Source organism: Oncorhynchus tshawytscha, linkage group LG08 (genome assembly GCF_018296145.1).
Source record: "Oncorhynchus tshawytscha isolate Ot180627B linkage group LG08, Otsh_v2.0, whole genome shotgun sequence".
Lineage (NCBI taxonomy): Eukaryota > Metazoa > Chordata > Actinopteri > Salmoniformes > Salmonidae > Oncorhynchus > Oncorhynchus tshawytscha.
Genome location: NC_056436.1, coordinates 25,826,432 through 25,970,610, shown reverse-complemented (window position 1 = coordinate 25,970,610; position 144,179 = coordinate 25,826,432). Strand labels below are relative to the sequence as shown.

At 43.6% G+C, this 144,179-nt stretch overlaps 3 protein-coding genes across 7 annotated transcripts; 1 reads left to right on the top strand and 2 right to left on the bottom strand.

The window, feature by feature from the left end:
- Positions 1 to 58,014: 58,014 nt before the first annotated feature.
- On the bottom strand, positions 58,015 to 120,496 carry brf1a (BRF1 RNA polymerase III transcription initiation factor subunit a). Its single transcript, XM_024415440.2, has 19 exons — positions 120,234 to 120,496; positions 119,385 to 119,594; positions 116,466 to 116,546; positions 112,154 to 112,327; positions 107,090 to 107,121; positions 106,085 to 106,157; positions 99,867 to 100,016; positions 98,854 to 98,947; positions 98,610 to 98,736; positions 98,436 to 98,475; positions 98,223 to 98,315; positions 97,227 to 97,490; positions 84,282 to 84,343; positions 84,071 to 84,152; positions 79,507 to 79,562; positions 78,297 to 78,565; positions 61,232 to 61,283; positions 58,582 to 58,732; positions 58,015 to 58,404 (listed from the first exon to the last, which is right to left on the bottom strand). The coding sequence occupies exons 2-19, from the start codon at positions 119,566 to 119,568 to the stop codon at positions 58,373 to 58,375; spliced, it is 2,016 nt and encodes a 671-aa protein (XP_024271208.1). The 5' UTR covers positions 119,569 to 119,594; positions 120,234 to 120,496; the 3' UTR covers positions 58,015 to 58,372.
- LOC112246868 (BTB/POZ domain-containing protein 6-B-like) lies at positions 102,577 to 107,251 on the top strand. 3 transcript variants are annotated; one of them, XM_024415443.2, is made up of 5 exons: positions 102,577 to 102,937; positions 103,185 to 103,458; positions 103,658 to 103,748; positions 103,846 to 103,964; positions 104,390 to 107,251. In XM_024415443.2, exons 2-5 carry the CDS (start codon positions 103,274 to 103,276, stop codon positions 105,420 to 105,422), a joined length of 1,428 nt encoding a protein of 475 aa, XP_024271211.1. In that variant the 5' UTR covers positions 102,577 to 102,937; positions 103,185 to 103,273; the 3' UTR covers positions 105,423 to 107,251. The 3 variants fall into 3 exon arrangements, with proteins under 3 accessions (XP_024271211.1, XP_024271210.1, XP_024271209.1); XM_024415442.2 differs by having other exon boundaries at positions 102,577 to 102,964; XM_024415441.2 differs by having other exon boundaries at positions 102,577 to 103,458.
- An 11,393-nt stretch (positions 120,497 to 131,889) lies between the features above and the next one.
- Positions 131,890 to 140,110, bottom strand: LOC112246810 (zinc finger FYVE domain-containing protein 21-like). Of its 3 annotated transcripts, XM_024415355.2 has the most exons (8): positions 139,915 to 140,106; positions 136,480 to 136,530; positions 134,991 to 135,159; positions 134,449 to 134,524; positions 134,164 to 134,255; positions 133,753 to 133,806; positions 132,450 to 132,580; positions 131,890 to 132,294 (listed from the first exon to the last, which is right to left on the bottom strand). In XM_024415355.2, exons 1-8 carry the CDS (start codon positions 140,038 to 140,040, stop codon positions 132,259 to 132,261), a joined length of 735 nt encoding a protein of 244 aa, XP_024271123.1. In that variant the 5' UTR covers positions 140,041 to 140,106; the 3' UTR covers positions 131,890 to 132,258. The 3 variants fall into 3 exon arrangements, with proteins under 3 accessions (XP_024271123.1, XP_024271124.1, XP_024271125.1); XM_024415356.2 differs by lacking the exon at positions 136,480 to 136,530 and having other exon boundaries at positions 139,915 to 140,110; XM_024415357.2 differs by lacking the exon at positions 133,753 to 133,806 and having other exon boundaries at positions 139,915 to 140,102.
- Positions 140,111 to 144,179: the final 4,069 nt, after the last annotated feature.

The following is a 144,179-nucleotide window of genomic DNA, read 5'->3' as shown; positions in this document are numbered from 1 at the left end:
GGACTGCACGACTGGACAATAATCAAGATTAGACTAAACTAGAGCCTGCAAAACTTGCTTTTTGGAGTGTGGTGTCAAAAAAGCAGAGCATCTCTTTATTACGGCCAGACCTCTCCCCATCTTTACAACCAATATGTTTTGACCATGACAGTATCTAAGGTAACGCCAGGTAAGTTAGTCTCCTCAACTTGTTCAACAGCCACACCATTCCTTACTGTCACGATCGTTGGAAGCATACTCGGACCAACGTGCAGCGTGATCTGGGTTCCACATCTTTTATTAGAAATAAGTGAACCACACAACAAAACAATAACGACAAAATGTGACGAAAATGGAGTGCTAACATGCAACTACACATAAACAATATCCCACAAAACACAGGTGGAAAAATGCTACTTAAATATGATCCCCAATTAGAGACAACGATAGCCAGCTGCTTCTAATTGGGAATCATACCAAACACCCACATAGAAAACAAAACTAGAACCCCACATAGAAAATATAAACTAGACTAACCCCCCAGTCACGCCCTGACCTACTCCACCATAGAAAATAAGGACTCTCTATGGTCAGGACATGACAGTACCATCCCCCCCCCCCCAAAAGTGCGGACTCCGGCCGCAAAACCTGAAACCAAAAAGGAGGGTTAGGGGGGTGTCTAGTGTCGGTGGTGGCTCTGGTGCAGGATGAAGAACCCTCTCATCCCGCGGATCTGCCAGCATCGGACGTGGCTCTGGTGCGGGACGAAGAACCCGCTCATCCGCCAGCATCGGGGGCAGCTCTGGTACGGTCCGAAGAACCCTCTCATCCTGAAGATCCAGCCATGGACCCAGGCTGAACACTGTGTTTGGACTGGACCTTGATGCCGAGGTAGGCTCCTGCCATGGAGCGGGACTGGACACCGGCCCTGGCCTGGACATCGGTGCAAAGGAAGACTCCAGCCATGGAGCGGGACTGGACGCCATGCTCGGACTGGGCATTGGCGCAGAGGAAGGCTCCTGCCCTGGAGCTGGAGGTTCTGGACCGTGGACCGTCACAGGAGGTTCCGGACAGTGGACCGTCGCATGAGATTCCGGACCGTGGACCGTCTCAGGAGGTTCTGGACCGTGGACTGTCTCAGGAGGTTCTGGACTGTGGACTGTCGTTGGAGGTTCCGGACTGTGAAACATCGCAGGAAGCTCTGGACTGGGAACCGTCAGCGGAAGCTCTGGACTGGGAACCGTCGCCGGAAGCTCTGGACTGGGAACCGTCGCCGGAAGCTCTGGACTGGGAACCGTCGCCGGAAGCTCTGGACTGGGGAGACGCACTGGAGGCCTGGTGCGTGGGGCTGGCACAGGTGGCACCAGACTGGTGACACACACCTCAGGGCGAGTGCGGGGAGCAGGCACAGGACGCACCTGACTGGGAAGACACACTGGAGACCTAGTGCGTGGAGCCGGTACAGATGGCGCCAGACTGGTGACACACACCTCAGGGCGAGTGCGGGGAGCAGGCACAGGATGTACCGGACAGGGGAGGTGCACTGGAGGCCTGGTGCGTGGAGCTGGCACAGGACGTACTGGGCTGTGGAGGCGTACTGGAGACCTGGTGCGTATAGCCGGCATCAATGATACCGGTTCGATGACACACCTCGCACGGTGAGTACGACGAGTTGGCACAGGAGGTACTGGGCTGTGAAGGCGTACTGGAGACTTGGTGCGTAGAGCTGGCACAGATGGTGCCAGACTTAGAAGGTGTGCCTGCACTGCAGCATACTCCTTTCCACAACCTCTCTCCGGTATCTCTCATTACCTTCTTCTATCGACTCCCACACAGGCTCTGGCTCACTCCCCGGTTCCGCCGACCACCCCATGTGCCCCCCTTCAAAAATAAATTTGGGCTGTTTTTTGGGCTTTCTATGTGGCCGCGAACCCCGGCGTCGCCGCTGCCCTCCATCATAACCTTCCGTCTGCCGCTCCTGCCAAGGAAGGCGATCCTGTCCTGCCAGGATTTCCTCCCAAGTCTAGGATCCCTTCCTATCCAGGATCTCCTCCCATGTCCAGGATACACTCTCCTCCTGGGCACGCTGCTTGGTCCTGTTGAGGTGGGATATTCTGTCACGATAATCTGAAGCATACTCGGACCAATGTGCAGCGTGATCTGGGTTCACATAAACAATATCCCATAAAACACAGGTGTAAAAATGCTACTTAGATATGATCCCCAATTAGAGACAACGATAGCCAGCTTCCTCTAATTGGGAATCATACCAAACACCAACATAGAAAACAAAACTAGAACCCCACATAGAAAATATAAACTAGACTAACCCCCCAGTCACTCCCTGACCTACTCCACCATAGAAAATAAGGACTCTTTATGGTCAGGACGTGACAATTACCAGTTTCAGCTGACGTCTAGAACTTAAGGAATGATTTTTACCAAATACAATGCTCTTAGTTTTAGAGATGTTCAGGACCAGTTTATTACTGGCTACCCTTTCCAAAACAATCTGCAACTCTTAGTTAAGGGTTTCAGTGACGCTGGATTGGCACACATTCAACAATTATTATTATTATTTTTGTTTTACCTCAACACAGTGTGAAATATACTTTAAAACAATAGCCTCACTGTAGGCAAATTTAGCTGGGGGACAATGGGGAGATTTGGGATGGAGATGCATGTGGGAAAATGGTGCAGCCTTTTTACTTCATGCTATCTTGGCTGAGCTCCTATGTCAAGCACCAGGAAATGGACTCCAACATCTCAGAAGAGGTATGGTCTTGTCTTTTCGTTTAGGCAGTTGCTTGTAATCAGCTGAATGGCTATAGCAATTAGCCTTGAATCACTACAAGTGGTGTGGTGCAGACCAATTTATTGGATGCATATGACAGCTCCCCAAAGCACAAGAAGTATGATTGCTCTGACTTCTGAGGAGGCCGAATCACAGTAAATGCAGTACGGGCCACTGCAGATGTCGGATTAACCACGCAGAGGCTTTTACTCAATGCAGATGTCAGTGGGTGCATGGCATGGAGGAGCAGGCAGGGTTTGGGGGTTATGGAGTTTTCGGGGTTAATGGGGTAGAGGGAGGCCCAGCAGCTAACAGCAGCTCCACTTAACCAGAGCACTGTGTATTTTATGAGGCATGGCCTTATCATTATCAGGCAGGTTTCCATTGCATATACTTGATGTTGGGGGCTCCACTCCAGAGGGAAGCTTTCATGGTTAAGTAGCAGTCCTTCCCTCCAGCTCAGTTTGCATGTTGAGGCAGGCCTCGCCCCTGGAGGAGAAATTAAAGGCACTGGTTTTTACTGTTTTTATAAGGTGAGTGATTGGTTTTCATCTAGAGAGGATTACATGCTCTCACCAAATTGGCCTCATAAGTATTTCAGTAGCTGTAAGAATAGTACTGCTAACACAGTATTTATTCAGTTGACATTGAGCTTCAACCACATCATACATCCCAATAACAGAGCTATGGTGAATGGTTTTATCCCATTAGTCATTTCACTAGATGTCTCTAGTTAGTCTGTCTCTCGTTGGAGATTTCAGGCGTAGTTGAAACTCTTCAGTGCATTACTTTGACTAACAATACAATTATTTCAGAACTTTCCTGGGTATAGGACCATCCACAAAATGTATGTCAGAGGTGTGTTTTTCGAGACTACCTTCTCTCCTTAAAGCAATTATATCACAGTTTGATTATGATGTGAGAATAAAATGGGACAGGGGAATCTACAGCACACACCCTTTCACTGCTCACACAGCTCATTTTGGTTGCAGAACTGTCTGAACAGAGCAAGGGCACAGGATGTTACATGCATCCCTCGCCTGTTAACCGTGAATCTCATCGGGGCCTATAGAGACGTAGTGGAGATTTACCGTCTCAGACAGGGGAGTGGGTGGAGGAGAAGGCAGCCGTGTGCCAGGTCTCTGTGTGCTGTCACGAGCCATCCATGTCAGGACATGCCCTCTCGCCTCCTTCACACACCCTCCACACACACAAAACTCCTCTCCAAACACAGTGCCAGGCGAGTCACACACCTCAAACACAGCCCAAAAACAGGACAGGACAGGAGACTTCTCAGTCACGCTCAAATAGTCTTAGTCCAGGACAGACTACATTCACCACAATATAACATCTCTACTGCTTTGCCTAGGCCCTAGAGGAACAAAGTGTTATTGAATTTAAATTGAATCTGTCTCTCTCTTTTCCCTCTTCACTGATGAAGCACTGTTTATCAAATCAGGATGTCCTCATCCTCAACTTGTAAATCAAATCAGGATATACACTCCTCAGGAAAACTGAAACAGCGAAGATGGAATAGCATCTAGTCTAATGGTGAACACTTGTGTTTGATGTAGAATGTGGAGTAATGTAGAAACTATGGTAGAGTATGTTCATGAACGATGGATCACTACTTCGGAGAGAGAGTACTCATAGGGCAGAGCCATGTCATTTGAGATCCAAGACGATATTCAACGTTTGTCCAGGTCGAAAAGACGTTGGGAGATGACTTCAAAAACACCACACTATAAATACAAAGGTATGTGGACAATCCTTCAAATTAGTGGATTCGGCTATTTCAGCCACACCCGTTGCTGACAGGTGTATAAAATTGAGCACACAGCCATGCAATCTCCATAGACAAACATTGACAGTAGAATGGCCTTACTAAACAGCTCAGTGACTTTCAACGTGTCACCGTCATGGGATGCCACCTTTCCAACAAGCCAGTTAATCAAATGTCTGCCCCGGTCAACTGTAAGTGATGTTACAGCTCAGCCTCGAAGTGGTAGGCTACACAAGCTCACAGAGTAGGACCGCCGAGTGCTGAAGCGAAAAGCACGTAAAAATCATCTGTCCTCGGTTGTAACACTCACCACAGAGTTCCATACTGCCTCTGGAAGCAACGTCAGCACAATAACTGTTCGTCGGGAGCTTCATGGAATGGGTTTCCATGGCCAAGCAGCCACACACAAGCCTAAGATCACCAATGCCAAGCATCGGCTGGAGTGGTGTAAAACTCGCCGCCATCTGGAGTGATTAATTACATCTGGCAGTCCATCTGGTAGTCCAACGGACGAATCTGGGTTTGACAGATGCCAGGATAGTGCTACCTGCCCCAATGCGTAGTGCCAACTGTAAAGTTTGGTGGAGGAAGAATAATGGTCTGCGGCAGATTTTCATGGTTCGAGCTAGGCCCTTCAGTTCCATTGAAGCGAAAACGCTACAGCGTACAACGACATTCTAGACGATTCTGTGCTTCCAACTTTGTGGCAACAGTTTGGGGTCCCTTTCCTGTTTTAGCATGACAATGCCCCCGTGCACAAAGTGAGGTCTGTACAGAAATGGTTTGTCAAGATCAGTGTGGAAAAAATGAACTGGCCTGCACTTCAACCCCATCGAACACCTTTGGGATGAATTGGAACGCCGACTGTGAGCCAGGCCAACATAAAAAAAAGTAGGATCAGAAAACCAGTCAATATCTGGTGTGACCACCATTTGCCTCATGCAGTTCGACACATGCAGCTCCCACTCCTCTTACGTAATTGGTTGTGTGAAGTTGCTGGATATTGGCGGGAACTGGAACACGCTGTTGTACACGTCGATCCACTGCATCCCAAAACATGCTCAATTGGTCTGGTGTGTATGCAGGCCATGGAAGAACTGGGACATTTTCAGCTTCAAGGAATTGTGTACAGATCCTTGCGACATGGGGCAGTGCATTATCATGCTGAAACATGAGGTGATGGTGGCGGATGAATAGAACAACAATGGGCAGTAGGATCTTGTCACGGTATCTCTGTGCACTCAAATTGCCATCGATAAAATGCAATTGTGTTCATTGTCCGTAGCTTATGCCTGCCCATACCATAACCCCACCGCCATCATGTGGCACTCTGTTCACAACGTTGACATCAGAAAACCGCTCACCCACACGACGCCATACACATGGTCTACAGTTGAGGCCAGTTGGATGTACTGCCATATTCTCTAAAACAAAGTTGGAGTCGGCTTATGGTAGAGAAATGAACATTAAATTCTCTGGCAATAGCTCATGGACATTCCTGCAGGCAGCATGCCAATTGCACGCTCCCTCAAAACTTCAGACATATGTGGCATTGTATTGTGTGACAAAAACGGCACATTTTAGAATGGCCTTTTATTGTCTCCAGCACAAGGTACACCTGTGTAATGAGCATGCCGTTTAATCAGCTTCTTGATATGCCACACCTGTCAGGTGGATTGATTATCTTGGCAAAGGAGAAACACTAACAATCAGGGATGTAAACAAATTTGGGCAAACATTTGGGAGAAATAAGCTTTTGTGCATATGAAACATGGGACCAACACTTCACATGTTGCATTTATATTTTTGTTCAGTATATAAGAATAACATTGCTAATGCCTTCAACAATCACTTAATTGCAGCAGGCAATCTTTTTGAGAAAATGTTGACCACAAATGAAGGAAGAAAATATATATATATGAAGGGATTATGCATGAGAATGCTGATGGTCAGGGTTTCTCACAAAGCCTCTTCACAGAGGAGAAAGTTATAGATGCCTTGCTCGCGATAGACACTAAGAAAGCAACAGGGGCTGACAAACTTGACCCAGGGTTGCTGGCTAGAGCTGTACCACTTATCACTCTTACTAATATTTTTTTTTACCTCACGTTGACCTCTGAGGTCATACCTAAGATTTGGATAACTGCCTATGTGCTGCCTCTGCACAAAGGTGAGGATACTGGTGACCTTGATAATTATCGACCAATCTCTGAGATGTCCTGTCTTGCAAAAAAAGAGTAATTGGTAAATGTACAGCTGCACTCTTTCTTGTCTGACAACTGCAAACTGAACACATTTCAGTCCAGTTTTAGACCAGAGCACAGTACTATCACAGCCACCACACTTGTTGTAAATTATATTGTAAGAGCCTTGGATAAGAAGTTGAACTGTGTTGCTTTGTTTGTTAACCTGTCGAAGGCTTTCGATGCAGTTGATCATTCTCTTCTGCTGAAGAGACCTCATTGGGGTTGGCCTCAGATACATGTTTGTGGTTTCAGAATTATCTCAGTGATAGATCTCAGGCTATTATTGCAGATGGGGTACAATCTGATTTTGTCACTGTTCACAAAGGAGTCCCACAAGGTTCGATTTTAGATCCTTTATTATTCACTATATACATAAATTATATCTGTAACTCAGTGAAAAAAATGCAACCTTCATTTTAATGCTGATGACACAGTACTATATGCAACAGCCCCATCACTCGCTCAAGCATTTACGCTGGTGCTTAATTCAAGTAAAACTAAGTATATGGTATTTTCACAATCCAAAAGTATACAATTTGAAAATCTGAACATTGCTACCCATGATGGCTCTCTTTTGGAACGTGTTCCCACCAATAAATACCTTGGAATTTGGTTAGATGCTAATCTCTCCTTTAAAACTCATAAACTCAACAAACAAAAAAATAAACATCCTCTCAATGTCAACTGAGTTTATTTTCAGAAAACCTAACGTGTAAATATTTACACATGTCAACAACTGAGACATAAACTGAACAAGTTCCACAGACATGTGACTAACGCAAATGGAATAATGTGTCCCTGAACAAAGGGGGCGTCAAAATCAAAAGTAACAGTCAGTATCTGGTGTGGCCACCAGCTGCATTAAGTACTGCAGTGCATCTCCTCCTCATGGACTGCACCAGATTTGCCAGTTCTTGCTGTGAGGTGTTACCCCACTCTTCCACCAATGCACCTGCAAGTTCCCGGACATTTCTGGGGGAATTGCCCTAGCCCTTACCCTCCGATCCAACAGGTCCCAGACGTGCTCAATGGGATTGAGATCCGGGCTCTTCGCTGGCCATGGCAGAATACTGACATTTCTGTCTTGCAGGAAATCACGCACAGAACGAGCAGTGTGGCTGGTGGCATTGTCGTGCTGGAGGGTCATGTCAGGATGAGCCTGCAGGAAGGGTACCACATGAGAGAGGAGGATGACTTCCCTGTAACGCACAGGTTTGAGATTGCTTGCAATGACAACAAGCTCAGTCCGATGATGCTGTGATATATAGCCCCAGACCATGATGGACCCTCCACCTCCAAATCGATACCGCTCCAGAGTACAGGCCTCGGTGTAACGCTCATTCCTTTGACGATAAACACAAATCCGACCATCACCCCTGGTGAGACAAAACGGCGACTCATCAGCGAAGAGCACTTTTTGCCAGTCCTGTCTGGTCAAGCAACGGTGGGTTTGTGCACATTGGCAACGTTGTTGTCGGTGATGTCTGGTGAGGATCTGCCTTACAACAGGCCTACAAGCCCTCAGTCCAGCCTCTCTCAGCCTATTGTGGACAGTCTTGTTACTGATGGAGGAATTGTGCATTCCTGGTGTAACTCGGGCAGTTGTTGTTGACATCCTGTACCTGTCCCACAGGTGTGATGTTCGGATGTACAGATCCTGTGCAGGTGTTGTTACACGTGGTCTGCCACTGCGAGGACGATCAGCTGTCCGTCCTGTCTCCCTGTAGCGCTGTCTTAGGCATCTCACAGTACAGACATTGCAATTTATTGCCCTGGCCACATCTGCAGTCCTCATGCCTCCTTGCAGCATGCCTAAGGCACATTCACGCAGATGAGCAGGGACCCTGGGCATCTTTCTTTTGGTGTTTTTCAGAGTCAGTAGAAAGGCCTCTTTAGTGTCCTAAGTTTTCATAACTGTGACCTTAGTTGCCTACCGTCTGTATGTTTATGGTTCATTGAACAAGCATGGAAAACAGTGTTAAAAACCTTTAAAATGAAGATCTGTGAAGTTATTTGTATTTTTACAAATTATCTTTGAAAGACAGGGTCCTGAAAAAGGGATGTTTCTTTTTTGCTGAGTTTATAACTAAGCTGGTAAAGAAGCTGAAATTGAAAACTTAATTTTTTTATAGAAATAAATCTAGTCTATCACAGCACAGAAAGGACATTGTTTTGGCCACTTTTATGTCAGTGCTTGATTATGGTGATGTTTTATATACGCAATGATCAGCATTAGTACTGAAGAAATTGGAAGCAGTGTATCATACAGCGTTGCACATTGTTACTGGTGCAAACTTTTGCACACATCATTGACTTAAATGTATCCAAGATGGCGTAGCAGTCAGACATCTTTGTCCTTCGTCTTGTCGTGTCCCATGTATATATCTTTTTATATATTTTTCTTCGCATGTCTTTTTTATATTTTTTTAAACCTCAACTTCAAAATACTCTCCTCCAGCCCGCGTCACCCAATGTGGTGTGGATCTGTTTTTTTATTTACCTCGGAACCGGAATCCCGGGGAATCCCGGAATCCGAGGAATCCCTACCCCTAGTCAGCTCACTAGCTACTAGCTAGTAGCTAACCTTTAAGCTCTCACCAGTTTGTACAACGCAATTCAAAGCAGAGCATACCGGACCTATTTTCTCTCCGTATCCCCGGCTTCCTACCGCAAGCTCTGAACCTTTTCAAATGGATCATCGCAGCTAGCTAGCTGCAATCCGAGTGACTACTCCTGGCTAACGTCTGTCCAGAAGAAAGCACCAATTAGCCTGGAGCTAGCCCATGCTAGGCCCATCTCCCGGCTAGCTGAAGAGGCCCATCAGCCACTCCTGGGCTACAATACCCGGACCCCTTCTACTGCCGGTACGGGGCATGGAACCCCGCCGATCCTTCACGACTGGACTACCGACGTAATGTGCTTGAGGGGGTAATCAACAGGCCCCTACGTCGCAACATCCCCTGAATGCCCATCTGCTAGCCTGCTAGCCTGCTAGCTTTCTAGAGAATATCGGACTTTTAGCCAATTTCTCGGGCCACTATACCTATTTTGACAATTGGCCTGGGCCCCTTTTACTCAACGAAGCCCTGCTTATCCATCCCGACTGGAATACCGACGTAATCTGCCCAAGGGTTTTTTTCCAACAGACCCCTCTGTCGCAACGTCCCCTGAATGCCCATCTGCTTGCCTGCTAGCCGCTACTAGGTGACTTAAACTGGGACATGCTTAACACCCCGGCCATCCTACAATCTAAGCTTGATGCCCTCAATCTCACACAAATTATCAATGAACCCACCAGGTACAACCCCAAAACCACCCTCATAGATATCATCTTAACCAAATTGCCCTCCAAATACACCTCTGCTGTTTTCAACCAAGATCTCAGCGATCACTGCCTCATTGCCTGCATCCGTAATGGGTCTGCGGTCAAACGACCACCCCTCATCACTGTCAAACGTCCCTAAAACACTTCAGTGAGCAGGCCTTTCTAATCGACCTGGACCTGGAAGGACATTGCCCTCATCCCGTCAGTAGAGGATGCCTGGTTATTCTTTAAAAGTGCCTTCCTCACCATCTTAAATAAGCATGCCCCGTTCCAAAAATTTTGATCCAGGTTCTCTCCAGACCTGACTGCCCTTGACCAGGCACAAAAACATCCTGTGGCATTCTGCATTAGCATCGAATATCACCCCTGATATGCATGTTTTCAGGGAAGTTAGGAAACAATATATACAGGCAGTTAGGAAAGCTAAGGCCAGCTTTTTCAAGCAGAAATATGCATCCTGTAGCACAAACTCGAAAAAGTTCTGAGACACTGTAAAAGGCCATGAAGAATAAGTGCACCTCCTCCCAGCTGCCCACTGCACTGAGGCTAGGAAACATTGTCACCACCGATAAATCCACTATAATTGAGAATTTCAATAAAGATTTTTCTACGGCTGGCCATGCTTTCCACCTGGCTACCCCTACCCCGGTCAACAGCCCTGCACCCCCCATAGCAACTTGCCCAATCCTCACCCATTTCTCTTTCACCCAAATCCAGATAGCTGATGTTCTGAAAGAGCTGCAAAATATGAACCCCTACAAATCAGCCTGGCTAGACAATCTCAACCTTTTCTTTCTAAAATTATCTGCCGAAATTGTTGCAACCCCTAATACTAGCCTGTTCAACCTCTCTTTCGTATCGTCTGAGATTCACAAAGTTTGGAAAGCTGCCGCTGTCATCCCCCTCTTCAAAGGGGGAGACACTCTAGACCCAAACTCCTACAGACCTATATCTATCCTACCCTGCCTTTCTAAGGTCTTCGAAAGCCAAGTTAACAAACAGATTACCGACCATTTCGAATCCCACCGTACCTTCTCTGCTATGCAATCTGGTTTCAGGTCTGGTCATGGGTGCACCTCAGCTACGCTCAAGGTCCTAAACGATATCATAACCGCCATTGATAAGAGACAATACTGCGCAGCCGTATTCATCAACCTGGCCAAGGTTTTCGACTCTGTCAATCACCACATTCTTATCGGCAGACTCAACAGCCTTGGTTTCTCAAATGATTGCCTTACCTGGTAAACCAACTACTTCTCTGATAGAATTCAGTGTGTCAAATCGAAGGGCCTGTTGTCCGGACCTCTGGCAGTCTCTATCGGGGTGCCACAGGGTTCAATTCTCGGGCCATCACTCTTGCTGCTAGTGATTCTCTGATCCACTTCTACACAGACACCATTCTGTATACCTCTGGCCCTTCTTTGGACACTGTGCTAACTAACCTCCAGATGAGCTTCAATGCCATACAACTCTCCTTCTGTGGCCTCCAACTGCTCTTAAATGCAAGTAAAACTAAATGCATGCTCTTCGACCGATCACTGCCCGCACCTGCCTGTAAACTCTCCTTCCAGACTCAAATTAAGCATCTCCAATCCAAAATTAAATCTAGAATCGGCTTACTATTTCGCAACAAAGCATCCTTCACTCATGCTGCCAAACATACCCTCGTAAAACTGACCATCCTACCAATGCTCGGCACATAATTTATGTAACGAATCTCGTCCTCGTCTGATGAGGAATATGACAGATCGGACCAAAATGCAGCGTGGTACGTGTCCATGTTAACTTTATTAATCTGAACACAAAATAACAAAGGTGAAACAACAAAACAAAAAAAACAGTGCTATCAGGTGACAAAACACAAAACAGGAAACAACTACCCACAAACACAGGTGGGAACAGGCTACCTCGGATTGGGAACCATACCAGGCCAAACACAGAAATACAAAACATAGAACAAAAACATAGAATGCCCACCCCAACTCACGCCCTGACCAAACCAAAAATAGAGACATAAAAAAAGGAACTAAGGTCAGAACGTGACAATTTACAAAATAGCCTCCAACACTCTACTCAACAAATTGGATGCAATCTATCACAGTGCCATCTGTTTTGTCACCAAAGCCCCATATACTACCCACCACTGCGACCTGTACGTTCTCGTTGGCTGGCCCTCGCTTCATACTCGTTGCCAAACCCACTGGCTCCAGGTCATCTACAAGTCTCTGCTAGGTAAAGCCCCGCCTTATCTCAGCTCACTGGTCACCATAGCAGCACCCACCCGTAGCACACGCTCCAGCAGGTATATCTCACTGGTCACCCCCAAAGCCAATTCTTCCTTGGGCCGCCTTTCCTTCCAGTTCTCTGCTGCCAACGAACTGCAAAAATCACTGAAGCTGGAGACTCATATCTCCCTCACTAACTTTAAGCACCAGCTGTCAGAGCAGCTCACAGATCACTGCACCTGTACATAGCCCATCTGTAAATAGCCCATCCAACTACCTCATCCGCATTTATTTATCTTGCTCCTTTGCACCCCAGTATCTCTACTTCCACATTCATATTCTGCACATCTACCATTCCAGTGTTTAATTGCAATATTGTAATTACTTCGCCACCATGGCCTATTTATTGCCTTACCTCCTTTATCCTACCACATTTGCACACACTGTATATAGACTTTTCTACTGTATTATTGACTGTATGTTTACTTATTCCATGTGTAACTCTGTGTTGTTGTATGTGTAGAACTGCTTTGCTTTATCTTGGTCAGGTCGCAGTTGTAAATGAGAGCTTGTTCTCAACTAGCCTACCTGGTTAAATGAAGGTGAAATAAATAAAATAAATACAATTTAGGGGCCTTCCGGGTGGCGCAGTGGTAGGGATATACTTGTCTCATCGCACACTAGCGATTTTGTTTTGTTTGGTATTAAATTCGTATTAATTGCTGTGTTGTTTTTATTGTTGTATCACAGGGCACAACTGTAAAAGACACTCCGTCTCAGCTTGTTTCCCCTGTTTAAATAAAGGTTAACAAATAAATATACACTACCGTTCAAAAGTTTGGGGTTACTTAGAAATGTCATTTTATGTTTTATAGAAAAGCACTTTTTTTGTCCATTAAAATAATATCAAATTGATCAGAAATACAGTGTAAACATTGTTAATCTTGTAAATGACTATTGTAGATGGAAAAGGCTGATTCTTTTTTAAATAGCTTTTTTTTCAAATACAAGGACATTTCTAAGTGGCCCCAAACTTTTGAACGGTAGTGTATATACAGACAACTTCCTAATAATGACTTGCTTTAACCCATAAACGTATTAATGAATGCCTAAACTTAACCGTTGAAATTTGACGTTTATCCCCCATATTAAAAGGAGGTGTGTGCAAAGCTGTTGGGAATGTGTTTGAGAAGACTTAAAAAGGGTTGGGGAGTAGATTCATATCGGTACGGTTTGGGGGATACTAACTTGTCCAGTAATGCAACATAAAAATGTTTATATATTTTAAGAAACATTTAGATAAATGAGGTTCAGGCTGATATGTCAAATCATGGGGGTAAAGAAAAGTTATGTATGAGTTTTAGGGACTTTAATAGAGTTTATTATTAGCTTTCTTGGTTTAGCCACAGAGTTTCTAATCCCAGATGTGCAACATCGCGAGACTTCCAGGAACGCTTGCGAAGCAGACCAAGCAGACCAGGCCGGGGTTTGGGGTTTGAGAAGTCAATGAGAAAAGTGAAAAAATATTTTGAAGTTGTTAATTTTCTCGAAATCTAAAGGCACAGCCTAGATTCAAGCCAATGTCTAAAGTAGTTAAACATATTATTACTCCAACCTTGTGAAAGTGACAAACTGACACATTTGGATTTTCGTCAAAAACTGATTCATATTGAAGGAGTACATTTGACTTGACAACCTGCACATGTGCAGTTCGGCGTGAGATGGCCGTTAGACCCGATGACTTGTTTCTGCGGATGAGGTTAGCTAGCCAACATCCCCATTGATATCGCCTACAAGTGTGATCAGGGATTTCTATTGGAGAAGCAGTTTCTGTCTATCTTCATACTGTACTGCCTTTGGTTTAACGTTGTCTGTGTGTGACGAGATTGAAGCCCAGGCGATTCTGATGCACAATTTCCCACAAAGCACCTGTTTTTCCTCAGAAAATTCAATTTTCCGCTTCCTCAGTAGACCATGATGTTCTCAAATGTGCCCGCTGTTCCGTTTGTGACAAAGCTGTGCCATTTTCACAGTTCCCATGGCAAGACTGAGGCCCAGGGTGTATTGCAGGCTCAGCGAAACAGACAGAGAGATAAAGAGGAAGAGAAACAAATTATGAGGGAGGATTCAATTAGACAGAGGTGGCTTTCCTCCAGAGGCAGGAGTGAATCATGCTGCCAGACCACTGGCCTCTGTGGGCCAGCTCAGAGTCTCAGACACCAAGGATCCATTTGTTTGGGGTATTATATGGTTATAAACTGGTTGACCTTATTTCATCAAATCACACTTGGTCAAGTCAACTCTGATACAAAAGTGAACTTGTCCAGCAGGACCCTGACTTCAAATTGCCCATCATGCATGTTGCCCAGCTTTTTGCCTGTTCCCTGCACTGCACTATACATTTCACATTATACACATTGAGATAACAGCACGGTAGCTTAGCCTACGTAGAACTTGCAACATATATTAGGCACATGATATTGAGCAGAAATGGAATCTTCTAAGTGTTTATGCAAAAATAAATCAAAAACAGACGGGAAAACACATGCATTATCATAATTATGATTATGATTATTCTAAGTGTAAATAGTGTGACTGAGACAGATGACTCTCTAATCTCAACCACTCAATTACCCTCTTACCCCTTAACGGGGCTTTTATACACTCTAACAACCACTTCTATTATCCCTTTTAGTATTAGCATAGAGAGAGAGAGAGAGAAATAGAGAGAAATAGAGAGCTAATTAGAGAGAGAACGCACAGGAGGTTTGTTCTAATGTTGGCCATTAAACCAAATGAGTCCTGTGAAAAGGGATCAGAAAACAAACAGGATGCTCTAGAGTTGTCCCAACATCAACACAGGGAAGTACTATTATCATTATTATCATCATTATGTTTATCAGACCTCTCGCTCTCACTTATTGCCTCAGTATGAGACTGCACATTTCTCTGTCAAGTTGCCATTTGGAAATTCATTTAAAAAGCCACATTTTAGATTGAGGGCAACTCGCTGCAACTCCCCAACGGGCTCGGGAGAGGTGAAGGTGGAGTCATGCGTCCTCTGAAACATGACCCGCCTAACCACTTCCTCCTTAACACCCACCAGCTTAACCTGGAAGCCAGACGCACCAATGTGTCAGATGAAACATCGTTCAACAGGGGGAAAAGGGTTGCTAGAGCGCAATGAACCAAGTAAAGTCCCCCCCAGCCAAACCCTCCCCTAACCAGGACGACGCTGGGCCAATGGACTCCTGGCCACGGCCAGTTGTGTCACAGCCCAGGAATGAACCCGGGTCTGTAGTAACGCCTTAGACCGCTGCGGCAATCGGAAGGCCCACAGCTTTGACCTTTCTGAAGCGGAAAATATTTTAATAAATGTAATTAACTAATTAAGGACAATTAACGACCTCAAGACCCCCTCTATTCCCTCTGTGTGTAAGATGGATCTACTTTCATGTGTTGCTCTGATGTTACAAATAAGGTTCTTTACCCGCTGCCCCTAACAGACTACCTGCATTGTCCCTTTATAAATACATACATTGAGCTGATTGTATTTAGATTATGTATGAGCAGGCTGAAATACATTGTGCTGTCAGTTTGTTCAGTCTTAATTACTTAATTAACCTTTCTCAACAGACCAATTAGTACAATTCTGGGACCCACCTTAGCCACCCCCTCCCCTCCTCTTCACCCTCCTCCTTTTCCAGAGAGGTCTGTACAGTTGAGTTGCTGGTAATCACTCACAGTCTGTTTCTACATAACTAATAGGCTCATTACTGGTGGAGAACAGGCATATGGTACCAGAGCAGACAGTCATGGTTTCCAATGTTTGCTCTTTGTCAGGGAGTGAGGGCGGAAGGGAGCTGTCTGGCAACCCCTTTTCATTTCTAGCATCTCTCAATTCCAATAAGAGATTGTAATTGCTGTCCTACTCCTACAAGTGTAAGACACCCCCCACAAATATGTATGTGCGTGTGTTGGTGCCCATACATGCATGTGTGTGTGTATCTATGCATGTTTGTTTTAACACAAGCTGCCTCTCCTCAGCCTCAGAGGGGGCTAGGCTGAGCAGCATGGCGGTCTAAACACTTCCGCATGCATCACATCACTGACTGCACAAACAGGTTACATAACATTCACTCTAGGGAACAGCCCTCTCCTCCCCCTCCACACCTCTCGCGTCATCCTGATTCAGTGCACGGAAGCAGGCAGGGTGATGACCAGGCTCTGCCACAGGGGTTAAAGCTCTCATCCCACTCCCCACTAGGGGAGAAACCTCTGCTTAGAGGCTAACCCCAGCTCAGCTATCACTGTCAGTACTGATCACAGCTATGGTGGGGTGAGAGGGGGAGAGGGAGAGAGGATACTGCCCTAAAAAAAGGGGAGAAAGAGAGGGGAAGAGAGAGAAGCTCAGTCATATTTATGTCAGTGTTTTCTGTTGTAGTGCACAGAGGGATAGATATGGAGAGCCAGAGGGAGAATGGAGAGCTCAATGAGGCCAAGCTGAGGCCAAGCTGAGGCCAAGCTGAGGCCAAGCTGAGGCCAAGCCGAGGCCAAGCTGAGGCCAAGCGTCGCCAATATTTTTTCCATATGTATCTGTTTTACATTTGTACATCCCCTTTGCAGCAATGCTGTCCATGGAGGACCGCAGTCTTTTCCAAATGCATGTAGACTCTAGTCTACAGAGAAGGTGGCCAGGTTTGTTTCCCAGCACAGTGTCCCACATAAACCCAGCAAATAAACCTCAATTACTGAATAATTTATTCAGCCTTTAAAAGCAGACTGTTATCAATGGGAACTGTAGATAAAGAGGATGGGCTGGATGGAGGCAGATCAGAGCAGAGCAGATGGGAGGATTTCAACATAGCTGTGTGTGATGCAAACTCACAAGTCACTAATGATCTGGGACATGAAATGTTACCTGCAGCGATGTTGTTGTCTGTGTTGTTGTTGTAGTAGACGTTGTTCTCACTCTCTGTGTGTGTGTGTTTCTGCACACGTGTGTTTACGCATCTGTGTTTGTGTCTGTCTGTATCTGTGTCTGTGGGAGACATTAGTAAGTTTTGACAGAGTGTGGGCTAGAGGTTGACATGGGAACAGAACTCCTGTCAGAGTGATTTTTATTGGGATAGGACAGGAAAGTTGTCGGGGTTATAGAACTGTTGCGGGATTGGGACAGTACACAACAACAATTAACAGGACAGGACAGGAATTAATTCATTTTTACTCACGTGTCAACCTCTTGTGTGGGCTGTGGACATGGACCAGGACAATACAGAATGCTGTTACAGTTACAACTCTTCCATCTAACCCCACAACACAACACCTCTCCCCATCCTAACCCAAACATAGACAACAACATGACCAAGCCCTCACCTCTGGATGCAGAATGCTAATTTAGAGGAGAAGAGGAGTTGCCCGGAGCAGATAAGAGAAGGGTGACATGGGGAGGAAGCGTCCTTCTTCTCCAGGCTGAGATAGCCACTCTGGGATGGGATGTTGGGGTGGGGGGTTCCAGTATGGTTCTGTAGATAACAACAGTCTGGTCATTACTGAAGGTGTCAGGTGAAGAGTGGGCGAGGAGGAACATGGTGTGTCAGACACATTTCCCTGTGTGGATCTGCTCATTAATCTTCACACGACCTTCATGGATGGGAGAATGAGAGAGAGAGAAAAAGAAAGAGGTGTAATATCAGGATGTGCTGATGAGTGTTTTTGTGGACAGGTTTGAAGGATGAGGGTGTTGTATGGAGATTACATTTCCTCCCTGTTGACAGTGATGGGAGACAGCTGTTTCATAGTGCCAGCAGCATACCACACTGCATCCCACTGCTGCCTTGCTTCTGATACTGAACAGGGTCGGTCCTGGTCAGTCCCTGGATGGGAAACCAGATTCTACTGGAAGTGCTGCTAGAGGGCCAGAAGGGGGCATTCTTCCCTCTGGTCTAAGGAGATCCCAATGCCCCAGGGCAGTGAATGGGACATTGCCCTGTGTAGGGTGCTGTCTTGCGGATGGACGTTAAACGGTAGGCCTGACTCTCTTTGATCATTAAAAAACCCATGGCACTTCTTGTAAGAGTAGGGGTGTTAACCCCGGTGTCATGGCTAAATACACCACCTGGCCCCATTCCATCATGGCCACCTAATCATCCCCCTAATTGTGTGGTGAGTGTTATGGCACAAAATCTGTTGTTCTGCCCCTGAACAAGGCAGTTAACCCACTATTCCCTGGTAGGCCGTCATTGTAAATAAGAATTTGTTCTTAATTAACTGACTTGCCTAGTTAAATAAAGGTTCAATTTAAAAAAATGAAAATAAAAACAACCTGGTGGGTGCTACACATTGGTGGTGGATGAGGTGAGTTTCCCCTTACTATGTAAAGTGCTTTGAGTACCTCAGTAGGTAGAAAAGCACTACATATACTGAACAAAAATATAAAACGCAACAAGTTACAGTTCATATAAGGAAATCAGTCAATTGAAATAAATGAATTAGGCCTCAATCTATGGATTTCACATGACTGGGAATACAGATATGCATCCGTTAGTCACAGATACCTTTACCAGTACGTATCTGGTGTGACCACCATTATCCTCATGGAGAGCAAAACATCTCCTTTGCATAGAGTTGATCAGGCTGTTGATTGTGACCTGTGGAATGTTGTCCCACTCCTCTTCAATGGCTGTGCGAAGTTTCTGGATATTGGCAGGAACTGGAACACGCCGTCATACACATTGATCCAGAGCATCCCAAATGGTCTGGTGAGTATGCAGGCCATGGAAGAACTGGGACCATTTCAGCTTGGGGCCGTGTATTATCATGCTGAAACATGAGGTGATGGCAGTGAATGAATGGCACGACAATGGGCCTCAGGATCTCGTCACAGTATCTTTTTGCATTCAAATTGCCATCGATAAAATGCAATTGTGTTCGTTGTCCATTTTATTTTTTTAAACATTTTTTTCATAGCTTTTGCCTGCCGATACCATAAATCTACCGCCACCATGTGGCACTCTGTTCACAACGTTGACATCAGATAATTGCTCGCCCACACAACGCCATACGCCATCGAAGGTGAGCATTTGCCCACTGAAGTCGGTTACGACCTCAAACTGCAGTCAGGTCAAGACCCTGGTGAGGACGACAAGCATACATATGGGCTTCCCCGAGACGATTTCTGACAGTTTGTGCAGAAATGTTTCTGCTGCGCAAACCCACAGTTTCATCAGCTGTCCGGGTGGCTGGTCTCAAACGAAAAGAAGCCGGAGGCGGGGGTTCTGGGCTGGCATGGTTACACGTGGTCCGCGGTTTTGAGGCCGGTAAGACTTACTGCAAAATTCCCTAAAACAACGTTGGAGGCGGCTTATGGTAGAGAACTGATTGTTAATTTCTCTACCATAAGCTTCGAATTTGGTAACAGCTCTGGTGGACATTCCTACAATTACACGTTCCCTCAACTTGAGACATCTGTGGCAATGTGTTGTGTGACAAAACCGCACATTTTAGAGTGCCCTTTTATTGTCCCCAGCACAAGGTGCACCTGTGTAATGATCATGCTTTTTAATCAGATTCTTGATATGCCACACCTTTCAGGTGTATGGATTATCTTGGCAAAGGAGAAATTCTCACTAACAGGGATGTAACATTTCTGGGATCTATTATTTCAGCTCATGAAACATGGGACCAACACTTTTACATGTTCCATTTATATTTTTGTTCATTTAGTATGATATGTTACGAATTACAATTCGTAAGATATTACGACCAGGCTGGGTATTTTGGTTTGGGGGTTAGGGATTAGTATGGGGGCTGTTGGAAGGGGGGTAGAATATTTATGATATCGGCATGTGCAATCAAAGGAAGGGTGAAATTCCCACTAAACTTCTAACCTGGGATGTGGGATGTTCCACTGTCAAAATTTGATTTCAACCTTCCATATCCTAAACCCACACTAGTCCAGACGCTCACTTTGAGATTTAGTCATCCGATTAGAGTTAATTGTCTGAAGCAACATCATAATGCTCTTACATGCATATTTGCAATGCTCAACACCTACTCATTTATACCAGACATACCAGACATGTCTGATCATCCGACCTTTGGCCACCAGTTCTGTGGTGTGTGTCCTAAAACACAGGATTGTGTATGAGTGGGCTATAGACAGTGTCTCTGTGTTTTATCTAACCTATATTTAGCCAGGTAGATCATCGAGAACACAATTTACAATGACAATAATGTGTAATATACAGTAGGCCTACACTCATCCAGCCTGATCACCTGTACTCTCCACAACCATTGAATTATTTATCCAGCCTGGTGAAGTAACACACATTAATAATTAATTCCGTCTCTCTTGCATGATATCACCCGCCCTGTAGCACATCTAGTGTAGAACCTGACAAAGGCGTGTATTTGCTTGCTGCCCGTCTACTGTATCTGTCTTGTTTCTCTACAGGAAACATTTGCACACAGAATAAGAATGAAAACATTTTCAGAGGTCTCAATTTCAGAGGTCTCAATTTCCCCAGTGCCAATGTCTTAATTAGTTGGGGCAAATATTGTTTGTTTCTGAAAGGGGAGACTGTAATTGAGAGAGCGTATGCTGTATCACACCCGGCCATGATTGGGTGTCCCATAGGGCGGCGCACAATTGGCTCAGCGTCGTCCGGGTTTGGCCGGTGTAGGCCATCATTGTAAATAATAATTTGTTCTTAATTGACATGCCTAGTTAAATAAAGGTTCAATAAACAAAAATATTTTTAAAAAGCATTACAAAATAAACAAACAATTGTTAGCTAGTAGGCAGTAGTGTCACTTCTCTGATCTACAGGATCATACTGCACTGATCCAAGGCAAGTGCAGGGAGGATGCCTGGCTCCCACTCCAGCTCTCATCGGCCGGAAGCACTGCGCTGAAAGACTTCAACACACACATTCCGTAACATGGGTTATTTTATCCATTTTCAATCTGTTATTCAGCAGCAAAATCACATCTCAGAATAATGCTGCAACCCCCATGAGAGCAGAGAACCTCAGATCACATTAACATTAGAATAGCTGCTATGACAGCTATGGGACAGAAACAGGTTGTGTTGTTATAGAGGAATCAATCAAACACAATGACTGTGTCCCAGGTGGCTGTGAAATATGATGACCTACATCCCCCCTGTTTTCACCATGGTTCTCCTGGAGACTTCCTCACTTCCTGTAACTGGGATGAGGGGGAAACGAGCAGGATGATGGAGAAGACATCAACGCAGTGTTGGCACAACACATCAGATAGTCCCAATGTGCCGTCCCTTGGGGGAGCGAGACAATGCAGATATATGTGCAGCAGTTTACCTAGTGTCTCCAGAGACAACACTCCCTCTCACAGAGACACTGGACCCACAGGAAGTCGCTCAATGTGTTTTTCAGCATGGTTGTTGTTGTTTGTGTGAGTCATGACATCCACAGGAAGTTTTGTATGCAACTTCCTGTAGTCAACCAGCATGAGGGCACCTCCAATTTAGTAGAAAGGTTACAATGCGGAAAGAGGGAGAAATTAACATCCGCCATCCTTAATTGTTCACACATTCTGAGTGTGAACTTTTGGATCGTTGTGCACTGTCTGCAGACATGCTGCAGCTGCATTGTTCACACAGAGACTCAGAACCTCTGGGCACTACTGCACACAGGGAATGGGGCGTACTGAGTCCGCCTCGGGTGTGAGAGTGAGCGGGCCGAGACAAATGAACATGTCAGAAACATCATCCTGAAACTGTTTGCAGCATAACGCAGACTTTGCTACATTGAAACATGAGCCAGGATTGGTAGTTTGTCACCCATAACAGACAGGAAAAAGACAAGATGGATATTGAATCCCATCAATGTATTCATGAAAACAGCACACAGGGGAGAGTCTGCTTGGCGATTGGCAAAATTCAGCAGGAACCTTTACGGAATATATTCTTTGTCTTATGTGAATCGGGGGGTTGATGTGTTTTGTTTTGTCGTAATGGGGGATATTCAAAAGCTTTCTCTACTCACGTTTACATTAAAATAAGCCTGATATGAATATTTCATATCAATGACGGGGGGTTGGAGAACTTTAGAGTTAAGCAGTCTGGTTTGGGTGGTTAAATTTGCTTTTTGCCAGCGATCTTTCCAAACAGACAATGTTCTCACTCTCCTGCTGTGGGATAGATTTTGGAATTTTATTAAGATCCCCACTAGCTGTTGATTTGATTTGATTTATCATGACACTAGGCGAGACCCAAATGCAGACACAGGTTGCAGATGGTTGGAGTTTAAGATGTTTAATAAATCCAAAGGGAATAAGCAAGAGAATGCTTGTGGACAGGCAAAAGGTCATAACCAGATCAGAGTCCAGGAGGTACAGAGTGGCAGGCAGGCTCGAGGTCAGGGCAGGCAGAATGGTCAGGCAGGCGGGTATAGAGTCCAGAACAGGCAAGGGTCAAAACTGGGAGGACTAGAAAAAGGAGAAAAGGCAAAGCAGGAAAAATTGGAAAAACCGCTGGTAGACTTGGACATACAAGACAAACTGGCACAGAGAGACAGGAAACACAGGGATAAATACACTGGGGAAAACAAGCGACACCTGGAGGGTGTGGAGACAATAACGAGGACAGGTGAAAGAGATCAGGTTGTGACACTTCTGCTCTTCCTGGGATCTACAAAAACATGACATAATACAGAACATTAATAGACAAGAACAGCTCAATGACAGAACAACATACATTTAAAAAAGGCACACGTAGCCTACATATCAATAGATACACACAAACTATCTAGGTCAACTACGGGAGAAGCATTGTGCCATAAGGTGTTGCTTTATCTGTTTTTTGAACCCTGCTGTTCATTTCAGCATATCAGATGGAAAGGAGCTCCATGCAATAATGGCTCTATTTAATACTGTACGCTTTCTTGAATTTGTTCTGGATTTGGGGACTGTGAAAACACCCCTAGTGAAATGTATGGTGGGATAAGTATGTGTGTCAGAGCTGTGTGTAAGTTGACTATGTAAACAATTTGGAATTTTCAACACAATGTTTCTTATAAAAAGAACTAAGTAGTATTTTTTACCAGCCCTCTGATTACAATGAAAAGCAAGATGTGCCACTCTGTTCTGGGCCAGCTGCAGCTTAACTAGGTCTTTATTTACAACACTTGACCACATGACTGGACAATAATTAAGATTAGACAAAACTAGAGCCTCCAGGACTTGCATTTTAGAGTGTGGTGTCAAAAAAGTAGAGCACCTCTTTATTACGGACAGACCTCTCCTCATCTTTACAACCATTGAATCTAAATGTTTTGACCATAACAGTTAACAATCTAAGGTAACACCAAGTCATTTTCATCTCCTCAACTTGTTCAACAGCCACACCATTCATTACCAGATTCAGCTGAGATCTAGAACTTAGGGAATGATTTGTACCAAAAACAATGCTCTTACTTTTAGAGATGTTCAAGACCAGTGTATTACTGGCCACCCATTCCAAAACAGACCACAACTCTTTGTTAAGGGTTTCAGTGACTTCATTAGCTATAGTTGCTGATGCGTGTATTGTTGAATCATCAGCATACATGGACACACATGCTTTATTTAATGCCAGGGGTAGGTCATTGATTAAAATAGAAAAGATTAGAGGGCCTAGAGAGCTGCCCTGCAGTACACCACACTTTGCGTTTGACATTAGAGAAGCTTCTATTAAAGCAAACCCTCCGAGTTCTATTATATAGATAGCTCTGAATCCACGTTATGGCATAGGTTGAAAAGCCCTAACACATACAGTAAGTTCTTAACAACAGGTCATGGTCAATAATATCAAAGGTTGCACTGGGATAAGTTTTTTCCTCTTCTGGTGCATATCTTCAGGATAGTCTTCATTAAAGAAGATATACGTTCCCCTCAAGTTCTTGGCTCGTTCCAGAACAGCTACCTTGTCCTTGAACCTTAGGAACTTGACCACTATTGGCCTGGGCCTGTCACCTGGGCCGGTGGTGCGTTTTCCAGTTCTGTGGGTGCACTCAACCTCAATCTTCCTGTGGTCCATCTTCAGTTTCTCTGAGAATATTTCCCTCACTTTGTCCTCAGTCTCATGTGGAGATTCTGCAATTCCGTCCACAACTATCTTATTCTGCCTTGTCTGCCTTCCGTATCTCAGAGGGAAGTTGGCCGAGCTACAGCAGTGTTTGTCAGACCATGAGACATCCTGAAAATCAGTCTTCTCACAAAAACTTCTGTAGCGTCCGAACAGTTTGGCCTACAAACTAATATGACCACTCTATGGAAAGTTTTGCTCGCCCCAACAGCTTAGACTTTTAGAGGTTATGTAACCTCTGTCTTATGTAACCATGTAACCATAGCAAACATATACAAATTTGAGTGGGCGGATTTATGTTAACTATGTTACGTCTAGTCTATGAGACCAGGCTTCTGTGGTGTTTTGTATTTGTATTTTGTATTTATTATGGATCCCCATTAGCTGCTGCCAAAACAGCACCTACTCTTCCTGGGGTCCAGCAAAATTAAGGCAGCTTCAACGATTAAAAAACATTACAATACATTCACAGATTTCACAACACACTGTGTGTCCTCAGGCCCCTACTCCACCACTACCACATATATACAGTACTAAATCCATGTGTATGTATAGTGCATATGTTATCATGCGTGTGTGTGTGTGAATGTGTCTGTGCCAGTGTTTGTGTTGCTTCACAGTCCCCGATGTTCCATAAGGTGTTTTTTAATCAGTTTTTTAAATCTAATTTTACTGCTTGCGCCAGTTACTTGATATGGAATAGAGTTCCATGTAATCATGGCGCTATGTAGTACTGTGTGCCTCCCATAGTCTGTTCCGGACTTGGGGACTGTGAAGAGGCCTTTTGTGGCATGTCTTGTGGGGTATGCATGGGTGTCCGAGCTGTGTGCCAGTAGTTTAGACAGACAGCTCGGTGCATTCAACATTTCAATACCGCTCACAAATAAAAGTAGTAATGAAGTCAATCTCTCTTCCACTTTCAGCCAGGAGAGATTGACATGCACATTTTTAATATTAGCACTCTGTGTACATCCAAGGGCCACCCAAGCATCTTAAATTGAAGATGTGGCAAATAGGAGTGGCAATATCGTCTGCTATTATCCTCAGTTATTTTCCATCCAGATTGCCCTGTTCTGAGCCAATTGCAATTTTCTTAAGTCCTTTTTTTGTGGCACCTGACCACACGACTGAACAGTAGTCAAGGTGCAACAAAACTAGGGCCTGTAGGACCTGCCTTGTTGATAGTGTTGTTCAGAAGGCAGAGCATCGCTTTATTATATACAGACTTCTCCCCATCTTAGCTACTACTGCATCAATATATCTTGACCATGACAGTTTACAATCTAGGGTTACTCCAAGCAATTTAGTCATCTCAACTTGCTAAATTACCACATTATTTATTACAAGATCTAGTTCAGGTTTAGGGTTTAGTGAGTGTTTGTTCCAAATACAATGCTTTAAGTTTTAGAAATATTTAGGGCTAACTTATTCCTTGCCACCCACTCTGAAACTAACTGCAGCTCTTTGTTGAGTGTTGCAGTCATTTCAGTCACTGTAGTAGCTGACATGTACAGTGTTGAGTCATCCGCATACATAGACTCTCTGGCTTTACTCAAAGTCAGTGGCATGTCTTTAGTAAAAATTGAAAAAAGCAAGGGGCAAGGGGCCTAAACAGCTACCCTGGGGAATTCCTGATCCTAACTGGATTATATTTGAGAGGCTTCCATTGAAGAACACCCTCTGTGTTCTGTTGTCCACATTATAGCAGGGGGTGTAAAGCCATAACACATACAGTGCCTTGCGAAAGTATTCGGCCCCCTTGAACTTTGCGACCTTTTGCCACATTTCAGGCTTCAAACATAAAGATATAAAACTGTATTTTTTTGTGAAGAATCAACAACAAGTGGGACACAATCATGAAGTGGAACGACATTTATTGGATATTTCAAACTTTTTTAACAAATCAAAAACTGAAAAATTGGGCGTGCAAAATTATTCAGCCCCTTTACTTTCAGTGCAGCAAACTCTCTCCAGAAGTTCAGTGAGGATCTCTGAATCATCCAATGTTGACCTAAATGACTAATGATGATAAATACAATCCACCTGTGTGTAATCAAGTCTCCGTATAAATGCACCTGCACTGTGATAGTCTCAGAGGTCCGTTAAAAGCGCAGAGAGCATCATGAAGAACAAGGAACACACCAGGCAGGTCCGAGATACTGTTGTGAAGAAGTTTAAAGCCGGATTTGGATACAAAAAGATTTCCCAAGCTTTAAACATCCCAAGGAGCACTGTGCAAGCGATAATATTGAAATGGAAGGAGTATCAGACCACTGCAAATCTACCAAGACCTGGCCGTCCCTCTAAACTTTCAGCTCATACAAGGAGAAGACTGATCAGAGATGCAGCCAAGAGGCCCATGATCACTCTGGATGAACTGCAGAGATCTACAGCTGAGGTGGGAGACTCTGTCCATAGGACAACAATCAGTCGTATATTGCACAAATCTGGCCTTTATGGAAGAGTGGCAAGAAGAAAGCCATTTCTTAAAGATATCCATAAAAAGTGTCATTTAAAGTTTGCCACAAGCCACCTGGGAGACACACCAAACAGGTGGAAGAAGGTGCTCTGGTCAGATGAAACCAAAATTGAACTTTTTGGCAACAATGCAAAACGTTATGTTTGGCGTAAAAGCAACACAGCTCATCACCCTGAACACACCATCCCCACTGTCAAACATGGTGGTGGCAGCATCATGGTTTGGGCCTGCTTTTCTTCAGCAGGGACAGGGAAGATGGTTAAAATTGATGGGAAGATGGATGGAGCCAAATACAGGACCATTCTGGAAGAAAACCTGATGGAGTCTGCAAAAGACCTGAGACTGGGACGGAGATTTGTCTTCCAACAAGACAATGATCCAAAACTTAAAGCAAAATCTACAATGGAATGGTTCAAAAATAAACATATCCAGGTGTTAGAATGGCCAAGTCAAAGTCCAGACCTGAATCCAATTGAGAATCTGTGGAAAGAACTGAAAACTGCTGTTCACAAATGCTCTCCATCCAACCTCACTGAGCTCGAGCTGTTTTGCAAGGAGGAATGGGAAAAATTTCAGTCTCTCGATGTGCAAAACTGATAGAGACATACCCCAAGCGACTTACAGCTGTAATCGCAGCAAAAGGTGGCGCTACAAAGTATTAACTTAAGGGGGCTGAATAATTTTGCACGCCCAATTTTTCAGTTTTTGATTTGTTAAAAAAGTTTGAAATATCCAATAAATGTCGTTCCACTTCATGATTGTGTCCCACTTGTTGTTGATTCTTCACAAAAAAATACAGTTTTATATCTTTATGTTTGAAGCCTGAAATGTGTCAAAAGGTCGCAAAGTTCAAGGGGGCCGAATACTTTCGCAAGGCACTGTACGTGTTTCCAGCAGCAAACTATGATCGATAATGTCAAAAGTTGCACTGAAGTCTAACAAGACAGCCACACAATCATTTTATCATCAATTTCTCTCAGCCAATCATCAGTCATTAGTGTAAGTGCTGTGCTTGTTGAGTGTCCTTCCCTATAAGGATGCTGAAATTCTGTTGTCAATTTGTTTACTGTGAAATAGCATTGTATATGGTCAAACACTATTTTTTCCAGAAGTTTACTTAGGGTTGGTAACAGGCTCATTGGTCGGCTCTTTGAGCCAGTAAAGGGGGCTTTACTATTCTTGGGTAGCGGAATGACTTTAGCTTCCCTCCAAGCCTGAGGGCACACGCTCTCTAGTAGGCTTAAATTGAAGATGTGGCAAATAGGAGTGGCAATATCGTCTGCTATTATCCTCAGTAATTTTCCATCCAGATTGTCAGACCCCGGTGGCTTGTCATTGTTGATCGACAACAATAATGTTTTCACCTCTTCCACAATGACTTTACGGAATTCAAAAGTAAAATTCTTGTCTTTCATAATTCGGTCCGATATACTTGGATGTGTAGTGTCAGCGTTTGTTGCTGGCATGTCTTCCCTAAGTTTGCTTATCTTAAAAATGAAAAAGTAATTAAAGTAGTTTGCAATACCAGTGGGTTTTGTGATGACTGAGCCATCTGATTCAATGAATGAAGGAGCCGAGTGGCTTTTTTTCCCCAAAATGTAATTTAAGGTGCCCCAAAGCTTTTTACTATCATTCTTTATGTCATTTATCTTTGTTTCATAGAGTAGTTTATTTTTATTTAGTTTAGTCACATGATTTCTTAATTTGCAGTATGTTTGCCAATCAGTTGGGCTGCCAGACTTAAATGCCATACCTTTTGCCTCATCCCCCTCAACCATACAATTTTTCAATTCCTTATCAATCCAAGGGGATTTAACAGTTCTTACAGTCATTTTCTTAATGTATGCGTGCTTATTAGTAACTGGAATAAGTAGTTTCATAAATACATCAAATGCAGCGTCATTACACACCACAGACCAGGAAATGGTAATTGATCCAAGATGGCGTAGCAGTCAAACGTCTTTGTCCTTCGTCTTGTCGTGTCACATGTATTTAACTTTTTAAATATTTTTCTTCGCATATCTTTATTTATATTGTTCTAAACCTCAACTTCAAAATACTCTCCTGCAACCCGCCTCACCCAATGTGGTGTGGATCTGTTTTTTCTAAAGTATTTTTATTTACCTCGGAACCGGAATCCCCCAACAGAAGCTAGCCAGCTCACTAGCTACTAGCTAGTAGTCAGCTAACAACTGCTAGCAGTCATCAGCTAACCTTTAGCTCAGAAAGCTCTCGCCAGTTTGTACAACGCGACTCAAACCGGACCTATTTTCTCTCCATATCCCCGGATTCCTACCGCAAGCTCCGAACCTTTTCACCAGATCATCGCAGCTAGCTAGCTGCAACTCGAGTAACTACTCCTGGCAAACGTCTGTCCCGAAGCAAGGACCCATTAGCCAGAAGCTAGCCCATGCTAGGACCATTGTCCCGGCTAGCTGAAGAGGCCCATCAGCCACAACACCCGGACCCCTTCTACTGCCGGTACAGGGAACGGAACCCCGCCGATCCTTCACGACTGGACTACCGACGTAACCTGCTCGAGGGGGTACCCAACGGGCCTCTGCGCCGTGGCCGGCTAGCTGCTAGCCGCGGCCCGCTAGCTGTCTAGAGCATATTGGACTGTTAGCTGAATAGATCCATTGGCCAATTTCTTGGGCCACTATACTTATTTTGACAATTGGACTTGGACCCCTCTGCTACTCGGAACCCTACAAATCCATCACGACTGGTCTATTGACGTCACCGCACGAGGAGGCTAAAACAGACTTTCCTCCATCGCGACATCCCTCTAAGGCCCTTCTGCTAGCTTGCTAGCCCCGGCCTGCTAGCTGTCTTAATCGCCGTGTCTCCAGCCAGCCCAACCACTCACTGATCACTCGGCTACGCATGCCTCTCCCTAATATCAATATGCCTTGTCCATTACTCTCCTGGTTAGTGATTATTGTCTTATTTCACTGTAGAGCCTCTAGCCCTGCTCAATATGCCTTAAACAACCATTTAGTTCCTCCTCCCACATATGCGGTGACATCACCTGGTTTAAACATCTCTAGAGACAATATCTCTCTCATCATTACTCAATGCCTAATCACATCCTACCATACCCTTGTCTGTACATTTTGCCTTGAACCTATTCTATCGAGCCCAGAAACCTGCTCCTTTTACTCTCTGTTCCGAACGTACTTGACGACCAGTTCTGACAGCCTTTAGCCGTACCCTTATCCTACTCCTCCTCTGGTGATGTAGAGGTTAATCCAGGCCTTGCAGTGCCTAGCACCACTCCTACTCCCCGTGTGCTCTCATTTGTTGACTTCTGTAACTGTAAAAGCCTTGGTTTCATGCATGTTAACATTAGAAGCCTCCTCCCTAAGTTTGTTTTATTCACTGCTTTAGCACACTCTGCCAACCCGGATGTCCCATCCGTGTCTGAATCCTGAAATTTCCATCTCTATCTACAACATCTTCCAACAAGATAGAAATGCCAAAGGGCGGCGGTGTTGCAATCTACTGCAGAGATAGCCTGCAGAGTTCTGTCTTACTATCCAGGTCTGTACCCAAACAATTCGAGCTTCTACTTTTAAAAATCCTCCTTTCCAGAAACAAGTCTCTCACCGTTGCCGCTTGCAAAAGACAATCCTCTGCCCCCAGCTGTGCCCTGGACACCATTTGTGAATTGATTTCCCCCCCCATCTATCTTCAGAGCTCGTGTTGCTAGGTGACCTAAACTGGGACATGCTTAACACCTCGGCCATCCTACAATCTAAGCTTGATGCCCTCAATCTCACACAAATTATCAATGAACCCACCAGGTACAACCCCAAATCCATAAACACGGGCACCCTCATAGATATCATCCGAACCAACTTGCCCTCCAAATACACCTCTGCTGTTTTCAACCAAGATGTCAGCGACCACTGCCTCATTGCCTGCATCCGTAATGGGTCTGCGGACAAACGACCACCCCTCATCACTGTCAAACGCTCCCTAAAACATTTCAGCGAACAGGCCTTTCTAATCGACCTGGCCCGGGTATCCTGGAAGGATATTGACCTCATCCTGCCAGTAGAGGATGCCTGGTTATTCTTTAAAAGTGCCTTCCTCACCATCTTAAATAAGCATGCCCCGTTAGAAAAATGTAGAACCAGGAACAGATATAGCCCTTGGTTCTCTCCAGACCTGACTGCCCTTGATCAGCACAAAAACATCCTGTGGCATTCTGCATTAGTATTGAAAAGCCCCCGTGATATACAACCTTTCATGGAAGTTAGGAACCAATATACACAGGCAGTTAGGAAAGCTAAGGCTAGCTTTTTCAAGCAGAAATTTGCATCCTGTAGCACAAACTCAAAAAAGTTCTGGGACACTGTAAAGTCCATGGAGAAAAAGAGCACCTCCTCCCAGCTGCCCACTGCACTGAGGATAGGAAACACTGTCACCACCGATAAATCCACTATAATTGAGAATTTCAATAAACATTTTTCTACGGCTGGCCATGCTTTCCACCTGGCTACCGATCAACAGCCCTGCACCCCCCACAGCAACTTGCCCAAGCCTCCTCCATTTCTCCTTCACCCAAATCCAGATAGCAGATGTTCTGAAAGAGCTGCAAAATCTGGACCCCTACAAATCAGCCAGGCTAGACAATCTCTACCCTCTCTTTCTAAAATGATCTGCCGAAATTGTTGCAACCCCTATTACCAGCCTGTTCAACCTCTCTTTCGTATCGTCTGAGATTCCCAAAGATTGGAAAGGTGCCACGGTCATCCCCCTCTTCAAAGGGGGAGACACCCTAGGCCCAAACTGCTACAGACCTATATCTATCCTACCCTGCCTTTCTACGGTCTTCGAAAGCCAAGTTAACAAACAGATGACCATTTCGAATCCCACCGTACCTTCTCCGCTATGCAATTTGGTTTCAGTGCTGGTCATGGGTGCACCTCAGCCACGCTCAAGGTCCCAAACGATACCATAACTGCCATCGATAAGAGACATTACTGTGCAGCTGTATTCATCAACCTGGCCAAGGTTTTCGACTCTGTCAATCACCACATTCTTATCGGCAGACTCAACAGCCTTGGTTTCTCAAATGATTGCCTTACCTGGTAAACCAACTACTTCTCTGATAGAATTCAGTGTGTCAAATCGAAGGGCCTGTTGTCCGGACCTCTGGCAGTCTCTATCGGGGTGCCACAGGGTTCAATTCTCGGGCCATCACTCTTGCTGCTAGGGATTCTCTGATCCACTTCTACACAGACACCATTCTGTATACCTCTGGCCCTTCTTTGGACACTGTGCTAACTAACCTCCAGATGAGCTTCAATGCCATACAACTCTCCTTCCGTGGCCTCCAACTGCTCTTAAATGCAAGTAAAACTAAATGCATGCTATTCAACCGATCACTGCCCGCATCTGCCCGCCCGTCCAGCATCACTACTCTGGAAGGTTCTGACTTAGACTATGTGGACAACTACAAATACCTAGGTGTCTGGTTAGACTTTAAACTCTCCTTCCATACTCAGATTAAGCATCTCCAATCCAAAATCAAATCTAGAATCAGCTTCCTATTCTTCTTTCTTTACATCATCAAAATATGTATCCCTACAAAACGTATTGTATGACCTCTTATACACTATATTAGGCCCAGCCTTTAGAACTTTGGTTTTCCTAGATATGGATATTATATTATGATTACTACATGGTAGATTGTCATCTAGTTGAAAGAGCTGTCCTAAATGTCGACATTAAGTAAAATCCTCACATAAATCGCCTACAGAGTCTTAAAACTTAAAACTCAAGCAATTTCTCCAACTGTCAACACAGTCAAATGAAAAGAGGTCGCGTACCAGGAGACGCATTGGTTGAGAATTTTGGCAAAGTACACATTCAGGCTGTGCTTCCCCCTCAGATAGTGGTCTCAGAGCAGCATAGCTTAGTCACAATGGGACACCGGACTATCGTGTCACTGCATGTGTGGACTGAATTACGCTTAACACTTAACACACTGAATTCCCTTTTTGTCACTTATTATATTTCACTCTCTGTTCTATAAGAGATCAGAGGTCATGGGCATTAGAGGTGGGTGGATTTAACATTTGCGTCTTGTGTTCATGGGAAAGTTTGTGAGCCTATGCATGCATCCCCAGGCTGGTATGGCATGCCAACACTGATCGTGGTACTGGAGGGTGAGAGGAGGAAAGGGTGACTGTGACACAGATTTTGAGAGCGCCATTTAACAGCTGACAACACTGACAGCCTGTGCCAGTTAATACCAAGTGATTACTTTCCCACACATCCACACAGGCTGACACATTGATCCACCTGTTGAAAGTAACAAGCTTCATTTAACAGCGCTGTAACTGGCAATTTGGCCACCAGAGAATACCTCCACATGCTATTAACATGGATAACAATGGCATTCTATTGAAGGTAGCTGAGTAGCACCACAAAAGCATCCCTCTCACCGAAGCCTGGCTGTGTGTATTCACAGTCAACCTGCTCCTGTCTGCTCTGATAGCAGCTTAGACTACAGAGCTAGAACACTGTAGGAATCATGGCTAATTAGTACAAAGGTAAATCCCCCGCAGAAACAGCTAAAATCAATTAGCCCACACTCTTGATGGGTGAGCTCACGCCACGCCACCTTTCTCACGATCCCTGGGAGCTCTGGGAAGCTGGGCTGATCGGTATGGAGCGCAGCCCCACTCCCAGATGTCCCCCTGAGGCTGGATCACTCCCCCTTATACCCCTCCCTTACATCCCTCTCTCCAACCTGTACCAGACAGACTGGCCATCACATTACTGTTACAGAGGCAACTTCCATCATTCTCCCTGCCTGTGAGTACAAACCATTCATCCAACCAAACATAACTGAAGAGAATACCACCTATCCTACATTATACAGTTAAATCTGACAGGGTAGGAACCAGTGGAGGCTCCTCAGAGGAGGAAGAGGAGGACCATACTCAGTGAAATTTCATAAAAATTAAAAGTGAAACATGAAAAAAGTTATCCTTTTTAGATAAAACTGTATTAAATATATTCATTTGACCCAAAAAATTGAGTAAAATACACTGTTTTGCAATGAAGGTCTACAGTAACTTCAAAAGCACTGTCTGGGGTAGCACCATGGTGTAGCCGGAGAACAGCTACCTTCCGTCCTCCTCTGGACACATTGACTTCAATAAAAACCTAGGAGGCTCGTAGGCCTCACCCCCCCACCCCCCATCCCTTGCATTTATTATGACCACTTCCAGAGGACGTCCTCCAACCAAACAAAACTTTTGCAGTATGAACTGACATGTTGTCCATCCAATCGTAGAATTAGGATCAGAGAATGAACCTAGTGATTTGTATTGTGATTGTGACACAGAACATTGTGAGCGTTCTGTGTTGAGAAGCTTGGTGGCATTGTTGGATAGAGATTAAGAGTGAAAAGTGATAGTTGAGCATTGTTTTTATAATATTCAATTCAAATTAGTTTTTTTCAATTAACAGGAGACAGAGGAAGTATATTATAAATAGTTTTCTTGCTTGTAGAACTTTATTTTTGTGTCCAGTTAGCAAGGCAAATATCAATAAATTGCACTAACTTTAGTAGCTATAGCTACCAGCGCGAGTGTGCAATTTTCTCCACCAGAATGGTAGAATGGCCGACGCTGCCGAAAATGTTGTGGATTTTTTGTTGAAGAACCCCTTTCATTCTCTGGAGTACACGGTGCGAATTAAAAGTGAGGGTCGACCTCTGCCTGAGATCAGTTTCATGAAGAAGGATGAAAAGGTGAGGGCGTTCAATACCAACTGGTATCAAAAGTATAGCTGGTTAACAGGAGCATTTCCTCAAGCCTCCTCTATTGCTGGCCTTGCCTGCTTTTTGGAAAGTCTGAGCCTTGGTCGAAAGGTGGGTACAGTGACCCGAAGAACATCGATCGCTCAGCAGGCAGCATATAATCTAGTCTAAATATAATTAATATGAACAATAAGTATGAGGTAACTGCAGTTTGACAGGGTTTTCATCCCCCCCAGGGTCAGGAGTTTTTTTCCCATTTTTAAAACCATGTGACCTGATTAGGGAAAACTGGTCCCATCATAGCCCCTATATAACCTTTTACAACTGATTAATCACTGTCATATCTTATAGGATCCAGAGTTTTCCTGGTTAGGTCAACAGATAAGGAAAAACTCTGGGCCATAGGGGGTAGAAATTGCCCCCCGCTCTGGGACCTATGGTGTCACCAGTCTGCTTGCAGTTGCATTTCTGTTCAAAATTGTGTATCAAGACTGTCCAAATGTGCCCAATTTGTTTATTAACAACTTTTCATGTTCAAAAATGTGCACTCTCCTCAAACAATAGAATGGTATTTTTCCACTGTAATAGCTACTGTAAATTGGACAGTGCAGTTAGATTATCAAGAATTTAAGCTTTCTGCCAATATCAGATGTCTACGTCCTGGGAAATATTCTTGTTACTTACATCCTCATGCTATTCGCATTAGCCTACGTTAGCTCAACCGTCCCGAAAGGGACCCACCGATCCTGAAGAAGTTTTTAAGAGGTGATGACCAGTCCACTCTACTACCATTGTCAACTCTGTCCTGACATGAACTGAAGCCACGTCTCATGTGTCCGCTCATCCACTGGCACATTGAATGTTTCCTCTCCAAGCACAATGAGTACCCCTATCAATTTTATCTCATTACTCTATGTAGAGTCAATCACATACACAAACACAATTACATTATTACACATCGATGATTTTACTCCTTGCTTGGACTAACTCATTCTTAGCTCTTTGGTCTACCTGTGTAGTGTGTTGTGTTACGTTTTTTTGTCTTCCCAGACAAATCCTGTCCTGCATTGAAGTCAAGCCTCTGAACACCTCAACTCATGCCCTCATTCAATCACTGCTGTGATCCCTTCCAAACACTGTGTAAGTAATCCTCTCATTCCCCATAATATTGTACTATAAATGTCCTTATTAAATGCTTTAGGTTCAAATAATGACTTTTGACGATTTTTGAAACACATCTCCCATCCTCCACGATTTTTAAAGGCACCAGTCTCCACTGGTAGGAACCAATGTTACAACCAGCAATAAATATTGTCAAATTTGATTAAACAAACCTTGATACAGTGAAACAAACATACCTTCTGAACAGATTTGACCACACCCCAAACAATTGCTCAAGACAGCTTGTTCCCTATAATGGTTGTCTTCAAACAAACACGAGTGCACAGAAACAACGCTACAAAATCTCTACATGTACAAAGCTCTCACCTGAAGAGAATTGAGGGGTGCTTCCTCTTGAAGCTAGGGGGCACTATTTTTATATTTGGAAAAATAACGTTTCCAAAGTAAACGGCCTATTTCTCAGGACCAGATGCTAGAATATGCATATAATTGACAGATTATGATAGAAAACACTCTAAAGTTTCCAAAACTGTCAAACTATTGTCTGTGAGTATAACAGAACTGATATTGCAGGCGAAACCCTGAGAAAAATCCAACCAGGAAGTGGCTTCTATTTTGAAAACTCCATGTTCCATAGCCTCCCATTGCTCCATTTAAAGGGATATCAACCAGATTCCTTTTCCTATCGCTTCCTCAAGGTGTCAACAGTCTTCAGACATAATTTCAGGCTTTTATTTAGAAAAATGAGCCTAAACAATAACATCACGTCAAGTGGTCACATGCGTTTTGCTCGCACAACAGAATTTGGACAGCTATTGTTTTTCCCTCTCCTACTCTGAAAGACATTTGCGGTTGATATATTATCGATTATATATTTTAAAAACAACCTGAGGATTGATTATAAAAAACGTTTGACATGTTTCTGTGGACATCATGGATACTATTTGGAATTTTCGTTTGCGTTGTCGTGACTGCTCTTTCTTGTGGATTTCTGAACACAACGCGACAAACAAACGGAGGTATTTGGATATAAAAATAATCTTTATGGAACAAAAGGAACATTTTTGTGTAACTGGGAGTCTCGTGAGTGAAAACATCCGAAGATCATCAAAGGTAAACGATTAATTTGATTGCTTTTCTGATTTTTGTGACCTAACTACTTAATGCTTAGTGTACACAATGTTTTGTTATGCTATCAATAAATTTACACAAACGCTTGGATTGCTTTCGCTGTAAAGCATAATTTCAAAATCCAAGACGACAGGTAGATTAACAAAAGGCTAAGCTGTGTTTTGCAATATTGCACTTGTGATTTCATGAATATAAATATTTTTTTGTAATATTATTTGACTGTGGCGCTATGCTATTCAGCGGTTGCTGATGACAATTATCCTGCTTAAGGGATGGGTAGCGTCAAGAAGTTAAGGAGAGGTATATCTATAATTCCATGTGTATAACTTGTATTATCATCTACATTTATGATGAGTATTTCTGTTGAATCGATGTGGCTATGCAAAATCACTGGATGTTTTTGGAACTAGTGAAAGTAACTTGCCAACGTAAACTCAGATTTTTTTATATAAATATGAACTTTATCAAACAAAACATACATGTATTGTGTAACATGAAGTCCTATGAGTGTCATCTGATGAAGATCATCAAAGGTTACTGATTAATTTTATCTCTATTTGTGCTTTTTGTGACTCCTCTCTTTGGCTGGAAAAATGGCTGTGTTTTCTGTGGCTTGGTGGTGACCCAACATAATCGTTTGTGGTGCTTTTACTGTAAAGTCTATTTGAAATCGGACACTGTGGTGGGATTAACAACAAGATTACCTTTAAAACGGTATAAGATACATGTATGTTCACTTTCACTGGCTGTTGTCATATCATCCCGTTAACGGGATTGCAGCCCTAATATGTTTTTAATACCAGAAATACTCTATGTAATGACTGGTATTGTCTCCGCACTAACAATGGGAGTCATTGTCATAAAGGCAGGAGGGAGGAAACAAGATCAGGTGGGAACATTCTAGCCAATGAGAGGGCAGATACGCACGTGAACGACAGACAATTCCGATTTGAAGTGGCAACTTTGAGAAAAACTAAGATGCAACGAGCGTCCACTTATATCAATATATTCATGACAACCTAATCATTACGGAACTTATTTTAGATCAAATAAGCCTATATTAGCAAATTAGCAATAAAATGAACGTGTTGACCAAATTCAACACTCTCTCATAAAGGTCCATACAAAAAATACCCACCTGGTCTGCTTGGACAGATTTTGACAGGAGTGGAGCCTCTTGCTTTGCCTCTTTCTCTCTGTTTATACTTTCTACATGTCCAACACTATTTAGGGTTCCCTGGGAAACACTGATCAAAACATTGGTTCCTACCTTATCACATAAACATAACTCAAGAGAATACATCCTACCTGCCTAATAACTGTGCAATACAACGAGATAATGACCAGTAAAGTACAGTAAGATACTGTGCCCAGGGCATAACTGATTGTTGACCCTAATGGAGCTGTACCGTTAGTTAGCTGGGAAAACACTTAGTAGAGGGAATGTTGATGAAAGTAGCTTCCAGTTGAATTTAATCCACATTAAGGAAACAAACATATTTCCAGCCATCCCCAGCTCCCAGGATGCTGTGTGTGAGGATGAAGGATGAAGTATGTTGAGATTCCCTGAACAGTAATAGAAACTGACTATAAGGAGTAGTTGGAGGGGAGGATTTCACTTGGAAATAGAACAAGACAACGAACAGCAAAGCAGAGATACTGTATCACATTTGGTGAGGCTTGTGTAAGGTTTTCATTCCGCTGTGACATACATAACAGGGGTTGTGAGGTGTTGGGTTGACTGGTACTGAAGATGTGAGCCTGACAGAGACCCGACCAAGCAGACAGATTCAGAAATCAGACGTTCCATCTCAGAGGAGTAGCGTGTGCAGACACACACCCTCCCGGTTCCAGCAGCTGTGCACACAGAGAATAACATTTACCCAGCCAAATCCAGCGTGTTCTAATTAATTACTGCCTCTTCCGATGAAGCGAAAAAAAAGAGTACCTGAGTATTGACAAGAGGAGACTCATAGAGCAGATGTTTGTGCATTCCCCTCCCGTGGTAAAACATGGTGCTGCAGGCTACTGTGGATTCACTGAGGAGAACTACAGCTGGGGCTGGGACGACTGAGTTTGATCCAACCACAGAGAGACCATGATTCAGCTCAGACTCACATCCTCACATGCCAGCGCATGGCTAGACCGAACGAATAAACAATCACATAAGCAAGTATGCAGACAGACAGACAGATTATATAAACAGACAAGGCAATATACAGCCCTGGCAGACATTGTGTTGGACAGGCTCTGTGTGTCTCGCCCAGTTCACATTATTCTCTCCCGTCTCGGTCTTTCCTCTTTTTGTTTATCTTTCCCTCTGCTTTCTGTCTTCCCCTTTCTCTCTTACTTTCTCTCTGCAATGTTATGTATGCCAGCTCCCATGCAGATCTGGGCTTGGACAGATGGTCACAAGCAAATGTGTTCACTTCCACACGGTTCCCAACAAAATTAACAGATGCCTGCATGTGTCTCCACAATAATGGTGTTAATAATGAAACAGAGCTGAGCTGATGGGAGAACAGCAGAAAGTGGATGGCAGTGAAATTAAGACAGTATTGACCCTTACCTAGTCCCTCACTGCAGAGATTGAACAGGCATTCCTACAAGCATACCCACACACCATGCACACACCCTTCCCACAGGCCTACAGTGCCTTCAGAAAGTACTCACACCCCTTGAATTTTCCACATTTTGTTGTGTTACCAAGTGGGATTAAAATGGATTTGTCTTTTATTTTTATTTGATCTACACAAAATACTCTGCAATGTCATAGTTTTATTAATGAAAGCTGTCTTTCTAAAAGCCTCTCTAAAAGTCTCTAAAAGCTATGCACACCTGGATTGTACAGTGTTATTTTTTTATTTATTATTCAAGCTCTGTGAAGTTGGTTGTTGATCATTGCTGGACTGACATTTAAGTCTTGCCATATATTTTCAAACAGGTTTAAGTCAAAACTATAACTAGGCCACTCCGGAACATTCAATGTTGTCGTGGTGTGCAACTCCAGTGTATATTTGGCCTTGTGTAATTGTCCTGCTGAATGGTGAATTTATCTCCCAGTGTCTGTTGGAAAGCAGACTGAACCAAGTTTTCCTCTAGGATTTTGACTGTGCACCGTGCACCTTTATTCCGTTTTATTTTATCCCCCCAAAAAACTCCCTAGTCCTTTTATTTATTTATATACACTGCTCAAAAAAATAAAGGGAACACTAAAATAACACATCCTAGATCTGAATGAATGAAATATTCTTATTAAATACTTTTTTCTTCACATAGTTGAATGTGCTGACAACAAAATCACAAAAATGATCAATGGAAATCAAATTGATCAACCCATGGAGGTCTGGATTTGGAGTCACACTCAAAATTAAAGTGGAAAACCACACTACAGGCTGATCCAACTTTGATGTAATGTCCTTAAAAAAAGTTAAAATTAGGCTCAGTAGTGAGTGTGGCCTCCACGTGCCTGTATGACCTCCCTACAACGCCTGGGCATGCTCCTGATGAGGTAGCGGATGGTCTCCTGAGGGATCTCCTCCCAGACCTGGACTAAAGCATCCGCCAACTCCTGGACAGTCTGTGGTGCAATGTGGCGTTGGTGGATGGAGCGAGACATGATGTCCCAGATGTGCTCAATTGGATTCAGGTCTGGGGAACGGGCGGGCCAGTCCATAGCATCAATGCCTTCCTCTTGCAGGAACTGCTGACACACTCCAGCCACATGAGGTCTAGCATTGTCTTGCATTAGGAGGAACCCAGGGCCAACCGCACCAGCATATGGTCTCACAAAGGGTCTGAGGATCTCATCTTGGTACCTAATGGCAGTCAGGCTACCTCTGGCGAGCACATGGAGGGCTGTGCGGCCCCCCAAAGAAATGCCACCCCACACCATGACTGACCCACTGCCAAATCGGTCATGCTGGAGGATATTGCAGGCAGCATAACGTTCTCCACGGCGTCTCCAGACTCTGTCACGTCTGTCACATGTGCTCAGTGTGAACTTGCTTTCATCTGTGAAGAGCACTGGGTTGTTGCCCTCCTACGGCCTCCTCCACATCTCCTGATGGACTGGCCTGTCTCCTGGTATTGCCTCCATGCTCTGGACACTACGCTGACAGACACAGCAAACCTTCTTGCCACAGCTCGCATTGATGTCCCATCCTGGATGAGCTGCACTACCTGAGCCACTTGTGTGGGTTGTAGACTCCGTCTCATGCTACCACCAGCATTCAAAAGTGACCAAAACATCAGCCAGGAAGAATAGGAACTGAGGTCACCACCTGCAGAACCACTCCTTTATTGGGGGTGTTTTGCTAATTGCCTATAATTTCCACCTGTTGTCTATTCCATTTGCACAACAGCATGTGAAATTTGTCAATCAGTGTTGCTTCCTAAGTGGACAGTTTGATTTCACAGAAGTGTGATTGACTTGGAGTTACATTGTGTTGTTTAAGTCATCCCTTTATTTTTTTTAGCCAATTTTGTGGTATCCAATTGCTAGTAGTTACTATCTTGTCTCATCGCTACAACTCCCATATGGGATTGGGAGAGACGAAGGTCGAAAGCCATGCGTCCTCCGAAATACAACCCGGAAGCCAGCCACACCAATGTGTTGGAGGAAACACCGTGCATCTGTCAAAATTGCTATTCTCTGATGAGTCGCGGTTGTCTCACCAGGGGTGATGGTCGGATTCGCGTGTATCGTTGAAGGAATGAGCGTTACACCGAAGCCTGTACTCTGGAGGGGTATCAATTTGGAGATGGAGGGTCCGTCATGGTGTGTCACAGCATCATCAGACTGAGCTTGTTGTCATTGCAAGCAAACTCAAGGCTGTGCGCTACAGGGAAGACATCCTCCTCCCTCATGTGGTACCCTTCCTGCAGGCTCATCCTGACATGACCCTCCAGCATGACAATGCCACCAGCCATACTGCTCGTTCTGTGCGTGATTTCCTGCAAAACAGGAATGTCAGTGTTCTGCCATGGCCAGCAGACTCAAGATATTTCAGCTTTTCATTTTTTTAATATATTTTTTTAATTTCTAAAAACATAATTACACTTTGACATTATGGGGTACTGTGTGTAGATCGGTGAGACAAAACACAAAATGTAGAAAAAGTCAAGTGGTGTGAATACCTTCTGAAGGCACTGTAAACATATCCACGCTTTGATGATTTGAACCCATTTGATTGGCCCCTACTGATGAGCTTGATTAATGGTATGAATTGCAATAAGCAACGCGGTGACTGCGTATACAGTATGCAAACATTCAAATCAAATAGGGCGTGTGGGATTATCCCCAATAAGTCTTATTTAAATATTACCATCATTCTAGCAGTGTGTGGGACCAACTTGGGATACCTGCTAATTAGATGCTATAAATAGAGATCATTATTTATTATGGCTGATATGGATTAATGTGATGTTGAGCTTAGTGTGGGTTTATGAGCACGTCCTTGAGGAAAAGCCATCCTACAAGAAGATGAAAATGATTACTGTAGCCTATTAAACTAACTGTATTCCAGTAGACACCAATAGCAGAGGAATGATTGGTTTATCTGATTTTGACTGAACCTTTATTTAACTAGGCAAGTCAGTTAAGAACAAATTCTTATTTTACAATGACGACCTACCCTGGTGAAACCCTCCCCTAACCCGGACGACGCTGGGCCAATTGTACGCCGCCCTATGGAACTTCCGATCACGGCTGGTTGTGATACAGCCCAGGATCGAACCAGGGTGTGTACTGATGCCTATAGCACTGAGATGCAGTGCCTTAGACCACTGAGACTGGATCACTGACTAGATAAAATGCATTTAGGCAGTTTTGCAACCAGAGAGAACAGGATGATTGGGAATAACAATAGAGAATAGTATATCATTATATTACTCCTTTAGAATCAGCACAGAGTGTTGATTTGGCCGATATTCAGTCTGCCTGAGAAACACGTCATCGTGTTCTGATTACGTTGCGTTCTTTAAATTTCAAAGCAGAACATGGAGGATTTAGAAGATTGTCTTACATGCTACATTCCTCTGAAGGAGGTTTCTATTGTTATCTTGGCTGGTCTTGTTGTGAGTGTCTAGATGAGTGTTAGAGTAGGTAATATCTGTGCAGGGAATGGGAATTCATTTAGAGTGTCTTGCTGTGGTGTTTTTTCACTGAAAGGTGCCATAATCAACAAAGTGCTTACAGCATGTCTGTAGGTGGGAGATATAAAAACACCAGTGCAATGCTATATCGTTCTCCATGGCTAATCAGTACGCTCCCTGGATGGATATCATTATCATGTCAACTGGAGCATGGGCGTTCTTCTGGTTCATTCTGGGCCTTTAGTGTATCCAGTGAGAGTCCTTTTCTCATTGTTTCACAGATGACTCATCTTCCCTGATTGCCACTTAGAGGTGTTTTGGGGGGTTGAGGTTTTGTGGAAGGCTAATCGTTACTCTCTCTGACTCCTCTCTTCTTCTGTACTGGCTATTACAGCATAAGTCCATCCCAGTGCCTGCCCGTCTGTAGGAAAACACTTAATAAACACACACCCAAATAGGCAATTAGTGTAAAGTCCACAGGCACAAACGGCCTCCTACAACCATCTCATCTCCTCTTCCTCCCTCCTCTCAGGGACATGTCGTGACAAGGCAGGGGCTTATGGAGCAGAGAATCAGGGGGCTGAATAGGCACCTGATCTCCACTGCAGTGTAGCAAAACAATAGAGAGCTACACTAAACACACCACTATAGACCCATAGATACATTACATATAGTAAGTCCACAGTAGCACTGAGGAATGTGAGGACCAATCCAGTGAGCGAGATTTAGAACAAAGAAGATTAAATGGTGTGTCGAGTTATGGAATCTACGCTTACACACACACACACTTACACACACACACACACACACACACACACACACACACACACACACACACACCACCCAGCGAGCCTGCTGAGAGATGACACCCCAGCATGGAGCCATGGACACCCCAGGGTTTTCACAGTGGTTCCTCAGCTTGGGTCACTGGAGCAGGGTAACAGTGTGCTTGGCAAAGCTCTGTTGCTCTCCCAGTCAGGCAGTCAGAGCTCATATAGCAGCCACCCTGTTCATCATCTCTAGTTCAGCTCCCATCTTTGAATAGCCAGGCTGTGGTTGCATCACCATGCCACTCCAGGATGGAGCACAGTGGTGGGTGATCCTAGGAGAGGACTGGAGACTAGTGGGAGAGGTGGATGGAGAGGAGGCTGGTTAGACACAGACACAGGGCAGGAGGTACACTGGCCAGAGAGACCAGCGAAGGCAGAGCAGAGCTGGCTGAGAGACAAGACCACAGCTGGTTGGCTAATGTCCACTTTCTCACTGTGCGCATGTAGGCACCATGCCAGAGGACAAATCCCAGTACTTCACATAACAGGTGGCCCAGATGACAAGAAATTATCCAGGGAACTGAGATCCAAGTAACAGAACATCAGGTATCATCATATCCATGTAGCCATTCAGACTGGAAAGATAAGGTAATATGGATACATTCGTACATAGTCAGTGAATATGTATGTAATATAATGCTGTGTGTGAACAGTCATACAAATTATAGATCGTTGTTGTTCACTGCCTGGTCTGGGATAAATTATGAATCTGCTGTGGATGTCGGGGATGGGCGGGCACGTGTCTGATGCAGCTGTGATGAGAACCTGGGGTCTGGCAGGGACCAGGGCTCTCAGCTCCTATCCTCTTCTGAGGTCTCAGGGCCTGTCTGTCTGGGTGGCTCTCAGCCCAGATCCACCAGACAATGTGTGTGTGTGCGTTTGTATTAGAGTGTGTGGACACGCAGCTGTGTGAGGCTGGATGTTTCCTGGCTTGGTTCCCAAGGGCACCCTGATGAAGCCTGGTCTGGCCTGGATGGAGGGAGGAGAAGGGAGGAGAGGGCGGGCTGGAGTCTGGCAGCTGTACAGAGGTCGGTCTATCTCTAGCCCTCACACTGCAGTCTCATGAGCCAAACCCTGCTGAATGATCCACAGTCAACACCTGCCCATGTACCAGTGTCCGGGACACTGCACACAAATAAACGAGGATGCTCTGTAGACAAGAGGCGACACTACCTCTGGAAATAACTGGGTTATATAGACCCCTCCGCGCCCACGAGCGGGCGAGAGATTGATGAAACTCCTACTGAGAGAGGACAGAGCCCACATGGTCTGTTTAATCAGAATCATCCCTCTCGCTCTCCCTCCCTCTGTTCCAGCCCTCTAATCAAGAGCCAGGTGTTCAACATGCGCTACAGTCAGTTCCCTCGCCATCTCTCTGTCTCTTTCAATCTGTCTCAGCATCTTTTTTTCTCTCCTCCTCCCATTGCTCCCTCTCACAGGTGGGTTTGTGCATAGCTCTAACCCTGTAATTAAACAGTATCATCCACCTGCGCCATCGAATCAGATCTGACTTGAGATCATTATAAGGCTGCTAGGGTAGCTGCAACACAACAGAACAGAGGAGCACAGGGGAGTCAAGGCCAAGGGCACCAGGCTCTGACCCCACAGTGAGACCCTGTTGTGTGGGTGCACTCAAGGGGAGGTGGAGAGGGCAGAGGAGGCATTAGTGGGCTCACAGATCAGAGGGAGCTATATGTTGGAACAGACAGGTACACACTCATACAGTATATGCACGTACACACACAGCTGGAGGTATGGGTAGAGAGTTAGATCTAATTTCTCTCTGTGATGGGGGGTTTCTGACAGAGGGAGTTTGGTGTGTGTGTGTGTGTGTGTGTGTGTGTGTGTGTGTGTGATAGCGAGGGTCTGCCATGGGAGTGGTCTCCACAGATGGGGTTCAGTAATCCCTTAATGAATTCAATTACAGAGATGGGACCATAAATCAACTGAGCCCAGAGCTGAAGGCAAACTCATCTGTTGCCACAGAGAAACAATTTAGCCCTCCTCCAGCTCCACATGTTTACAGAGATGAAGAGGCCAAAGGATTTATGTTTGTGAATTAGAAGCGCTTGCTGTAGCTGATGCTTGGACTCTGCTATACCGCCCAAAACTAAGTTAGGCTGAATGCCTCGAGAGCCAAGCAGCAGTTCTCTACTCCCTTAACTATGCCACTGGTATTACAGAAGTGAAACAAGACATGTAACTGTAAATATAAAAACATAACTTGGTGTTATAACATAATGTAAGGCTACTCTTAACACTTTCCTGTGCTTCAAAGGTCACTCCCATCCAATGTCAGTCATACCTGTATGAAGATGTCAGCAAAAATCTGACAAAAGATGACAGCCTCTGTCTATGACAATCTTTATCTTCTCAGATGATAATGCCTATAATAGGTATTCAGAGCAACAGAATACACCCACATCTATATTCCACAGTGGACAGCATAGCCTACAGCAGGGAGGTTGGTGAACAATGAGATTACAAAGAGAGAGGCTAAAGGAATCCCTTTAAGCTAAGGTCCTAGGAAATAATTGGGGTGAGGGAGCCAGGAGGGAGAATCAAAGTGCTGATGCAGAGAAAGGCAGAGTGAAGTGGAGGGAGTTCAAGGCAGGTGGGATTATTAGGGAAATTATTCTGGCAGAGCAGCAGCAGAGTCTGAGCAGGCAGGCAGTGGAGGGCCGAGCCTAGCAAGGTGCCTTTGAGCTGGCTGCCATTGGGTAAAGTTAGCGCCGCCGCTAAACTGCAGCTGTCAGAGAGAGGGAACCAACCAGGAAGGAGGAGAGGGGGTCATGCATCGGCTGCCTTCATGTACTGTATGTTCATCTGCCTGGGCCGAGAGTATGGAGAGCAGGAAACAAGGGGGAATAGGGGGAGGAAAGGAAGAGTGGGCTTTCTCTCTTCACCTCGCTGAATCTACCTCACATCAATGCCAGAGGTCCTCTCCAAAAGTCTCATCGGCATTAGGAAAATTGCAGTTTAGTCAACTAGCATAAAAACATGCTGAAGAATGAATCCACACGGCCTTCTTGTCTGTTAGCACTGTGAAAGCGCATTAAGGTCGCATAATACCATAAAACTACACAACCAACACATTTTTCCTTCCACAGACATTAAAAGGTGACTGGAGTTACCAGACAAAGAATGAACTTCTCTACAGTAACATACAGGAAAATACTAATGTCAAACTTTTGTGTAGAAGATGAAGATTTAGATGACATGGGAAAAGGTGCGGTGGCCCTAGGGTGCAAATTAGCTTGGTAGTTTGGTAAAAACCTGCAAAAAAATTAAAAGGCCATCAAATAATTCAAAGGCCTGCAGATATTTCAGGCTGCAAATTAAGTTAAAAAGCAGATAAATATTTTAGCCTTTGAAGTTTGGTAAAATGCTATGTCATTAGTAACCTAAGCTAGCTAAGTCATTAGCAGTGATAACATGTTAGCTACGATGTTACCATTGCTAGCTACATCATTATCAGCGCTATCTAGTTAGCAACGGTAACAAGTTAGCTTTGATGTTATCAACAATAGCTAGTTAGCTACATCATTAACGATGCTAGCTAACAACGCTAGCTAGTTAGCTTCATCGTTAGCAGTGCTAACAAGTTAACTACGACGTTAGCAGTGCTAACAAGTTAGCTACGACGTTAGCAGTGCTAACAAGTTAGCTACGACGTTAGCAGACCTATCTAGTTAGCTAGGTCATTAGCAACGCTAGCTAGTTAGTTACAGCGTTAGCGAGTTTGCTACAGCATTACTAACTGCTAACAAAATTGGGGGGCAATTTTGTTAATGTCATATACATTATGAAGTAGGCATAATTGCAAACTTGACCACACGTTGGCCCGGTTTTGGAATTTAGTGGGGATGTAAACCCCACCTGAGCCCATGTTGAAGCTATGCGGGTAGCGCTTGAATAAAAAGCACACTGGTCCGTAAAATGTATTTGTAATAAATGCTGTAACCATAAGGCGATCAAAGTTTACTTTAAAATGTACCGCATTTCAGGGAGATATCCAGGATTTTTTATTATCACGATATATGGAGTCCAGTTTGTTGAGTAATGATAGTGTAACGACCCTGGGTTTATACGCGTGGATATCGACTCTGCCGCTTCAAATCAAATCAAATTTTATTTGTCACATACACATGGTTAGCAGATGTTAATGCGAGTGTAGCGAAATGCTTGTGCTTCTAGTTCCGACAATGCAGTAATAACGAGCAAGTAATCTAACTAACAATTCCAAAAAAAAAACTACTGTCTTATACACAGTGTAAGGGGATAAAGAATATGTACATAAGGATATATGAATGAGTGATGGTACAGAGCAGCATAGGCAAGATACAGTAGATGATATCGAGTACAGTATATACATATGAGATAAGTATGTAAACCAAGTGGCATAGTTAAAGTGGCTAGTGATACATGTATTACATAAGGATGCAGTCGATGATATAGAGTACAGTATCAACGTATGCATATGAGATGAACAATGTAGGGTAAGTAACATTATATAAGGTAGCATTGTTTAAAGTGGCTAGTGATATATTTACATAATTTCCCATGCTTGAGCATGCTTGTGGAGCACAGTCGATAGCGCGCTGGACTTCGGGCTAGAAGGCCGAGGGTTCGAGACCTGCTCCCTTCCCTGCCTGTTTCATTACACTGGTGTCAGAAGTGATTGGACCTTGCTTGGCCGGTGAGTGCGTTCCTATACAATGTTGAGTCGTAAGCTAGCGCAAGGATGCGCTCTTTAAAAGGAGGGAGTTGTGTAACAACCCTGGTTCTATAATGAGGAGCTCCCTAGGCAGCGAACAGCCTGAGAGTGAATTATGCACACACCTGCAGCCAATAGGAGTACACAATCAGCCTCCCATTATCTTCAGCAACAAGACTGGACTGATGAAGTGAAGAGAGAAGACTCAGGATTGAACCTGCTCCAAGAGCTCTGTGTTGCTGTTCCACAATGGTGGCTGCTGACACACACGACTTATGTTTATTTTGTTTGGGTTCACAGCATGGGGCTGCCTCACAGATCCCCCGGAATGCCCTAGCTGCACCCTCCTTTCTTTAAAGGAGAGGAAACAGAGGTGGTGGTTTTTCAGGGTAGATCTCCCTCTGGAAGATACCATGTCTGTGCTAGCCTCAGGTTCTCAGGCGTCATATGACGACGGCGCCTCCGGAGATGACGAGGATGTTGGTAAGTGGAGAAAACCCCAGTCAACTGACCGAAGCGGAAATGACCCCCCTCCCTAAGGAGAGCGAGGGGAACTTCACATCCTTGGGTCAGGAAGAGACGGGCTCTGAGTTCTCAGCAGCCCCCTCCAACGCAACGGCTTCTCTGCGCTCTGACTTTACAGGACTCATTGAGCGGGCCACCTAGAGATTACACTGCCCCCTATTCCCCCCAACCCAGAGGTGGATATGATGGTGGGCGGCCCTTAATCTAGACCGAGACCGGAGGCTGTGCTTTTGGCACCTGCCATGCCCTCACTGGCGAAATACGTTGAGGGTGCAGTGTGGACGGAAAACAGCCTCAGGAGATCCCTAGGCTCGAGGACACCCTAGCCGCGTACCTCGTCCCAGGTTTGAGCTCCTGGCCGTTGTTCCGGAAACCCACATTACCTACGGCAGACTCACTGCCCAGCTGGTAGGGAAGTCCTTCGCTCTAGGTGTACAAGCTGTAGCAGCAGCTAATAATATTGCGTTCCTGGCAGCCTCCCTCTCCCGTCTCACCATGGGTAAGACTGAGCTGTCGGGAGAGAAGAAAGAGGAAGCATCGAGGATTTCCGGTGCCATCCCCTGGCTGTATGCACAGGGAGGATGTAGTTAACGGTTTAAAGAACAGCGTACACACACAGTCCCATGTTGACCCAATGACGCAATCGCTGTTGGGGGCCGGCGCACTAACTCAGGCAGGCGCCTCAGTTAGTGCAGCTCAGGCCCATGCTGTGTTCACGGAGGGCTGGAACCACAAGGTTACACATATAACTTCTTGCGACTAGGGGGCGATATTTTAATTTTTGGATGAAAAACGTTCCCATTTTAAACAAGATATTTTGTCACGAAAAGATGCTCGACTATGCATATAATTGACAGCTTTGGAAAGAAAACACTCTGACGTTTCCAAAACTGCAAAGATATTGTCTGTGAGTGCCACAGAACTGATGTTACAGGCGAAACCCAGATAAAAATCCAACCAGGAAGTGCCGCATTTTTTAAAACCGCCTCATGCCAATGACTCCTTATATGGCTGTGAATGAGCTACGAATGAGCTTACGTTTCCCACGTATTCCCCAAGGTGTCTACAGCATTGTGACGTCTTTTTACACATTTCCATTGATGAATAGCCGTAAGGGACCATATATAGCAAGTGGTCACATGGTGTCTCCCGCAGAAAATCTTGCGTAAAATACTGAGGTAGCCACCTTGAGGATGGATCCTAAACAACGTTTGCTGTGTTTCTGTTGCTATTATGGAGTTAATTTTGAAAAAAGTTCGGCGTTGTAATGGTAGCATTTTCCGGTCGATTTCTCAGCCAAGCATGATGAACAAACGGGAGCTATTTCGCCTACAAAAATAATATTTTTGGAAAAAAGGAACATTTGCTATCTAACTGGGAGTCTCCTGAGTGAAAGCATCCAAAGTTCTTCAAAGGTAAATGATTTAATTTGGTTGCTTTTCTTATTTTCGTGAAAATGTTGCCTGCTGCCAGCAGAGCCTAGCATAGCATTATGCCATGATAAACTTACACAAATGCTTGTCTAGCGTTGGCTGTAACGCATATTTTGAAAATCTGAGATGACAGTGTTGTTAACAAAAGGCTAAGCTTGTGTTTGAATATATTTATTTAATTTCATTTGCAATTTTCATGAATAGGAAAAGTTACTAGGGGTATTTGTGTCCGCTGCGTTATGCTACTTCGTTTGAGGCTATGATTATGCTCCCGGATACGGGATTGCTAGTCGCAAAAGGATAACCAAAGTGTCGGCACCCCCGTTTCTTACAGAACGCTCCAATATTTCCTCCCCCTTTCGAGGGGGTCCCACCCTGGGCTATCCCACCACTTCAGTGTCGAGGGACAGCGGTGGCTTGGGCCATAGAGGAATACAGATCCTTCATACTGTCTGTACCACAGCTTCACGCTTACTCGGAGTGGCAGCGAAGCTGCACCCTCTCCCCCTGGCTAAGTCGGACCCTGCAGAAGGGTTATGCCATCCAATTCCAACGAACTTCTCCCCCGTTTTGGGCGTGGTGGAGGCGGTGATGAAGACGCCAGAGAAAGTAGCCGCTCTTGTAAAAGAGTTTACGGAACTTTTGGTGAAGGAGGCAGTCACAGTAGTTCCCCAAGAGCAAAGGAACAGCGGGCTATATTCACCCTACATCCTAGTGCCAAAAAAGACTGGGGGAGAACGAGGCCAAATGGCCCTTTCTAATGTTTACGACAAAACGTCTGCAAGACGTATCCACACCAATACTTTTGTATAAGCATAGATCTAAAGGACGCATATTTTTATGTGCCGGTGCATTCGCGTCACAGGAAGTTTCTGCGTTTCGCCCTCCCAGGGGTGCCGCGCGAGTATGCCATTAGAGGTACGCCACGGCACCTCATACCTTTTCCAAATGCATGGAGGCGGCATTGGAACCGCTGCTTCGTCAACAGATAAGGCTACTAGCCTGCCTAGACAACCTACTGGTTCTTGCCCCGTCAGCAGAGCTGGAGATCGCACACACGACAGACAGTGACCACACGTCTGGGATTCGCTGTGAATTGGAAAAAGAGAACGCCTTGGCCCAGTCATCAGATTGTCTACCTGGGATTACAGCTAGACATTGACTATGAAGGCTCAAATTTCGGATCCTCTACGGGATGTCTTGTTGCAAGCCCTACGAATGTTTATCCGAATCATATGGTGATGACGCATTCCATCATGACACTCCCATGTCGTCTGCCCACTCCGTGGTTCTGCTGGGACTTCTGCACATGCACAGAGCACAGAGATGGTTTGCCCAAATACGACTGGACCCAGTGAAGCACTTTCGTCGTGCGTCCTGACGTAAGGGGTCCCAATAGGCAGTGTCCTCCTACAGTGAGGGAAAAAAGTATTTGATCCCCTACCGATTTTGTACGTTTGCCCACTGACAAAGAAATGATCCGTCTATAATTTTAAATGGTAGGTTTATTTGAACAGTGAGACAGAATAACAAAAAAATCCAGAAAAACGCATGTCAAAATTGTTATAAATTAATTTGCATTTTAATGAGGGAAATAAGTATTTGACCCCTCTGCAAAACATGACTTAGTACTTGGTGGCAAAACCCTTGTTGGCAATCACAGAGGTCAGACGTTTCTTGTAGTTGGCCACCAGGTTTGCACACATCTCAGGAGGGATTTTGTCCCACTCCTCTTTGCAAGTCATTAAGGTTTCAAGGCTGACGTTTGGCAACTCGAACCTTCAGCTCCCTCCACAGATCTTCTATGGAATTAAGGTCTGGAGACTGGCTAGGCCACTCCAGGACCTTAATGTGCTTCTTCTTGTGCCACTCCTTTGTTGCTTTGGCCGCTGTGTGTTTTGGGTCATTGTCATGCTGGAAAACCCATCCACGACCCATTTTTAATGCCCTGGCTGAGGGAAGGAGGTTCTCACCCAAGATTTGACGGTACATGGCCCTGTCCATTGTCCCTTTGATGTGGTGAAGTTGTCCTGTCCCCTTAGCAGAAAAACAACCCCAAAGCATAATGTTTCCACCTCCATGTTTGACGGTGGGGATGGTGTTCTTGGGGTCATGGGCAGCATTCCTCCTCCTCCAAACACGGCGAGTTGAGTTGATACTTATTGCCCTTGTTAAAATGCAATGTTATAAATTAACATTTTTGACATGCGTTTTTTCTGGATTTCTTTGTTGTTATTCTGTCTCTCAAGGTTCAAATAAACCTACCATTAAAATTATAGACTGATCATTTCTTTGTCCGTGGGCAAACATACAAAATCAGCAGGGGATCAAATACTTTTTTCCCTCACTGTACATTCCAGTGTTTACAGAAGCTTGTCTGACTGGATGGGTAGGGACATGTCAGGCTCGGGATGCCACAACCTCCTGGAGTTGGAGACCGTTTTACTGGTTCTGACCCACTTCGTGTCTACACTGTGGGGTCAGGACGTGCTGGTCTGGTCAGACAACCGAACCACAGTATCCTACATAAATCGCTGAGGAGGAGTCAGGTCTCCTGCACTAAACCGGCTGGCGGAGAAATTGTGGCTGTGGGCTCACGGGCACCTTCGCTCGTTGACAGCAGCACACATTCAGAAAGTCGGAGCAGACCTTATGTCTTGAGGGGGTCCCCGAGACGGCGATTGGCAGCTGCACCCCGACATTGTTCTCTAAATATGGGAACGGCTCGGGAGAGTCGAGGTGAACCTGTTCACGTCACATGTGAACGCGCAGTGTTTTTTGCGCACCAACCATGGCCAGATGTTCTCCTGTACGCATTTCCACCGCTGTCCTGCATTCTCCCACTGCTAGCCCGCATGAGAACAGCAGGGCTGTCAATCATATTGATAGCTCTCAATTGCCCAGGTGCTCCGTGGTACGCGGAGATGACTCAAATGTTGATTGCGCCGTCATGGCCAATTCCACAGAAAGGACGCGCTGTCTCAGGCAGAGGCCATGATAAAAATCGGCCAACCACTGAGGCTCTGGCCCCTGAGAGGGACAGGTTAGAGCGCCGTGGGGTATCAGATTCAGTAATCAGAACCATACAGGGCTCAGGTGCCAGTTCCACATCCATGATGTATGCCAGCAGATGGAACGTGTTTTCACAATGGTGTGCCACAGAGAATGTAGATCCCATGTGCGGTCAGGTCGAGAGCGTGCTCTCTTTCCTACAGTTCATGTTTGACAAGCAGCGCTCACCCGCCACCATTAAGGTGTTCATGGCAGTGATTTCAGCTTGTCATGAGGGGTTTGGCAGAGACTGTCTTCAGCCACCCTCTAATGAAACGGTTTCTATTGGGAACGTGGCGGCTTAGGCCAGCAGCTAGAGCCACGCTGCTCCAGTGGGATTTAACTTTGGTACTCGAGGCGCTCCGCGAGATGCCGTTCGAGCCATTGAATCAAATCCCCCTCATGATGTGGTCTCTGAAGACGGCACTGTTGCTTGCCTTGACTACAGCCAAGGGTGTCAGTGATTTGTGTGCTCTTTTGACGAGACATGACTGCCTTGCCATCAATGGCGACTTGAGCAGAACGGTGTCACATCCTAACCCGGGATTTATGCTGAAGATTATTAAGAGCCCATATAGGTCACAGTCCGTTGAATTATGGGCCTTCTCCCTCCCCCCCCTCCCCCATGCAGAGCAGAGAGCAGAGGCTTCATCGCCTGTGCCCGGTGTGCGCCTTCGCGTGCTAAGTGCAGCACATGGTGATAATTAGGTCATCGCCTCAGCTGTTTGTGTCACGGTGCTAGTATACTTGGTAGACTACTTTCAAAACAGCGGTTCTCATATTGGCTTTGCGAAGGCATTGAGATGGCTTATGAGGCGACAGGGTGGGCACTGCCTCAGGGCGTCAGAGCCCACTCCACTCATGGAGTAACGGAGTCTCCTTTCAGAGGAACAGCGGTAGAGGATATTTGAGCAGCGGCGTCGGGGTCGTCACCGTCTCCTTTTATCCAACTCTACCTGTTAGACATGTCGTCTAGCTATCTAGCTCGTTCTGTGCTCAGCATGGCTGAAGGGAGAACTTCAGTTAAGAAAAGATGCAGGATGATTGGGCAGGGTTCCCATTAGGTCCACTCTTTTTTGTCAGGGAGTGAGACACGTGCGACATGACCTTTGTCTGACACTGTCAGTACAGCAGGGAATGTTTAGACTGCCCACCAGTGTATCACTGTGTAGGGGCGGAGTGATGAGGGAAATAGTGCTGTAACTAGTATTACTTTACTATTAAAAACTGGTCACTGAAATGTATGGAATAGAGGTATCATCTATCTCCTTAGGCAGAGTAGTTGGCCCATATTCTATTATCTGCCCACAAATCATTGGCTTTGCCTATGGATTGAGTGTGGCGGGTTACTCTGAGAAATCAGTGAGTAGGTCTTCTAAATTGGTTCAGCCTGTACTCATCTTTTCTGATGGGAAGGCTAGAACTAAGGCGGAAAACGTAGGATCAATGGACAGGGTTTCCATCAGGTCTGCTTTCTCTTATTAGAATGACTACATGACATGACTCCTGGCTGGGGGTTCATCTGTTGTATCTTACCCACAAGTCTATGACTGTGTTTGGGCAGAATGATTAGGGATATAGTTTCTGTAACTGGTGTTACAGTACTATTAGACCAATCTTTAATACTTAGAGTTTGAGTTCATCGATCTGCTTGTACAGATTAGTATAGCTCATTCTGTTTTATCTACCCACTAGTCATTGGCGGTGTCTCTGGACTGAGTAGGGTGGATTAGACCTATTAGTTCTAGGAGTGGAGCGGAGCCCCATAGGACTTAAGGCCCTGCCAACCCCCATTCTCGCTGAAGATAATTTTTCAGGAGGCTGTTTGTGGGGAAGCATCCCCTTATATTGGGACACCTGTACTCCTATTAGCTGCAGGTGTGTGCATAATTTCTCAGTCTGTTCGCTGCCTAGGCAGCGGGGTAATCCACTAGGTGCAGAGCTCCCCTATGGGGCTCCGCTCTACTCATAGAACTGGAGTTATAAACCGATAGTTACCAGAGTTGTAAGTGCTGATATCTACTCTGCTGCTTGAGCATGCTGTTGGGGCAGTCGATAGTGCCCTGGACTTCGGGCTAGAAGGCCGAGGGTTTGAGACCTGCTCCCTGCCTGTTTCCAGCAAAGTGGTTACGTGAAACTTTACCAAATAGGGGAAAAAAAACAACCATATGAATTTAAAAAACAATGACCTGAACTTGGGCTAATTCAGGCCAAACTTCAGAACCGGACATATTTCGAAGCCTTTTACCAAACTTCGCAGCCTATTATTTTGAAAGCTGGTTTGCACCTTAGGGCCACTGTAAGAAGGGGAGTGGGTGATATTAATCCTAAACCTGTTTCACAAAGATTACTTGACAGGGCGGCCATTTTACATATCATAAAACAGTATATCAGACGAGGTCGCAAAATTATACTGAAAAAAGCTGAAAAATAGCCGACGCTCCAGGCTTTGATGGCTCTGGAGGAGTTAAATGTGATATCTACACACAATGGTGCTGTAAAGCCCCCATCTGAGTGAGAGGTTGGGTTCAGCTGGCAATGAAGAGAGAAGAGGATGACGTGCCTCTGAGGTGAGGTGTGGTAATGTTCTAACATGTCAGCCCAGCCAGACCAGACCCTCTCAGTGACAGGGTTTGATGGGCGGGGGCGAGGAGACCCAGACCTCTCCATAAAGTTAACTGTACACCTCTGCCAAGGGTGATATCTGATAGCCTTGAAAACCAACACCACTATAAAAAGGACAGAAAAAAAATGGTTACCTTCTCTAAACCTTGCTTTATTCATTTGGAGATGCTAGGATGAGGATGCCTTTTAGCCAGCAGCTAAGTTACTGTACCATTTAACTCTGTTGATGTCACATTTAGAGGAGAATGGTCACTAAACCCTGTCGTTTCATGTATTCATGTCAAAAGCAGTTCTAACACATATCAATACACGACGAAAAGATGATAGTAGACAAATTAGAAAAGAGAATAAGAACAAAAGTTTCCTGTTGGTAGGAGCTTTACTGAGACAGTCAATGCAAAACAAGGTAACCTTCAACACAGACGGGTTAGTTGACGTCACAAAAAGGATGTGCACACTTCAAAATGGGGCAGAAGTCTGTTGTGATTCTGGATGGCCAGATAGCTAGCAACAATGACAAGAAACTGCCATGTGGGGAACTGTCGGTGGCTTGTTCAGCTAGTTATATTTCATTCTTGATACCATGTCTTGTTTTTAAGTTTTCACTGATGTCACATCTATGCTAATATGGCCAAAAATGTGCTAGCTAGCTAACCAACGACGTAGTGATCATTGTGCAAATGTATTTATGTTTTCAATAACACTGTAGACAAAATATAGTTTGTCAACAATCTAAGCCAACCTGGTTCTCCCCATAGTTTTGCACACGTCGGTTTTGTTGCTAATCAACCAACCCGTCTATATACAGTAGCAGCAGTGGAAGGAGAGGCTGTGAACATTAGCCACATCCTAACATACAGTTGTGTCAGCACAGTGAACAAACCACCAGTGATCCTCCCAGTCAACATTTTCCAAATAAAATTCTAAAAGCGCATTTACAAAATAAATCCATAACGCAATGTCATTCATTTGGAATGGATAACATTGCATAGTTGATCATCAACAATGAATATATTTGGCAGCTTTTTGTACAATTAATTAAAGCTGAGATGTGCGGTAGGCAAGCAATCCTGCATCATAGTAGAAAAAAAAAAAAATCGTAGTACATACAATGCTGTTCTTAGGCACGTGCAATGATTTACGAGAAGAAAAAAAAAGTGTTGTTTGACGTAATGTCTTTGTTGTTGTAATACCCCAAACGGACGTGGCAGTATCACCGCTATGGATTCCAGCTTTAACACTTTAGTGATTATCCAGTCCAAAATAGTTTGCAGAATTCTTCTCCATAAAACAAATGATGAGAAATCATACCACATTAAATAAATAGCAGCTGTTGAAAAAGAAATCCAAAATGCTACCAGTTCAAATTGACCTAATCCTATAATACAGGTTTCAAGACTTCATTGGCTGAATGCAACTTCATCACCTCGATTAACATGAGCATTTAAACTGAAACATACTCCATATGATTTTACATATTCAAGGCATGATTATAGCAATACTTTGGCTTCAGACGCAAGCTTGCATACAGCTTCTTTCATACATGATTTTTGAAATACTGATTGGACTAATACCTATCTGTTATGACTGTTCCCCACACATTAGGTAGTGTACTTCACTTTCATGTAATTACAGACATACTTATCCATGATAGAGAGAGGGGGGGGGGGGTCAACAAGGCAAAGTCAACATACACTACCGTTCAAAAGTTTGGGGCCACTATCTACAATAGTCATTTACAACAATAATGCCTACACTGTATTTCTGATCAATTTGATGTTATTTTAATGGGGAAACAAGGTGCTTTTCTTTCAAAAACAAGGACATTTCGAAGTGACCAAACTTTTGAATGGTAGTGTATACTTGAGTGACGTGAAATGTAGGATGAGACATTGCGGTTAGTCTCTTTGTTCGATCCAGCTCAATACTACCCATAATCTCTTTCCTAGATAAAGGAGATATCCTGAGAAGAAATGGATCCTGTCATCATCTCCATCCTCTTCACCATTCTGCGAGCATGAAAGCTGTCTCCGCTGTCTCAATCAATGAGTCACTCTCTCCAAATGGGACAAGGGGTTGGAGTAGCACAACGGTCCAGACAAACAGGCCAAACCCAGTAGTGCTAGAAACCATCATCATCATCACATCCATACTCTGGAGTAAAAGAAGACCAAATGATTACTCAACTGCTCTCAAAATACATGTTTTCAAACATATGTAGACACCCTGGTAGCCAGACAACATGGCAACCCAACCAATGCAAGATGAGTTGGATAATGCCGATCAAGAGATCTGGCTAACAGGCTAGTTTGAAGTATCTATCTTACTGACCGTTGCCTCCCAGCAGCTCCATGGCGCTGACGCAGGGCTCCTCCTCATCCTCCTCTTCCTCATCTGCCACATCGTCATAGACCACAGGCCCACTCTCGACCAGCACAGAGTGGGGCAACACCTCAGAGGCCACTGGCAGGGGGATGGCTATCTAAGGAAACAATAAGGAAAAATCCACTATATCAGTCCAACTAGTAATATGATTCTGCACACTGAGCCTGAAAGCCTGAATAGATGTTCAATACGGAGGTTATAGCTAGCCTGACCCCCCCCCCATCCCATCCGAGTCCTACTGCATGTGGGTGTGGGCGAGGCAGGTGGGGGATCCACAGTGTGACGGAGACCCATTTCAGCTCCCTCTGCAGCAGTGTGTTTAAGCTCCTGCTGGGCTCTCTTCCCTCCCTCTCTCCATCCCTTCATGGTCACCCTGCTGGGCCTAGCCTCCTAGTGCGGAAAATGTCTCCTCATAATAGGAGCTGGAAGTCTCATTAATTATCATCAAAAGGAGGAAGAAAAAATTATATAAATTATTCTCCAGATTAATTAGTGGGTGGGTGGCCACTGGGTGGTGAGGAAGGGTCTGAGTCCTGGGAAGGAGCTATAGGAGAGGCAGGGAGTGCTGAAAGAGCCTTTCAGAGGGAATGAGAAGACATACTGATTCAACAATCTTGACCCCGGACAGTTTTAAAGGTGAGAGAACTGGGTGACCTTGGTGGAATCAGGTCAGTCATAACAGTGTGATGAGTCAGTGGTTCTCTGCCATAGCTTACACTGGGGGAAGGGCTTGATGAACTTGACTAGCCTCTCAGCTTTAAAGCCAGGAACAGTGAAATTAGGCTAGTCTCTATTCTATTGCAGAGGTTTATCACAGGAGCCTGCCAGTTTCTCTGAGCTTGACGTTGAAACAGACATTTATTGCCAAGACTGTTAGGCAGAAGCACTGCACTGGGTAACTCAAAGTGCCATTTACTCCTTGGACATTTGTTTTGGAAATACAAAGAGAACCAGAAAAACTGCCAGGCAACAGCAAAGCACACATCTCCTTTCTCTCTTCTGTGCTCCTTTTCCTTTCCTTACATAACATGAATTCCAAGCAAACCCGGCCCCAACCAATCAGAGAAGCCATTTGATGCCAGTTCCCAGGGGGTGGTGAGGGGTTGCTTAGTAACAAGCTTTGTTGACCCAGCCCCTCGTGGCAAATGTTTTCTTCCTGGTTGCTGTAGCCTGCACTGGGAGATTCCATTCATGGCTGCCAACACCACATGAGTGAGAGACAGCGAGCAAAAGAAGGGAATGGAGCGAGACACAGCAGCAGACGGATGAAGAGTGGGTGCAGGAGAAAGTGAGGCTCCCTCCTGTACTTTCCAGCACACACCGCTTGAATGCATGTGAACAACTCAGCGGGACATGGCCGCAGTCCTCTCCCATTAGTGAGCCTGCTGCTGAAGAAAGTCTCTTCCCCCCCGGTCCATAGGAGACTAAAGGGTTGCTTAAAGAAAAGACTCACCCAATTTGAATATTATATCGTATTTCTGCATCTCTGAGCAACGTTCTATCGATTTCCAGGGTCATTTCATGTTTTCATGTGTATCTGAGCCATCATCGTGCAAGCAGGCAGAAATAAGATGAGTTTTGCATCCTATGAAGATATAACATTCAAAATGGGTGAAAACCATAGGTCATGATTCCTTTCCCCCCTTTTTTTCTCAAGATATAGTGTTAGCGATAGTAGGCTTGGGCGGTATACCGTATATAGCCTTTCGAAAAAGCCACGGAATGGTTTTTCAATACAGGCAAAACAATTTTTATACAGCTTCTTTCTTTAAAATTTTACCCCGTTTTTTTTCTCCCCAATTTCGTGGTATCCAATTGTTAGTAATTACTATCTTGTCTCATCGCTACAACTCCCGTACGGGCTCGGGAGAGACAAAGGTCTAAAGCCATGCGTCCTCCGAAACACAACTTAACACAGCGTGCATCCAACCCGGAAGCCAGCCGCACCAATGTGTCGGAGGAAACACTGTGCACCTGGCAACCTTGGTTCGCGCGCACTGCACCCAGCCCGCCACAGGAGTCGCTGGTGCGCGATGAGACAAGGATATCCCTACCAGCCAAACCCTCCCTAGGCCAATTGTACGTCGCCCCACGGACCTCCCGGTCGCGGCCGGCTGCGACAGAGCCTGTCAGCTATATCACTTATATATTAACTAAGATGTGCCAAATAAATTATCTCTAAATGGGTTTTGCTAACGTTGCTAACTTGCAAGATCAAGCTTCTTGGTAACAGCAGCAGAGGCAATCCCCTCCTGGATTAAGATTCCTGCTGCCTAATATATGTTTTGTGTGTGCTGCAATCTGCGTTTTGAGATACTTGCATAACTTTATGAGCTGGGTTGTCTGTCCTAGTAGTAAATGTTTGCAAGTGCTCGTTACCATTTACCTAGCATCTGCTATGAGAACTTCTTAGTACTTCTTAGCATTCTGGTAAGTGACTTTTTTAAAATATATTTTTCAATAGCACCCCTTGTGTGCACTACCGGTAATACCGTATATCCCGGGATGGCACAGACACGGTATGGAAATCTGGATACCCTTAGCGATAGTAAAAGTGTGAGTGTGTGTAAGAGACAAAAGCATGTAAACATCTTACCTGGTCTAGAGCCAGCTTCTTAGGGGGGTGTCCTGATATGAAGGGCCGTAACCTGAGTGAAACAAAAACTTTGAAGAACAGACCACGTGGCTGCAATGAATGGCAGAGATGACCGTTCAGAAAAAGGACATAAAGGCTGGAGCGACAGACCGACACAGAGGGAGAGAGAGAGATATTCTAACAGACAGAACACAGAGAGAGATGCAGTTGAAGTTGGAAGTTTACATACACTTAGGTTGGAGTCATTAAAACTTGTTTTTCAACCACTTCACAAAATTCTTGTTAAACTATAGTTTTGGCAAGTCGGTTAGGACATCTACTTTGTGCATGACAAGTAATTTTTTCCAACAATTGTTTACGGAGAGATTATTTCACTGTATCAAAATTCCAGTGGGTCAGAAGTTTACATACACTAAGTTGACTGCTGTTAAGGAGGCTGCGAATTTTCGCAGCTTTTTGTTAAAAATCGCGCAACATTTCAGCGTCCTGCTACTCATGCCAGGAATATAGTATATGCATATGAGTGTGTGTGTATAGAAAACACTCTGAAGTCTCTAAAACTGGTTAAATCGTGTCTGTGGCTATAACAGAACGTGTTTAGGAGTCAAAATCCTTCGAAAAACTGTTCACCAAAAACACAAAAATAATATTCATCCGCCAGTCAATGTATTGTCTAAGGCTGAAGAAAATACATGGGGATCCCCTGTAAACGCCTACAGCTTCCACACGATGTCGCCAATGCTGTCATTTTGGGGCTGCTTTATCCTTGGTTTGGTGACGTATAAGCACTTCCTTTCTTGGGGCTCACCACAGGATGTTATGAAAGTGAAAACATGGAGTATGATTTCAAGACTTGCTGCTATCGAATACAGATCGCCCCGTGATCAATTTGATAGATTATTAACGTTTATTAATACCTAAAGTTGGTTTAGATAAGTAGTTTGAAGTGATTTGTAAAATTATATAGGCATCTTTTGTAATTTTAAAAAGTGACGCTGCGTCTTGTAAAGGGGCATTTTTCTGGATCAGACCGGTCTTCAGCAAATCACATTTTGGGTATACAATGACGGATTTAAATCGGGAAAAAGACCCAATTGTGATGTTTATGTGACATATAGGAGTGCCAAGAAAGAAGCTCGTCAAAAGTAATGAATGTTTTATATTTTATTTCTGCGTTTTGGGTAGCGCCAGCGAAATCTGTTGTTTTGTTGACGGTCTGGTATTCTGGGGGGTGCATGCTATCAGATAATAGCTTCTCATGCTTTCGCCGAAAAGCATTTTACAAATTTGACTTGCTGGCTAGATTCACAACGAGTGTAGCTTTAATTCAGTACCTTGTATGTGTGTTTTAATGAAAGTTTGAGTTTTATCGAAAACTATTAGGTGGCGCTCTAAAATTTCCGCTGATTTGATCCCGCCACAGGGACCTAGTCCATAACAAGTTTTAAACAGCTTGGAAAATTCCAGAAAAAGATGTCATGGCTTTAGAAGCTTCTGATAGGCTAATTGACATCATTTGAGTCAATTGGAGGTGTATCTGTGGATGTATTTCAAGGCCTACCTTCAAACTCAGTGCCTCTTTGCATGACATCATGAGAAAAATCAAAAGAAATCAGCCAAGACTTCAGAAAAAAAATTGTGGACCTACACAAGTCTGGTTCATCCTTGGGAGTTATTTCCAAACGCCTGAAGGTACCACATTCATCTGTACAAACAATAATACGCAAGTATAAACACCATGGGACCACGCAGCCTTCATACCGCTCAGGAAGGAGACGTGTCCTGTTTCCTAGAGGTTAACGTACTTGTGTGAAAAGTGCAAATCCATCCCAGAACAACAGCAAAGGACCATGTGAAGATGCTGGAGGAAACAGGTACCAAAGTGGGGGCAGCAGGTAACCTAGTGGTTAGAGCATTGGACTTGTAACCGAAAGGTTGCAAGATTGAGTCCCCGAGCTCACAAGGTAAAAAAATCTGTCGTTCAGGGGCAGAACAAAGCAGTTGACCCACTGTTCCTAGGCCATCATTGAAAATAAGAATTTGTTCTTAACTGACTTGCCTAGTTAAATAAGGTAAAATAAAATAGTATCTATATCCACTAGAGGTCGACCGATTATGATTTTTCAACGCCGATACCGATTATTGGAGGACCAAAAAAAGCCGATACTGATTAATCAGACAATTTTTTACATGTATTTGTAATAATGACAATTACAACAATACTGAATGAACTTATTTTAACTTAATATAATACATCAAAATCAATTTAGCCTCAAGTAAATAATGAAACATGTTCAATATGGTTTAAATAATGCAAAAACAAAAAGTGTTGGAGAAGAAAGTGAAAGTGCAATATGTGCCCTGTAAAAAAACTAAGGTTTAAGTTCCTTGCTCAGAACATATGAAAGCTGGTGGTTCCTTTTAACATGAGTCTTCAATAGTTTTAGGTTGTAGTTATTATAGGAATTATAGGACTATTTCTCGCTATACCATTTGTATTTCATTAACCTTTGACTATTGGGTGTTCTTATAGGCACTTTAGTATTGCCAGTATAGCTTCCCTTCCTCTCCTCGCTCCTACCTGTGCTCGAACCAGGAACACAACAGCCACCCTCGAAGCAGCGTTACACATGCAGAGCAAGGGGAACAACCACTGCAAGTCTCAGAGCGAGTGACGTTTGAAACGCTATTAGAGCGCACCCCGCTAACTAGCTAGCCATTTCACATCGGTTACACCAGCCTAATCTCAGGAGTTGATAGGCTTGAAGTCATAAACAGCTGCTGGCAAACGCACGAAAGTGCTGTTTGAATGAATGCTTACGAGCCTGCTGCTGCCTACCATCGCTCAGTCAGACTGCTCTAGCAAATCATAGACTTAGTTATAACATGATTACACACAGAAATACGATCCTTAGGTCATTAATAAGGTCGAATCCAGAAACTCTCTCTAAAACAAGACGTTTATTCTTTCAGTGAAATACGGAACCGTTCCGTATTTGATCTCACGGGTGGCATCCATAAATCTATTGCACAACCTTCAATGTTATGTCATAATTACGTAAAATTATGGCAAATTAGGCAGCCCACACTGTTGCATATACCCTGACTCTGCGTGCAATGAACGCAAGAGAAGTGACAATTTCACCTGGTTAATATTGCCTGCTAACCTGGATTTCTTTTAGCGAAATATGCAGGTTTAAAAATATATACTTCTGTGTATTGATTTTAAGAAAGGCATTGATGTTTATGGTTAGGTACACATTGGAGCAATGATATGCACCACATCGATTATATGCAACGCAGGACACGCTAGATAAACTAGTAATAACACAATCAACCATGTGTAGTTAACTAGTGATTATGATTGATTGATAGTTTTTTATAAGATAAGTATAATGCTAGCTAGCAACTTACCTTGGCTTACTGCATTCGCGTAACAGGCAGTCTCCTCGTGGAGTGCAATGTAATCAGGTGGTTAGAGCGTTGGACTAGTTTAACTGTAAGGTTGAATCCCCCGAGCTGACAGGATAAAATTCTGTCGTTCTGCCCCTGAACGAGGCAGTTAACCCACCGTTCCTAGGCAGTCATTGAAAATAAGAATGTGTTTTTAACTGACTTGCCTAGTTAAATAAAAGGTGTCAAATTATTATTTTTTTTTTAAATCGGCCAAATCGGTGTCCAAAAATACCGATTTCCGATTGTTATGAAACCTCTTAGGGATGATGCGGCATTTAGTTCCTGTGAAGGAACCTAAATCCATGCAATTTCAGAGCGCCACCTGTAGTACTCGATAAAACTCAAACTTTCATTAAAACACACATGCAAGGTACTCAATTAAAGCTACACTCGTTGTGAATCTAGCCAACATGTCAGATTTGTAAAATGCTTTTCGGCGAAAGCATGAGAAGCTATTATCTGACAGCATGCACCCCCCGAAATACCTGAACGAGACCTAAACAAAAGATTTAGCGGTAGCCGGCGCTACCCAAAACGCAGAAATAAAATAGAAAACATTCATTACCTTTGACGAGCTTCTTTGTTGGCACTCCTATACGTCCCATAAACATCACAATTGGGTCTTTTTCCCGATTAAAGCCGTCATTGTACACCCAAAATGTCATTTTATGAAGGCCGGTCTGATCCAGGAAAATTAATGTTTACAAGACGCAACGTCACTTTTTAAAATTACAAAAGTTGCCTATAAACTTTTACAAATCACTTCAAACTACTTTTGTAAACCAACTTTAGGTATTAATAAACTTTAATAATCGATCAAATTGATCACGGGGCAATCTGTATTCGATAGCAGCAAGTCTTGAAATCATCGTCCATTTTTCCACTTTCATAACATCCTCCAGTGCGCCCCAAGACAGGAAGTGCCTATACGTCATCTCACCAAGGATAAACCAGCCATGAAATGCCAGTACTGGCGACATCGTGTGGAAGCTGTAGGCGTTGTAATGGGAACCTCATTTATTTTCTATCGCCTTAGACAATACATTGACTGGCGGATGAATAATTTTTTTTGTGTTTTTGGTGAACAGTTTTCCCTGGGATTTTTACTCCTAAACATGTTCTGTTATAGCCACAGACACAATTTAACCAGTTTTAGAGACTTCAGAGTGTTTTCTATACACACACTTATCATATGCATATACTATATTCCTGGCATGAGTAGCAGGACGTTGAAATGTTGCGCGATTTTTTACAAAAAGCTGCGAAAATTCGCATCATCCCTAATTATGAAAACCTGAAATCGGCCCTAATTAATCGGCGATTCCGATTAATCGGTCAACCTCTAATATCAACAGTAAAACGAGTCCTAAATCGACACAACCTGAAGGAAGAAGCCACTGCTCCAAAACCGCCATAAAAAAGCCAGGCTACGGTTTGCAACTGCACATGGGGACAAAGATCGTACATTGGAGAAAAGTCCCCTGGTCTGATGAAACAAAAATAGAACTGTTTGGCCATAATTACCATCATTATGATTGGAGGAAAAAGGGGGAGGCTTGCAAGCTGACGAACACCATCCCAACCGTGAAGCATGGGGGTGGCAGCATCATGTTGAGGGAGTGCTTTGCTGCAGGGGGCACTGGTGCACATCACAAAATAGATGGCATCATGATGTAGGAAAATTATGTGGATATATTGAAGCAACATCAAGACATCAGTTAAACATCAAGTTAAAGCTTGATCGCAAATGGGTCTTCCAAATGGACAATGACCAAGCATACTTCCAAAGTTGTCGCAAAATGGCTGAAGGACAACAAAGTCAAGATATTGTAGTGGCCATCACAAATCCCTGACCTCAATCCTATAGAACATTTGTGGGCAGAACTGAAAAAGCGTGTGCGAGCAAGGAAGCCTACATACCTGACTCAGTCACACCCGCTCTGTCAGGAGGAATGGGCCAAAATTCACCCAACTTATTGTGGGAAACTTGTGGAAGGCTATCCGCAACGTTTGACCCAAGTTAAACAATTTAAAGGCAATGCTACCAAATACTAATTGAGTGTATATGTAAACTTTTGACCCACTGGGAATGTGATGAAAGAAATCAAATCTGAAATGAAGCAATCATTCTCTGTTATTATTCTGATATTTCACATTCTTAAAATAAAGTGGTGTTCCTAACTGACCTAAAACAGGGAATTTTTACTAGGATTAAATGTCAGGAATTGTGAAAAATGGAGTTTAAATGTATTTGGCTAAGGTGCATTTAAAACTTCCAACTTCAACTGTATATTCTAACAGACAGGCAGACACACAGGCAGAAAAAAATAGAATTACTTAACATATTGGAAAGAATGAACAAAAACAGAGAAGATTAGAATGCTATTTGGCCCTAAACCGAGAGTACACAGAGGCAGAATACCTGACCACCGTGACAAACCCAAAATCAAGATAAGCTTTGACTATGTACAGACTCCGTGACCATAGCCTTGCTATTGAGAGAGGACGCCGTAGGCAGACCTGGCTCTCAAGACAGGCTGTGCACACCGCCCACAAAATTAGGTGGAAACTGAGCTGCACTTCGTACACATTTCCCATTCCAATAAAGCCCTATGAATTGACTTCAATTCTAAGAGGGCAAGAGACTAACAGGCAGAAGGGTGCCAACAGCAGCAGTAATTCCTGGGGAAGAATATCTCCAGTGGATGAAATTAAAATCTCTTGGAGGCTCTCTGCCCCCCCTGCCTGCCCACCCTCTGCCCCCCCCTGGTGAGACCCACTCCCCTGGGGGCTTACTGTAAGTGCCTTACTCACACTGATAAGAGTGGAGAGAGAGCACTTTTAATTAATCTGTTTTACAAGGAGGAGGGTGGAGGAGAGGGTGTGTGTGTTCACTGTTCAGCAAGCATGGCATCTTCACTCCCTTTGTCAGAGCTTATTAGAAAAGCATCCAGCAGCACCAGCCTATTCTGGGCTTAGTGGTGCTAGCCTACAGACCTTGTACTAGACAGGACTGGGTGAGCAGGGTTCCCCAATAGGTCCCTTCCACAAACACAGGATCTTAGAGGCACCAGCACATACAGTTATACACATAAGGTAATCTATTCACTGTTGTGAGATGGAAAATGCATTAGTTAAATTAGTAATATGAGGAAGCTATGGTATAAATATATGGACTATGATAAAAATAAATTTAAAATCAGGGCTTCAAATGACATTTTCCAGGCTGGGCCTGAAGTCTGAGGCAAAGTTCCTCCCTCCTCACCATCAAACTATGCATAAAGATAAACTACCCACAAAAAAACTGTGCCCGTTTCCAGTATACACACACTTATTCTCCCAGTTTCTACTTTGGCAGGGCAGGCTGAGCACAGTCCATTCACCCTAAAGTGGGACAGACAGAGCAGAGCTTGGCAGCATGAGACACTGATAGGGCCAAAAGAAGCTCCACATGGGACTGACACCATTCATACTCTACTCTAGCATCTCACTACAACACACTCAAACAGAAACATCTCCCACACACCAAAATACCTGCTTGAGTAAGAACACAAACTCATACAGTGTATGAGGGTCCAATGTTTATGATTGTTTAGGCTAGAAGACCAGCCTTGTTTGTTACATAACAGACATGGCATTTATGAAAGGGAGATCATGGGCTTTATGAAAGGGAGATCATTCTGCGTGGCCCTGGGGAATTCTGACCTCTAAAGAGGATGTTGGAGACATATTGGGTCATATGTGGCCTTTTTTTGAAGTCATGTGTGGCCTGGAGATTGGCCCTGCGTTCCCGTGTGCCTCTGGGTCTGGGCTAGATACACACACACACACACACACACACACACACACACACACACACACACACACGTCAGAGGGATGTGGTCGGGGCTCAGGATGGTGGCATTAGCCAGTAGAGTGACGGCATCTGTCTGACCATGCCCACCAGGGGGGAGGAACACAGGCTGATCACACAGACAGGATCAAAATGCTACTACTGTACTACAGGTTCACTACTACCATCCTGGCTTTGAGTATCACAGGCTCAGTATGATCACAGTCAGCCTGGGAGGATCAGACACACACTACTACTGCATTAATATCATACTAATAACACACTACAGGGACACTACTACCACGCTGACAAGGAGGATCACACAAAACACAGACAATGCAGTCAAAAAAGATGAGCAGACTGTCTCACACCAAAAGGCAGGCAGAGAATGTCAGAAATACCAAACAGTCCATGTACTCATTATTAGTGACAAAGGGTATACCGAAACATCGCTACTTTTTAAATACTACAACATAAAAAACGATTTGATATTAGAATTTTTGTTGCTTTCGGTACACCAAATGTGTCCCACGGATCAAAAGCCTGTATCAGTGAAGGTGATGTCCCCCTAATAATGCCAGCCCACACTGCCTATTCCACTTAGCCCAGCACTGGGAGTCTGGGCTGAATCATGTTAGATCCCCACTCATGCTGCACACTTGAATAATGTGACACGGCATTTAGAAATGTTGAAACCATTACTGTTGCAAAACAATGTCAATACAGGCTAGAACACTTTACAACGCAAGAAGATACCAGTAGCTTCCAGCTTTACAGGCAAACTTTCCTTGCTAGATTACAGCTAAAGCTGACATCAGTTCACCTCCCTAGTACTTTGTTTGTGATAATATGCTAACCATAACATAATATGCTGATTTTAAAGATAATTGCCACCAAAACTTTATTAATTCACTTTATTGGCCGCTCACATTTCTCCCAAAGATAATTTATTGTCTCAAACAAGTAAGGTCTATCTGCAGACCGTGTTAACTACATGCCTCAGCACTACACTACAATTCAATTGATTGGACATGATATATTAGGTCTCACAGTTGGCGGTGGATGTCAGAGCGAAAAACAAGCAATGAGGTCAAAGGAATTGTCCGTAGAGTTCCGAGACAGAATCTTGGGAAGGCTACCACACAATTTCTGCAGCATTGAATGTCCCCCAAGAACACAGTGGCCTCCATTATTCTCCATTATTCTTCAATGGAAGAAGTTTGGAAGCACCAGGACTCTTCCTAGAGCTGGCCACCTGGCCAAACTGAGCAATCGGAGGAGAAGGGCCTTGGTCAGGGAGGTGACCAAGAGCCCGATGGTCACTCTAACAGAGCTCCAGAGTTTCTGTGGAGATAGTTGTTCTTCTGGAAGTTTCTCCTACCTCTGCAGCACTCCACCAATCAGGCATTTATGGCAGAGAGGCCAGACGGAAGCCACTCCTCAGTGAATTGCACAACAGCCCACTTGGGAGGTTGACAAAAGGAACCTAAAGGAATCTCAGGCCATGAGAAACAAGATTCTCTGGTCTGATGAAACCATGATTGGACTCTTTGGCATGAATGCCAAGCGTCTGGTCTGGAGGAAACCTGGCACCATCCCTACGGTGAAGCATGGTGGTGGCAGCATGCTGTGGGGTGTTTTTCAGCAGCAGGGACTGGGAGACTAGTCAGGATCGAAGGAAAGATGAACGGAGCAAAGTACAGAGAGATCCTTGATGAAAATCTGCTCCAGAGCACACAGGACCTTAGACTGGGGCAAAGGTTTACCTTCCAACAGGACAATTTAACATTTTATTTAACTAGGCAAGTCAGTTAAGAACAAATTCTTATTTACAATGACGGCCTAGGAACAATGGGTTAACTACCTTGTTCAGGGTCAGAACAACAGATTCTTACCTCGTTAGCTCGGGGATTCGATCTAGAAACCTTTTTGGTTACTAGTCCAATGCTCTAACCAACAGGCTACCTGCCCAATGACCCTAAGCACACAGCCAAGACAACGCAGGAGTGGCTTTGGGACAAGTCGCTGAATGTCCTCGACGAGCCCGGACTTGAACTCGACCTAACATTTCTGGAGAGACCTGAAAATAGCTGTGCAGCAACGCTCCCCATCAAACCTGACAGAGCTTGAGAGGATCTGCAGACAAGAACATGAGAAACACCCCAAATACAGGTGTGCCAAGCTTGTAGCATCATACCCAAGAAGAATCAAGGCTGTAATCACTGCCAAAAGGTGCTTCAACAAAGTACTGAGTAAAGGGTCTGAATACTTACAGTACCAGTCAAAAGTTCAGACCCACCAACTCATTCCAAGGTTGTTCTTTATTTTTTTTACAATTTTATACTTTGTAGAATACAGTGGAGACATCAAAACTATTAAATAACATATGGAATCATGTAGTAACCAACAACAAAAAGGGTTAAACAAACCTAAATATATTTTGACAGCTTTGCACACTCTTGGCATTCTCTCAACCAGCTTCATGAGGTAGTCACCTGGAATGCATTTCAATTAAGAGGTGAGCCTTGTTTAAAGTTAATTTGTGGAATTTCCTTCCTTCTTAATGCATTTGAGCCAATTAGTTGTGTTGTGACAAGGTAGGGGTGGTATACAGAAGATGCCCTTTTACCAAATAGGGCTAAGTCCATACTATGGTAAGAACAGCTCAAATAAGTGAAGAGAAATGACAGTCCATCATTACTTTAAGACATTAAGGTCAGTCAATCCGGAAAATATCAAGAACTTTGAAAGTTTCTTCAAATGCAGTCGCAAACATCAAGCGCTATGATGAAACTGGCTCTCATCAAAGGACCACCACAGGAAAGGAAAACCCAGAGTTACCTCTGCTGCAGAGGATAAGTTCATTAGAGTTACCCGCCTCAGAAATTGGAGCCCAAATAAATGCTTCACAGACTTCAAGTAACAAGACTTGCTTGGGCCAAGAAACACAACACCAAGAAACACAAGCAAAAGACATTAGACAGAGTCCAAATTCGAGATTTTTTGTTCCCACCGCCTTGTCTTTGTGAGACAAGAGTAGACGAACGGATGATCTCCGCATGTGTGGTTCCCACCGTAAAGCATGGAGGATGAGGTGTGATGGTGCTTTGCTGGTGACACGGTCAGTGATTTATTTAGAATTCAAGGCACACTTAACCAGCATGGCTACCACAGCATTCTGCAGCAATACGCCATTCCATCTGTTAGGCGCTTAGTGGGACTATCATTTGTTTTTCAACAGGATAATGACCCAAAACACTTCCAGGCTGTGTAAGGGCTATTTGAGCAAGAAGGCGGGTGATAGAGTGCTGTATCAGATGACCTGGCCACCACAATCACCTGACCTCAACCCAATTGAAATGGTTTGGGATGATTTGGACCGCAGAGTGAAGGAAAAGCAGCCAACAAGTGCTCAGCATATGTGGGAACTCCTTCAACACTTTTGGAAAAGCATTCCAGGTGAAGCTGGTTGAGAGAATTCCAAGAATGTGCAAAGCTGTCATCGAAGCAAAGGTTGGCTTCTTTGAAGAACCTAAAATATATTTGGATTTGTTTAACACTTTTTTGGTGACTACATGATTCCATACGTGTTAGTTCATATTTTTATGTCTTCAATATTATTCCAAAATGTAGAAAATACTAAAAATAAAGAAAAATCTTTGAATGAGTAGGTGTCCAAACTTTAGACTGGTACTGTAAGTGATATTTCAGTTACATTTTTTTATGAATTTGCAAAAATCTGTCATTATGGGGTATTGTGTGTAGATCGATGAGGAAAAATAAATGTAATCAATTTTAGAATAAGGCTGTAACATAACAAAATGTGGAAAAATCAAGGGGTCTGAATACTTTCCGAATGCACTGCAAGTAATAAATATAAGGGAAACAAATTGTCATATGTAGCCCCATCCCATGAAATCAGCCAAACAAGCTCAATAACTCAATGCATGCACACTGTTGAATATACATCAACCTGTATTGTGAATAGGCCTTGGCTACATCTAGATTTACACAGTTTATCAATAGAGATTACCATTCAGATGTAGATAGATTGTTTTTACCAAAGTCAAATTGATTGTATAATTGATTCATTAATGCATACATGTTTGTCTCTGAAAATGTTTGAGGTAAAACAATTATAATGTAATAATATTGAACTCAAAAGATGCCCAACGATTGAACAGAGCAGTAGCTGAGTCTGACTGTCTGGATCAAGAGCCATTCTGTGACTTGGCTAATGTGTGTTTTTTTTGCCGTGGGATTGTTTTGTTATTGAGTATCATGATACACAACCTGGTATCTAAGTCAAAATTCTGGTATCGTGACAACACTACTCATTATTGCGACACCACCTCAACTAGAACAGTGAACATGTTCTAAAAATCTACTTCCCCCTCACAGAAGAAAACATGTCTGACGTCTCCTCTCTAATGAGGGCAGGGGTGGTGTAGGTGTGACAGGAGTGACAGAGATGCCTGCACAGACCAGTCCCGCTCCATCCTTCCTCCCATGGCATGTCCCCTCTCACACCTCATCCCCCATGAGCTCACACCTTGGACTGGAGTAAGCATGGACACAGCTCAGCTCATTTTGGGGAGACACACAGTAACACTGCTCTTTCATTAGGGAGCTGTACCACACCACCACACACCTCCATACTGTCAGATGTCACAGTAACAAACTATACATAGCCTTTGAGAAAGCCCAGAGGACATTAACAGTAGCTGTGGCTTCTAAACCTCCCAGAAGAATACATCTGTCTGGCTAAAATCTAAGGCTACAGATGTTCCATAAAAGCTTACATCCAAAGACAAACTACTTATCGACTTGTTGGTCCCCAGTGTGTCAATATTTCCATAGTAACAGTCTGTAGTTATTCTACATCCCAAATAGAACACCTTCATTCTGATTAAGCAGTGATCACTTTAAGCCTCACTAACCCAAAATATGCAGGCACTATCCTAGATCCTAGCTCCTCCTCCTGCAAGGGGACAGATCTTGTCTTAAAGTTCAGAGGTCAAACTGGTGTTTGAAATTGAGCCGGCTGCCAATGACGACAGCCTCCTAGGGAGCCCTTTCCCTCTGAACATTGATATCAGCAGTGGGGAGTGGCTACTTGGACAGAGGAGATGTGACATGTATAAATCACCTCTCCAAAGACAATGGGACATATGAAGCACTCCTCTATTGGCGTGACGCCCCCCTCCACCTCTCTAAAAAGGTCAGACAGGAGACACTTGGGGAGACTCCAACACTCTCCCACTTTCACTCCCTCTCTTTCTTACTGCCTCAGTCTTTCCCCCACCACTGCTGTCCATCTCCGACTCTCTCTCTGTTAGACTATTAGTCTCTGCTGGGCTTAACACATTTCTAATCAGCTTACTGCCAATGAGACTAAGCCGGAGCTGAAAAGGCGATTGACGAGAGCGTCTAGCCAGTGGCTGGCAACTGGTTAGAGCTGGGGGATGGCAACTATATAATTAGAAGAAAATCGTTAAAGCCAAGAGTGAGAGGAGCGAGACTAAAAGAGATGGAACCCTTGAGGATAATGTTAAGGTTACATCAGTAATATAACAAATTAAATGGGGAGATGATTACAGTGAATGAGAAACAAAGAAAGCATTTACCCTACATATGAATGTATAATCTGAGATGTTTGTGTACGGCCCAGTACATCACTGTGGCCAAGCTTCCTGCCATCCAGGACCTCTATACCAGGTGGTGTCAAAGTTATTTTCAACTTTCCCTTACGGTACTTGTCGACTATCGGTCTTGTGCCGGTATTTAGCCTTAGATGGAGTTTACCACACGCTTTGGGCTGCATTCCCAAACAAAGACTCCAGCCACCCTAGTCATAGACTGTTCTCTCAGCTACTGCACAGCAAGCGGTACCGGAGTGCCAAGTCTAGGTCCAAAAGGCTTCTGAACAGCTTCTACCCCCCCACCTTTAAAAAAATATATACTGCTGCTACTCGCTGTTTATCTATGCATAGTCAATTTACCCCTACCTACATGTACATATTTCCTCAATTACCTTGACTAACCTGTACCCCCGCACATTGACTATTTTATTGTTGTCCTTTTTTTCCTTCTTAACACTCCATTGTTGGTTAAGGGTTTGTAAGTAAGCATTTCACGGTAAGGTCTACACCGGTTGTATTCGGCGCATGTGACAAATAACATTTGATTCTGTCACTATGTGATGATGAGCACTTCACACTGGCAGAGGGTGAGAAACCAGCAGTAGTGAGAAAAGGATTTGGCTGGTGCCAGTCAGTCCTTCTCTGGGATCTCCAGACAGACCACTCTGGTTCAGACACTTTCACTGTTTAGTATGCCCCTGGGCTCACAGAACTGAAAGAATAATTGTCTGAGTGCTTTGATACAAGATGGCTCCCTTTGTCACCAAGGCAGGTGCTAATACATGAGTGGTGAGTATAAAACAATGTATAGTGAGAAAGGCACTCAGTGCATCCGTCAGTCCATGCGTTACTACTCAAGAGAGACTATTTGACTGGTTCAGGCTGTGGAACAATGAACTACGACTAATATAAACTCTGCCCATCTCAACGGTTCCCTTGGTGCTTCTTGGGCTGTGGATGGATATACTGTGGGATGGAGTCCAAACGGCCCACTTTGGAGCTCTAGTCCGAAAATGTCCAACCTTCATTGGCCCATTAGTTGTGGTAAAGCGTTAGTAGAACAAAGGTTTGGCTGTAGACAACTGTTTGAAAATCTAGAAGAGAGAAAGCTACTGCTAGCAGAGCTGGATGTCCAACAGAGAAAAATATGCAGTTTCCCAGCAGTCTATTGTCCTCCTGTCCAGCCCAACGTATGCTACACGTAGGATGGGATGCCCTCTGGTCTGTAGCATTGTAACGGGTGGAGACTGCCTGGCAGTGGCACCCAAAGAGTTGGTTCCTGTGAGAAGCAAATCAAGAGAAATCCCATGGAAATACTTAGTGGTCACAGTCAGTCAGGGGTTGCAGGGCAGTGGGGGAGATCAGAGAGAGGCCAGGGAAGGGCTGGAAACCAGAGGGAGATTATACTCTCCCAATAGAGCTGCTACTATTAGTAGAAAAACAATTCTTTAGAGTGGACTGAAAATAAAGTGTGAAACATATTGGTCCATGTGGGGATGATCTGATGTCACTACTCTGCTGATGACACCTGCTCTGAGAGGCTGAATAGAAATGCAGAGAAAGTTGTTAATTCTTCACAGGCAGCAGAGAGAAAATCGATGGTCAAAAACTCTTGCCACAACCCTCTCCATTAGACCAGACTGTGGATCAGAGCTTCCACTAGAACTTTAGGGTTAGATTTACACTTCTGAAACCCAACACAGACCGAAACCCTACAAACCCCCTCCCCTTGGTGAAATATGGAGTCAAGTATTCCTCCCAAAAAAGTTGAATGGGGAAAAGGGCTTTAAAAAGAGAGAAGAAAGAAAAACAGCTTTGAATGGGAACAGATTAAGGAGGGAGAAGAGGGAAGAAAAAAAAGCACTGGAGGGCAATTATCTGGGCTATTTCTGGAAGAGTGCTTTTCCAGCCTCCAGTCGGAATGAAGGGAACAGGGAGGCCCTGTTTGGCAGCTGGCTGGAGAGGCGTGGAGGAATATGGAGGGAGAGGGATGGAGGGATTGAAGGACTGGCGGGTGGGAGTCCTGTAAAGTACAGGCCTGTGACCGGGTGAAGGGCTGGGGAAAGGGGGAACTCAGAGGCCTTCCCTGGAGGCCAGGCTGGCCATGACCGAGGATGGGAGACCCTGTATAAAGCAGGCTTGAGACTGTGCAGGGCCAGGGGCCGGTTCCTACAGGGAAGAACCTTTAAGTGGAGTGGAGTATGGGGGAGCAGAGCAGTGGTTGGAGGAAGGTGAGAAGGAGCACAATGCTTCAGTGTAGCAGTCAGTAAGGTCTGGAAGCAGGCAGCACAATGGACTTACTGTCAGCCACTGCTCTCCTCCACTTTTCTAGTTCTCCCTGACTCACCTTTTAAATAACCATACAGCAACCTTTTCAGAGCCCCAGTAATGGTGAACTCGTCAAACAACCAGTGAAAGGACTCTTTCTGCAGTCAATGGGCAAGTCATGTTTTCATTTGAATGTCACCATTTCTGAGGTACAGCAAAGATGCCAAATTATCAACATAGTGATATAGAAAAAGTAACTGTTTGGATAAACCATGGTGTGATCCCGTCCTGTGGTTAAAACTATTTTTGTTGAGCAAGCAGAACTAAAGTGCAAAGTTCCGATTTTTCTCAGCAAGTGGATGTGAGTCTTAAAAGCTACCTGCTAGCAAAAACACTGTTCCATTCAGGAAAAACAAGTGTTGAAAGTGTACAATGAATGATTCAATAACCATAATGTACATGAATCATTTACTGACATGAATGCATTTTTTTTTTTAAATGTACGGGTGGACAGTTGAAGGGAAAATTGTAATTCTTAAAGGGGGGAAAGGTTCATCCATGAAGCCCTCTTCAACAGCAGAAAAAAAAACACGTAACTGGAGATGTCTTGAGCTGTAAGCTACAGTAAACGTCAGCTGTCTAAAGAAGTGCTAGGCTACTCTGACTGGTGCAACTATACTGAACAAAAATATAAAACGCAACATACTATATTTCAACACTTCTACTGAGTTACAGTTCATAAAGTCCCACCCACTGAGGAGCCAGGCCCAGCCAATCAGAATGAGTTTTTCCCCACAAAAGGGCTTTATTACAGACAGAAATACGAATCAGGTTGCTGGTCTCAGATGATCCCGCAGGTGAAGTAGCAAGATGTTGAGGTCCTGGGCTGGTGTGGTTACATGTGATCTGCGGTTGAGGCCGGTTGGACGTACTGACAAATTCTCAAAAATGACAATGGAGGTGGCTTATGGTAGAGAAATAAAGATTAAATTATCTGGAAACAACTGCAATCTTTTATTTCAGCTCATGAAAATCGGTTGAGAGGGTAGGATGAAGGGAGGAGCTGCAACCAGATGACTCCAGTAACACTTAGTGCAGAAGAGGGGGGCTCTCCTGGATGTCACTAAAAGGCTGGCTCTAGGCTGAGCTGGGTCAAGGCTGAGCTGGTTCTAGGCTGAGCTGGGTCTAGGCTGAGCTGGGTCTAAGACTTGTACACCTGCAAGACGGTTCCACACAAATTTGATTTATTGAGTGTTTTTGAGGAAGTTTTTTTAATGGAAAGTTGGGAAACCAATTTCAGTAATACCAAGCAAACAGAAAAGTCAAAAGTCAAAACTGAAGAAACTGATTAACTTCAGAAGAAAGCCTCACAGTGGATCATAACATACTGAATGTGTGTGTTGAGAAAGCGGGAAAGAAAGAGAGAATGAGATCAAGCAAACCCTGGCAGAAAGAAAAGGTAAATCTCAGGGAAGCACATTGGAGTGAGTGGCAGTCTGAGTGAGTCCACAGCCTTCCAGAAAAACTAAAAAAAGGAACGCAAGCATCTGTCTGGTTGTCGCTGGTGATTATTCCAGGCTAGAGGAAAAGTGCAGCCTCATCATTATTGAGAAGAGCAGCAACATCGCTTCAACAGGCTGGGAAGTGGGCATGTTGCCCCTAGTGACAGACAGGAGGCTCAGAGAAGGACAAAAATACTGTTGCATCACTCACATTTCCATTCATCTCCCATTTATTCAACACTGCTGCCATCAGTCAGTCTTGAAGCTTAATCAGCCAATACTGAATATATTGAACAATATATGACAGTGAACAGCAGTGGTATTATTAGATAGACTGAGTCACCCTGTGGTTCTGATTCACCCACCTCTTGCCCAGGCTGCTGAGTGGTGTGCCCAGGCTCAGAGGGACATTGGTGGATTTGCGGTATCGTCCAGTCAGCCTCTGGGCTCCAGGGGTGGCTCCTTTCGGAGACTCTGCTGTCTGGCGGGCTGGACTGGCACATGGCTTGACATTCAGCTCCTTCAGGATATCGTAGTTGATCTTAGTGGAGATCTTCTTCTGCTCCAGCATCTTCTCTATGGCCTCGTCGGCTGTGCTTGCATGGATCGGAGCCCGCTTCTTGGAGGTCTTGGGCTGCAGGGCACATAGTGGGGTTTCAAATCACTCAGTATCCAGTCAAATGCAATTACTTATGCAAATTAGTGCTTTAGCTTAATGTACATTTGTAACTATACTTTGCACAACAAAGGGATGCTCTAGCTATGCAGCAGTATTATGGGAGGGGGCTGATTGTGAATTTGGACAACATGGCATAAGGTGGTTGAATCAGTGCTGTCAAAGACTCCACACCTCATTAGGTATCTATTGCGCTGCAGTTAATCCAGCTAGTGAAAACCAGAGAGCAGATGTTGGACCTAACAAGGAGGCTGGGCCTTGCCAAATACTGACGTGAAATGATAAACCCACTAGTGGAAAACATGCACACACATTGACACAGCACAGCTTAGCATATATCCAGGCCACCCCAAGATCACTGCTTCTTTATACCAGTGGTTCTCAACTGGTTTAGTCTCGGGACCCAAATTGAACCAGGTTGTCTATCGCGATCCAATAATCCTGTCACGATTTTTTGTTGTTGCCAAAATGCAATCTGGAAAATGTTTAATGCTATATTGACAGTAAATGCACCAATTATATGACAAAGGAACAACAGTCCCACCTTTTTCCATTGTCAATAATTCCACTTCGCCCATATTCTTGATGAAGAATGTTAAACTCACCGGTGTGAGATTTTTAAAAAACCAAATCCACTAAAGGCACTGCTAATAATTCTAAATTGAGAACTGATTGAAAAATAAAAAATAAAAACATTAAAAAAATAGGTTCATTATCATTTATACACACTTTCTACCTGATTTTAGTAGTTTAAGTTCAGACTGGTTTACTTTGACAAAAAAATTAAGTGTTTATTTGTATTATTCAGACACTCGCAACACATTCAAAACCTCCCAAGACCCAAATTTGGGTTGCAACCCACCAGTTGAGAATCGCTGCTTTAGATTGTCAGGATTTACCTTCTTGTCCTTGTAAATCCCCAGCTCCTTCTCTTTCGCTATCCGCTCTTCCTTTTCTGAAAGTATAAATGGATTGGGGGAATTCAATTGGAAATATAGTTATTTGTAAAGAGTCAATACAAAACAGTTTATTACAATATGTGCCTGGTGTGTTGTGGCCACAGGGGCTCTCTAAATAAATGCTAATTTAACCATTCTTCTAGTTGTTTAAAATGCAGTCATAAATATGAAAATAAAAGCTTCCAATGAAATTAACATCCCCACCTGTCATGATTTATTTCTATGTGGTGGCACTGTCCACTCAGTTGTGCTGAATTTTGACCTCAGCTGAGCTCCTTCATGCATAGATTTTTCTTTGCACTTCCTCATTTTCACCATGCGTTTGTGATCAAAATAGCCTTTATTCCAATGCATTTAATTTATCATCGTTTGCTTTTGTCAGTCAGCTGTTCAGAGCGCACACTGCTTTGTTTTTCAGGTGCGTACAGATACTGATGTTCTCCGTACCATCCGGGGCCAGAAGTAGGCCATTTATTTTGCTTTATTATTGTCTGTCAATATTTGTTTTCTTTCCTGGCTCAGCTGACGGTCGACAATATCACTAGCCTAGAGCTAGACACCAATGTGCATCCAATAAGTATAAGTTAATGATACTATGCCGATAGTTTCAGTTAGAAGCATTTGATTATGCAATGACATAAGATTACATTGTCTGGGATTTGTGTGCCCATGGGAACTGTCTTATTGGTCACATACACGTGTTTAGCAGATGTTATTGCGGGCGTGCTTCTAGTTCCGACAGTGCAGCAATATCTAACAAGTAATATATAAAACAATTTCACAACAAATACCTAATACACATCTAAGTAAATTAATGAAATCAAGAAAATATAAATATATGGATGAGCAATGTCAGAGCGGCATAGACTAAGATACAGTAGATAGTATAGAATACAGTATATACAGTTGCGGAAGTTTACAAGTCGGAAGTTTACATACACTTTAGCAAAATACATTTAAACTCAGTTTCACAATTCCTGACATTTAATCCTAGTAAAAATTCCCTGTCTTAGGTCAGTTAGGTTCACCACTATTTTAAGAATGTGAAATGTCAGAATAATATTAGAATGATTTACTTCAGCTTTTATTTCTTTCATCACATTCCCAGTGGGTCAGAAGTTTACATACACACAATTAGTATTTGGTAGCATTGCCTTTAAATTGTTTAACTTGAGTCAAACACGTCGGGTAGCCTTCCACATTCTTCCCACAATAAGTTGGGTGAATTTTGGCCCATTCCTCCTGACAGAGCTGGTGTAACTGAGTCAGGTTTGTAGGCCTCCTTGCTCGCACACGCTTTTTCAGTTCTGCCCACCAATGATGTGGGCAGATGTTTCTTCAATATATCCATGTAATTTTCACCAAAGTGCACCAGTCCCTCCTGCAGCAAAGGACCCCCACAATATGATGCTGCTAACCCCATGCTTCACAGTTGGGGTGTGTTCTTGGGCTTGCAAGCCTCCCCCTTTTTCCTCCAAACATAACGATGGTCATTACAGCCAAACAGTTCTATTCTTGTTTCATCAGACCAGAGAACATTTCTCCAAAAAGTACGATCTTTGTCCCCATGTGCAGTTTCAAACCGTAGTCTGGCTTTTTTATGGTGGTTTTGGAGCAGTGGCTTCTTCCTTGCTGAGTGGTCTTTCAGGTTATGTTGATATAGGACTCGTTTTACTGTGGATATAGACAATTTTGTACCCGTTTCCTCCAGCATCTTCACAGGGTCCTTTGCTGTTGTTCTCGGATTGATTTGCACTTTTCGCAAAGTACATTCATCTCTAGGAGACAGAACACGTATCCTTCCTGAGCAGAATGACGGCTGCGTGGTCCCATGGTGTTTATACTTGCGTACAATTGCTTGTACAGATGAACGTGGTACCTTCAGGCGTTTGGAAATTGCAACCAAGGGTGAACCAGACTTGTGTAGGTCTACAATTATTTTCTGAGGTCTTGGCTGACTTCTTTTGATTTTCCCATGATGTCAAGCAAAGAGGCACTGAGTTTAAAGGTAGGCCTTGAAATACATCCACAGGTACACCTCAAATTGACTCAAATGATGTCAATTAGCCTATCAGAAGCATCTAAAGCCATGACATCTTTTTCTGGAATGTCAACTTAGTGTATGTAAACTTCTGACCCACTGGAATTGTGATACAGTGAATTATAAGTGAAATAATCTGTCTGTAAACAATTGTTGGAAAAATTACTTGTGTCATTCAAAGTAGATGTCCTAACCGACTTGCCAAAACTATAGTTTGTTAACAAGAAATGTGTGGAGTGGTTGAAAAACAAGTTAATGACTCCAACCTAAGTCTATGCAAATTTCCAACTTCAACTGTACATGTGAGATGAGTAATTCAAGATATGTAAACATTAAAGTGACGAGTGTTCCATTTATTAAAGTGGCCAATGATTTCAAGTCTGTGTGTAGGCAGCAGCCTCTGTGCTAGTGATGGCCATTTAACAGTCTGATGGCCCTGAGATAGAAGCTGTTTTTCAGTCTCTCGGTCCCAGCTTTGATGCACCTGTACTGACCTCTCCTTCTGGATGATAGTAGGGTAAACAGGCAGTGGCTCGGGTGGTTGTTGTCCTTGATGATCTTTTTGGCATTCCTGTGATATTGGGTGCTGTAGGTGTCCTGGAGGGCAAGTAGTTTGCCCCCAGTGACGCGTTGCGTAGACCGCACCACCCTCGGGAGATCCGTGCGGTTGTAGGCGGTGCAGTTGCCGTACCAGGCGGTGATACAGACCGACAGGATACTCTCAATTGTGCATCTGTAAAAGTTTGAGGGTTTTAGGTGACAAGACAAAATTCTTCAGCCTGCTGAGGTTGAAGAGGCGTTGTTGTGCCTTCACCACACCGTGTGGCTGGACCATTTCAGTTTGTCAATGATATGTACGCAGAGAAACTTTAAAAGACTTTCCACCTTCTCCACTGCTGTCCTATTGATGTGGATAGGGGGTGCTCCCTCTGGTGTTTCCTGAAGTCCACGATCATGTCCTTTGTTTTGTTGGCGTTGATTGAGGTGACATTTTCCTGTCACCACACTCCCAGAGCCCTCACCTCCTCATGTAGGCTGTCTCGTCGTTGTTGGAAATCAAGCCTACTACTGTCTCGTGTGTAAACTTGATAAGTGAGTTGGAGGCGTGAATGGCCATGCAGTCATGAGTGAACAGGAAGTACAGGAGGCGGCTGAGCACGCACAGTGGAGATGTTGTTTCCTACCTTCACCACCTGGGGGCGGCCCATCAGGAAGTCCACAACTCAGTTGCACAGAGCGGAGTTCAGAACCAGGGCCCAGAGCTTAATGATGAGCTTGGAGGGTACTATGGTGTTGAATGCTAAGCTATAGTCAATTAACAGCATTCTTGCATAGGTATTCCTCTTGTCCAGATGGGATAGGGCAGTGTGCAGTGTGATGGCGATTGCATCGTATGTGGACCTATTGGGGTGGTAAGCAAATTGAAGTGGGTCTAGGGTGACAGGTAAGTTCGAGGTAATATGACCCTTGACTAGTCTCTCAAAGCACTTCATGATGACAGAAGTGAATGCTATGGGGAATTAGTAATTTAGTTCAGTTACCTTTGCATTCTTGGGTACAGGAACAATGGTGGCCATCAATTTCACATAATGAAAAGTTACGTTGACAGTTACACTTACAGCGCATTTTCCAAGATCCATGATTTGTACAGGGTTTAAGTTCATGGTTCTAATTCAATTGTTAAATGCTTAATAATGACAAATAACTGTCATGTCATTGATGTAAGAAAAGGTAGTGCTATGTAAAAAAATTAAAATATTCAACTCATGTATTATATTGAATGCTTCCTATTCAGCGTGTGTTCATGAGTTTAAAATTGCCTTGACAGAGGGTAGGCTACTGGCAGTAGTGTAGGCCTAGCGAGGGTAAACTCAAGTAAATGCCGTTTACCCACCTTTTTTCAGAAAAATGCATTGAAATTACCGGGAGCATTACTTTTTTCACCGTTTACAACCTATATATTTTTTTACTACTACACACTGGCTACCGGTAAGGCTTATTTGAAGTTTATGGTAATACACATTGTAGCCTAGTCTAGAAAGTTGACCATGTGTTAAGGTGATGGTCACGTTTTTCCCGGGACAGTTTCAGCCCCATTTCAACTGTCCCGAAATTTCAGGCTACAAAAAAAGGCTACATTTGTCAGCAAGACATCAATTAATTTAGGCCTAATCAATGGCAATCGCTGAATCTCATTAGGCACACATTTTGGTGTTTTGTAACAGATGTTTATTTCCATTAATCAAATAGAGTGAGTAGGCTGTACATGCAGTTTGGATGCTGGAATTATTTGAGTGGGCGAACCAGCACAGGTAGCCTACTTTGACGTGATTTATTTGACAGATAAAAATATCATGACTAGTTGTATTCCTGCCACATTAAAAGGTAATGTACAGTTCAAATGACGTCTATTACTAGGCACATTAATTTTGCAATACAGAGACCCCCTGGGTGTGGCTGTACCTTTCTGCTCTTTCAAGTAGTCTTCATTCTGTTTCAGCCAAAGCTCAGTCTTGATTTTCACCTCTTTGTCATTCAGGAGATACTGCAGAGAAGGGTACATAAATGACCTTAGTTATGCATTTCCAGGCTTTATTTGCTGGCAATCCTGTAAAGTCAGAATGAATAGATGGTTCAATATTAGGTGCAACGTAAATTCAAATACAGTACATACCAGCTCAATCTCATCATCATCAATACCACTCAAGTCCAGCTCTCCATTTTCAGCATCCTCATCTGAAAAATAAATTCAACATTATTATTATAAATGTTAAGTATTGTAGGTTCTCAGGTACGCCAACCCACCCTGGGAGAAAGATATCAATTCCACAGCAGATAACACTTTACAAAATTCATCCAGTGTGTTTCTGCAAAAACAATTGTGCCTGGAGTTGCAGTAAATAATAAGCACCACAAATTTAAAAAACAAAACAATAAGTAATAGGTTTAAGCCTGATTTAAGCAGATCTGCCTGTACAGATGGTCTTTTCAATTACAATACGCTTTCAAGATTGTGGTACGCTTTATTTTCATGGAGTTGCTGAAACGTCAATTTGCATTTTGATGCGAGACAATGGATTCCTAAGCCTCATTTCCATTTTTACCCTCCTTCCTCTGGTGATTGTTCAGGTTGTCTGAGAAGAAACAGCCACCTTTATGCCGAAATAAGACAGGAGTGTTCTCAAATCCCAGGGAACTCAACACTTCAATGATGGACTGGAAAAAAAACGTTCCTCACAAAGGAAAAGTCTGATTACCTTTGATAACAGAGACAAAATGATTGAGGGTTTGACTTCGGCAAGAAAAAAATACAATAGCTTTCACACACAGATGAATCTCCTTGATTAGCCATTTTCTAATAAAGTGAGACTCCTTCGCCTGCCTACACACAGACGGTCTCAGTCAAAGGGAAGAGAATCGCGTCTTAAGAGGCAACATGTGACAGGTTTATGGGAGCCGTTTAACTTCTGTCACCTCTCTGTTTGACGTGTTCAGAGAGCCATGCTTCCCTAGGTTAACACACTCACCACAGAAGCACACTTCAAAGCCGTGCCACACACATCCAGACAGGCTTCCCAGATAATTAAGGAGAGACAGGTGCACAGGACACGCCACACACACACACCTGCAATATTACAGAAGTTGCAATCCAGTCAGTCGTGTTCAGTAGGTCCCAATAGGTCTGGCCCAGCCCTCTCAAAAGTTCCCTTCAGTGAAGTGTGAGGGGAATTTTTTCAATTTAACTCTGTGTGTCAGTTAAGAACAAATTCTTATTTACAATGACGGCCTACACCGGCCAAACCCGGGCGATGCTTGGCCAATTATGAGCCACCCTATGGGACTTCCAATCACGGCCGGTTGTGATATAGCCTGGATTCTAACCATGGTGTCTGTAGTGACGCCTCAAGCACTGAGATGCAGTGCCTTAGACAGCTGCGCCACAGACAGGAGACGGACAGAGAACACGCTATTCATCCAGAGGAGCATGAGAACAGGGCTGGTGACAAGTTCAATTAATTTCCTTAAACTATGAGAATTACATTGCTTTTATCAAAACAAATTATTCAAGTAAATAATGATACTCTATGTGATGTGGGAAAAAACAAAGAAAATAATAATGTACCGAGAGTATAAAAAAATAAAAATAGGCAGTAAATCGAGACTAGCTGCAAATTAATTAAAGTATTGTTTGCAGCAGGATAAAAGGCAGTGCAATTTACATTATATTCTCCTTTAATAAAACCCTCTTAAAAATGACATCATGGTGGGAGATGGGCTTCTACAGTTTTTGTTCATACACTCTTGCACAGCACACCCTGCGTATCAATGCCACGAGCCCCAGGATTCCTTAGGCCTTTCCTTTGACAATGAACACTTCTTTACCAGTAGATCCCCCTCCCCCTGGAGCACTCTAGAACGCACTCCAAATCCACCACGGAGGGGAGGAATTAAGGGTAGACCACTGTCAGATCATCAACTGGGCTGTCCACAAGCTAAAAACACCCAATTCTGATGTGATGTCAGAGATTAGATGCTACACCGCAGAGCTTCACTTTTGTGTGTGATTGAGAGAGAAAGAGATGGAGTCGCTGAGCTCCTTGAGCCCATATTTCAGAGAGAGAAAAAGGGGGACGGGGGAGAAAGAAAAAAAGTATGGTCCAGCAAATTAGAAGGGAGCATCGGTGCTTCGAACCTGCGTCCTCCTCCCTTCTCCGCGCTCTGCCCAGAAAACACTCTCCAGAGTTTGTGATCGTCAGGATGAATCAGCTTGTGGCATGGTGCTGCTCACGGTGGATCACTATTACCTAAACATCAAGACTCCCTTGAGGTCCCCAACAACACCGCTGCTCCAAACACAAGGCTTTCCCTTAACCTGAGAACATGACAAGTCTCATCATCATGCAAAACCAGCCCAGTGGTAAAGTCAAGCAGGTAGTCTGGCAGCTCTGTGCTGAAGACAACCAAACAGAGCAGAGGAAATAAATAAGTGTAATATTCTCCGACTGACATGGGCAGGCCAAGCTGAGGCAAGAAGAGCCCATTAAAATATGACCTCCCTAACCTTGACTGAGCCCAGACAGACCCTACTCCCACTCAGCCACCTGCCTGGGCCCCTGTCCTGAGCCAGAGGGAAGGCGAGAGAGATGGATAGAACGAGAGTGAGCGAGAGATTGGTGATAGATTTCATAGTGCTGCTGGGGGCAGAGCTGTGTGCTGGTTCACCATGTTGAGCACATCTCTAGCACTAACTTTGGAACAGGGACCCACTAAGCATTACAGCCCACTTCATTATCTGTTCCAACCCTACCACATACATGAAACAGCATTCAGTTATGTTATCATGGTGCCTTGACAGTCCTTATGACATAATCCTGTGTTTGTGCTCCCTGGTTTCCACCATGCTAAATCAATAAACAGGTTTTAGCCCTGATGCACGCACAGCAAGTTAAAACCCTGTGTGTGTGTTTGTGTGTGTGTGTGTGTGTGTGTGTGTGTGTGTGTGTGTGTGTGTGTGTGTGTGAGTGAGTGAGAGAAAGTAACAGCCTGAGGCACAGGACTTCCTGCTCCTCCGTGGTAAACGGCAGCTGTCATCTCCACTCAGGCTGGGAGCTAGACAGAGCATCTCCTTTTCCTCCCCAGTCCACGGAGACGGATCATGTCCAGTCACGAATCGCTCCTATGACATGTGTCACAGACTATGATGCAGCATCTCACCAAGCCTAGGAGACACTACTGCAGCTCTTGAGAAACACATAATCAGCCTGGTTTTACATTTGAAATCACAAAGGGGCTTTGTGAGACTTCCTGACAAAGTGTAATAGGCCTGCAGATATTAAAATACATACTAGAATGTTTTTATCCTAATCTTCCCGCTTTCGACATATGCATCTCTCTATGATGTCATCAGTAGTCACCTTACCCCACCTTCCTCTGAGGGGCTGGCCATCCGGCCATCTGTCATGCTGGCCCTAGCCCTACAGACTGTACTGCCCCTAGGCATTGTAAAACACCCCACATCTCCGCCTCCTCACTGTGGAATTGAGGCATCTCCAGATGTCAGGCAGAGAATGTAAATGACAGAGCGGAGGACCTCTATGATTGCCTTTTTGGTAAATGGGAAGGAAGATAAACACCACAGTTTAAAGGCTAGCCCAGGTAGGTAGGTCGGATGGGTAGAGTGGTGCTGCTGCTGACTCAGTGAACATTTGATTCTATTCCACCTTGAATAGCTTCTCAATAGACCTTTAAACAGCCCAAAATTAGCAACTAGAGATCACTGTTCACTTGGATCTGCCTTAAGACATTCACACACCAGAGGTCGTTATGCTCTCTGAATTATATTATGTTTAGCTGTAAGTTTACACAGAGTAGTAACTGTAGTCTTAGAATTGGAGAGTCAGGAGCCATGCTTAGGTAAGCAGGAGCCTACTTATTTACCAATGACTTTAAGCACTGGCAGTGGACAACTCCAGTCCTTGAGCGCTTGGTTGTCCAATGATTGATTGACTTTCAAATCAAAACCTGGTATGTGGGGGAAAATAAGGCACAAGTTTGTTTTCTGCGCAAACATCTGAAATGGTTCAGGGAAGTGCCAAGATTTACCTAAATCCAGAGGCCCAACACCTTTAAATGGCCCTTGCTGAGTGCTGACATTCTCAGCCCATAAAAGCAGAGCCGTTTAAAAAGTGCCAGAGGCTGACTGTGCTCAGTGATGCTGTTAAGGTCAGGCCCAAAGTCATTGATTGGACTAAGTGCCTGGATGAAAACACAGGCCTTCAATCAATGCCTGCTCTAATGGTAAAGGACAGTGCTCCCTGAAGACAAAACTATATAGACGTTTGCGACAGAGTTATCATGTGGTTGCCGAGTCGCAAAGCTTTGCCAAGACTGGCTGCTCTCTCCCTGACTCAAGTGTAAATGAATATGCCATTACTCAGAGACTAGAGCATCTAAACTACAGCACACCTATTGTAACAATCTCTAGTCATGCCTCTGGTTTCCACCCTTCAATTAGAAGTCATCTGTACCAGAGACCGGATCTGGGAGCAGAGAGGGTTCCAATCGAGATTTCTAAATAAAACCACGGGTCTGGGTCGGATCCGATATGATTGTCACGGGTCTCAGGTATGTACAATTTTAACTGACTTGTCCGGAAGGGCCCATACAGATCCAAACGCAACTGCTGCAGTATAGCGAAAGAGACATTTTATCATTCATGCTGCTGCTCTTGCTTTTCATGAGTGGAGCATGGCGCATGTAGCATGTTGGCCAATCATGAATCAAAGTGGCACAAGGCGACAGGTATAAACTGTGCGTGTGGCAAAAGTTAGAAGATATTTAATCAATGGAAGATGGAATAAATTACAGAATTAAAAAGTTATTGGATAAGGATGGGCACCAATGACCAAGAACCACAACAGGTAGGCTGCTACTTAATATTCTGAACAGAGGTAACTGTAGGATGAGAAGGCATATTCACTGCAGCCTCAATTAGCCTAGCTAGTTAACTCCCGGGTTAATGCTGTCAAGACAGGTACTACATAATCATATTGGATGATAAATAACCTAACTATGGCAACTATTAGTCTACTATAGCGCGAGTCTGCTTGTTTGGTTGCGGTCTCATCTCTCATCTGCTCACAGTATGGCCCCTCCCTGCCTGCTAGAGCAGCACCACTCTCTCCCTTTATCAGTAGAATCTCAATTCAACGGCTCAGACACAAGAGGCATGTGGCAGGGTCTACAGTCAATCACTGACTACAGGAAGAAATCCAGCCCAGTCACGGACCAGGATGTCTTGCTCCCAGGCAGACTAAATAACTTTTTTGCCCGCTTTGAGGACAATACAGTGGCACTGACACGGCCTGCAATGAAAACATGCGGTCTCTCCTTCGCTGCAGCCGAGGTGAATAAGACATTTAAACGTGTTAACCCTCGCAAGGCTGCAGGCCCAGACGGCATCCCCAGCCGCGCCCTCAGAGCATGCGCAGACCAGCTGGCCGGTGTATTTACGGACATATTCAATCAATCCCTATACCAGTCTGCTGTTCCCACATGCTTCAAGAGGGCCACCATTGTTCCTGTTCCCAAGAAAGCTAAGGTAACTGAGCTAAACGACTACCGCCCGTAGCACTCACATCCGTCATCATGAAGTGCTTTGAGAGACTAGTCAAGGACCATATCACCTCCACCCTACCTGACACCCTAGACCCACTCCAATTTGCTTACCGCCCAAATAGGTCCACAGACGATGCAATCTCAACCACACTGCACACTGCCCTAACCCATCTGGACAAGAGGAATACCTATGTGAGAATGCTGTTCATCGACTACAGCTCGGCATTCAACACCATAGTACCCTCCAAGCTCGTCATCAAGCTCGAGACCCTGGGTCTCAACCCCGCCCTGTTCAACTGGGTACTGGACTTCCTGACGGGCCGCCCCCAGGTGGTGAGGGTAGGCAACAACATCTCCCCGCTGATCCTCAACACTGGGGCCCCACAAGGGTGCGTTCTGAGCCCTCTCCTGTACTCCCTGTTCACCCACGACTGCGTGGCCACGCACGCCTCCAACTCAATCATCAAGTTTGCGGACGACACAACAGTGGTAGGCTTGATTACCAACAACGACGAGACGGCCTACAGGGAGGAGGTGAGGGCCCTCGGAGTGTGGTGTCAGGAAAATAACCTCACACTCAACGTCAACAAAACTAAGGAGATGATTGTGGACTTCAGGAAACAGCAGAGGGAACACCCCCTATCCACATCGATGGAACAGTAGTGGAGAGGGTAGCAAGTTTTAAGTTCCTCGGCATACACATCACAGACAAACTGAATTGGTCCACTCACACAGACAGCATCGTGAAGAAGGCACAGCAGCGCCTCTTCAACCTCAGGAGGCTGAAGAAATTTGGCTTGTCACCAAAAGCACTCACAAACTTCTACAGATGCACAATCGAGAGCATCCTGGTGGGCTGTATCACCGCCTGGTACGGCAACTGCTCCGCCCTCAACCGTAAGGCTCTCCAGAGGGTAGTGAGGTCTGCACAACGCATCACCGGGGGCAAACTACCTGCCCTCCAGGACACCTACACCACCCGATGTTACAGGAAGGCCATAAAGATCATCAAGGACATCAACCACCCGAGCCACTGCCTGTTCACCCCGCTATCATCCAGAAGGCAAGGTCAGTACAGATGCATCAAAGCTGGGACCGAGAGACTGAAAAACAGCTTCTATCTCAAGGCCATCAGACTGTTAAACAGCCACCACTAACATTGAGTGGCTGCTGCCAACACACTGACACTGACTCAACTCCAGCCACTTTAATAATGGGAATTGATGGGAAATGTAAATATATCACTAGCCACTTTAAACAATGCTACCTTATATAATGTTTACATACCCTACATTATTCATCTCATATGCATACGTATATACTGTACTCTATCATCGACTGCATCCTTATGTAATACATGTATCACTAGCCACTTTAACTATGCCACTTTGTTTACATACTCATCTCATGTATATACTGTACTCGATATCAGCTACTGTATCTTGCCTATGCTGCTCTGTACCATCACTCATTCATATATCCTTATGTACATATTCTTTATCCCCTTACACTGTGTATAAGACAGTAGTTTTGGAATTGTTAGTTAGATTACTTGTTGGTTATTACTGCATTGTCGGAACTAGAAGCACAAGCATTTCGCTACACTCGCATTAACATCTGCTAAGCATGTGTATGTGACAAATAAAATTTGATTTTGATTTGAGCTCCAGTTAATAAAGTAGCATAAATTACTTTCCCCACACTCTAGCTGTCTCTATGTTTTAAGAATTCATTTATGCATATCAGGTCCGGGTGGCAAAGCCCCAGGTCCATTTTGAAACGGGTCCAACATTTTGGACTCATGAAGATCCTCTCTACCTTCAATACAGGCATTAGGGATGGATGACAGATTGGTTTAGTCTACTGAACTCCATCTTTAGTATCTTAAACACATGAACAGACTCAAAAGGACCCCTCCTCCCTTTCCTCTTAAGCCGTGCCCAAACCAACAGTGCACAAAAACATAACTGATCACACACACAGATGAAAGACACCGTACTAATGACAAGGTCCTACTCTGTCCACTTAATGCTTCAAACATTGAGCTGGGGACCCTTGAACCACCGACCCTCCCAAACCCGCCAGTTTTGGAGAAGCTACTCTGAAAATATAGTTTACCAAGCTACTATTACTTCAAGAAGTTAAGCTACCCTTACGAAAAATATAGTTTACTTAAGTTAATTAGAAAAATATAGTTACGTTTAAAAAAATTAAAATAATTTAAAAAAAACTTTAGTTATTATTTTTTTTTAAATTTTACCCCTTTTCGTGGTATCCAATTGTTTAGTAGCTGCCATCTTGTCTCTTCGCTACAACTCCCGTACGGGCTCGGGAGAAGGTTGAAAGTCATACGTCCTCCAATACACAACCCAATCAAGCCGCACTGCTTCTTAACACAGTGCCATCCAACCCGGAAGCCAGCCGCACCAATGTGTCGGAGGAAACACCGTGCACCTGGCAACCTTGGTTAGCGCGCACTGCGCCCGGCCCGCCACTGGAGTCGCTGGTAAATGAAGGAATTGGAGACAAGGATTTCCCTACCGGCCAAACCCTCCCTAACCCGGATGACGCTAGGCCAATTGTGCGTCACCCCACAGACACGACAGAGCCTGGGCGCGAACCCAGATTCTCTGGTGGCACAGCTGGCGCTGCAGTACAGCGCTCTTAAGCACTGCGCCACCCGGGAGGCACCTAGTTAACTAAAGTGAATTAGAAAAATAGTTCACTACTTCCAAACTACATTGTGGAAAAAATATCCAAATCTGAAATGTCATAGACTTCAAAAGAACCATCGCTCTGTAGTCAGATGTTAACAGAATGTGTGATTTAGCCAATTAAAACACAAAGCGAGCATTAGGTTTCAAGTGTGAATTGGGCAGGTCTGATGCCAAAAAAGGAAATTCTTGCCTACGTCGCACATTTTTAGCAAAAAAAAGTGATTGTAGTTTTATTTCATTTAACCTTTATTTAACTAGGCAAGTCAGTTAATAAGAATTCTTGTTTACAATGACGGCCTACCCACGCCAAACCCGGACGACGCTGGGCCAATTGTGCGCCACCGTACTCCCAATCACGGCTGGATGTGATGCAGCCTGGATTCGAACCAGGGACTGCAGTGACGCCTCTTGCACTGAGATGCAGTGCCTTAGACTTCCGCGCCACTCGGCAGACCTAATTCCAGCAGTTAGCTACACCAATGTGGCATTAAATAAATTATTAACTACTGAAAAAAACTACCAAGATTTGAATTAATTTCAACTACCACCAAGATAATGCAATATGTAATTCAAATATTAGTTTATAGATTGTGGAGGATAATTACCCAGGCCTGAGACACCACTGGCAGACTGCATCCATGACACAACCATTGCAGACACACAGCTCCATGAAAGCAGCCCCAAGAGGTACACACACCAACACTGACTTGCTTTAAATGATCCTCTCACTAGATCAGCCACATAAACAAGTATTCTATTAGAATGAGTCAAAAGGTCAGCCAATGTACAGTACCAGTCAAAGTCAATTCAAGGGTTCACTATTATTTCTATGTTGTAGAATAATATTGAAAACAAAAACACACACATGTAATCATGTAGTAACCAAAAAAAAGGGTTATACAAATCTAATTTTATATTTGAGATTTACAAAGTAGCCACCCTTCACCTTTTTGACAACTTTACACACTATAGGCATTCTCTCAACCAGCTTCACCTGGAATGCTTTTCCAACAGTCTTGAAGGAGTTCCCACATATGCTGAACACTTGTTGGCTGCTTTTCTTTTACTCCGTGGTCCAACTCATCCCAAACCATCTCAGTTGGGTTGAGGTTGGGTGATTGTGGAGGACAGGTCATATGATGCAGCACTCCATCACTTCTTGGTCAAATAGCCATTACACAGCAATGACAGTTTTGGGTCATTGTCATGTTGAAAAATAAATTTCAGTGGGTCTAAGTGCAACCCAGATAGGATGGCGTATCGCTGCAGAATGCTGTGGTAGCCATGCTGGTTAAGTGTGCTTTGAATTCTAAATAAATCACCTAGTGTCACCAGCAAAGCACCATCACACCACCTCCTCCAAGCTTCACGGTGAGAACCACACATGCGGAGATCATCCGTTCACCAACTCTGCATCTCACAAAGACAAGGAGGTTGGAACAAAAAAATCTCAAATTCAGACTCATCAGATCAAAAGGACAGATTTCCACCGGTCTAATGTCCATTGCTCGTGTTTCTTGGCCCAAGCAAGTCTCTTCTCTTATTGATGGTTTATTTGCTTATTTGAGCTGTTCTTGCCATAATATGGACTTGGTCTTTTACCAAATAGGGCTATCTTCTATATACCACCTCTACTTTGTCACAACACAACTGATTGTCTCAAACGCATAAAGGAAAGAAATTCCACAAATTAGCTTTTAACAAGGCACACCTGTTAATTGAAATGCATTCCAGGTGACTACCTCATGACACTGGTTGAGAGAATGCCAAGAGTGTGCAAAGTTGTCAAAGGCAAAGGGTGGCTACTTTGAAGAATCAAAAATATATATTCATTCAACACTTTTTTGGTTACTAGATAATTCTATATGTGTTATTTCATAGTTTGTCTTCACTAATATTCTATAATGTAGAAAATAGCAAAAATAAAGAAAAACCCTTGAAGGAGTAGGCGTGTCCAAACTTTTGACTGGTACTCTATATCGTTCCCTTTCACGGACATGGAGGATGAGATCCACATGACAAATGTACATTGAGATAACACAAACTCACATCAGTCAATAAAGCCTTTTGACACATTAATTTGAGAAGCATTATAAACTCAGCAAAAAAAGAAACATCCCTTTTTGAGGACCCATCTTTCAAAGATAATTCGTAAAAATCGAAATAACTTCACAGATCTTCATTGTAAAGGGTTTAAACACTGTTTCCCATGCTTGTTCAATGAACCATAAACAATGAATTAACATGAACCTGTGGAACGGTCGTTAAGACACTAACATCTTACAGACGGTAGGCAATTAAGGTCACAGTTATGAAAACTTAGGACACTAGAGGCCTTTCTACTGACTCTGAAAAACACCAAAAGAAAGATGCCCAGGGTCCCTGCTCATCTGCGTGAACGTGCCTTAGGCATGCTGCAAGGAGGCATGAGGACTGCAAATGTGGCCAGGGCAATAAATTGCAATGTGAGACGCCTCTACAGGACGGACAGCTGATCGTCCTCACAGTGGCAGACCATGTGTAATAACACCTGCACAGGATCGGTACATCCGAACATATTTTTATTTCACCTCTATTTAACCAGGTAGTCTAGTTGAGAACAAGTTCTCGTTTGTAACTGCGACCTGTCCAAGATAAAGCAAAGCAGTTCAACACAGTTACACATGGAATAAACAAACAATCAATAATACAGTAGAAAAATCTATATACAGCATGTGCAAATGAGGTAGGATAAGAGAGGTAAGGCAATAAATAGGCCATGGTGAAGTAATTACAATATAGCAATTAAAAAATGGAATGGTAGGATGTGCAGAAGATGAATGTGCAAGTAGAGATACTGGGGTGCAAAGGAGCAAGGTAAATAAATAAATACAGAATGGGGATGAGGTAGTTGGATGGGCTATTTACAGATGAGCTATGTACAGGTGCAGTGATCTGTAAGCTGCTCTGACAGCTGGTGCTTAAAGTTAGTGAGGGAGGTAAGAGTCTCCAGCTTCAGAGATTTTTGCAGCTCGTTCCAGTCATTGGCAGCAGAGAACTGGAAGGAGAGGAGACCAAAGGAAGAATTGGCTTTGGGGGTGACCAGTGAAATATACCTTCTGGAGCACGTGCTACGGGTGGGTCCTGCTATGGTGACCAGTGAGCTGCAATAAGGTGGGGCTTTACCTAACAGAGACTTGTAGATGACCAGGAGCCAGTGGGTTTGATGCCGAGTATGAAGCGAGGGCCAGCCAACGAAAGCATACAGGTCACAGTGGTGGGTAGTATATGGGGCTTTGGTGACAAAACTGATTGCACTGTGATAGACTACATCCAATTTGTTGAGTAGAGTGTTGGAGGCTATTTTGTACATCACACCTGCGGGCCAGGTACAGGATGGCAACAACTGCCCAAGTCACACCAGGAACGCACAATCCCTCCATCAGTGCTCAGACTGTCCACAATAGGCTGAGAGAGGCTGGACTGAGGGCTTGTAGGCCTGTTGTAAAGGCAGGTCCTCACCAGACATCACCGGCAACAACGTCTCCTGTGGGCACAAACCCAACGTCGCTGGACCAGACAGGACTGGCAAAAAGTGCTCCTTACTGACGAGTCGCGTTGTCGTTTCACCAGGGGTGATGGTTGGATTTGCATTTGTCGTCATAGGAATGAGCGTTACACCGAGGCCTGTACTCTGGAGCGGGATCGATTTGGAGGTGGAGGGTCCGTCATGGTCTGGGGCGGTGTGTCACAGCATCATCGTACTGAGCTTGTCGTCATTGCAGGCAATCTCAACAATGTGCGTTAGGGAAGATATCCTCCTCCCTCATGTGGTACGCTTCCTGCAGGATCATCCTTACATGACCCTCCAGCATGACAATGCCACCAGCCATAATGTTCGTTCTGTGTGTGATTTCCTGCAAGACAGGAATGTCAGTGTTCTGCCATGGCCAGCGGAGAGCCCAGATCTCAATCCCATTGAGCAGGTCTGGGACCTGTTGGATCGGAGGGTGAGTGCTAGGGCCATTACAGCCAGAAATGTCCGGAAACTTGCAGGTGCCTTGGTGGAAGAGTAGGGTAACATCTCACAGCAAGAACTGGCTAATCTGGTGCAGTCCATGAGGAGGAGATGCACTGCAGTACTTAACACTGCTGGTGGCCACACCAGATACTGACTGACTTGATTTTGACCCCCCCGGCCTTTGTTCAGGGACACATTATTCCATTTCTGTGAGTCACATGTCTGTGGAACTTGTTCAGTTTATGTCTCAGTTGTTGAATCTTATGTTCATACAAATATTTACACGTTAAGTTTGATGAAAATAAATGCAATTGACAGTGAGGACGTTTCTTTTTTTGCTGAGTTTATGATTCAAGCCGACGACTCATTTTAAAATCACATAATGGTGAATCTTAAAGCCAACCCCATCTAATAATCTATTCTTCTGACAATAGATTATGTTTTGTCCTTAGTGGCTACACTGATCCTTCCATAGAGATTGACTCGGTTTGTTTTGAAACTCATTCCCGTCTATGACTAGATTTTATTCACCTTCTCTCTACACTCCCCAGAAGCTCACTACCATGAAAACCAATCTGCTTCACCACATCAGGACAGAAGGTCAACATCCTCCCAATCTCTTACACCTTTGAAATCCCCCACACCTTGACATTTCTAGATATGGAGTAGAGGGAGAAGTGAGAGACAGTGGAATATCAAAATTAGGAAGGAGCAGTAAGGAATATTTCCCATGCAAACTAACAGCAGGACAAAAAGCATCTAGACAAGCAACAGGTTTGCTAACCGTTCTCCTTCTCCTCTCCGATGCACTTGCTGATAGACTCTGGGAGGCCGAGGCTGGCTGCGGTGGGCATGGGCCCCAGGAGGGAGGCCAGTGATGGGCCTCTGCGTGGAGGTCTCTCCTCCTGCCCCTCTCCATCCTCCTCTCCAGAGATCACCTGGTCACACAGCTCCTTATTGAGGTGCTGGGCCACAGCCTTTAGCTCCTCGTCCTCCCTCTCCTCCCGATCAGGAAGAGATATTTCATCGTCCTCTTCCTCCTGGGGGCCTAGGAGAGGTGGAGAGAAAGAGCAAGACATCCAAATAAAATCCTACATGCAATGACATTTCTTAATTAAACTGATAAAAACTAAATGATGCAGAGAACAAGTAAAGAGTGACATTGCATTTCAAGGCAGATTGATTTAGTCGCTGCTGTGGCTGATTATGAGAATAATTCAAACTGTATGACATCTGTGTTTTCAATTAAGTCAAGAGTCCTTCATGTAGTTATGGTTGAATCTATCAACCCGGCTAATGAGACAAGGCACCTTATAAAAGAAGCACCTGGTTTAATTCTACGGTACCATCAAGCTGTCAAAGTATTATCATGACGACAGCCCTCTTAGTGTTGATAAAAGCCCAGTGTGTGTGTGTTATAATTGTTCTTCCCAGGCCAGGCAGAAGAGCAACAGGCCTACATCACGCTGACAGACAGCCAGCGGCCCCTCTACAGAGGGCGTGCAGAGATTAAGAAAGAAATGCAACACAATCAGCTAGGGGGGCACAGATGGTTGGAGGGGGTTTAGCGCATCACAGTTAGATGGCAAATGTGCGTCATCATAACATTCTCATTTGCACTGAGTGAACAATTGTTTTGTTTTTTTCTGAGTATTTAGATAAATGGAAGTTTCAGGCTCTAGCGACAGACTGGCAGCATAGTGAGATAGGACCCCCTGGAAGGGGGGGTGGTGTAACTAGAGAACTTGCATGGCGGCTGAGCACGACCCCTGTGTCGTACCGGGTTTTGCACAGGAGGCGTACATCCCTCTCAACTTGGGCCGGCTCTGCTCCAGCTCCATCTCAATCTCATCTTGGTACTCATGGATTTCACCTGTTGAGATAAAATCCAGACAACTCTGTAAAGTCAGAGTGGAGTCGGCAATCTTTTTACATTTATTTTTTTTACGAGTTTTTTGGTTGGCACTTGACTAGACATTTTTCATAACCGTACCTTGAACATCATCAATCTTCTTCTCCAATTCTTCCTCAAGCTAGAAGGAAAAAAACAAAATATCCAGGGTGTGACTGTAAAAAACAGCAGTGCCATTTTGAGACAAAGCACCAGTTAAAACATAGGACAAGATAAATAAGGTGGTACGGTTGTATCCTTCCTGCAGTTCCTCACCAGCTTCATTCTTTTCTTCCTCTGGCCAGCGATGAAAGAGGGCGGGTCACACTCCTGGTCAAGATCCACTTTCATAAATTCCTCAATGGTCAGCTGGCTGGTGGGCGTGTCCTCAAACTCATTCAATCTGAACCATGAGAAGGAAAAGATTCAGCATACTCTTCATATAGATGACGGAGAACATGCCAGGCTAATCCTATTTGATTTGGAAGATGCTGTGATGTGCTTTTCAAGCAGCGCTCACCTCTTTCGTAGTGTGGCCTCGCACACCTTCACTACACTAATGATTTCTTTGATGGTACGGCGGAACTCGTGCATGCGAGCAGCGACCAACAGGGCTGAGAACAAAAACACACACAGGTGAAATACTCCGTCACAGAAACAAACCTTGCCGACAAGTTTAATATCCACATATATTTTCCAATTTACCTACCAATTGTTGTAATATTCACATTAAAATAATCTATTAATGTTGGTAGAACATGTAGCGCTTGCAATGCCAGGTTTTTTCGTTTCAATTCCCACAAGGGAACAGTGTGAAAATGAATGCACTCACTCTGGATACGAGCGTCTTCTAAATTACTAAAATGTAAATAATCTAAGCCATTAGATAAATCATCAAGTCAGTAGTACTGTAACCCATGTTATGTAACTGACAGTAGCAAGGTCTGTTTGAAGATGATGTAAGGTTCTGTTCTTACGCAAGTAGTTTGAATGGTCTTTGTTGTTCTAGTAGCCTGCTTTTAGAAATCCCATGGTCTATCTCACACATTCACTTAATATTGAGTAACAAGTTCTAAACTTCTCTTTCCTCTATGTAAGTGAATCCTCTACATGATTAATGATAAGCAATTCATTCATCTGATATTGCAGCTGAGGAAAAGCAAGAAAGGCAGAAAAGTGGAACCAGGAACATAAATGTCCACATGCCTGGGGAAGTTGGTTCTTCAGTTTCAGGATGTCTTGCCAGTAATACATCTAAGCAGGGAGTGTTCTGTTCAGGTCAAGTAAGTAGGGAACAGACTGTAGTACATTGTCACTAATTGGAGCCTCTGTGGTTACTTATGAGTGTTACCTGTGATTAGGGGGTCACCTATGATCGAAGTTCGCATGATCTGAGCTATGATTACAGATCCCTGTGGTGAGCGATACCAGTTGACATGGTTACCCTGTAGTTTCTGTTATTCATGATAAGGACTAGCCTACCTGCGATTGTGGTGGTAACCTGTGGTGTGGTTTACCTGAGCTCATTGTTACCTGCGCCACACAGTCCTGAGGGTCTCCGTCCCGTGTGCATCCAGTCCCTTTTCATCCTCTGCAGCAGTCGCAGTGCTGTCATGGACACCTCATGGTTCTTCTCTCCAAACTCCAGCATGTGGGCAAAGCGAGGGATGTACAGGCAGGGGTCTGGAATGGGAGATTGAGAAACTGAGATCCAACCCAGACAAGCAACATTATTATGCTAATATATGAATTGCAGATGTCTAAATGGTGTACAGCAGGGTACTGTTTACAACTCTGTAGACATTGATCAGAAAGTGATGTCTTCTTTAATGAAAAAGTCAATATTATTGGATATACTCATATTATTCCCAGTGGAACACATTGTGACCAATAAGGACGAATACTTCTACACTGCATTTGCAATCCAAACTACCTTAACTCCTGCCTTTCCATCATCCGAAGCAAACTAGTGACATTCAATCTCCATCATGTCAATTTAAATGTGTCGTTTCTCCTTTTTATGCACTTTGTGATTATTTTCTGTAATGAAAAGCACTATACAAGTTAAGATTATTCCTGTAGAATCAAATGACCTATTTGGCAGTGGCAGAGCCTTCTGTTGGAAAGCTGGAATACATTCAGTTGCCAAACGTTGCATATAAAAATGCCATGAATAGAGCTGACATGATTCCTTATTCTACTTGTCAGGGAGGGATATTTTTCTCTACAAAGAAATAGGCTATATCTGAACGTTCCAAAACGTTGCATCCTACTGAATGCACTCCGGGTAGAGCAGGCTGCTGGTAATAGGATATGGTAGGAGCCCAACCCCCATCTCCAAATCTAACATGTCTCCTGGGCTGGCTCTAGTCAAGTCTCTACAAAGCAAACTTCAGGAACGGTCCCCTCTAATCTAACGCGCCAACATTCAGCCAAGGTAAACAGAAGTGCGGTCTTCTGCTGTCAAAGCTTTTGCTCGTGGCTTGCATCCAGTGGAAAAAAAGTGGTGCGGCTGATGTTACTTAAACAATGCAAAACAGGATCAAACAAAGCTCAACTAATTCGGCATCAAACTTTCTCATTTCTGACGAGTGGAGATATTACAAAAGTAAACCAATCGGACATTTAATTACGAATGGTTTAAATCCAAATTAAGCAGTAATTACGCATAGGCTATAATCGGTCATTTAAAAACATGTATCATTTACATCAGAAACAAGGACGTGGATATATATTTTTTTGAGTTGGAAATATAAACAATATTTTCACTAAGAGTTTGTGCGATCTCAGTCCGATGCTTAATGTCCATATTTGGACTTCGCATTGAATTAATGCTGCATTCGTAACCAAGTGGGAATTGACCATATAGGACAGGAAAATTTCAATAGAAAAATCCTCCAACTGGTAATTACTAGTTGAGAACTCGTCTATCATCCTGAGCTCCCACTTCTCCTACATGCTAACATCACCTATTAAGGAAATTAGCTTGCACGACACCAACTCAATCATCAAGTTTGCGGACGACACCACAGTGGTAGGCTTGATTACCAACAACGACAACGAGACGGCCTACAGGGAGGTGGTGAGGGCCCTCGGAGTGTAGTGTCAGGAAAATAACCTCACACTCAACGTCAACAAAACAAAGGAGATGATTGCGGACTTCAGGCAACAGCAGAGGGAGCACCCCCTTATCCACATCGACGGGACAGTAGTGGAGAGGGTAGTAAGTTAAGTTCCTCGGCGTACACATCACGGACAAACTGAATTGGTCCACCCACACAGACAGCGTTGTGAAGAAGGCGCAGCAGCGCCTCTTCAACCTCAAGAGGCTGAAGAAGTTTGGTTTGTCACCAAAAGCACTCACAAACTTCTACAGATGCACAACCGAGAGCATCCTGTCGGGCTGTATCACCGCCTGGTACGGCAACTGCTCCGCCCACGACCGTAAGGCTCTCCAGAGGGTAGTGAGGTCTGCACATCACTTTAATAATGGAAATTTATGTAAAAAATGTATCCCTAGCCACTTTAAACAATTCTACTTAATATAATGTTTACATAACCTATATTACTCATCTCATATGTATATGTATATACTGTACTCTATATCATCTACTGCATCTTTATGTAATACATGTATCACTAGCCACTTTAAACTATGCCACTTTGTTTACATACCCTACATTACTCATCTCATATGTATATACTGTACTCGATACCATCTACTGCATCTTGCCTATGCCGTTCTGTACCATCACTCATTCATATATCTTTATGTACATATTCTTTATCCCTTTAAACTTGTGTGTATAAGGTAGTAGTTGTGGAATTGTTAGTTAGATTACTTGTTGGTTATTACTGCATTGTCGGAACTAGAAGCACAAGCATTTCGCTACACTCACATTAACATCTGCGGTGACAAATCAAATTTGAGCTTGATAACAACATTTTCAGCAGTTAAATACAACAAAACATTTATACAAACCAATCTATTAATATGGTATTTTAACTCTAATTTGTTTACAGACATGATAGGTGTACTTTTAGTTCATGGTTTACATTGCTTGTTGGCCATTAGCCAATTGGCGTTTCTCAATTACTTCAAAGCACGTGAATGCATCCAACTGGTATTTACGACTTCACAACTGGTAAATTACCACCTCCCACTTAGTTACAAACGCAGCATTAGCGAGAGCTGGTCAGAGGCTTGGAGGAGGCGCTTCTGACGTTGACGGTATGCGTAAATCTGATTTGTTGTTGGCAGCGAGCTGGGCGTCCGAGATGATTATATCAAATAAAATAAAAAAATTCACTGCAACTAAAACGCCAGACCCGACAAATTACAATTCACATCGTATCCACACATCAGCTAAGGAGGAACCAGCGCCTTTTCCTCGTTGATAAGTAGCTTTGAGAAAAACATCTGCCAGGATTTGCGCAGGAAAACAGCGAACTCCAAGCGAGCAACGATGATCTGTATTTACCATCAGCTCAAAAAAGGGAAACAATACGTTTCGGGGAGAGCTCAGTGGCAATAGAGGATGAAATGAGAATGGAGTATACTGCTTGAACTTGTTATACAACCTCAATCACTGGACGGATATTTTGTATGTTTCTCTTACAATTGATTCGGGGTTCGTAGACTTCTTAAACGCTGAATTGATGCAACATTTGCATCTAAAGGTCACGATTTGTGTATCAATTGTCAACGCAGATTAATAGTAGATCCTGGAGTTCGTGGTTTATTTTTAGGGAAAGGGCCAACGCTTTGTGTGCCGATGCCAACGGCAGATTGCAGGTTGCTCCATCATGGTCGGATCATGAAGTGTCTTACTTTTTTACTCTTACTTCCAGAAACACTGAAAAAGTCTAAAACGACTGGGAAACACACAAGCAGGTTACCAGTATGCTATGAGATTCTAACCCTGTCCCTGAAGAAGAAGATGGCTGCAGAACTGTACCCTGCGACCAACAACGGTACTACGGTGACCGGCACGGACAAGAAAAGCAATGTGCAGGTCACCCAGTCAACAACCACTGCAACAACACCGACCACCCAGCAAAACATAAACAACAACAACGTCGAACCTCCGAGCTGGCAGTCCTCGCACCCCACGCTACGGGAGAGGTGCTCAGCTTCTTACTTATATCAAATTATTTCGATTTAGTTCAAATATGGCTATTGTAAACCAAGTCAATGTCCATAATTGGAATCACACTTTATAATGCTCCATTGTGTAAGGGCAGGTTATAATATTGTCTTGCAAAAGCCTTTTATGGAATAGCCCAAGTTGTCATATCTTATTGACAAATGTCCTCCCTTCTAGGAACGCCTTGATGTTCAACAATGAACTCATGGCCGATATCCATTTCATTGTTGGTCCCTTCGGTGAATCTAAGAAAGTGCCAGCGCACAAGGTAAGCTCCCTCTCTATTTGGATAAATAAGTTGACATTTCTGAACCATCACGCCTATGATGAGTGACTAATCATGTGTCCGTTTTCTTTCCCTCCAGTATGTGCTGGCAGTGGGTAGCTCGGTCTTCTGTGCCATGTTTTACGGGGATCTTGCAGAGGAGTCGTCCGAAATCCATATCCCAGATGTAGAACCTGCTGCTTTTCTAATTCTGCTGAAGTAAGCCACTCACTCCTCATATTAAACATGACCAGCACAATGTCACTTCAAAATAAATTCAAAGCAAGACAAGTGTCAAAATGCTAGATCAAATGGCACAGGGAGCACTGTAGAGAACTGTAATTGCTTGTTTCTTTGCTCTTTGTTCATCTTGAAACATTTCTCTTTCAAAGCCAATGATTTACCCAGAAGGAATAAGCAGTCTAGAGCATAATTACTTTTTGTTCATACTATAACAATTCGTCATCCACGCCAATGCAATGAAACGTTGCTGCTTTTTATCCACTTGGGAGAATAGTGTAAGCTGTGCCAAGTCCACATCCTATTTTCCTAGAAGGAATAGCCGTCATGAATTCTCCACGTGCCGATTTGCCTTCTTTACTAAACTAGAATCTCATTCTATTCCTCAATTTTGTCCCCTTCAGGTACATGTACAGTGATGCAATAGACCTGGAGGCTGACACCGTGCTGGCCACCCTGTACGCTGCCAAGAAGTACATTGTACCCGCCCTGGCCAAGGCCTGCGTCAGCTTCCTGGAGACTAGCCTGGAGGCCAAGAACGCCTGTGTGCTGCTGTCCCAGAGCCGTCTGTTTGAGGAGCCTGAGCTGACGCGGCGCTGCTGGGAGGTGATTGATGCGCAGGCAGAGCTGGCCCTGGGCGCAGAGGGCTTCTGTGAGATTGACCTGCAGACCCTGGAGATCATCCTGCAGAGAGAGACCCTCAACACCAAGGAGGTGGTGGTCTTTGATGCTGTCATGAGTTGGGCCACAGCAGAGTGTAAGAGGCAAGGACTGGGAGAAACCACCCGCAACAAGAGATCTGTCCTGGGTAAGGCACTCTACCTGGTGCGCATCCCCACTATGACCCTGGAAGAGTTCGCTGATGGGGCAGCCCAGTCAGACATCCTGACACTGGAGGAGACGCATGACGTCTTCCTGTGGTACACAGCGGCCACCAAGCCCAAATTGGACTTCCCACTGGCACAGAGGCAGGGCCTGGCACCCCAGAAGTGCCACCGCTTCCAGTCGTCAGCCTACAGGAGCAACCAGTGGCGCTACAGGGGCCGCTGTGACAGCATCCAGTTCGCAGTGGACAAGCGGATCTTTATTGCTGGACTGGGCCTGTACGGGTCAAGTGGTGGGAAGGCAGAGTACAGCGTCAAGATTGAACTGAAGCGTCAACGGGTGACCCTAGCACAGAACCTGACCAAGTTTGTATCGGACGGATCAAGCAGTACATTTTCTGTATGGTTTGAAAACCCGGTTCAGGTGGAGCAGGATGTCTTCTATACGGTGAGTGCCGTGCTGGACGGGAATGAGCTGAGCTATTTCGGCCAGGAGGGCATGACAGAGGTACAGTGTGGAAAAGTGACATTTCAGTTCCAGTGCTCCTCGGACAGTACCAACGGGACTGGGGTGCAGGGGGGACAGATCCCAGAGCTGGTATTCTATGCATAAACTGAACTGGTCATAACGGACAAGTAGAGGACATATGGACTGTACATCCATGTGTTTAAGCCTTCTAAATAATGTAGCATTAAGACACTACAGTATGTCACTAAACAAAATACTATTTTTAAGTGAAGGAATGCTGTTATTTATTTTAAACGTATTTTAATTATTAACTGCAAAAAGCAGTCCCTTGTAAAAAGTCGTATTGCACTTGTGGACAGCCTCTGCAATGTTTTTTTTTGTACATAAAGTACGGTTATATGGTTTGCAGCTTGATGCTGATCAATCCTGATGTTCTGTGCGAGAGCTTATGAACCTGCAGAAAATCATAAAAGTTAAGCGAGATAAGCCACAGATGTTGCTGCTCATCATTATATAACTCGCTTGCATGTGTGAAATTTGTTTGAGGGGTTATTTTGTTGTTAGAGCACCCTCTAGGTACACAGATGAGTGCTACAGGCAGGTTGGTAAAAGTGATGTGGTCAAACCTTCATGATGCCTTTGTTGGAGCAAAGTCACTAATTTGACCACTTTTAATAAGTGGTAAATCGGTTTGGTTCTCAATAGCAACACAACACTTAAAACAGCATTTATCCAAAAAAGACATTCAACAGTATGGTTCTTTGTTTACAATAACACAGGGAGTATTGCAGGGAGACGGTAGGTACCTATGGCGGGGGCATTGATGCAGAGCTCTCTGGCCAGGACCAGGAAGGTTCTACCCAGGACGTAAACATTTACCTGAGGGAGGGAAAGAGAATTAAGAGCAGAAATACAGGAGGGTAGTGCAACTTTCACTGAAACCCACCCTGTCAAGTCCACAATGTCCTCATAACATGATCCAGAGTTACTTAACAATTGAGTAGCTCGTGATCAAATCTGGTCTAGTAAGTGTAACTCAATGCTAAACTGGCGTACTATCTAGAAAGCCCACCGATTCTCCAGAACAGGGGCAGACTAAAGCTCTAGTTTGATCACCGACCATCTCATTCTTTCCGGCTAACGCTCCAGACCTTAGGGCAGCGTTTCCCAAACAAGTCCTGGGGCCCACCATGGGTGCATGTTTTGGTTCTTAACCCTAGCACTACACAGCAGATTCATAGCTTGATGAGTTGATGGGAGGTGAGTCACAATGCCTTCCCGTGGGAGAGGAGGGCAGTGATCACTGGCCTGGGTGTGGCACCACAAACTGTGGATTTGTGGAATATCTACGCATAGCACACTGATCCTTGACCGGATAGCACACTCCTAAGCTTCAAATACCAGGGGGTAGGGTCAGCTCTTCCAAGGACAGCTGAGAGCATAAAAATACAACTGACCAGCTGTGTCTGAGAAATGTCCCTCCACCCTAACACTGACTTTATACACAGAAAAAATGTGGGCCTATATTTATACAGTCCTTGGCTTTAGTTAAAAAGCTCAACATACTGCATAAGCCAACTTCCATCTTGTTGGATGTTATATCATGCATGGTCAGTGTGGGATTGTGTATACTTAAAAAATAAAAAGAAACATCCTTGATGTATCGGACTGTTCAATTATATTTCAGAAGAGGTTTTTATTAATAAAACATATTTAAAAAAGGGCTAAATGTCAACGTCGTGGTGCAAACACTCAGCGAGTTGAAAAAAGATGGAGGAAAATTAGTGTAGGCCTACTCATTGGAAACTCACCTGCAGGAGGTCACTGAGGTCAAGCAGCATGTCTGTAAAGGGGGAGGTTAAATCAAAACCACAGGATAGTACACAATTACATAATTTGGGTTTCCATTCTCTGCAAATGGTACAGCCAAGTGTGTTTGTTATTTTCAATAAAAAGTATTTCAAACTTCCTAACCAGCATTCATTAATACAATATTAGACGTTAGAATATGAAATACATTTTCAGGATAATTTCTGGTGCAGCCAACAGTGTACATTAATTTAACGTGTCACCTCAGGCCAGCAGCATTTCTACATATATACACCCCCCCCCCATCAGCCTCTGGAGACACTTGTCTCCTGGTGACCAACACAGCCCCTGCATCAGTCTCTGTGGCGACAGGTGCACGTGTCCAGGGGCGGGTAAAGTGGATTAGCGACAACCCTTTTTAAAAAGCCTCACAATGGGATTATGGTCACCACTGAAATGGAAAAGATAATCATACAGTCTCGATATGAGATTACAGACAAGTCATCATAATAATGAAAACAAGTCCCTCTGTGCAGCTGATTTTCTCAGAGATAACAGTTGCCACAAGAATCCTGTTTTACCATTTCAGTAGTATGGGGAAGGAGGGAGGTTACTTCCTAGCCCTGCATGTAAAACGTGTGGAGTTTTCATTTTGACGTGAATACTTGGCTGTATTTCATCAAGGTCATGAATGTGACCATAACCTGGCCCTTCCCAACAGCACCTGTGGGAATGATCCCATTAAATGTATTAACAAGCATTTAATTGAGGGCCCCCTGAGCAATCATTGCAAATATCCCTTCACTGAGCGCCATGCCATTTCAGCTGCTAGACACTGAACAATGTTTGCCTCTTGATTCCTTTTTCTCTACTCCTCATTCCAGTCCTCTGTGAAAGTTCTACAGATCGTTTTCCCCAACTGTGGAAAAGGAAGTGGAGTGGAGCCATGGTTACTTTATCCAACCCTCACCCACGACCCACGTAAACAATGTAATGGGAAAGGCTTTGCTCTGCTCCTTCCATCCTCTTGTTCTAGCAGATAAAACTGTCCCCTGCCCTTCCTGTGAAACCACCGGCTGTTACATAACCACATCATACTCAGTCAATGACAGGAAACGATAAACCAACAGCCGTACAAATGGGATATAAAAAGCTGATCTGCTTAACATTAGGACAGTACAGAAATGGGTATTGAGTGAAACACATGACCACAAGTCATGTCGAAAACGACTACAACTCCTGGAGATTGATGCTACAGCTACATATATACACTACATACAGTGCATTCTAAGGCTGTCCCCGACTAAAAAAGAAATCTTAGTGGACCAAGAGTCGTCTGTTCTTTCAACCAATTGATTGGTTGATGTTTTTAAATGTGTATTTTTCCATATATTGACACATCCTATGTGTTTTAACTTCTTGGTGACATGGGGGCAGTATTGAGTAGCTTGGATGAATAAGGTGCCCAGAGTAAACTGCTTGCTACTCTGTCCCAGATGCTAACATATGAATATTATTATTAGTATTGGATAGAAAACACTGACGTTTCTAAAACTGTTTGAATGAGGTCTGTGAGTATAACAGAAGTCATATGGCAGGCGAAAGCCTGAGACAAATCCAACCAGGAAGTGGGAAATCTGAGGCCTGTAGTTTTTTAAAAACTGAGCCCCTATTGCAGATACAGCGAGATATTGGTTATGTTGCACTTCCTAAGGCTTCCACTAGATGTCAACCGTCTTTAGAAACTTGAATGAGGATTCTACTATAAAGGAGGGGCTCATAAAAGCAGTTTGAGTAAGTGGTCTGGCAGAGAGCCTCGGTCTCATGACACGCGGTCACGAGAGAGCTCTCGTTCCATTGCATTTCAACAGACAAAGGAATTCTCTGGTTGGAACATTGATGTTTTATGTTAAAAACATCCTAAAAATGGATTCCATACTTAGTTTGGCATGTTTCTATGGGTTGTAACGGAACTTTTTGAACTTTTCATCCGACGTTCGGCGCGACCTGAACCCGCTTTTGGATTTGTGTACCAAACGTCCTAACAAAAGAAGCTATTTGGACATAATCGAACAAATCAAACATTTATGGTGGAACTGGGATTCCTGGGAGTGCATTCTGATGAAGATCAAAAAAGGTAAGTGAATATTTAAAATGCTATTTCTGAGTAATGTTGACTACCCAATATGGCAGATATCTGTTTGGCTACTTTGTTGTCTAAAGGCTGTACTCAGATTATTGCATGGTTTGCTTTCTACGTAAAGTTTTTAAAAAATCTGACACAGCAGTTGCATTAAGGAGAAGTTTATCTAAAGTTCCATGTATAACAGTCGTATCTTTATCAATATTTATTATGAGTATTTCTCTAATTCGATGTGGCTCTCTGCACAATCACTGCATGTTTTAGAACTACTGGAAGTAACGCGCCAATGTAAACTCAGATTTTTTTTATATAAATATGAACTTTATCAAACAAAACATACATGTATTGTGTAACATGAAGTCCTATGAGTGTCATCTGATGAAGATCATCAAAAGGTTAGTGATTCATTTTTATCTCTATTTCTGCTTTTTGTGACTCCTCTCTTTGGCTAGAAAAATGGCTGTTTTTCTGTGGCTTGGTGGTGACCTAACATAATCATTTGTGTTGCTTTCGCTGTAAAGCCTTTTTTGAAATCAGACACTGTGGCTGGATTAACGAGAATTTTATCTTTAAAATGGTGTAAAATGCTTGTATGGTTGAGGAATTTTAATTATGAGATTTTTTTTGTTTTGAATTTGGCGCCCTGCACTTTCACTGGCTGTTGGCGAGGGGTTCCGCTAGACAGGGTAATCAAATCAACTATATTCACATTCACTATATTGTCTGATGTTTTAAGCATACGGTTTGATTGTGCTGGGCCGGGCCGGGCTCAGACTTAAAAGAAGACTGACTGGCACCCGTTGTCTCGCTCCCCTCCCTGCTGCAGCGACCACCACTGCCCCCTGTAATTCTCTGTCAATTCATTGGGAAGAAAAGTTATGACGCAAGCCTGGAGGTTTTTATTCTAGGCGTGAAGATACAGTATTTCAACATGTCAAGGTGATAGGGCCACACTGATAACTCAAGCTTGGTTCCCAAGTTTCTAAATCATACCAAACCATCTCCTCACTCTGCAGCTGCTTCCGGCATTGTTCTCAACACCAATATGCTGGTTAACTTTGCTATTATGCACAAAGCAACATGGTCTAGGCGCCAATTCAACAGCGCACTGATGTGTTTCAGAACCGTGGACATCGAACTCTATCCAACGAAAGCGCATGTTATAAAATAATCTTAATTTTATTAGTGTTGCACCATTGTTCTTTTGTAATATAACCATATACAATTTCAGTAGCCCATCTTAGACTGGACTGTTCCCACGACCTCCACAATGGATCAGTCAACAGCGCGAATCAGACATATCTTGTACACCATGAGAGAATATATATTTATTTTTGCTCCTGCTCGACTAAATACGTTTGAATGCACTGGGGTCAGCCCTAGTACATTCGGAAAGTATTCAGACCCCTTCCCTTTTTCCACATTTTGTTACGTTACAGCCCGATTCTAAAATGGATTCAATTGTTTTCCCCCCTCAATCTACACACAACACCCCATAATGACAAAGCAAAAACAGTTTAATTTAAAAATAAAAAATGTATTTTAGAGTAAGGCTGTAACGTAACAAAAATGGGCAAAAAGGGAAGTAGTCTGAATAGTTTTCAAATGCACTGTGGACAAGAAGTATGTTGACAAGAATTATGTGGACACCCCTTCAAATAAGTGGATTTGGCTATTTCAGCCACACCATTTGCAGACAGGTGTATAAAATTGAGCAAACAGCCATGCCATCTCCAAAGACAAACATAGGCAGTAGAATGGCCTTACTGAAGAGCTCAGCGACTTTCGACGTGGCACCGTCATAGGATGCCACCTTTCTAACAAGTCAGCTCGTCAAATTTCTGTCCCGGTCAACTGTAAGTGCTGTTATTGTGAAGTGGAAACATCTAGGAGCATCAACGGCACAGCCGATAAGTGGTAGGCCACACAAGCTCACAAAACTGGACCGCTGAGTGCTGAAACACGTAGCGCGTAAAAATAGTCTGTCCTCACTACCGAGTTCCAAACTGCCTCTGGAAGCAACGTCAGCAAAATAACTGTTCATCGGGAGCTTAATGAAATAGGTTTCCATGACTGAGCAGCTGCACACAAGCCTAAGATCACCATGTGCAATGCCAAGCGTTGGCTGGAGTAGTGTAAAGCTCGATGACATTGGAGCAGTGGAAACGCATTCTCTGGAGTGATGAATCACACTTAATCATCTGGCAGGCCGACAGATGATTCTGGGTTTGGCGGATGCCAGGAGAACGCTACCTGTTCGAATGCATAGTGACAACCGTAAAGTTTGGTGGAGGAGGAATAGTAGTCTGGGGCTGTTTTTCATGGTTCGGGCTAAGCCCCTTAGTTCCAGTGAAGGGAAATCTTAATGCTACAGCATACAATTACATTCTAGACAACTCTATGCTTCCAACTGTGTGGCAACAGTTTGGGAACGGCCCTTTCCTGTATCAGCATGACGATACCCCGCCCCATGCACAAAGCAAGAAATGCATACAGAAATGGTTTGTCGAGATTGGTGTGGAAGAACTTGACTGGCCTGCACAGAGCCCTGACCTCAACCCCATTGGGATGAATTGGAACGCCAACTAATCAACAAACATCAGTGCCCGACCTCACTAATTGTCTTGTGGCTGAATGGAAGCAAGTCTCCACAGCAAATGTTTCAACATCTAGTGGAAAGCCTTCCCAGAAGAGTAGAGGCTGTTATACCAGCAAAGGGGGGGACCAACTCCATATTAATGCCCATGAGTTTGGAATGAGATGTTTGACGAGCAGGTGTCCACATACTTTTGGTCGTATAGTGTATAATGGTAACAACTATTTGGTTGTAGAATAAACATTTTGCATTCCCCTTTTTTCAAATCAACCCCTTCCCTCCTTCCTCTGTTACTCCACCACCCCTCTCTGCAGTGTGTAAGGATACGAGGTGTTCCTTCTGTCCTGCAGACCAGGTAGAGGCATGCGGCCACCACGTGGGCCACCCTTCGACCCCGGGTCAGGCGTTTACACACGGCCATCTTGTAGAAGTTGAAGGCTGTGTCCAGGCAGTGCTGGTTCAGCTGCAGCTGGTGGCCCAGTGTGTTGATCTGACGTCTCCCTGGAGACAAACACAGACATGTTATTACACACAGTTCGAAGTTGTACACACTCAGACGCACAATCATATGCACTTAAGACATATAATAAACAGTAGACAAAGATCCACACACGACAGGGATTGCAATTACCCTGACGTTCAGTTCAGGTGTTTCGAAATCAGTGTGTCCTTTGCTCTCCTGATTAACTTTGCATGAAAACACTCAGACATTATACACAATCAGATGTGCCAGTGAATACACACAGGTACTCGTAAGATGTGTGTGGCAAACTACTGCTGCTGAGGTAATGCAACATCTTAGTGATTAAATATTCCCCCTGCTTTGCTGAACAGATTGCTTCAGATTATAGGGCAGCCGCACATCACCAGCATTACTCATACCTAGGGTTGCACATTTTGGGGAATATTCAGAGGTGGAAACTTTCTGTAGGAATATATGCAAATTAATATTACTACCATTTAAAATGTAGATATTTTTTTGCATTGGATATATTTACCATATAACAGGGAGACAGAAACATAAACCGTTTACCTAATAAGTAGACAATTTCAAATGATTAAATCCTGCCAATAAAAAATAAAAAAAGTTTAGTTACAAATTGAACTTAAATGAGTTGACTTCACATGGGAGGATTTCACTGAACAACAAAAGGGAATATTGAATGATCCCAAATGACCCATCGCATCTCCCAAAAACGTTTTCAACATACATCTGTAAAATGATAGTCTAGAAACTAAAGCTTTGGTTGTCTTCCTCTCAGGCTTCCATGTCTTCTCCCTGGATCTCCTCAATGTCCACCTCTTGAACATCAGACTCTGAGGCCTCATCTTCACTGTCACTTTCCAACCTTGAGGATGGCTCGTTGTCAGGCTCAAAAAGCCTACAATTTGCCCAGATGGCCACCAATTTTTCAACCCTTGTATTGGTCAGCCTGTTGCGTGCTTTGGTGTGTGTGTTCCCAAACAAGGACCAGTTGCACTCTGAGGGCAGAAGTCAGGCAGAAGTCTTCACGCTTTTTGATACATTTCAGAACTGCAGTTTCCTCTGCTTGGAGCAACAGTGAAGTGGGCAGGGCAGTACGGATGTCTTCTCTTACATCTGCAAGCAGAGTCTGAACATCAGACAGGATGGCATTGTATCCCTCAATCCGTGCAATGGCTACTGCTATAGGTTTCAGGAGTTTCGGGCTGCTTACCACTCCCTCCCGAAATGCATCATCCAGGAGGATCCTCTTGATGGGCCTGTCCATATCGGCAGACTGTGATATGGCCATTTCTTGGAGAGACTCCTTCCCCTCCAGGAGACTGTCAAACATGATGACAACACCACCCCAATGGGTGTTGCTGGGCAGCTTCAATGTGGTGCTCTTATTCTTCTCACTTTGCTTGGTGAGGTAGATTGCTGCTACAACTTGATGACTCTTCACATACCTAACCATTTCCAAGGCTCTCTTGTAGAGTGTGTCCATTGTTTTCAATGCCATGATGTCCTTGAACAACAGATTCAATGCATGAGCAGCACAGCCAATGGGTGTGATGTGAGGGTAGGACTCCACTTTAGACCAAGCAGCCTTCATGTTCACAGCATTGCCTGTCACCAGTGCTAATACCTTCTGTGGTCCAACGTCATTGATGACTGCATTCAGCTCATCTGCAATGTAGAGAACCGTGTGTCGGTTGTCCCTTGTAGAATACTGGTTGAAGGGTGGAGATGTAGTTAATTTTCTCTTCCCCACGAACAATTGACCACCCATCAGAGATGACTACAATCCTGTCTGCTTTCTCTATGATTTGCTTGACCTTCACTTGAACTCGCATTCAGCAAATGAGTAGGTCAAGCATGTCTGGTTGGAGGGGTGTATGCTGGGTGAAGAACATTCAGAAATCTCTTCCAATACACATTGCCTGTGAGCATCAGAGGTGAACCAGTTGCATACACAGTTCGAGCAAGACATTCATCAGCATTTCTCTGACTACGTTGCGCCATTGAGTAAAAAAAAACTTGTTTCCAGGAGGATCATGAGTTGTTGCTATGGATAAGGTGTCTGAATCATCTTTTTCACCTCGAATAGAAGTAGGGGGACTTTTGTCAGAGGTTGCTTGTTGTGAGTGCTGAGGGAACTTTATGCATTTGGCCAGATGATTCTGCATCTTTGTTGCATTCTTCACATATGATTTGGCACAGTATTTTCAAATGTACACAGCTTTTCCTCCTACATTAGCTGCAGTGAAATGTATCCACACATCAGACAGGGCCTGTGGCATTTTCCTGTAAAGATTAGAAAAAATATAAATAGTTAAGTAGTTAGATTAAACAACTCCTTTGTAAGATAACCGTTTTAAAATGAAACATGTATGGAAACAGGTGAATTAACACTCAGTTAACAGGCTCAAGCAAGCTAAAAACCCACATGGTAGCCAAAACTAACTAGCAGAAATTGTTAACAAGTTAGATATGATTTAAACACACTTTGCTGTAGGCTACTATTTACTAGTTAACAAAAAATCATGCATGCCATAAAATATATTAACCCCACCCAGTATTGTAAACAAAACTTACCAGAAAGCATGTAGTCCTTGGCTCAGACAGTGTAGTAGTGTGGGCTCAATAACATCATTTGTGTGCAAGATCTTGAGAATCAGCTGTGATGGAAGAATGCACTGTGCATGTAGAGGGTTGCAATTCCATTGAATTAGGGATAGTTTGACCAAAATATGCCACAAGACCTAGAATTGCCTTGTGTATCCAACAAAGGTTCACTGTTATAAGCTAACTTTGATGAATTTAAGCAAAATTCCCTTAACTTCCCATGGCAAATTTCCGGAAAAAGTCCAGAAATTTACCAGAAAGTTTCCGACCCTTTGCAACCCTACTCATACCACTCCCTCCTCATTCCCCTCTCCTCCTTAAGTTGTGACAAAGTAAATATCCTGATATCTATACAGCTTTGTCTATGCATCTTCCAAACCCCAACCAGCATCATCATCATCCGGTACATTTATTGTGACAGCTGGATACAATTGGAAAGCCCCACACTAGCGATATATTGAGGCAGTTTGGGTCAAATGCAGGACATATGAGATTTCTCCAGTAATGGGAAAAGGAACCTGTGTTGGTCATTGTGAGGAGACGTGATGAGTTAGAGTGGGGGTAGGGACGGGGGAGGCGGGAGCCGTGCCGGTGGGGAAGGATGATTGCATTAATCAGAGTGTGGGTGGGGGGTGGGAGAGCAGAGGGTGGTCTGGCCAGACACTTGGGATGTTTATGGAGGAGAGCATTCCCTCACAGCACCACTCTTGTTCTCTCAGAGCTCCATAGACACTATATATCTCCCCGCAGCATGACAGACCTATTACCCCATACAAACTCACACCCGGCTGTATCTATATATGTCTGTTCTTCTCACACACATATATTAGTCATCGTCCACAAAGTCTGACTAACGTCTGTCTCATCCCTACAGACACACTCTGACAGTGCTATGTTTGCAAGCCACACACACACACCACACACACACACACACACCTGCTTAGCAGTTAGCCAGCACTATATTGATCATCAGTACCATGGGAGTAGCAGGAGCCACAGACGACTACTCACATTAGGTTACTGGGAGATAACTGACATTTTACGGCCGAGTAAAAGTAACTTCCAAATAAATGTGACTAAACAAACAGGAAATCAACACAGACTGCAACACAGACTGAATGTGTCCGACCAGACAAAGGAAACGTATGACATCAGCCCTTTCCTGAGGCATTCAAGCATGCGATGGATGTTTGCTTGTGCCAACCAAGCAATGCTGTAGACACACCCTGTTAATCTCTCATTGGACATTAAAGGAAATGGGTTGTCCCTACCAAGTTTGTTGTGCTTCTGAAATAAGGTCCCGATACAGATGCCACTTTACGAGGGGATGAGGACCATGGAAAGCAGATGGCATCAGTTTAATCTGTCTAGTATAAGACTAAATGCTTTACTTTCAAGACATCATGAAACACAGCATTAAAAACAAAGGTTAATATCCTAGCGCACCCACATTTGAGGATTAGGCCTGCTGTAAGTGTAATGAGCTCTTATGATGCATGCACGCCAATGCTTTAGGAATGCAAGTGGTGACCCCTAATGTTAACTCACCGTTCTGCAGGGTCTGGGCCCGGGACTCCCTTCCAACGCCCGAATAGAGCCCTTCCCCAAAAGTGGGGTTCCTTCCAGAGGCTATAAATACAGGAGAAAGAGAGAAGCTTTACATCACGACACCAGGAGTGCAATCTTTAACATTTACAAAACAGTAGGGCTGTGACGATACTTCCTTTAAAATCCTGCTGTATGTAAGGTAGTGTGCTATAGCTTGGAAAATAAATACATATGAGACTGGATGACATAATGACATTAGGGCTGTTTTCCTAAATAAGTTAAATCCGCTTCATGTTTTGTTTCTTTTCCACGGTACTAGCGAGTTTCACGATACTGGTATCACACAATTTAGCAGATCTTATAGCAGGTCCAGCAAAATGCTTACAGTGCCTTCAAAGTATTCACAACCCTTTACCTTTTCAACATTTTGTTGTGATTAAAATGGATTTAATTGTCTTTTTTTTGTCAACGATTTATAGAAAATAAATTCAAAAATTTGTTCAAAAGGTATGAAAAATTAAACACTAATATCTTGATTAGATAACTATTCAACCCTCTGAGTCAATACATGTTAGAATCACCTTTGGCAGCGATTACAGCTTTGAGTTTTTCTGGGTAAATCTCAAAGAGTTCTTCACTCCTGGATTGTGCAACATTTGCCCATTATTCCATTTAACATTTTTCAAGCTCTGTCAAATTGGTTGTTGATCCTTCCTAAACAACCACTTTCAGGTCTTGCCATAGATTTTCAACCAGATTTAAGTCAAAATTGTCACTCGGCCACTCAGGAACATTCACTGTCTTCTTGGTAAGCTACTCCAGTGTAGATATGGCCTTGTATTTTAGGTTATTGTCCTGCTGAAAGCTGAATTTCCTCTCCCACTGACTGGTGGAAAGCAGACAACCAGTCATTCCTCTAGGATTTTTCCCGTGCTTAGCTCCATTCGGTTTCTTTCTGATCCTGAAAAACTCCAATAGTTAACAATTACAAGCACACCCATAACATGATGCAGCCACCACAATGCTTGAAATGGAGAATGGTACTCAGTAATGTGTTGTATTTGCCCCAAACTTAACACGTTGTATTCAGGACTAAAGGTTAATTGCTTTGCCACATTTTTTGCAGTATTACTCGTGTGCCTTGTTGCAAACAAGATGCAGGTTTTTCAAATATTTTTGTTATATACAGGCTTCCTTCTGTACAGGCTTCCTTCTGTTAATTGGGTTAGTATGGTGGAGTAACTATAATGCTGTTGACCCATACTCAATTCTCTATTGCAGCCATTAAAATGCTGTTTTAATGTCACCATTGGCCTCATGGTGAAATTTCAGTTTCCTTCCTCTCCGGCAACTGAGTAAGGAAGGACGCCTGCATCTATGTAGTGACTGGCTGTACTGATACACCATCCAAAGTGTAATTAATAACTTCATTATTTATATTTATTTAACTAGGCAAGTCAGTTAAAAACAAATTCTTATTCACAATGACGGCCTAAAATACTCGAAGGGATATTCAATGACTGCTTTTTATTTTTATTATCCCCCCAATCTACCAATAGGTGCCTTCTTCGCAAAACATTTGAAAACATCCCTGGTCTTTGTGGTTGAATCTGTGCTTGAAATTTACTGCTCGACTGAGGGACCTTACAGATAATTGTATGTGTGAGGTACAGAGATGTGTTCATTAAAGAAATCACGTTAAACACTATTATTGCACACAGAGCAAGTCCATGGAACTTGTGACTCAAGCACATATTTACTCCTGAACCTATTTAGGTTTACCATAACAAAAGGGGTTGAATACTTGACTAAAGACATTAAAGCTTTTCATTTTGAATTAATTAAAAAAAAATGCAAACCATAATTCCACTTTGACATTATAGGGTATTCTGTGTAGTAAGTAGACTTCGAGCATTGGCTTGCGAGAGCCAGAACAGCTCGAACAGCTCAACTGTCGAAAACATTACCTTAAACATGCTGCAGGTCATAACTGTTTGGAACATGCAATATTTGCTTTGTGGACTTCACATGACAGATGTCGCTATTCGGTTTTGTGATGAAACAAATATGTAGTTGAATTTACCACGGTGGCGTATGAACGAATGGGTTAGAGCAAACGGTTGTATGACAACAACGGTTGTAATATGGCTTTCTTACTGGCTTAGCTTCCTCAGAGATATCACCCACACACAGCTACTGGAAAGACTAGCCAGGGCCATGTACTCTGCAAAAATACCATTCTGCAATCCAAGTGACTAACTTAATGTCATGAAAAACTGCAGGAATAAAGTGATATAAAAGTTTTTTATACTTCTTATAAGCAATGTCTCTTAGCTCTCGAAAACCCTTCTCTCCATAAGGTTCCACGGCTAGCTCTGTGTGAACTACAATTCCAACGCTGTGTTTTAACGTTTAGAAACTTCAATAATCATTGCTTGCTAAACGCTTTTGAAACATAACCCTTCTTTCATATCAGCAAGAAATATTATTTGAAATAAAAAAAATACATGCTAACTGTATCTGATTTGCACAGATCCATACGCTGTGTGTGCCTCCAGTTGACAAACTACACTTCCTCCAGAGTTAAGCTAACACACAGGTGTTCAGAGCATTAGCACAGGTGGTCACTGGCTGTTTTTCGTAAACAAGTGCTGTAACATGGAGATCTGGCCATGTGGGAACACTAACCCTATAAAAGGTGTGTAGTAATTATTGTGCTGATTTGAAAGACATGTTCCTTATGCTTCCAAAAGGGACCGAGGAGTGATGCGTGTTAACGTCTAGAACAAGCATCAGGGCTCTTGAAAAAAGAAGATACCGTCATCAATAGGCACTAAAAGGTAGTTATCTATGAATGGGCTACCTCTCAGAATAATGTAGCTCGTCATTATAACCAACCTACAATCCATCTGCACATACCATCTCCAGCTACAAACTGTCCCACAGCAGAGGAGCCGCCCCCTCCTGTCTCCATGAACTGGACCTCGGACACGATAATGTTGTCCTCCAGGACCGAGCCACAGCCCACACACACCGCATCGCCTCTGGCCTGGTCCACATCGATGTCTGTGCCCCCACAGTTCTTACACACTCTTGAACTCATGGTGAAGTCTGCTCACACTGCTCAGCCTGGGGAACAGAGAAGAAACTGGGACACATTTTTGTGGAAGTCCCATTTTGTAAGAGTTGCATTTATTGGCTACATAAAAATCTACACATGTCATGTATTCTTCCAGCCAAAAGGTGGTGGCCTACAAGCATAACCTACTGCCAACAACAATTAAATCAACTGAAACTGCATGAGTGACTGCATATCACGTTTGGAAATAATTACTATCACAATAATATGATAGCCTAACTAACACTTTCATAAATCCTCTGTAACCTGACCCTGGACGCTTGGGGTATAAATGCGCCACTACACCCCTAGCTAACGTTACGTGGCAAAGCGTGGTGATCATTTATCTAACTAGTTTGCTGTACATTTAAGTGTCATTTATGTCAAATGCGCTTGTACTGGTCTAATGTGCTTGACATTTCCGTCAATGATTGTTCCGCATGTTTAATCTCGTACCTAGATGAATGAAATAACGACCCCGTCCTAAATCTTCAATAGCAGTGAGGGTTGGAATCACTGACCGCAAACTTTCTACAATCTACTAGGTTAGGTTTTGGTATTAAAAATAATTCTGTGTAGCCTAATGGGTAACATGGTTTCCAAAAGGTGGTGATGAATTGTTGAGAAAATACTGGATAATGAATACGCACCAGCCAATTCAAAGGCGATGCTGCTGACAGCGATGTGGCTAGCAAACTTTAGCTGATAGCAAGTCTCCCGAGTAGATTTCCAAGCCAGTGCGTCAGCTAAATCTATTTAAATGTTTTGTAGTGACTAGACAATGTATATAGCCTAAATGTACTGTTATTTGGATTCTAAACCACACATTATTTACTGCAATGAGGTAACAAGATAGACAGACTACCATGCATTGCAATCCTTCTTGTAACCTCATTGCCAAGCCCACATGTGCGTTTTCATGCTTGGGAAATGGATTGGTCCAAACTGATTTTCGAGGGTGATATGCCCAGTAGTGATAATTCTCTATCTCTTTCTTATAGAAATGTGCCACCAGAGAATGTTCCTGCCTCGTACGTGATTGGTAATGATATTTGTTGATCCAGTATATAAAGAAAAAAATACTCAATCTTAAAAAAATATCAAACTGCTACTACAAACACCCCCTTTTAGCTCCACATGATAGCGACCCATGTACACAGTTATATCACTGAATGCAATTGACTGACATTTTTAAAGAGACACGACCCTAAATCCTTGTCTTGTGACTTGACATCTTTCTTTTCAGTGTCATCATAACCTCATTCTAAACATAAGATATACTTTTTTGACACCACACTCCACAAATCAAGTCTTGCAGGCTCCAGTTTTATATATTTTTTATTGATTATTATCCAGTCATAGGGACAAGTGCTGAAAAGAATGATCTTATATTTACATTTATTTTAAAAATGAACCTTTCTTTAATTAGGCAAGTCAGTAAAGAACAAATTCTTATTTAGAATTCCGCCCACCCTGATCAAACCCGGACGACGCTGGGCCAATTGTACGCCGCCCTATGGGACTCCCAATAACAGCCGGTTGTGATACAGCCTGGATTCGAAACAGGTTGTCTGTAGTGACGTCTGTAGTTGTCTCTAGCACTGAAATGCAGTGCCTTAGACCGCTGCGCCACTCGGGAGCTCAGAACTGCAGCTGGCCCATAACAGAGCCACAAGTCTATGTATTTATTTGTTCAAAGTGTGGTTTACATTTCTGTATTGATCTGACTTCATTGTAATCAGAGGGCTAATTTTAATACTATGCATGCAAGTCTCTCTTTGCTAATAGCTGAGGAAAGACTGACTGCGTCACTTCTTGTTTTAATGAGAAACATTAATGTGTTGGAAATTCCAAATTGTTTGCATAGTCAACTTGCACACAGCACTGACACACACACTTACCCCACCAGACATGCCACCTGGGGTCTTTTCACAGTCCCCAGGATAAGAACAATTTCAAGGAAACGTACAGTAGTATACAGAGCCATGAGTGCATGGAACTCCCATCTTATAACAAGTGAACAGCAAACCTAGTTTAAAAAAACAAATAAAGGAACACCTCACGACACAATGCCTCTCCTACATGTGACCTACTTGTTGTGTGTATGTACTGTAACTGTAACTGATAGAGGCACACACACTACATGTTCATATTTTTAAATGTATGTCAATTGTAGTCTTTTGTCTATAGTCTTTCCATTATGCGTCGACCCCAGTACAACTTGCTGTCGGCATCGGCTAACGGGATCCCCAAAAAATCCAATATGTATTTATTTGTTCAAAGTGTGGTTTACATTTCTGCATTGCTCTGACCTTTCAAACTGTAGTCCAAATTACCTGTGGGCTGTTTAAATTGGTGTTTTAACCCTAGGATGCATATGCTGTATTGGTTTCCCCCAAAAAAAAAAAAAAACATATCAGCCAAATGTGACCCGCATGTATTTCCTATGGAATTCACTGCATTGCAATCGTCAAACTGACCTTTAAATTTGCAAGTAGTCTAGGTAGCCATTTGATTAGATGTTCAGTAGTCTTATGGCTTGGGGGTAGAAGCTGTTTAGAAGCCTCTTGGACCTAGACTTGGCGCTCCGGTACCGCTTGCCGTGCAGTAGCAGAGAGAACAATCTATGACTAGGGTGACTGGAGCCTTTGACAATTTTTAGGGCCTTCCTCTGACACCACCTGGTATAGAGGTCCTGGATGGCAGGAAGCTTGGCGCACTACCCTCTGTAGTGCCTTGCGGTCAGAAGCCAAGCAGATGCCATACCAGGCACTGATGTAACCAGTCAGGATGCTCTCGATGGTGCAGCTGTAAAACCTTTTGAGGATCTGAAGACCCATGTCAAATTTTTCAGTCTCCTGAGGGGGAATAGGTTTTGCCGTGCCCTCTTCACGACTGTTTGGTGTGCTTGGACCATGTTAGTTTGTTGGTGATGTGGACACCAAGAAACTTGAAGCTCTCAATCTGCTCCACTACAGCCCTGTCGATGAGAATGGTGGTGTGCTCAGTCCTCCTTTTCCTGTAGTCCACAATCATCTCCTTTGTCTTGATCATGTTGAGGGAGAGGTTGTTGTCCTAACATTACACGGCCAAGGTGTCTGACCACCTCCCTATATGCGGTCTCATCGTTGTTGGTGATCAGGCCTACCACTGCTGTGTCATCGGCAAACTTAGTGATGGTGTTGGAGTCGTGCCTTGCCGTGCAGTCATGAGTGAACAGGGAGTACAGGAGGGGACTGAGCACGCATCCCTGAGGGGCCCCCGTGTTGGGGATCAGAGTGGCAGATGTGTTGTTACCTACCCTTACCAACTGGGGGCGGCCCGCCAGGAAGTCCAGGATCCAGTTGCAGAGGGAGGTGTTTAGTAACAGGGTACATAGCTTAGTGATGAACTTTGAGGGCACTATGTTGTTGAATGCTGAGCTGTAGTCAATGAATAGCATTCTCACATAGGTGTTCCTTTTGTTCAGGTGGGAAAGGGCAGTGTGTAGAGATTGCATAATCTGTTGGGGTGGTATGCAAATTGAAGTGGGTCTAGGGTTTCTGTGATAATGGTGTTGATGTGAGCCATGACCAGCCTTTCAAAGCACTTCATTTTTTATATTTTTATTTTATTTAACCAGTTCTCATTTACAACTGTGATCTGGCCAAGTGTTAGAATTATTATGAATAAATGAATAAACAATATCCCCATTTTAAATAGAACTGTAACTAAGTAAACTTATACTCTGTTTTATTATATCTATCTGATTAACAATATGAGTTCATAAGGTGGGATTGTGAGACATGGACAAGGAGTAATTAAAGTTAATGAACACCATTCCAACTAGGAAGAAACAAATGGGTTGTGGACTGAGTAAACACATAAGGTCGTTAACCTATGGTTGAACCTACAGAAACTTAGCTCTGGGGTTTTTAGATAAGACAGTGAGTGCATTCCTAGGTTTTCTGTTAATTAGAACTGTCAGCTCAGTGGTGATCGATAATGTTGAGGGGTCAAAAGTTACCTGGGAGTGTGTTAGTAAGTTAGAACTTTTAACCTCAATTTGTCCCGGTCGAGAGGAGGGGATTCTGTAAAACAATGAAATGACGTCATGATTTGTATATAAACTGTTGCTCGTGGTAAAGTGGCAGCGCGATCCGAGAATAAATTGTTACCTATTATTAAAAAGACTGGTCTCCGTCTATTTTATGCAAACAAGAATCTTACAAATTCTCATAAAATAGATTAAGGGTTTTCAATTAATGAAAGCACATTGGCATAATTAAATTACAGTAACACCAAGATAAAGCATAGCAGTGTGAACAGACAACACAGAGTTACACATGGAGTAAACAATAAACAAGTCAATAACACAGTAGAAAAAAAAAGAGTCTATATACATTGTGTGCAAAAGGCATGAGGAGGTAGGTGAATAATTACAATTTAGCAGATTAACACTGGAGTGATAAATGATCAGATGGTCATGTGCAGGTAGAGATACTGGTGTGCAAAAGAGCAGAAAAGTAAATAAATAAAAACAGTATGGGGATGAGGTAGGTAAATTGGGTGGGCTATTTACCGATGGACTATGTACAGCTGCAGCGATCGGTTAGCTGCTCAGATAGCAGATGTTTGAAGTTGGTGAGGGAGATAAGTCTCCAACTTCAACGATTTTTGCAATTCGTTCCAGTCACAGGCAGCAGAGAACTGGAAGGAAAGGCGGCCAAATGAGGTGTTGGCTTTAGGGATGATCAGTGAGATACACCTGCTGGAGCGCGTGCTACGGGTGGGTGTTGCCATCGTGACCAGTGAACTGAGATAAGGCGAAGCTTTACCTAGCATGGACTTGTAGATGACCTGGAGCCAGTGGGTCTGGCGACGAATATGTAGCGAGGACCAGCCGACTAGAGCATACAGTTCGCAGTGGTGGGTGGTATAAGGTGCTTTAGTAACAAAACGGATGGTACTGTGATAAACTGCATCCAGTTTGCTGAGTAGAGTATTGGAAGCTATTTTGTAGATGACATCGCCGAAGTCGAGGATCGGTAGGATAGTCAGTTTTACAAGGGTAAGTTTGGCGGCGTGAGTGAAGGAGGCTTTGTTGCGGAATAGAAAGCCGACTCTAGATTTGATTTTAGATTGGAGATGTTTGATATGAGTCTGGAAGGAGAGTTTACAGTCTAGCCAGACACCTAGGTACTTATAGATGTCCACATATTCTAGGTCGGAACCATCCAGGGTGGTGATGCTAGTCGGGCGTGCAGGCAGCGAACGGTTGAAAAGCATGCATTTGGTTTAACTAGCATTTAAGAGCAGTTGGAGGCCACGGAAGGAGTGTTGTATGGCATTGAAGCTCGTTTGGAGGTTAGATAGCACAGTGTCCAAGGAAGGGCCAGAAGTATACAGAATGGTGTCGTCTGCGTAGAGGTGGATCAGGGAATCGCCCGCAGCAAGAGCAACATCATTGATATATACAGAGAAAAGAGTCGGCCCGAGAATTGAACCCTGTGGCACCCCCATAGAGACTGCCAGAGGACCGGACAACATGCCCTCCGATTTGACACACTGAACTCTGTCTGCAAAGTAGTTGGTGGACAGGCAAGGCAGTCATTAGAAAAACCGAGGCTACTGAGTCTGCCGATAAGAATATGGTGATTGACAGAGTCGAAAGCCTTGGCCAGGTCGATGAAGACGGCTGCACAGTACTGTCTTTTATCGATGGCGGTTATGATATCGTTTAGTACCTTGAGCGTGGTGAGGTGCTCCCGTGACTGGCTCGGAAACCAGATTGCACAGCGGAGAAGGTACGGTTTGATTCTAGATGGTCAGTGATCTGTTTGTTGACTAGGCTTTCGAAGACCTTAGATAGGCAGGGCAGGATGGATATAGGTCTGTAACAGTTTGGGTCCAGGGTGTCTCCCCCTCTGAAGAGGGGGATGACTGCGGCAGCTTTCCAATCCTTGGGGATCTCAGACGATATGAAAGAGAGGTTGAACAGGCTGGCAATAGGGGTTGCGACAATGGCGGCGGATAGTTTCAGAAATAGAGTGTCCAGATTGTCAAGACCAGCTGATTTGTACGGGTCCAGGTTTTGCAGCTCTTTCAGAACATCTGCTATCTGGATTTGGGTAAAGGAGAATCTGGGGGGGGGCGGAGCTGTTGGCCGAGGTTGGAGTAGCCAGGAGGAAGGCATGGCCAGCCGTTGAGAAATGCTTGTTGAAGTTTTCGATGATCATGGATTTATCAGTGGTGACCGTGTTACCTAGCCTCAGTGCAGTGGGCAGCTGGGAGGAGGTGCTCTTGGTCTTAATGGACTTTACAGTGTCCCAGAACTTTTGGGAGTTAGAGCTACAGGATGCAAATTTCTGCTTGAAAAAGCTGGCCTTTGCTTTCCTGACTGACTGAGTGTATTGGTTCCTGACTTCCCTGAACAGTTGCATATCGCGGGGACTATTCGATGCTATTGCAGTCCGCCACAGGAGGTTTTTGTGCTGGTCGAGGGCAGTCAGGTCTGGAGTGAACCAAGGGCTATATCTGTTCTTAGTTCTGCATTTTTTGAAAGGAGCATGCTTATCTAAGATGGTGAGGAAGTTACTTTTAAAGAATGACCAGGCATCCTCAACTGACGGGATGAGGTCAATATCCTTCCAGGATACCCGGGCCAGGTCGATTAGAAAGGCCTGCTCGCAGAAGTGTTTTAGGGAGCATTTGACAGTGATGAAGGGTGGTCGTTTGACTGCAGGCCCGTAGCGGATACAGGCAATGAGGCAGTGATCGTTGTGATCCTGATTGAAGACAGTGGAGGTGTATTTGGAGGGCCAGTTGGTCAGGATAACATCTATGAAGGTGCCCTTGTTTACAGATTTAGGGTTGTACCTGGTGGGTTCCTTGATGATTTGTGTGAGATTGAGGGCATCTAGCTTAGATTGTAGGACTGCCGGGGTGTTAAGCATATCCCAGTTTAGGTCACCTAACAGAACAAACTCAGAAGCTATATGGGGGGCGATCAATTCGCAAATGGTGTCCAGGGCACAGCTGGGAGCTGAGGGGGGTCGGTAGCAGGCGGCAACAGTGAGAGACTTATTTCTGGAGAGAGTCATTTTTAAAATTAGTAGTTCGAACTGTTTGGGTATGGACCTGGAAAGTAAGCTTGCAAAGTAATGTCATTCTCTGCAGTAGACTGCAACTCCGCCCCCTTTGACGGAAAATGTTATAGTTGGGTATGGAAATCTCTGAGTTTTTGGTGGCCTTCCTAAGCCAGGATTTAGACATGGCAAGGACATCAGGGTTGTCATGGCTACAGACATGAGTGCTACGGGTCAGTAGTCATTTAGGCAGGTTACCTTAGTGTTCTTGATCACAGGGACAATGGTGGTCTGCTTGAAACATGATGGTATTACAGACTCGGACAGGGAGAGTTTGAAAATGTCAGTGAAGACACTTGCCAGTTGGTCAGCACAAGCTCAGAGAGTACACTTCCTGGTAATCCGTCTGGCCCTGTGGCCTTGTGAATGTTGGCCTGTTTAAAAGGTCTTACTCGCATCAGCTGCGGAGAGCGTGAATACACAGTCACCCGGAACAGCTGGTGCTCTCATGCATGTTTCAGTGTTACTTGCCTCGAAGCGAGCATAGAAGTAATTTAGCTTGTCTGGTAGGATCATGTCAGTGGGCAGCTCTCGGCTGTGCTTCCCTTTGCAGTCTATAATAGTTTGCAAGCCCTGCCACATCCGACGAGCGTCAGCGCCGGTGTTGTACGATTTGATCTTAGTTCTATATTGACGCTTTGCCTCTTTGATGGTTCGTTGGAGGGCATAGCGGGATTTCTTATAAGCTTCCGGGTTAGAGTCCCACTCCTTGAAAGCGGCAGCTCTACCCTTTAGCTCAGTGCGGATGTTCAAAGAAAATCAAAGCACTTATTGATGAAGCCAGTGACTGATGTGGTGTACTCAATGCCATCGCAAGAATCGCGGAACATATTCCAGTCTGTGCTAGCAAAACAGTCCTGTAGCTTAGCATCTGCTTCATCTTACCACTTTGTTATTGACCGAGTCACTGGTGCTTCCGGCTTAAATTTTTGCTTGTAAGCAGGAATCAGAAGGATAAAATGAGGGTCAGATTTGCCAAATGAGGGGGAAGGGAGAGCTTTGTATGCATATGTGTGTGGAGTAAAGGTGGTCCCGAGTTTTTTATCCCTCTGGTTGCACATTTAACATACTGATAGAAATTCTGTAAAACAGATAAGTTTCCCTGCATTAAATTCCCGGCCACTGGGAGAGCCATCTCTGAATGAGCGTTTTCCCATTTGCTTATGGTGGTATACAGCTCATTGAATGCAGTCGTAGTGCCAGCATCGGTCTGTGGTGATATGTAGACAGCTATGAAAAATACAGATGAAAACTCTCTAGAGTATCTCATGATAAGCTGTAGACCACACTCTGACGAGCAAAACCTTGAGACTTCCTAAGATATCGTTCACTAGCTGTTATTTACAAATATACATAGACCGCCACCCCTTGTCTTACCAGAGGCTGCTGTTCCATCCTGGTGATACAGTGTATAACCCGCCAGCTGTGTTATTCATGCCGTCGTTCAGCCACGACTCAGTGCAACATAAGATATTACAATTTATGTCCCGTTGGAAGGATATACGTGCTTTTAGTTCGTCCAATTTATTATCCAGCGATTGTACATTGGCCAGTAGTATGGATGGCAAGGGCAGATTAGCCAGTCATCGGCGGATCCTCACAAAGGCACCCCGATCTCTTTCCGCAATACCCCTTGCGTCTTTTTCTCCTGCAAATGACAGGGATGAGGGCCTGTTCAGGTGTCTGGAGTAAATCCCCCTCTTTCGACTCATTAAAGAGAAATTCTTCATCCAGTTCAAGGTGAGTAAATCGCTGTTATGATTTCCAGCTCTTTTCGGTGATAAGAGACGGTAGCAGCAACATTATGTACAACATTTTAAAAAATTAAAACAACTAAATAGCATGGTTGGTTAAGAGCCCATGAAATGGCAGCCATCCTCGCCGGCGCCATCTTACAGTCCATCCAATATATAAGGACACCATGTCGGTCGGAAGATATCCATCGCTACCTGAGGCTTGATGACAAGAGGACCAGTGTTCAGAAAGGCAGCAGACCACCTGGCAGCCTTCTGGTATTTGTGGGACCTTTTCCTTGCAAACTGTAGAGAAAGGTTCATCCCCAGCGACTGTGTCACAGTGGATGAGCAGCTTTCCTACGGACCTGACACTTGGCATTCAGACCAAGGAGTTCAATTTTGGTCTCATCAGACCAGAGAATCTTGTTTCTCATGGTCGTGAGAGTCCTTTAGGTGCGTTTTGGCAAACTCAATTGTTAGCGTTGTCATTTATATTGATGATGAACTTTGGATTTTCAAAAATGTTTTTAAATATTATAAAAGATGCTTAAGGTGGATTTATTTTGTTGTTCACACAAAGGTTTAATGTGAAACTCTGTAATATTGATTGTAAGAAAAATGCTATTATTTTTAATAGCCGTTATGAATTTATGTTATCATTTGTGCGAGTGTAGTATTTCACTACACTCGCATTACATCTGCTAACCATGTGTGACCAATAAATTTGATTGAAATGTGTATCAAACCATTGAGACTAAAAACATTTCAAACAAAATAATTATTGAAAAAGGTCAAAAACACTCAAAATAATGTCTCACAAATATGTATAATATTCCATATAAATAAAACAGATATTACAGTAGGGGGTCATTTTGACCCAGCCTATGCATCCTAGGGTTAAAATTATTATTGACCTTTCATTTAATAATGCAACAATAATTGTCATGACTTGTAAATACAATTTATGAGAATAGAGTTACAATTTAATAAGTTAAAGTAATGGACATTTGACACATATTATTAGATATTGTAATAGGATTACTATTAGGACAGTGATGGTAAAAAGGGAGACCACAAAGAGCAGTGGTACTTACCATAGCTGCTAAATGTGTCAATTTGACAATGCCATCTAGTGCAAAACTACCAATTTCAACCTGAGTGAATACTGAATGTAGATAACAGAAATAATTGAGTCTGGCCATCACAAATACTGATGCATCATGCAGAAACAGTTTGTATGTCCAGCATCGGGGCATTAAAATAAGCCTGAACCGTAGGGCAAGGATATATACAAAATTGAGTGAATTCAGATAGTGGACATGAGGCATAAGATGCATTACTGAGTTCCGGCAGAAGTGATTCATTGTCAACGGAGCAGTCCCCAATGCTACGTTGGGGGGTACCACACTAGGCTGCGGTGAGTTCTGTGTACCGCATGCGTTTAATATTTTCAACTCGTTCGTGGCTTTACAGTGCGGTTGTACAAACGGAAGTACAACTAGATAAAAGCTAGCTAGTTGGAGTCTGTGAAAAGCAAAGTACATGTGTGTTAAGTACAGTAAATGCGGGCAAGACTTCCGGAAAAACAATACGCATATGCATTTGGTGGACATCGGGCATTAGACAACATTCTTGTGAACTAAGCAAGGACTATTAAAGGTCCTCAAAGTGAATAGCCATAGTATGCATTTTTCTTGACACATTGCATCGCAAACACCATGTCAACATGCCTGTTACCATATTAATACAATTGATTAGAGTGCAGCCTACTTGGGAGCAGTCCTGATAAAAAAAATAATGATAAAAAGGAATATCAGCAACCTTCTAGATTCTGGCTAAATGTCCACAATTCTCTGGTTTGATAATACAAATAATATTTGGTCAAAAATGAAAACCTGTCTTTAAGTATTTTATTTGGTATGTGAAGCATAATACGTTGGATATAAGCCAACAAAACAGAAGAGTAAAAGTGTTACATTAAACAGCATATTGTACCCTTAGGTTAAGGGTTAGATTGTTGGTGTTGTGGCTGTGCAATTCATTTATAAAAAGTAAAGCAACCCAACATGAAAACAAAATGTTTAAGTCATCTTGTAGTGTAGGAATAAACTTTTTGTTATACAATTGCTACAAAAACTATACTAAATATTATAGCTGTAAAAAGTACATACACCGCATTGTGTTAAAATAGGAATATTTAACAAAATAGTTTATACAAAAATTCTATGGGACTACATTTAAAGAATTTAATAAACTGTGTGTACACACACACACACACACACACACACACACACGTGGAAACCTGCTCGTCGAACATCTCATTCCAAAATCAGGCATTAATATGGAGTTGGTCCCCCCTTTGCTTCTATAACAGCCTCTACTCTTCTGGGAAGGCTTTCAACTAGATGTTGGAACATTGCTGGGGGAACTCACTTCCATTTAGCCACAAGCATTAGCGATGTCAGGCACTGATGTTTGGCGATTTGGCCTGGCTCGCAGTTGGCGTTCCAATTCATCCCAAAGGTGTTCGATGGGGTTGAGGTCAGGGCTCTCCGCAGGTCAGTCAAGTTCTTCCACACCGATCTCAACAAACCATTTCTTTATGGACCTCGCTTTGTGCATGAGGGCATTGTCATGCTGAAACAGGAAAGGGCCTTCTCCAAACTGTTGCCACAAAGTCGGAAGCACAGAATAGTCTAGAATGTCCTTGTATGCTGTCGTGTTAAGATTTCCCTTCACTGGAACTAAGGGGCCTAGCCAGAACCATGAAAAACAGCCCCAGACCATTATTCCTCCTCAACCAAACTTCACAGTTGGCACTATGCATTGGGGAAGGTAGAGTTCTCCTGGCATTTGCCAAACGGACTGCCAGATGGTGAAGCGCGATTCATCATTCCAGACAACGCTTTCCACTGCTCCAGAGTTAAATGGTAGCAAGCTTTACACCACTCCAGCCAACGCTTGGCATTGCGCATGGTGATCTGTTCGGACAACCATTTCATGAAGCTTCCGACGAACAGTTGTTGTGCTGACGTTGCTTCCAGAGGCAGTTTGGAACTCGATAGTGAATGTTGCAACAGAGGACAGATGATTTTTATGCGCTTCAGCACTCATCAGTCCAGTTCTGTGAGCTTGTGTGGCCTACCACTTTGTGGCTGAGCCGCTGTTGCTCCTAGACGTTTCACAACAGCACTTACAGTTGACTGGGGCCGCTCTAGCTGGGCAGAAATTTGACGAACTGACTTGTTGGAAAGCTGGCAATCCTATGACAGTGCCACGTTGAAAGTCACTGGGCTTTAGTAAGGCCATTCTACTGCCAATGTTTGCCTATGGCGATTGTATGGCTGTGCGCTCGATTTTATACACCTGTCAGCAATGGGTGTGGACGTAATAGCCGAATCCACTTATTTGAAGGGGTGTCCACATACGTGTGTGTGTGTGTGTGTGTATATACCACTAGAATCGGTGACTAATCTGTGGATCCCTAAGGAAGGGGTAAGGATCCAAATCTGCCAGCACTGAAAGTAGAGTATAGACCGCATGAACAAAGAAACTTAACTTGAACTATGACACAGATCACATTAAAAAAATGACCTTAAAAGCGTTACGTGAAGGGAAATGGTTATGCCAAATGGCTTATGTCTATGATAACATTAAGAATAGCAGCATTAGATGGTGGTTGGCCAAATAGTTCAATGGATTGTTACTTAAATGCACTGTCAGCATTTAGAGAATGTGAGACGGAAGGGTAAGGAAAGAAAAACACTTGGTCTGTGCCATCACTCTCAGGCTCTGGGCATCTTAGCAATGAGTCACCGGTCCCGAGCTTCATACAGCAGTTTGGCAGCCTGTCAGAGAATAGACATAGTAAGGGCAGAACTATTCAATCACATACACAGTACGTAATGGCAGGTCTGAAGCTTGGATATCACAATATAAATTCCAGTAGTATCAAAAATATTCTTCCTTTTAAAACACAAGCCAGCCTGTTAATGTGGTGTACCTTGTGCATGGCAGCCAGCCATGAGGAGGCAGTCTTCTTGTCGTCTGCTGCCTCCATGCGTAACTGCTGAGGGTCCTGAGAGCCAGTGGGTTTGTAGTGGAGCAACATGCCACTGGCCCTGGAGTTTCCCCCTGGACACAACACACAGTTAAGCACAGCCTGGTCTCAGACCATAAGTAACATAGTAAATGTAAATATGTTATGTATGGTTACATAAGACAGATGGTTACTTAGGGTGGTTGGTCGGGGTGGGTGAGCATATAACACAAACATCTACCAACCCAAATCTCATCACGTACAACTTTAGCATTTTAGCAACTACTGACTACTTTTTAGCATGTTGGCTAACCCTTTAACCTATCTCCTGAACTTAACCCCAACCCCTAGCTAACATTCGCCACCTAGCTAGAATTCGTAACATATTCCACATTTTGCAAATTTGTAAAATATAATACAAATTATAATTCGTAACATATCATATGAAATGGGTGATGGACATCCACAAATATTTACCATACAAAACACAACATATAATACTAAATGGAGCGTCTCGGATTTTCGTACAGAATAATACAAAATGCTATAAGACCAGGTTGTTAAGGTACAGTAACAACACTCACTATCTTGGGATGTACTCTAAAAGCTTCAGCTCAGACTTTGTAAACCAAAACTGCTACCTGGCTGGTGTTCAAACTAATGACCTTGGTGAGAAGAAAAAAAAAAGTAACCTTACAACATATCTCAAAAGGACACAATAACAAACATTGATTAAAGAAAACATGCAAGTGCTTCTTTGTTAACGACTGGCATGTGCTATAAATCACTAAGAAATCTATAGACTTGAAAAAATAAACAACATATCAGACGTTCACAGAAGAAGTTGATAGGAATGAGGGAATATGTTTGGATGTTTGGATGTCTTGAGCTGTGAACTGGGTTGTGTTCAGTAGGCACAAAGCGGAAGAAAACAGCCCAAACAGAGAGAAACAGGAAGGTGCCACATGGCAACGGTCAAATCAAGTGTTTTGATATGGTGTTGCCTAATGAACACCAGCCTGGTCACAGTTAGAGGGGCAATGAGACTCACTCTGGGTGTTTAGTTACACACAACCCCCCCCATGGAAGCATGCATGGGACACGGATTTTAAGGACGTTGCCTTTGTTCTACCACTGATATAAAATGCATGTACAATGAAAACAAAGGCATCCTTATCAAAAGCAGGGCCACAAACTCTGGAGGCAGGTGAATTTAAGATGGGGAGGAATAAGGGAGAGGGGGACGAGGGAGTATAACAGTGCTAACCTTCAGAGATATACTGACTGTCCAGCAGACTTGTGTAAGTGTGAATGTCATTCTCTAAAGTCATAAGGAGAAAGGCCAGGCCGCCCAGGGAGAGAGGGAGAGAGTGTTTTAATATTAAAGCAGCGAGGAAACAGTCAGGCACAACCACCACCTCAGTATACTTACCATGCTGTTAGATCAGTTAAGGGTTTTCAAATCAATACAATGAAAAGACAGTCAACAGAATTTTACTGTGGATTTATGTTTATACTTCCGGTCATAAAGAGGAGATGGAGCTAGTTCCTCCACCCACAGGAATCCATGTCTCTTAAATAAGTGTTCAACGAGCTGCACAGTATCGCTGCTGTACGGTCATACTGCCCTCTGTACTGAGAGCAATCCAGCCAGAGAACATCTGATCCAGAGCTTTACCTTCAGGAGTGGACTCCTCCGTCAACACCTGCATACTGGAGATCCGAGACAGTTCCACCTCAAAATGGCTCTCCCCATCAAAGAAAAGATACCTGAGTGGAGAGGGAGATAAGAGACCAAGAGAGGTGAGAGTGATGTATTGAAAGTCGTTCAACTGGAAAATGTACATTTTCTTAAAGTGGTTCTATCAAAGCACAGATACAGTATATGTACTTCCAGCATTAACCTAAATAACTCCATTCTAGATACTTTCCCTTTGTGTAAAATGTAAAACACTCACGATACCTGTGGTTGTTGGACAGACGACACATCATGGTCTCAGACGTCTTTGAGGTGCCCAAAGTGACAATAAAAGAACCACCTGAGTATGACAGAGAAGTCGTTACCGGTGAGTCAAATTAAAAAAGTATACCAATCAAAAATCCCTCTATAAATTCATCCAACTGTAGATACCACCCAGTCCACTGGTGTTGTACTAAAGGTTAATCTTGGTTAACCCAGAACTAAAAATCTATCTTAATGTGGTTGTTTACATAGTATAATCTCTCATGGACAGACAAATGATACAGCATTGTTTGACCATGCTATCTGGCTAACATGACCCCATTAGTCCAAAATGCTACAAGGCTTTCTCTCCAGGTCCCTGCCACTGCAGCAGGTCCTTGCCCTGGAGCTCACCATGCTGCAAATGGATTTTTAATTATGGGCCTGGCTGAGTGGAAGGGGCCTATTTATAACCACACTGGTCTGCACCAACACTCTCCACTAGCCAGGAGGGCGTAGAGCGGGGCAGGATAGATATATATGATTCATTCCTTTGAACTCACCTCCCATAAGCACTTTGAGCTGTTTGTCGTAGAACTCCATTTCCTTCTGGGAGACCAGGCTGCACTCACCACACTGCCGGACTGGGTCGACGAAGCACATCCTGGGCAGAGCCACCTTCTTACTGCAGCACTTATCACAGAAACACCGGCCACACCGCCGACAGTGGTGCTAAACATCAACAGAACAAGAGGAAGGGAAGCAAAGGTCATAACTATGTATCCTATTGGCAAAGGTAACATTTTGGCTCAAAGTCAGGTTAAAAATTTAAATAGTTATCTGATACAATACATGACCAAAAGTATGTGGACACCTGCTTGTCAAACATCTCATTTCAAAATTATGAGCATTAATATAGAGTTGGTCCCCCCATTCCTTCTATAACAGCCTCCATTCTTCTGTGAAGACTTTCAACTAGATGTTGGAAGATTGGAAGCAAGACCCCACATCATTCAGCCACAACGGCATTAATGAGGTGGGGCACTGATGTTGGGCGATTAGGCCTGGCTCACAGTGTTCAACTTAATCCCAAAGGTGTTGGATGGAGTTGAGGCCAGGGCTCTGTGCAGGCCAGTCAAGTTCTTCCACACCGATCTTAGAAAACAATTTCTGTATGGACCTCACTTTGTGCACAAGGGAATTGTCATGCTGGAACAGGAAAGGCCCTTTCCCAAACTGTTGCCACAATTGGAAGCACAGAATTGTCTAGAATGTCACTGTATGCTGTGCATTAAGATTTCCCTTCAATGGAACTAAGAGGCCTAGACCGAACTACGAAAAACAGCCCTAGAGCACTATTCCTCCTCCACCAAACTTTAGTTGGCACTATGCAGTCGGGCAGGTAGCATTCTCCTGGCATCCACCAAACCCATATTTGTTCTTTGGACTTCGTCACTCCAGAGAACGCTTTCCACTGCTCCAGACTCCAGTGGCGGCGAGCTTTACACCATTCCAGCCGCCGCTTGGTATTGTGACCTTAGGCTTGTGTACGGCTGCTTGGCAAACACATTTCATGAAGCTCCCGATGAACAGTTATTGTGCTAACGTTGCTTCAAGAGGCAGTTTGGAACTCCGTAGTGAGTGTTGCAACCTAGGACAGACTATTTTTATGCGCTAAGCACTTCAGCTCTCGATGGTCCCGTTCTGTGAGCTTATGTGGCCTACCAGTTCACGGCTGAGCAGTTGTTGCTCCTAGATGTTCCACTTCACAATAACAGCACTTACAGTTGAACGGGGCAGCTCTAGCAGGCCAGAAATTTCACAAACTGACTTGTTGGAAAGGTGGCAATCTTATGAACCGTGCCACTTTGAAAGTCACTGAGCTATTCAGTAAGGCCCTTCTACTGCCAATGTTTGTCTATGGAGATTGCATGGCTGTGTGCTCAATTTTATACACCTGCCAGCAACAGGTATGCCTGAACTAGCCAAATACACTAATTTGAAGGAGTGTCCACATACTTATGTATATTATGGGATCATAGTAAATCAAACCTTTCTTGTAAGGAAGTCATATTTTTTGTCACACTGCATACAGCTTGGGCACTGAAAGAGGAAAAGGACATACTTTTGGTTCACTCAATTTCAAACATGGACACAACAATTTGATTCACAGTTTAAAATGGATTACCAAAAGACCTCTCCTTTACACTAAGATGATCACAAACCTAAGGCTTACAGTAACATACCCACAGACTTTATTTGTTTAACTAGGCAAGTCAGTTAAGAACAAGTTCTTATTTACAATGACTGCCTACCAGAAGGCAAAAGACCACTTGCAGGGACAGGGGCTGGGATTAAATATAAAATATAGGAAAACACACAGCACAACAAGAGAGATGCTACATAAAGAGAGACCCAAGTAAAAGTTAGCCTAACACTGAATGTTTTAATGCCACCACATGTCACAGCACCTTAAAGATCAGTGTACCATTCAAATACATGGGTGAAGAGGCAGTGGTGTGACAAGTTGCTGGACAGGTTTACTGTAAGGTTCACACACAGCTATGACTCATGGCCATCCCCCACTCAAGTGTTTTCCAAAGTGGACCCATGTCATAATCATGATTAGCCTGGGTAGCCGCTCGTGGTCTTTATGGATCTCGAATATCGTCTGGGCTTGATGTGCACAGCCTGTCCCCCAGCGACCGGTTTGTACATAAAACATTCTCCATTATTAAGGCAGCAAAGGCTTCGATTACCTCAACTTGATTTAAAAAAAAATTAGTGTACTTTCTTTATGAAACACATTTTCCACCACCATACCAGAGTGGCTAATTAGTAACTAGAATTATAGGAATGATACTTTCTGATGTTGCATTAACTAGGCAAGTCAAGTTGCATCAGACCAGTGGAGGCTGCTTGGGGGAGGACAGCTCATAATAAATGGCTGGAGTGGAGCATTTCATTAAATCCACTCCAGCCCTTACCATGAGCCCTTCCTCCCCAATTAAGGTGCCATCAGTCTGTTGTTTACCCCTGGCTGAATGCAGGGTGCAACATCAAGAAGTAGCATTCGTACACATTAGACACTAGCATGGTGGTGGATAATCAAATCCCCCCCCAAAAATGTATTGGTCACGCACACATATTTCGCAAGTGTTACGAAATGCTTATGCTGCTAGATCCAAAAGTGCAGTAATCCCTAACAATACATGCAAATCCCAAATATTAAAAAGGAAATATGTATACTGAACAAAAATATAAAATGCAACCATTTTAAAGATTTTACTGAATTAAACACAGTTCATATAAAGGAAAATCTATGGATTTCATGACTCAGAATATAGATATGCATCTGTTGGTCACAGATACCTTAAAAAAGAAAGGTAGAGGTGTGGATCAGAAAACCAGTCAGTATCTAGTGTGACTACTATTTGCCTAATGCAGCACAACATCTCCTTCACATAGAGTTGATCAGGCTGTTGATTGTGGTCTGTGGAGGTCCTGGGCTGGCCTGCTTACACATGGTCTGTGGTGGTGAGGCCAGTTGGAAGTACTGACAAATTCTCTAAAGTTACATTGGAGGCAGCTTATGGTAGAGAAATGAAAATGTAATGATCTGAAACAGAGATGTTGGACATGCCAGCATGCCAATTGCATGCTCTTCCAAAACATGAGACATATGTGGTATTGTGTTGTGTGAAAAAACTGCACATTTCAGTGGCATGTTATTGTCCCCAGCACAAGCTGCACCTGTGTAATATCCACTTCATGATATGCCACACATGTCAGGTGGATGGATTATCTTGGAAATGCTCACTAACAGAGTGGTAAACAAATTTGTGCACAACATTTCAGAGAAATAGGCTTTTTGTGCATTTGGAACATTTCTGGGATCTTTTATTTCAGCTCATGAAACCCACACTTCACGTATTGCGTTTATATTTTTTGTTCAGAGTATATCACGTGTATAAACATTATTGATATTATATGAATAGAAACATTTGAATACTATATAGAAAAGCAGTAGTTATATAGGATGAGCCTTGACAAGAATACAATATATATATATATATGAAGTGGGTAAAACAGTATGGCTCAGGTGGGGGAGGTCCTTGATGATATTCTTGGCCTTCCTGTGACACCGGGTGCTGTAGATGTCCTGAAGGACAGGCAGTCAGCCTCCGGTGATGTGATGGGCTGACTGCACCACCCCTGTGGTTGCGGATGGTGCAGTTGCCGTACCAGGCGGTGATACAGCCCGACAGAATGCTCTCAATGGTGCATCCATAGAGGGTCTTAGGGGCCAAGCCAAATTTCTTCAGCCTCCTGAAGTTCAAGAGGTGCTGTTGGCGGTGTGGATGGACCATTTCACATGGTCAGTGATGTGCGCGCCAAGGAACTTTTCCCCTACAGCCCCTTCGATGTGGATGGGGGGTGCTCCCTCTGCTGTCTCCTGAAGTCCACGATCAGCTCCTTCGTTTTGTTTACATTGAGGGAGAGGTTATTTTCCTGACACCACTCCGCCAGGGCCCCCACCTCCTCCTTGTTGGCAGTCTCATCAGTAATCAGGCCTACCACTGTTGTGTCATCTGCAAACTTGATGATTGAGTAGGAGATGTACATAGCCACACAGTCATGGGTGAACGTCAATAAAGTGTGCATATTTTCCACGTTTTTTTTTGCCTTCTCTTCATTAAATCTAGTTAAGGAGGAAATCGAAGCCTTTGGAGCCTGAATGAAAAATGTTTTACGTATGAACCGGATGCCGGTGGGCACAAGTGTTTCATCCGGTTGTGCACATCGAGCCCAATGGTGGCTGCCCAGGCTAGATCATGATGCATGTGAACATCTCGAAGAGACGGAGAGAAAAAAACTACTTCTAACAGCAATGACTGGCTGAGGCAACTTTGGTTCTGTATTTTGGTGGCACCTAATGTAAAGCAGCTAACGTTAGCTACTTGACAGCGTAGTTAACTAACTAGTTACTGTATTGACGGCTCCATGTTGTCTAACTAACTTAACGTTACTAGCTAGAACACTACAGGCAGCTTTGGCATTTATAGCTGAACAGGTCACTTCGATACAACTACGACCCGAATGTATTTTTTTCGTAACAGGTTAGGAGAATTAACCTAGTACTTTAGGAAAAGGGTTAGTGAAAATGCTCTCCTAACCTAGCTAACTTTCCTAGGAAAAGTCACTTCGCGACGTAGTTGTATCGAAGGAAGAGGCGTGTTTTTAGGGAATCACATTTACAGCTAGCAAACTGCTGAACATTGTTACAACCAACACATACCAAATGAAGTAGCTAGGCAGTTATAAAACAATGTTTAAAAAAAAAAAGCACACGTATATTTTTTTAATACTAATATTCATACGCCTTTTGGCATTCAATCGTGGGATAAGTAACGTTAGCTGGCTACTGTCCCGTACAGACAGTATCAAGTCCGAGCGGCGTTGCCCTATTCTAATTTCCTCTCTTACCTCTTTGTCCGGGACCCACTGGGGTTCATCTAACGAAAAAGGGCTGTTAAACGCTCCATTCTCCGGGACCATTCGAAGTCCACTTGGGCTTCGGACCAATTTCTTGCCATCAGGCACTGTAGACATTTTTCCAGAACCTCCTTTTTTAGCTCATACTGAACAACATTCATGTCGTATTTGATGGACAGAGCCGTTGTCCAATATAAATGCGTGGAGTATAATCACTGATGTCATGTGATGAACCGCAGCAAACGAAAAGCAATGTTGTTTTGGTTTTCTGATCCCACCCACATTTTTTCATGACATTTTAGGAAAAACATCTACACAAACTAGAGCTGTGTTCGAATACCCATACTAACATACTGTATAGTATATACTACATACTATTAGTTCAGCCGTGCGAGAGAGGCAAGTTGAGTTTTCCAGGGTTAGAGTAGTGCTGAAGTTGTCATATGCTGAGGCAGTGAAGAAGGTAGAAGGGTTAAGGGGTAGGAGTGGTGAGAGTAGCAGAGATATACCCGTACAGAAGGATAGGCCAAAAAGTGTTATAAGTTTCAGTAAAATTGGATTTTTTTAGCATTTATAGCAATGGTTATCAGCTGTACTACAGGGATGAAACGGAAGTCGCAGAAAATGGAGGTTGCGATGGCAGCTGCAGAGAGGTATTTGGGTGTGCGAGACTTCGACATCAGAAGAGTTTAAGGGTGTGGTGATGTTCCATCCTTTCAGAATGATGGCATGAGGTAGAAATAAATACATTTAATTGGTGGAGTAGGGTGGTGTTAATTTTATATAATTTTGAAATTAGTGAATGTAGTGTTAGATGGTAGGGTATTTATTTAGTACATTTTTATTTATCAAGCAAAGTATAAGGGAGTTGTACTCCGGTCTAGTAGGTGGCGGTAATGCAACAAATTGGATGCCAACCGCCGTTAAACCTCACAGAAGAAGACTATTAGTTAATTTTAGTACACTGTAAACGAATGGTATCCTTTCAGTTGAGCGCTTTGCCTGTCTACCGGATGTTGATGCTGTTTATATGCAACCTCTTGCTAGATTGTTAGCATAACAAATTACTAGCTAGACATTTTACGACGGGTGTGTTCTTAAATTCAATCTGGCCGAGGAGTAGGGTTGATTCCAGCGTTCTGACCTTAAAACCACAGTCACGCACCCAAGCTAACTGGCTAACTTGCTAGCTACTTCCAGAAGACACAAATGAGAACACCTCACCCTGACCATTCTACTCGCCCTAGCAGAGCTGGTTTGGCAGTTTTCATGTTATCCAGAGCGTTGGTGACTAACTACTACTGGCAACAACTTAATTACGCATTTTGCCGAGGTTTACTGACACCGGCCATATTCAACCGGTGTTGAACGTTTGTAAATCCATCAGTTGTTCTGCGCTCTGGTACATTGACGAGTGTTCTGAAATCGGAGTAGATGGCAGAGCGAATTTATGAAACCACCCAAATGTCCATTGACAACGCAGAAGGCACTTTACCACTTAGCTAAGAATGACGGGAATAATAATGTTAATAAACGTTGGATAGTTAGTAAACATATAGTTAATATACTGGCAATTTTGATGTATTATAGTAGCCAGGTAACGTTAGCTAGCTAACATACCGGTACATACTTCTGTAATGATAAGGTATGTGGTTCGTAAGGATAGCGTCGCTAACAAATTGTCAGACAACATAACGTGTAAGGTAACTTATTTGAAAAGTCCTGACTTTATTACATTGCTTAATTAACATTTGTCATAAATAGTTCAAGCAATGAATTTGTATCCGCTTTCGTTGGACTTCAACTGCATATTTTCCGCCTTTTTCTTCAAAGCTGTGAAGCCACGCCAATTTCCTGAAATAATTGCATTATCGGCCCTAAAAGCACGGAAATAGTCTCCTCTTTTATACTTCGTATTTTGGCTTTTAATCGGCAGGGTTTCTTGTTATGGATCTTCAATTATAAGCATATTTTTTTCTCCACACATTATATATGGAATAATCTAGACACTTCTTTGTTTTTAGAATATTGGTTCAGAAATAATATCCTATTGGTGAGCCAACTTATTTTATTTATTATAAGGAATTCTTATCACTTTACACCTAAATATTTTGAAATTGTTTTACATACCATTCCCTCGTGTGTTGCTTTATTATTCAGGAACGTGTCAAGACCTGACCCTTAGAACATACCTACAATTAATCCTGTTGTCTCATCAGTAGAAAAATGTGTTTTTCTTTAGGTCCATTCAACAACAATAGAGCAATTCAAGCCTTGTTTCAGCAGGATGTTGTATCTATCTATACCTTATGTCATGCCTTACTGGAACGGTTTTTATTGATATCTGTTGGAAAAAAAGTTGGGATATTGCCACACACATACCTACTTATTAACAAAATTAAGGAAGTGTCTTTTAAAATTATTCATAAATATTATCCTGCCAACCACTATATGAAGAAGTTTTAAGAAAAACATACATTCAAATTGTACCTTTTGTAATGACCACCCAGAAATGGTGTTGCATCTTTTTTTGTCATTGTATTCATGTAAGGAATTATTGGCAAGACATCAGTAGATTTATAATTGAACACATTTATAAAGATTTTACACTATTATGGAGAGATGTACTGCTTGGATTATTTACCTACGATAGAAATAGGTTGAAACGATGTTATGAAAATAATTGAATTATTTTGGCCAAATTTCATATTAAAAAATGTACATTTACAAACAAAACACCACATTTTCTTACCTTACAAAAATACATGTAACTATATTTTAATACAATTAAATACTCTACCAACAACAAAGATGTTAGAATCTTTACCATAATAACTATATCTATACTATGACCAATAAGCAAACTATATACTCAATTTACGTAACATATAGTGTGGTTAGTATGAGTATTCAAACACAGTTTAGGTTTCCATCTAATTAGCAACAGATTTCCATGCGAAATTGCGAATATTAAAAAATTCGAATAAAAACGATATGCGCATTTCCCCACCAGAGATGGTTGCATCAAATTGAATTGTTGCAATTAAAAGGCTGTGAGTGATGACATACTACATAAACATACATTTTGATGTTAAGTTCTCATGTACCGAATAAAAATAAGTTAAATGGGTTTCCATCGCATTTTCAACTCAGCTGATGGTTTTCTCACCATATAGCAAGTGTGCCCACTCTGGTATTAGCACGTGCGCTCTAACCAAGAGCGCGATCTCCTGTTAAATTCATTATCATTTATTTAATCTGTAGCCTAATAACTGCATTCTTTCCCGACGTGTCGTAGTGGGAGGACCACACAACATGTCATCGCGTGACGCAATGTTTACTAAAAATATGGTTATTATATCAATATTTACGCATAAAAGCGTTTCCACCGATATTTCCCACATAATTCAATATACCGACAAAAAAAAGATCCACATTGTCTATCTAGCGAATTTAGTTTTGTCGACATTTTAAAAGTTTATCGAAACATTTGTTTCCATTCGGCCTGTCATTACATGTTTTATCCGACACTTACTCGCATAAATGGAAACCTGCTTACATTTAGGAAAAAGTAGGAATAATAACATTGATTTGCAATGGATAACACTACACATTGTTTTGATATGACATAGCAACAAACAATAATTGCTCCACCTATATGATTTCTAATCTTGTATCTTTAAAAAAAATGTTCAAGACTCATTAAAGATTTTAGATTCACTAAACAAGATCAGTTTTTGAAAGTTTATTAATTGATGGATTACAGATACAGCATGTATAGTCTACTTAATAAAATTCAGTAGGGGGCGATGAGGGAATGATCATTATCCTGTATGTCTATCTCCCCTGTCATGCTCTGCTCCATGATCCAATGCTCCTTTATCAGACCCAAAAATTATAGAGGGACTAAGAAAAACATTTGTATTATTTTATTCATACAATTTATACCATACAATATATTTTTGAAGGGCAAACACTTCACCACTGTTTATGGGCTGATCCAGCCAGCACAGCAGGCAGCCTAAAGGAGAGAGGCTGGGAGTTTGATCCTATCGTCAGTGCAGCTCAGGACATCCCCACACATACACACTCCAGGCCAACCCCAAACAAACAAAAATTGCACTTTCAAAAACAAAGGAACAGATGGACAGTAGAGAGGCTGGTGCATTGACTGTTAAGACCCACTAACAATATGGTAATGTCATCATGAAGATTTCCCAACAGTGTTTCACTGGTGGAGTTCGTTTTGCATGGCC

Coding starts and splice junctions, on each gene's coding strand:
- brf1a (XM_024415440.2), bottom strand. CDS start 119,568: ATGAGTTCAAGAGTGTGTAAGAACTGTGGGGGCACAGACATCGATGTG. Junction 107,122..112,153: donor CAGGACAGAAGGAACACCTC/GTATCCTTACAC, acceptor CCCCCTTTACAG/ACATGCTGCTTGACCTCAGT. Junction 98,476..98,609: donor GGAAGAAAAGAATGAAGCTG/GTGAGGAACTGC, acceptor TTTTCCTTCTAG/CTTGAGGAAGAATTGGAGAA.
- LOC112246868 (XM_024415441.2), top strand. CDS start 103,109: ATGCCAACGGCAGATTGCAGGTTGCTCCATCATGGTCGGATCATGAAG. Junction 103,749..103,845: donor AGAAAGTGCCAGCGCACAAG/GTAAGCTCCCTC, acceptor CTTTCCCTCCAG/TATGTGCTGGCAGTGGGTAG. Junction 103,965..104,389: donor GCTTTTCTAATTCTGCTGAA/GTAAGCCACTCA, acceptor TGTCCCCTTCAG/GTACATGTACAGTGATGCAA.
- LOC112246810 (XM_024415355.2), bottom strand. CDS start 140,040: ATGTCTACAGTGCCTGATGGCAAGAAATTGGTCCGAAGCCCAAGTGGA. Junction 134,525..134,990: donor GCTCAAAGTGCTTATGGGAG/GTGAGTTCAAAG, acceptor TGTCATACTCAG/GTGGTTCTTTTATTGTCACT. Junction 134,256..134,448: donor CGTCTGTCCAACAACCACAG/GTATCGTGAGTG, acceptor CTCTCCACTCAG/GTATCTTTTCTTTGATGGGG.